A 133779-nucleotide genomic window follows, 5' to 3' on the forward strand; every position below is an offset into this window, starting at 1 on the left:
GAACCTACTAGAATACTTTAACAACGGCAAGCGTATATTCTTCTATCCTTACTCCCAAAAAAGGCAAAGTGTTTTGGCTGAAAGAGCTCAGGATTTGCAAACAACTCACATGGCAATTATACTGGAAGCAATTAAAAATTGGCACAAAGAGAAAGCTGCCAACTACCTTAAAATAAAAGTTTAAAGCAATCTTCTTAAACGGTGTTTTGAGCCACACTGCCGCTAAAACATCGCTGCCAGATTAATTTTATGAATCATATCATGGCAAGACACAATATTCTTTGCGTCATCACTGCCAACTTAATTAATGAAGAGGAAACTCTCAAGGGAGTGACCACTTCTGGCATCCTAATGAGATTGTACATGTACCACAGAACAGAAAACTGCACTGCACATGTAATCTTATTTGTGTTGGAGAAACATTCCCACAGAAACGTGTATAAATAGCTGACCCTGAAGAGAACCAAGAGGTAAAGCAGAATTAAGTCTTATCACAACAGCAGAAATGCAAAAGCAAGTCTTAACTGGACTATTTAAGCACATCTGCTTCTGTCTTCACATCCTTCAATGCCAGAGACAATGTACAGTCTCACAGAAAAGATGTTACAGCTTTTTATGCTGAAAAACTACTAGTGGGACTTTATAAGAGACAAGTACCTTCCCAATATTTAGAAGCTATCAGATAATGTCATTCATGACCTACTTGCAAGTACATTAGAACCTCAAGATAGTGCCATGCATAACACAAATTTATTCTCTTGGGTCCTTAAAGGATGAGGAGGGATTTGGAATACCTAGCAGAAAGTAATATAACACAACAGCAGATCTGACCTATGTTTAGGCAAAGGTACAGCATCATACTGCCACATTGCACTTCCACCGATTTTCTTACCTCATCACTAGAAATACCTGAAAATGCTTGGTTTAAGTGGGGACAGCCTGACAAAACACTTGAAATATGGATCCAGTACAATCACTTACCTGTTGACTCCAAGATGTGCAGCACTCCAAGCTGCCAATGGCAGAGAGCAGTAAACAGTGCCATCTCCTGGTACCGAGGGGTTTGGTCCAAAACTCTATTAACCTGCCAGTTCAGAAAGGTCAGTATATACTGACTGGCCTCTGGTTGCCTCTCGAAAGTGAATTTCTTTGTGCTAACCAAATTAGATGCTCACTTCCTTCTAGCCTATTTCTATGCACCTTATCTCCCTTTCACTGAAAATAGGTTAGACCCCCAAGACCTGGTAAGTTCCAAAAAAAAAAATAAATGGGAACACCACAGACAGTGAAGATACTTGCTGAAGGATTTTCAATACAGAACTAGATTAAAGAATACTCCTTTGTGCAATTACTTATGCAGCTATATCTCATTTTAGAGACAAATGGATTACGAATCAGAGGGATTCCCAGCACTGAACTGCTGAGGTTCTTTGGGGCCTAAGCTCCCCACTTCAGCCAGAATTGCCTTGCCCATACACTCTTATTACCAACAGCCATGCCATAAAAACCAGCCTCATAGTTTAGATGAGGGCTACGACCACCTTCAACTCAGCAAATACATCAAACTTCCCAAAATCTCAACTCCTTCTCAGCACTATAGCAAATGGTGTGTTATGTTAACATTGGACTTAAAAATAAATGCTATTGCTGTCAACTATAAATAACAAGAGACCCTGAACTCTGCTTAAAAACAAATCCTACAATCTGGCAGCATTACAAAAAGAGTATTGGGTAACATGAGCTGGCATACAGAAGACTGTTCAAAAGACCGGAAGTGTACTCCTTGACTCTTACACCTCTAACAGGCTGCAGGACGCATCAAACACCAATGGATTCAAGACTTCTGAAATACATTCTTCAACACTGTTCAGATGCAAAGAGAAACAATTAAAATGGAACCTTGTTCTTAATATGCAGAAGCACCGCTACGTGTGGTAGCAAAGAATATTTAACAAGCACCAAGCCAATTCTTTCTTAGTGAAACTGAATTTTATTTAACTACAAGAAACACAAAGATGATGCTAGATAGAGAAAAAAATTTGCTGGGCAATCTAAAAAAAACCCGACACAGGTACAATGCCCTGCAAACTCCTTTACGTGATGTTACAATACAGCACTTTGAATTCGCATATTGATAGGTTAACATACACTATTCATGTGGTGAAAAAGGTTATAAAGAACATTATATGAACAATACACAGCATTATTGGTTTTTGCTGTTCTTTTTAAACACCAGGACATTGAACATCTCATTGCTGAAATGGTTTAAATGCATAGGCCACATATATACTTGCATAACACAAGTCTGATTTACCAGCAGGGAAATAGCTTGCACAAAATTATTCCACTATAAATCAGTTTTCATTTATATAAACTGTCTTGAAGTGCCAAGTAAACATGAAAGTATGCAGAACATTAAGTATATTTACAGGTTCAGTGCACTTTTAATTGCTCAGTAAGAAATTACTGAAACAGCAATAAAAAAGGAGCTTAGATTATACTTGTGATAACACAAGTGGCTTGACTAAAACAGACAAACCAACCAACCAACCCACCCACCAAAACCCAAAACTATCAGCACATTTAACATTCTTACGATGTTTTCATGAACATTTACCAAAACATTAGCAAAGTAACAGAATACTTTATTTTCCCTTACAACCAGTGCTTATCAGGCGAGGAGAACACTGAAATGTAACAATTTCCTTCTTACTATAAAACACAGAAAGAATTCTGCTGTAGAATCCATTTATACCATGTCTGAACTGTGTGTACAATCTTTGATGTTTTTAAATAACAAACATGAGCAGTCATAAATAATATTATAGTTTTCATTTAGTTTCTAAATAAATTAAGACTGCTGGATCTTCAAGACTGTGAAGTTATTCCAGGAAGGAGACAATCTAGACAGGCACATTTATCACATATGCTGCTCTAGTTTAGGTGCCCTATGCCTTACTGCAGTTCCTGGCCATGCACATACAACACAGCCACCTCTGTGCAAGTCAAAGGTTTAAAAGAGTCATACTGAGGCTATAAATAATTAGAAGTAAAAAGAAATGAAAATTTCTTCCATGTGAATTTTCATGGACAGCGGGATCGGCCAGATTAAATATAAAGGGTTGACTGGAGAGTCATGAATATGTCCACTAGCCAACTACCAACTAGTCAACATGTCCACAGACATCTACCTCCAGCTCAGATATCTCAGACTTGATCCACATTAAACTTAATCCTTAGATATACACAAATATTTAGTGACTGTCACAGGAAAGGGAATGTGACTGAAGCATAAGGCAGGAAGAACTGCAGGCAGGAATTAACCTGAAGGACCTTAGATCATCACCGAGGAGATGCTTCCATACAATTTCACACGCCTGCCTATCACATCTTACTTAGCTGTTACCACTTAAGTGGTAAATACCAAAGATGATGAGAATTGTGTTGCTCACTAAAATCTTTTAACTGTTTTCCAAACCATGCATTTGTTGCTACATAAGTTACTTTGTACAACCACCAACATGGGTCTTGCTGCCGGCAGTGCTTAAAAACAGCTTTACAAAAATTATCAAAATAAAATCAGATGATCCTCATAACTGATCAAGTCTGACCTCATAATGAAGACATGCTTTCTTTAAAATCATATTTAAGAGCTTGCTGTGAGGAATAACTGTAGGCATCTATAAAAGCTGCATAATAAAAATAAATACTTTTAGTAATTTACAACAAAATTAAGAAATATACATTTCACTTAAACAGGTAACAATACTTTAATGGATTACTTGTTCGTCACTGTACAGTCCTGAGCATGTTTTTGCAGGCGTAATTTAGGTCATCAGTCTTCCCCCACGTCCACATGACATATGCCAGCTGGAAGAGAGCTTTAAATACTTCTGAGAAGCAGTATCTTAATTTAGCTTTGGTAATTATCTGTGCAACTATATAAATCTTTGATTTGCTTTTCACACACCAAATAGATTAGGTCAGGCACTACTGTTATTAAGATTCCTCCATCACTTTTTGACATTGATAAAGCAAACTGTCCGGAAGAGCAGAACAAGGTGATCTGAACCACAAAGCCAGCATCCCTGAGTGAGTCCGACAGTGCAGCAGACAGGGCACAGATGGAAGTAGCTGGCATGCCAGTATTCCCTCATTACCTTAAAACAAGAGACCACAGAAAAAAGTAAGTAATAACTAACAATAGCTATATCCTAGTTGACAGAAAATGTATCTTCTTCTCAAACTCCGCTTCCACTGTTCTTTGCTACTCTTACCCCTACTCGTCTAAGGTCACCAAAAATCATGCCTCCCCCATGCAATCCCAGCTTCAGATTTCTCATATAGCTTAATTCCCATTTTCTGTCCTGTCCAAAACTTTTCACAGTGCAACAGTTTTCTCCCTTGTAAAATTTAGTGTCTGCTGTACACTTGTACCTTTACATTCACACAGATCCCTGAGAAAGGCAAATCAAGTCCATAGGACAACGCTCTTGTGTTTACTATGCTCCTAAACATTCCCTGCCTTAAACTGTTAGATACCTGCTTCCATGCACTTGCTTTCTTGGGCAAATTACAGGTTAGAAGCAATCTTACTTTCACTCACCTATAACATCAACTATATGGAGTTTCAGCTTCTGCTGCAGTGTATTCAGAGCAGCTGAAAGGGAATCTTGAGGTGAGGACATTTTTATATTCTGTTTCACATCATTGGAAAGGGACAACCACAGCTTCCCAAAGTCTTCTGTAGTCATTTCCATTGGCCTAAAAATAAGCTTACCACTAAGTTATCATAGCAAAAGAAGAGACATTATTCAGCATATATTTAGTATCCCCAAAAAATAGTATCTGGAAGCAACTGGACAACAGAGAAAGCAATAAGCAAATAAAGATTAATTTAAACAAACCCCTTCTATTCCCAGCTTAACACTTTTTAAAGTTAGCATTCCTTGCTTTAGATTTCCAAACTTAAAAAAACCCAAACCAGACATATTATTCTATGTCAATGAAAGACCAAAGAGAATGGCCTTGAGATACTGGCCCACTGAATGAGACAAAACAAGTTCAGTGAGAGGCAGGAAAACAAGGTGGATTTCACTATAAAACAGAAGTCTACTGGAAAAAGAACGCTTGCCTTTTCTACTCCTAAAATAAATGCAGCGTTCAAAAATGGAAATAATGAGCTTTCTTCTTCCCCTGCAAAAGTTGTCAGCCTTTTTATATAATGTATCTCTATTCAAAATCACTTATTTCAGTTTGACGTTTATATTATGACAGTTAAAACAGCATGCCCTTCTGTTCACTCAGTTCTGTTAGCCCCTCAAAAACACATTCTGTATTTTAAGACTATGTTAACCTGCAGCTACTGTCAATGTTCTCACTGGACTTGTACTTCTTCCTGGAACTTTGCCCCTTTTTTGTTAAGTTTAGAAATAACCATTTACTATCTGTAGCAGTCATCTCAATTAGATTAAAACTAGCTGCTCAAGATGAAGGCTATTTTCATAATCAAGACCCAAAACATTCTCCCCTTGCCTAATACCCGAGTACACACATTTTTAAAAACTGCAGTTTATTTTATTTACCGGATGAAGTCCATCAAAGATAAAGTGACTGAAAAGTCAAGGCGCGTTTTCATCTCCGACTGGTAAGTAACAGAGCCAGAAAGAACTCCGTGTGTGCAGATTTTGTCCATCCACACGCATTTCTGGCAACGTTCCACACTTTCAGCTTCAATTGCAGGAAACTGATAGCTGGGACTCTCCAAAATCTATAGTTTTTTTTAAAGGAATATAGAATATAAGTCTTGCTGCCAAGTTGTGTAAGTGGCTAAGATATAGCCATAACATTGTGTAAGTGCTTTTTATTTCAATTAATTTGTCTCAGACTGTTTGGCAAGTGAACAGAGCTACCATTTCTCAGTACTCATTAAGCATAAAATCAATCATTAACATCTACAAAAGTTCTATGAGAATTAAAACACTGGAGAAACCAATCTCTTTCTGCCAGTTGGCTTCCCCTCTGCCCCCTGAAGGACTGCTCAAGAAGTATCAAGAACTGATGACCAAGATTCCACAGTTCAGTCCCTAAGTAAACTAATATACAAGAGCTCTAAATAAACTAACATACAACATTGCAACATATAGGCTTTACAGGCTGCCCAGGGAGGTTCTGGAGTCTCACTCTCTGGAGACATTCAAAACCCACTTGGACACATTCCTGTGTAACTGCTCTGGGTGGCCCTGCCTTGACAGGAGGGCTGAACCAGATGATCTCCAGAGGTCCCTACCAACCCTAATGATTCTGTGATTCCCCAAGCTATATGCTAAAGCAAGAAGCCGAGAAATCATCAGTAATAACAAGGATAACTTCAAGATCCCTCAGCATTCCCTGGCCTCTCCAAACAAACTAGTAACACAGATTCTCTCTGTGAGAGTGATCTTTGTGGAATATTAAATGAATTACAAGCAAAATCTAGACAAGAGATACCCACTTTCTATCAATGCCATGACAGGTTTGATTCAAGCCAGAAACAGGAATGAAGGAGACTTCATAACCAATTAGTGATTCCTTGGTTAAGTTAATTCTAGAAGAAACATTCTGCTTAATTCTCTTTATCCACTTACCACTTGCAACAGTATCTACCACTTCTAATTCTGGGCTTCTTTCAGCAAAACACACGGATAGTCACACCAACAGGCAATTCTTAAACCGCTTTCCAATTATTTAAGTGACGTTTCAATCAAGACTATTACATGCTTTTACCAACCAGTTAAACCCCAGATGTAGCCAGTGTCAAATAATAAACTGACTCCTCTCCATTCTCAACTGACCGCATAAGAACAAGAATGCAATATGACTGATGTCTTTGGAAAAGCAAACAAACAAACATAACTTGAAGTAAGCTGACATAAATTTTACGTGAAGGAAGAAACTGCATCATGTCTGCCTATCACAGACACAAACAAATGCACAAGCCTAACAGTCACACCCAGACAAAGTTACACAATGATTTCTCTGGCAACCCTGGTTATACCATCCTGAGTATGACTGGTTAGGTTTGCATGCAGTCTTAAGACCAGGAAGACACTGAATTCAGAACTGCAAAATCATATATATTTGTTATATGAAGGCAAGCTGTATTAAGGTTAATTTAAAAAGTGAGACGCTAACTTTTATACCAAAGGGCACTAAGTGTAGTATTGAGATTTCTTTCACTACCCTTTAGGATGTGTGTAATAACCATACCACAGGTTTTATGGATATGCACTGGGAAAAAAGCATGGTTATTACACTAAACCAAATACTGCACACTTAAATGCAAGCAAAAGCAAGAAGGTCCAAGTGAAAATGAAACGTAATGGAAACAAAGGTTCTTACCTGAAAATGCTCTGCTTCTTCAAACACTAAGTTCACAGCATTAAGTACCGCAGTGGTTTTATTTGAAACAAAAACAATGAGCAACAGAGAGTCATCTGTCCACACCTTACATAAATACAGAGCTAAGGCATCACTCTGACAGAGTTCCACTACTTCAGAGTGCGTGAGCTCTTCTAGCTCTTCTGGTAAGGAAGGGATTAACGGTGTTTTACTGGCACTTTCACATTGAGCACTTGGAGAAGGCTGAAAAATTTCAATATTACTATCAGCAAACAGAGACGACTGTGACAGCCTATTATCTGAAAGTCTCTCATCCAGCCCAGATTTTCTGAGGGACTGAGGCATTTCAAATGCTAAATTATCTTCTACAATATCTGAAGAAGAGAGGGAGGCTTTCCTTAACCTTGTGTGCAAACTTCCCTCAGAATCTTCCATGTTAATAGGTCCTGTATCAAGTAAGGGACCAAAATCTGAAGCAGCACTATTCTGGAAGTCTGACGCCTCCTCACCGTGTTGAATTTCATTTATCTTCAATCTTCTTTTGAACTTCTGAGTAGCTGTTTCCGCTTTCCCCATCTGGAAAGGGAAAAGATTAAAAACCAAAAAAAGGGTGGTCAAGTTTCCAGCAACAAGCTGTGTTACTGTTAACAGCATGAAACAGGGCGAGCAAGGACAAACAAAGACTAAGGAATCAATTCAGATGACATATACAAACAGATTCCAAACATTTTAATGGATTCAGTAATGGGCTTTTGTTGTATTTTTTTTACAGGGTATTGGATTAGCATGTAATGGCAGACTGAATCCAAGTTTCTAAGAAATAAACTAAAAGCTCCTATTAAAAAGCAAGCAGAGGTAATTTTCTGGTTAAACCAGCCAAGATTTGAGCTGGCTAATATGATAATGCCAGTCTTAAACAGATTACCTAATGGTGACTTCTTTAATGTTCTGCATATTACCATACATAAATAATAAATGGTCTTGACATAGGGCATCAAATTCCAGCCTTACTGACAAAGAATGTCAAAAAAGCTCCGCAATGTTGGGTCAACGAACAGTTGTTAAGGAAAACCAAAACTAACACTCAAAGTACAACTTTTTAAAAGGGGAGTTCTAGTCACTGAATCAGATCTGACTCAGAAGTTGCTTGTCAAGCAATATCCACCCCATTTCACGTTCTTAACAGATTATCAGATTACAAAAGTAATTTCAATAGTTTTTCAGTGACTCAGAGGTTTTTTTGCCTTGGTTTACCAAAATATTCAGTTGATCTCCACTTGCATCTGTAACTGTAAATAAGGCAATATCTAAACTTTAAACTGGGAAAGTCTCAAAAGAACCACTTACCAGACTTACACCAGCATTTGATCCTAGTCCAATAAACAAAGTTGATGCTAACTGCTGCTTCTCTTTGTCTTCCTCAGAGATGCTGGCAACTTGATCAGACCACAATGCAGGAGGGTCCTGCACCTGTCCTGCTGACAAGGTGCTACAAGAAGCAGTTTGTGGCTCTTCTTCTTTCCCTTCTTTGCTTGCTTTCTTTGGGAGGTAGCCTTCTTTACCCCACAGCTTGCGTACTCCCTCAAGTTTCAGAGTACCCGTCCTAAAAAGGTTAACAAAAAGCAGGATCAACCACACGAACATCACATTCATAAAAATATACCAACATTCTACTTCAAACACCATTCACAATTTTGGTACTTTGATAAACACAGCAAGTAGCAGAATATACACTTTTGCATGTTCGTCCTTCATTACCTTTAGAACAACCCACAAATGCAAACCTGGACTAGCTATATAATCCTAAATACAGACCTATACTAAGACAGTATTATACCCCTACAGCCACTTGTAGACTGTGTTTGCCAACTCCAGAGTTTCAGATTACATTTATTACATATTCAAATATTTTTTTTAGAAGCGAATACACAAAACATGGTCTGTGAATCTCTAAGTGTATTTAAATAGCTCTACTCTTGATTCCTTAAAAAACCTTTTATATACGGGACTGAAAACTAGGAGAAACCTGGAAAGTATTTTTTTTTCCTATGGAAAGTGTTCATGTTGTCAGATACCCTGAATTCTAGCAGAAGTTAGGTCAACAGACACAGGCTAAACGCTGCAAGTCCTACACCTAAAACCCTCACACATATTTTCTTACACAAGCTGATTAAAGAATCTTAATTCCAAGATTTCTTGCACACCAATTTACCACCAAAGTATAAATAAAGTTATTCATTTGTATAAGACTGTGGATATGGAATTTATCTTCAGTGTTCTAAAACTTAAAGAGTATCTTACACCGCAAGTCTTAGCCTCACTTTTATCTGAATGAGTTTCCTTAAAAGGCCCATTATTGTAAGCCCATAAAAAGTAAGCATAGCCTGTAAGAAAAAGAAAGAAGCCAGAGAAAAAATGCTTAATCATGAGGTAATCCTGTCCCAATTTTACTGCATTACCCATTAGTTAATTAGTTTGTGAAGAAAGTGGAAAAACATTCTAATCACATTAGCTTTTTTCCTAGTTATTTCCAAGAAGATGCCATCTGAATTTCTTCTTACATGACAGAAGTTTCCAAGTTTAACTATTCTTTTTAGTTCCATGTAATGAAGAAGCCAAAGACACATGATACTGACAAGAACAGAAGCTTACAGAAGCTTACATGTACTTCATTTCAAACACAAATTAACTCACTCTTTATGCCCTGTCTCAGCACTATTCACAGATGTATCAGAACCAAAAGATAAGCCAGTAGGGGACTGTCTGCCGGTGATGCCAGATGAGGACACACTTGAAGTAAATGACAATCTGTAAGGTTCAAAATTCAGAGCTGCAAGACAGACAGAATCTTAAAATTACAAGAGGCATACAAAGGTAAAAAGAAAATCCATTTTCTGAAAAGAGATACTCTGTACAACTGCACTTTTCAGGCTTCCCATTCAGGATCCTCTATCCTCATAAAAAACAGGTATTTCTGCTCTCAGGTAAGTTTTTTTAGACAGGCAGAGGATTTCTCTAAAATGTATTAATTTGATTTTTGATTTTAAATACTGGAACTAGACAAGAAATAGTGACTTTACAGCATATCACTAAAACATCTGCCGATGCTTACAGTATTTGTAGACAGAAGTACTGTATTGAATCTAAATAAGTGAGCTTTTCAATTTCTAAATAACATTGAGTCCACAGCATTATGTCCATATATCACTGTCTGCTTTGCAAACATACTTGACACCTTGGGCGAGAAATTGTTTTCACTAACACTTGCAATCAGGATTCAGAACCAGCCACTTCTGCTACACTTTACAAATCGAAGGGTAGTTTGAATAGCTTCTAAAAATGGTTTTGGACTAGAACATAAACAGTCATTGTTACGTACGAAGCACAGCGCAGACTCTCCTTTGCTATCAAGGGGTACAGTCCCTTTCCCTCATCTCCACCCCAGCCTTACACTTTCTTCTTCCCAGCAAAGTGAAGCAGCAGGGCAAAGGTGTTGGGCATCTTGGATGAGAGAGGTCTCCTAATAAAGGAGTAGGCAGTGCTAAGGAAGTGTCCTGTCCCATAAGGAAGCAAGAAGGAACAGAGATCCAAGGGGCTTTGTGATAAACAGCATCCACATAAAGATATTCAAACTCTACCAACCCATAAATTTAGTTATCTATAAACAAAGAATTGCAATAAACTCAGTAGACTTCACTTCTAGAATACTTATGAATAGTCCACTTCACCTATATCTAACCTCCTAAAATATTTATGAGCTAGTGGAGGATGGTGATCAGTACTTGTGATTACTGAGAAAAAACAGCAATTCATAATCTGGTTCCTACAATGGCTTCCCTGCAAAACTGTAACACTGTAAACACCAGAACGTTAAACCGGTGTTCTTCAGCAGGAAAGACCACTAATTTCACTCTTAACACCTCAGTATGAAGCAGTGTTACAGGCTCAATCTGACAAACAGCAGGTTATATCCCTCACTGGGTTTATGTGCATGCAAAACCAGTGCAGAACATTCAGTTTGAACATCTGTGACCTTGCTCAACATTTCCCCACCACAATTTTCAATTTTCTAGCAGGCTTAAATTGGAGGTAGCAGATGTAGTACTCATAAGTATCTCAGAAAAGTGTTAAGTTCTGCAAGCTACAGATGCAAGCAAGTGGACAATATTATCTACTGAATGCATTAACCTGCACAGTCAAAATAATTTTTTAAAAACAATAACTTAATTGGAGATAATGCAATGTACAAGGCTCATTTTTCTAATTCCTCAACAGTAAAGCTGAGAAATGGTTTAGAAAAGCTTTCCAACCTCAAAGTGAATTATTCAGTGTCTAAAAAGAAACCCTTACGTGGCAGGCTATGATAAAGTAAATAAGTATTTCTATGGGGGAAAAAAAAAGTTCAAAACAAAAATAAGCCCTTTAGTTAACATCTTGGGGTATTTTTAAATAAATAAAAGCACATACTGCTGTCTTATCTGCACCTACACTAGGTAAGAAACATAAGCTTTGTGTTATAAAATAAGTTCCAATGGTTAATGCTGCAAACTATGATTCCACAGTCAAGACTAAGCGCTCAGTATAGCAAAGTTAGGAACCCTTTGCTTTCACTTTAATAATCCCCATAAATTTCAATTCCCATAGATCAGCAGAGATTGTAGTAAAGCATTCTCATCTGCAGAACAGCAACCTACAATAAATGAACAGTTACATACACCAGGCAGACAGATGTGGAACTAAACTAACTTGCACTTAGCTAAATCTACAGACAAGAGATGTATAAGGCAACATTACTTTAAGAAATAATACTAACTATACACTTAGGATTGTTAATTAACACTTACCAGGTAATTTACCAGCTATTTAATAAATGCAGTAAATCAAGCGTCACCTTTTTCCTGAGAAAGTTTCTCCTCTTGTCTCTGGTGATGAGGCTTATATGGTGCAGCACCACGACCAAGTCCCTCAGCCACAAACCCATCCAGAAAAGATAAGGAAGCATCTACCTACAGAGAATTAAGAAAGGTGAGAAATCAGATGATAAACCAGCACATGAAGTCATAATTTTGTTGAAAGCTACTCCAGGTTACTAACTGAACACCATGGCTCTTTATCTTTCAGTACAGAACATTAAGATTCATCACATATGCCTGAAAAAGCATGTTTCTGAAAGCCCACTGTAAGCAGACTAAAGACTGGCATCACTCAGAACTGTCAAATACCATTCATTTGAAAACACTTTCTTAACAAAATATCCAACCTCCCAACTACAAACTGGTTCATGAAGAGCACATATTACAGCTGTCTTACCACCATGTCACTGCAGCTAGCATCAAATGGAAGTAAGTTTTTCATCAGTGCTTTGTCCTCACACAGATTCTTCAATTCAAAGGCATATTGTCTCATGCAAGTATCTAGGGAGTTGCTGAATTCTTGGACTATTTCATCAACTGCTTTTGAACAGGAGGTACGTGATGCTATCTTGGTGACTGTAGCCATTATCCACACTTTAGTTTCAGAAGTAACAAAAGTCTTCTTCAGCAGGCTGTGCAGCTTTGTCAAAATAACTTCTGGATCAACATCTGTAACAAGGCTAGAATATTCCCCCAACACCTATTCATAAAGAACAAACAAAACAGGCAGTTAATCACACAGAGCAGTGCTTTCAGTTTTAAACAGAATTAGGTACTAAATGGTACTAAATACCAACACAATAAAAACCACCTCACATGCAAGAAACTACTATTTAAACATGTTCTACATTTATTTCTTTACCATTTTGTGGCTTAAGTGCCCAAGGTTTAAAATTATTTGTGCGTTTACCTCAGCAGACTCCAACTTTTAGTTTCTTAAAAATCAAATCACAGTATGGAAAAGAAAGCTAAAAATAGCAATTAGGGCATGACAAAACACGATCTGCTCATACTGCTGCCTCTCCCTTGGGTGGAAGCTGAAGCTTATGCAGGTACCAGACAACTCTAGCATCACTTGGCCATCACCTGCAAAGCTAAAAATGCATTTCACAACCACATCTGGCCTAGTTCTGATGAAGTCAGAAAGGCTTTCAGCATGCAGTCAGATTCATGTGGCTGCTAAACCATTCTAATAGTCACCTGCCTTAAAGGGAGCAAGTCAGCTTTTTCCACAAACTATGACTCAGGCACCAGAAGAGGTCACTAAAAATAGATATTGGCATATTATCTTGACTTCAAGTCAAAACAGAATATTCATGACTAAAAAGAAAAGAGTTTTAAACAGCTATTTAAAACATTACCACCTTTGAGAGTTTTCTCGCATTTGTGTATTCAATTTTGACCATGTGTCTGCCATACCCAACTCATAACTTGAAGAAATTTCTGTGGATACAGTGCATCATCCTCTTCTAGTAATGCTAAGTAAGACTTGACTGCATACATCCGTAGCTTATCATCTTCGTTTCCATCATCAAATCCTACATAGAAAACAATACACATTTGCCTAAAATGCAAATAACACATCCCATCAAATATTTCAAAGTTCAAGAAAAAGCAGCCAGATGATCAAGAAACACATCTAATTTTTCAGAGCATTCATGGTATTACTCACCTTCAGCCAATAGCCTCAGAAAGTTGTTTGGGATATCCGTATGCACAAGATCACCTCCAACTGAAAACACTGCATTCATTGTTTGGATGAACCACTCATTGTTAGGGGCATACGTGTCCAGATGTTAAGGAATTAAGTGCTACGGCATAACTTTTTCTATTTTTTTAGTGTGTTTCCTAAGGAAACTGCCCTGTTGAAAAATCCTGCACATGAACCTAACAGTTATTCATTATGTGCTATTTGCTGGCTTGTCAATCAATACATCTTAAGTTGTGCATTAATAAATGCTAGAGTGAAAAATAAAGAGTTTAAGCAGAAGTCACAGTAGGAACAGACAAGGATTTAGCTTTGGAAAACAGTCCTACTATATTTTAAGTTCAGACTTGTTCGGTGCCAGCTTTCCAGAATAATCTTTTGAGTTTATCCAATATCACTTGATCAAGACAGGCAAGCTGTTCATCAGTGTTTTGCTGCTGATTTGCTGAAAAACAATAAACACTTTCAAGTACTCCACAGAATGCAAGATTGCTTTTTTTTTGTATATTTACAATTTGATCAGCCTTTGCTAACTCTGGACATTAGCTTCTGCCTTTCCTCAAATAAAGCCTGAAAATGCACACTTAATGAATGGAAATTTTCAACAATACAGAAACATTAGCATTATTTTTGCATACTGCATGACAACACAGCTTTTTCTGTACATTACTCTGTGCCAAGCAGTGTACAAATAGGATGGTAAGGTAGCTCTCCATTATAAAGAGCTTACAACTCAAATTATCAGACAAGAATACAAACAGAAAATCAGGCAATGTCAAGTCTTACAACAATGTCCACCATACATCAAATCCCTATTTCGGCATAGTTAAAGAATCTTTATTTCTATGAAAGTGTATATTCTTAAAATCTATACACCCACAAAGAGTTCTGATAAGAACATAATTAGAGAACACCACTCAGTGTAGCACTGAAGCATCCTTTCCATGCAATGGTGTAAAACTTCAAAGGTTTAATTTAAAAACACAAAGTTCTTATGCTAAACTCCACAGCCAAAATGAAATCTTTTAAGTGCTATTACTTTCTCAATGAAATACAAGAGATACTGCAGTCATTTGTGTATGTATTTTCTTTTGTGTATTTTTATTTGCGTTTGAAAGAAAAGCATAGCGGTAACACTTCCTGCTTCAAGGGATTATGAAAGGTGCCTTGAAAGGTATAAATGCTACATTTGCTTGAGCTCTGACTCCAAAGATTCAGAAAAATAAAAGGATATTTCTCAGCTACTTCAGAAAAATAAAAGGATATTTCTCAGCTAGTTCTGCTATTTTGCCAACTAAGTTGATGATAGCATATTCTTCTTTGCTTTCTTTTAAGTAGTCAAGCATCTTCTGAACTATGACAATTACGTTCTGTCCATTTGTAATTCTGTAGAGAAGTTCTAGAGTCTGAAAGAGAAAGCAAAAGAAAATATTTAATTTGCTCTGATGACAAAAAAGGAAGCAGGCAAACAGAAACACTGTAGTGCAATGCCAAATTGAGCAACTGCCTTTATTTGGCAAGTCTTAAATGAAATACAGGGCTTATCTACACAGCTTGTCACATTGTTCGTAACTGCTTTCACAATAACAGAGACATAACATGCCTTTTACACAACTCCTTTTAGAAAACCTTTCGCTCATCTTAAAAATTAACTGAATTTTGATGTTTAAAAATTCACTGACCTCCCTTTTAACTATGGGATCTGGATGGTCCAGACATTCAATTATCGTCATTTGGTGCTGAAGTGCAAGATTAGGATCCTGCTGGATAACATAGGTCAGAGCCTTTAAACCTAGAATACAAATGACTGGAAGTGATACAAGAGAACATATGCTGCTATGACCAAATTAATAACATCTTAATGAAATCAGGTATCCTTACCTAAATATTTCAAATTAATCTTGGGTGACAAAACAAACTTTCCAATGCACTTGGCAGCCTTTTCAAGTAGTTCAGAATTGGGATAAATTGTATAAATTGTTTGGACACATTCAAATAATATAGCTGTGGGGAGGGGGGGGGGAGAGACACATAATTAACGTGCATTAAATACTTCTATAATGCAAAACTTTTGAACAAGCAAACTCACTGATTGTATCAAGGACTTACAGTACCATCCCACCCCCATGAATCTAACTGCAGAGTACCTACTGACGTTAAGTAATAATGGGATGAAAGACTATCTCCTTTAGCATATATGTATTTCTTATTAGCTTTTGCCACTGTGCATAAAACTTTGTCTTTAAAGTTCTTCCAACCTCAAAATCTCCTATAGTTGCTCAAGGGACTGTGACAGTCTGTAGAAAGCCAACAGGCAACTATAAAGGATGTGAGTCAAAACATTTTTCAATAATGCATTAAAAATACTCCAACAATCAAAAGCTGCACTGTACAGCAATATATCACTTGCTTTACAATTTAGAACTTAAGAATTCAGTTGTTGAATAAAAATGTATTTTCAAACTGTAAGTATTTCAGCACAATCAACTACTCACATTTCCAATCTTTACAAATACCAGTAATTACGTAAAAGAACCTCACCTACCATATGTAATGTTATGATTTATCTCTGCTCTTCTTAAAGATTCATCTAGGACTTCATACATCAATTCACTTGTCCTGTTCAACAAGAAAAAAGAAATTATTTGCTGCACTAACAAACATGTAGTCTTATTTCACCAATCAGCTCAAATCCTAGTACTGAAATCTGTAACACAAATTATTCATGTCCCCAGGTTTGCTTTAACATGGAAGAGCTCCATAACATGTTTATAAATGGCATCTAACAAGACATTTGCAGCTTTCCAAAGAAATATTTACTACATCACCAGACTGCAAGCACTTCCCTCACTGCTTGTATAAAAAGAAAACATCAAGAGGGAAAGGCCCACAGATAACTAGGTTCTCACAAAGCAACACCACTTTTTAAAGTATCTTTCCTCTGGATTTTCACACAGTTGTTTGGTAACCCAGTAACAGAAGTCCCAGCAAAAAATGTATTTCAAGCATATCCCACAATAAGCAATTTTTTATTCAATCCAGAAGCTAAGAAACTGATTTTGTAGTTTAAAAAGTACTTACTCACTGCGTTGGTTAATAACAGATATGTACACTGACCATGAAATTCACTTATAAAAAAAACAAACCAAACCAACCCAACCAAAAAACAGCAAGGTCATGACTGTACTCTTTGTACCTTCAAAGTAGTAATTAGAGAGAAAGATCTGGTTACCTTGGATCATCTTTTCCTAATAGCCTCAATATTCTTAAAAGCTGAATTTGTAACCATGGTGCTGGCACACTGTGATAATTGAAGTCAATAGGGAGCTTTCCTCCCACTACCTGCTTCAGGATGGCTACAAAACTCCCAGTCAAGTCCTTGTACCCAGATGAGTTTTCCTACATAATGAAAAAGAAATAGCATTCAAATATTTTCAAGCCACACCTCAAAAGTAAAAATAATCCACAATTTGCGTAAAATCAAAATACCTACACCAGTGGTTTCATCTCTTTAAAATAAAACTTCTACTCTCATCCCTCAACACCTGTAAGCTCTTCACTTGAAATCAACGCTATTTTCTCACACATCTGCAATGGGAGTGAATGTAACTTGAAGGCAACAGTAAAGAAAGATTTACAAGCAAATTTCCACAACCCCTTTAACACAGAGTAGAAGTTAGATCTTCTAGCTAAGGATGCCAATGATGAACATTCAGATCGTGCAAGAATTGGATCTGTCAAGCCAAACGGAGACCTAGCACAGACATAACACACATCCATGATCACAAAAATCGACTTTTCTAATGATTATAAGCTTTTTTCTGCAAAACTTCTGTAAGGTACACTGTGTACTGAAAATTACATGTATATTTATATAAAAATAGCTCCCAAGTTAAATTGTGCTTCTAATTCTTTACTTACCTTAATCATTTGAAGATAAATATGCAAAGAAGCAGCCATGACACCAGCATCCCTGTCACATAAGGCTTTCCGGAATTTATCATGAATATGCTGAACTTGGTTAGGAGCAATGAGATAGAATTTATACAAAGCTTGAACAGCTTTTCTTCGGATAATTTCCCTGAAGAGAAATGAGATTTACACAAAATAAAATGAAGCTGCACGTGCATTTTAAGTACTTGACTTAACAAAAGAGCTCGCACTTGTTATTTCTACAGTAATGTAAAATTATGCGTTCAGCCATCACAACACTGTGATTTACAGAGGCAAGAACCCATGTTTTATATGTTTGACAATGAACTACTTTGCAAACAATATCTGAGGAAGTGACAAAGCAAAATTGAAAGAATAACAGGGCTTAATACACATTGACAAATCAAAAGAATGGCCAACAAATGAACAATGAAATTGGCCACTGCTAACCTGCTGCAGCCAAATACGCAGCTCCAAATAAAACACCTGTCTGGGAGTTACTGAGTCAGCTCATTTTGCAGTTCCCTTTGTAATCAACACCACATTTACAATGTTATCCTATGTGATACTGTGAATTAAAAATCAATCAACTCAAAGGTACTGGTATCTGCAGATACTTTTATCAAAGTTTCTATAAAGAGCTTTATTAAAAAATGTATCAGTGAAGTACTTCAAGGATCTCAATCTGTTTCTCCACTCGCTCTATAAACGCTGTTCATCCACATATTTCCAGCAGATAAATTCAATTACATTTACCTATTAAAACTGGTTATGAAAAAACTAAAGTACCTGTCCAATACTCAGTCAAGACTGCAAATAAATGAGACAAGAAACTACAAGAGGAAAAATTTCTGAAGGTAATGATTAGAAAAAACAACTCAGAAAAAACATCAGTTTACTGAAACCACCTACAGAATGAAGTCATTCAACTGTACAAGACACTTGAATTTCTGTACATGAGTACGTACTTTGAATGCTGGAGCTTGTCTTCTATTAGGGGAAGAACAGCTGGAATCATCTCCCGTGGAAAGATCTGGCTGACAACGGTTAATGCCATGCAGACCTCTACTAGATTAGTGCTCTGTAAGTCCTGTTACAATCAGTGAAATAAGACAGTATTAAAGAAAATGACACCTCTGAAACATTATTAGGTGGCAGATTTTCAGTGTCACTCCAAAGCATATTTCCATTTCCTATCAGAAGAACTCAAAGAAGCAAACAGACAATTTCTGTCAGCTAAAAGCAGAAGTTTATATTGAAATATGCATGCATGGCTCCTCCTGGAGCTGAGAATGTATGTAATTGGTACACTTTATAAAGGAAATTTTAGGGTGTATCTCCTTTAAAAACATTTAAAAAATGCCTTCAACAGAAGGAATGCCAAGATTAAATTAAAAATCCAAGGAAAGAGATTTAAAATTTTCATTGCTAACCAAAGAAGCAACAACTTTAAGAGACCAAGATAGAATTGATGAGTACACAGTTTAGATGTGTGACAAAAAGGGAAGAATTGGTCCAAGTTTAGTTTACAGAATCATTTAGATTGGAAAAGACCTTTAAGATTATTGAGTCCAACTGTTAACCCAGCACTGTCAAGTCCACCACTAAACCATGTCCCTGTGTGCAACACCTACACATCTTTTAAATCCTTCCAGGGATGGCGACTCCTCCACTTCCCTGGACAGCCTGTTCCAATGCCTGACAAACCTTTCCATGAAGAAGTTTTTCCTGATATCCAATCTAAACCTCCCCTGGAATGACTTGATGCCATTTCCACTTGTCCTATCACTTCTTACTTGGGAGAAGAGACCAACACCCACCTTGCTGCAATGTCCTTTCAGGTAGCAGTAGAGAGACAAGGTTCCCTCTGCCTCCTTTTCTCCAGGCTGAACAACCCCACCCAGCTCCCTCAGTCACTTCTCGTAAGACTTGTGCTCAAAATCCTTCACCTGGTCTCTGGACCCACTCCAGCATCACCTGGGGATGGGCCTGCACCTGTGCCTTTAGGATTCTCAGTCATTATTTTACCTCCAGACCTCCAAAACCACTGTACCTTCACAACTGTGTTCACAAGTAGAAGTAGTAGTTCATGATTTTCATGTAGAAATAAAGAAACTGCCAAGTAACCTATAAAAGAAAGCAGCCTCAATTACTACTTTCAGGCAATTAAGCAGCTTCAAGATAGAAAACTTAAGACTGCCTGTAATATAAGTGTTAATTCAAACAATTACAAAAACCCAACAAAAAACCCCACAGTTGGATGACAGTTATTCATGTCTTACATGTTAAGACTTTCTTTTATTTTGAGACAAACCAGTTATATGCAAGTTGCAGGAGAGCTCAACAGCTAAGGATACATAAGCTGTGAGAAGTAAGAGACATAATACTCTTACAACTAAGGAGCAGCTAAAAGCACCATGAGAAACCACTTCCTGGAAAACTAGTACTGTCTCTGCACAGAGAAAAGTATTACTTCTAGACTCCACAATACAAACACACTTGTTAGGTCTGTTTCTCTTTTTTCAAAAAAAAATAAAGTTCAATTTCAAATAAATTTCAACTTTCAATTTCAAATAAATTTCAACAATGTATTCAGCTTGGAATACAGCAGAGTAAATTCACCATCCCATGCCAAAAACTGCCTTGTTATTTCTTAATAAGGAGAAAACAATTCCAGAAGCCCAGACAATAAACCTTTCTCTTCAAGATCCCTTTTTCTTTTTAACAAAGAGACTTAAAATGGGGGGGGGGGGGGGGGGGGGGGGAGTGGGAGCAGTGTGGGGAGGATGCCAATTCATGACAATATCTGTGTTACACAGACAGATCTTAAGAAAGACCCACCCCGGTTCATTCAAGGCTCAGGGATCAAAATGAACAACTTAGATACAAATAACTATTGTCTGGGCTACCAGAGTGGTCTATCTGCATGTGAAACTCGATCAGCTTAGTACACAACAAAAACATAGCTCACTCTCATTCACTGAGGCTCACAATGGGTAAAAATATGGGGTAAACCCATCTTGACTAGATCAACTGACAACAATCCCTTAATAAAAACTGGTAAGATGCACTGAGAACTGACAAGGTCATCCTCATTTACCACATAAAACTGCACAAAATGACGTCAGAAAGCCCACACAATAAAAAAGCCCACACACTTGATAACATCCTTTTACCAGGTCAAAGCTTAAGGGGCTTTGTATCCAGAGAACGTTAAGCCATCTACATTAAAAAAAAAAAAAAAATACATAAACCAATGCTGCTTCACCAAACCCTTCTCAAAAAGAGCCCTAATACAGAAAGGTCTCAACCCGACTACTAGCAAGACACATTGGTTCTTGACACTTAGAGAGGTCACAGAGTTTTCTTCAAATCAGCTTACCACCTGCCCTCCCAGGTTTGGTGAAGACAGAATTTCTTCATCCCTACCACAGCGTCTGTGCGCTGGCTTTCGTTACTCAGGGTTAAAGCAACTTTAAATCATCACTTGCAACGTATTCTCTCAGAAACTCCAATACATGAGTAGATGATCCAGATGAAATTCAAACAAAGGATATCAAACAAGCATATCCCGCAAGACATTGCTTTCCGTGTATGCAGACATTGCTTGGAGTTAAACCATTTTCTCTGCAAACAAGAAGAAATGTCTTCACTAGGCAGTTGAATCAGCAACTGCAAGGAGATTCTCCAGAGGAGACAGGATGACAGCTACTTCAAACTAAATCTGCCACACTGGCAGGCAAGGAAATCCAAACAGCATGGAAGTTCAAAGACAGCTGAACCAGCCTTTCAGATTTCCTCAGGAAATTCTGCAAATAGGATTGCTTTATTTGCCTCACTTCCTACAACTCTTTCTAAATTAAAAAAAATAAATCCTACAAGCACCAAAACCAAAAACATTTGCCTGACAAATCTCTTGTATCAGCATCCTTGTCTAGACTTGTACTACGTACTTGAAAAGAAACCAGATCCTGACAGAAACTCTTTTTCAGCTTGATGTGTTTTTTAGCAAAATCTCCAATTATTTTAGTGCTACCACAATTCAAAACAATGGCAGAACAACTGATGATGTCAGTGATTCCCCCTGCCTGCTGCTCTACAAGCAGATACCAAGCACCTCACAAACCAGGGAGTTAGTCATTTTCAAACAGTACTGAGAGACTATGAAACAAGGCCAAGAGAGCAGAGGAACATTTTAAGTTGTATTTTTACATGAATTATAAATTCTGAAACACTTCAGAAATACAGTTTGAGAATATTATGAATGCTATAGATCCATGCACATACCAACTCTTTTCTCCAAGAGATTTCCTTGCTGGGCAAGCTTGATTGCATGGATGTATCCAAAGGAAGACTCGTACCCCAGCATTTCACAATAGATGAGTCTCACCATACATTCTTTCATTAGTCTCTGTAATACCAAAAATAAATTATTAAGATTTTTGAGTCCGCCATGTCTTATTCTCTTCTTCACTGCTGTAACAAAGTAGAGGACTTCATCTGGCAGAAACACACATGCATTTCACATTATTTGCTAAAATCAGGGTACTTGTAACTTCTCCTCTGCTATGAAACTCTTCTGTGAATCAATATTAATTTCTGACTATAGTCAACTTAGAGATGTTATCTTGTTTTGATGAGCATACATGTGATAAAGAAGATTAATTACGCCTAAAATAAACTATGAGTTAATGCCTATGAGTTAACTGAAGTGTTAGACAATCACACTGTTAATGCAGATTGTTTTTTACCAATAACTACACTTACCTAGGATGGGTTTTCCCTATGTAAGAGAGTTTAAAAACTCTCACTCATGGGACTGAGATATGCATCAACTAACTCAAACCAGAGCATATCAACTCCTGCAATTCAGACATGAGCAACAGTGCATACAACAACGCACAGCTGCTTATACAACACAAATCAATGATAAAACCAATGTCAGCTACAAAGAACATTATCTGATGGAAGCAGTTCATCACCTAGCTTTTTTGTCCACATTATTTCAGACACTACAGGATGACAGGCTCTGCACACCACACTGTTGCATCATATTCACATCACACAGAATCAGTGTTCTCTGCAAAACCATAGACACTGGTAACTTTTAATGCTGATAAATTATGCCTCCTAATAATGCAGGTAACCTGCACACTCCACCTGGCAAAAAGAGTGAGAACACTGCTTTTCACCACTTTTGGTCTGCTGTTCTGACAGCCTGTAACCACTAACCACACTTACAAGTGTTGTGGTGGGGGCGGAAACTGCTGCTTTCAAATTGGTTAGCTCCTGCTGGATTAACTTTTCTTCTTCCTAGAGAAAAAAAATCAACTTATTTTAGCCTTTCATAAGTTTTGGACTCAAACTATGAGATAAATGTCAAAGACGTGTTCATTTCACAATATTCCGCGGTCCTCTCAAAAGCAGCGTACGTCTCAGCAGTAACACCGAGCTGCTTGCTGCAAGCACCGTGGGCACCAGTACTCCTCGGCAGTACCGTGCTTGCCCACGCCGCACCGAGCAGGTAACACATAACTCGACAGCCCACGAACGCGCACCGCAGTGGGGGTTTATCGCCGGGCTCCGGAGGATGAACCCCAAGCGGGACCCAGCCCCGCGGCTGAGGGGAGACCGGCACCGCGCACAGGGCCCATAGCACCGCGCCGGCACCGCAGGAACGACCGACGGGTGGAAGGGAGAGGAGGGGGGCCCGGCCCACGCCCGCTTCGGCGCGGCGGGAGGAGCAGAGGGCCCGCTCGGGGGAGCGGCCCGCAGCCCGTACATGCTTGGAGGTGAGCGCCGTGATACTCCGGATGAGGCTCCCGAGCCGGGAGGTGGCCGATGCCCTGCCGGGGCCGCCTCCTCCCGGCCCGGCGCCCGGGTCGTGCTGCCCCAGCAGCCCGGGCAGCACGCTCAGCGTCCGCTCCACCACGTCGCTCATAACTGGCCCCGCCGCTGCCCACCGCCGCCCGGAAGGGACCGGACCGCGGTCCCCGCCAGCCGCTCACGCACTTCCGGGACCGCCCGGCGGCAGAGGGCGCTGCACAGCGCGCTGGGGCGGGCTGGGGCGGGACGGGGAGGGAAGGGCCGGAAGACCTAAAGCCGCCCACCCGCTGTAGGCCCGAGGCTTGATAGCGCCGGGCGGTGGCGCCGCGCTGTGACGGGCGGGCAGGAGCCTCGGGAATGGCTGTGGCTGTGGCTGTGGCTGTGGCTGTGGCTGTGGCTGTGGCTGTGGCTGTGGCTGTGGCTGTGGCTGTGGCTGTGGCTGTGGCTGTGGCTGTGGCTGTGGCTGTGGCTGTGGCTGTGGCGGAGCAATCGCCCAATCCCCGGCCTCCCAGAGCGGGCAGCGGGCCCTGCTGTCAGATAGCACGGCCCGGTCACCGCTGAGCCGGAAGGTGGAGCTGAGCCGCAGCGTCTAGAGCGGGTCAGCCCGGAGCGGGGAGACTGCAACCCCTGCCCGGCCTCCAGGGGTTGGTGCCCGCGGTCACGGGTCGCGTCGAGATAGGAGCAGATCCACGCTCTGAGGGAACACGTGCATCCAGCCCCGTCAGGTTTACCTGATCTGTTAGGCTGTGCCTTCCCAAATTGGTGGATTGAAATCTGCAGCCGATTGCAACAAGATAGATACTTTACTGTATTTTTTAACAGAATTTTCTCCCGGTTTTCCCCGTGAACAAGGTAAAAGCATAGTGCTACTTAAAGAGTCAATCATCTCACCAAAGACAGCAGACTAAAATAGTACTCTCTCTAGGATTAGATGCTTAATTCCTTTTAGCCCACGTATGGCTTTTCCAGTTACACATATTTCTCTGAAACAAAATTACTTGACATTTTCTGGTTTGAACGTCAGTTCAAAGGGGATATTTTTTTTCTGGAAAAGGTGGGGAAGAAACTGAAGTAATCCCTTCCGAGCTATGTGTTTGCAAGGAAAAAAGTATCCCTCCATCTCCAGCATGTATCTGGTCAGACAATCATGCTGAAGCTTGAAGCTATGAAGTGATTTATTATCAGGAAAAAAAAAAACGAACAAATAGGGACCAACTGAGGTCAGTAGTTCAAAAAAGTATTAAAAGTTGGCATTTCTTTGAAGTTAAGTTGAAAGATTTGGACTGGTATTTTTTAAAGTTCATTTTATGAAATTAATTGATTAAGAGTATCTCAGTTAAGAACTGCTCCTGTAAAGATGATATCTATCATATTATGTACTGATGTATTAATGATATATATACATATCATATATATATCAATACATCATATTATGTTGTAGAAGCTAGAAAGTCTGTGAGCTTTGCAGACCAAAATTGTAAATTCAGTAAGCAGAGGAAAAGCTGCTGTTTAAGCTGAAGAACTTCAATAAGTGCTCAAATCTTAATAATATGACTTTTTTCTTTTATTAATTCCAGGGGCTCAAGTCTTTCTCTTTGCCTCAGGTGGTGTACAAATAAATGCTGCATGTAAAATGATTTGTACAAACCCTCAAGCTTGTGTGTGATTAATTTCTCATACTGTTGATGATTGCATTGAAACCAGGAGGACTAATCATACTGCACACATGGGCGCAATACACAACTTACTGTCAGATGATTATCTGTATTTCAGATGCCTTGCAGAATACAAGATCACCAGTAACTCCTCCAACATTTTTTTTTCCATTTAAGCGCTAGAATATGTAGTATGTCTTTTAGCATAATATGAGATACAGTAGAGAAAGCAAATCCACAGAAGCAAGGCACGTCTGCCATCTAGGCATAAACTTGGCAAGGTGGACTGTTGGGTTTTTTGGCTTTATTCTGCTTTCATCTGCCTTCTGTTTTCATCAGCTAGATGAAAAACCTTGAAGTGTCGTTATAAAACAACAGAAAAAATGTCACTGAAAGGCTGTGTTTCAGTTATTTTCCAGGCTCCATATCAACTTCACTCACCACAATAAAAAACCATTCTAATTGCCATTCCTGTAAGTTCTCCTTGGCATCCAACATGCAAGTGGTATTCTTTCTGGCTCATGAATCATCTCTGGAAATAAACAGTTCCAGAATAGAAAATGGGTTGATTATGCATGAGCCAAAACAGAATCCAAAATAGAAGAGCTTATGTTCTTCACCGTATTGTCTCTGGGCTGGGAAGAGGAACGTGTAGTAGTAGATGATATAAATGATGCCAAATGAAAACAAAGATATAGTGAGAAACGACGGCAGTGCTTTTACCCAGGCATTTTCCTATGATGATTAAACATATTTTGTTGTAATTAGCAGAGATGATGCATTATCTGTCCTGTGTCATACAGCTTACCAGTGTGCTAGCCAGGAGTGTGGCACTGCAGGTGTGCTCTGGGCTGCCAGCTGCAGTCAGCATCCGTGAGCGTGTTGCCTTGACATGAAGCCATCACAAATGGGGAAATGGTTTGTGTTTGAAGGTTCAGGCTTGGCTTTCCTGGCATGGTTTCTTTTAGCTTGTGATTTCAAGAGCTAAGGTGGCTATTGCAGGCATACTCTCTTTTGATGATGGCAGGTTTTGTGTTCTTTTCTCTCTCCACCATCAGCCCCAGACCCTACAGTCTTTCTGCATCATTTCTTGTTAGAGAGGCTTGGCAAAGCAGAAAGCGATTTAGCACAAGGAAATAACAAACTGTATAGAACTGGGAAATAGTATAAAAAAGGTTTCATAGAATCACAGACTGGTTTGGGTCAGAAGGGACCTTAAAGATCATCTGGCTCCAACCCTTCTGCCATGGGCAGGGACATTTTCCACTAGACCAGGTTTCTCCAAGCCACATCCAACCTGTCTTTGAACACTGCCAGAAATGGGGCATCCACAATTTCCATTTATCACATAAACAGAAGCGTATCATGGAAAACAAACACATTTGAACACAATTAGACACACCATTAAACACAGAAAGCCATAGGCAAACATATCACATAAAGAGGTGTATTTTTATCCAGCAACTTCTTTGCACTGTAGTCACCCACTAGAGTTCTTTTTCTGACCTTCTATTACCTTCTGACCTACAATTACCTTCTTTTCAGAATGTTTAAATTACATTCACTGCTTTTGTATTGTGTGCTGGCTTTTATCTGAATGATGAAATATATAGAGTCCTATAAATGGATGCATGTTTAAAACACATTGCAGGAAATGTGCAGGTGGCATAGAATATCAGGAAGGGTAAATGAGAGCAAGTATGTATTTTTTGAACATTGAGAACATTAGACGCGCAGTGAACTGTTGAATTAATACAAAATTGGGATAGAATATTAAGAATATTGAAGTAAGAATTGATCTTTCTGTTTTTCTGTATCAGTAATATTCTGCAGTTTTGAGATTCCTGTTGATGGGTATGTGTATAAATACATGTATATATATGAGCTGAAGCTGGCAGGGGAAGAGTCTACATGTTCTTGTGGAAGCTCTTGTCTTCTGTGCTTCTGAAGTGAGGGAAGTTTAGTTTAGTCTAATAATTTTCTTGTAGGTTACCAGGCAATGTGTAAATAAGCTTATTTTGTTCTAACATACAGCCAACCAAAACCAAAATATCCTTTAAATCCTAACTCTGGTGCAGACCCAAGGGTAGGAGCCCAGTAATAGGTAAGGATTATGGAGTTATTGGTGCACATCTGAAAGTTATTGCTTTGGATCTGTGGATCACAAGCATACTAATTTCCAGCAGTGAGCCTGATGTAAACTAGAGCATCAGGTTTTGTCACTATTTAATCTAAACTAGATACAAAGTCTTGAGTATTAATAAAAGGGAAAACAGAAATTGCAATTTTAGTGCCTTTAGTCCAATTAATTATTGCTCTACTTTTTTGTGTTCTTCCCAGCTTGTATTGTAATACACTCGTAAGGGATTGAGCAGTTCCCGTATTCCTGGCTCTCAGTTGCAAAAGCACTGATGCTCTTCATCTCCCCAAATAAAGGTTTTAGCCACTTTTTAAAGCAGTTAGCAAGTATTGAGACTTCTGATGTTGACGTGTTTTCAGCTGACCCCTGCACATATGCATCTATCACTGCAAAATTATGAGGTCTTTCTTGAAGAAAACCCACTGTCATCTCCCATTTTGGAAACCGATCCCATCGTGCTGAAAAGAGCTCCTGCTGCAATCCTTTGTTCTGCCACAAAACGCTGAAAATGTCTGCTCATCTCTAGGGATCTGTTGATGCTCTGTGTCTGCAAGGGCTAAATTTTAATTTATGAACCTGTTCAGAATTAGCTGACATGCTTGTGGCCATCTCTGCTACCGCTTGCCTTTAATTCTAAATTTTGAAGAGCGAGATGCTCTCTCTGTAGGAAAAGCATCGCTGATGGCTGTGCCTTTGCCGCGGGAAGGTCTGGGCTAGATGTACGTGATCCCCGGCCCGCTCTGCAAGGCCGCATTGCACTTCCCCAGTTCGGGAGGCGTTTCGCACGGCCTCCCCGCGCCGGCCACAGCTTCCCCGCAGAGCTGCTGCCAGAGCGGCTGCGGCCTCCAGCTCCGCGCGGCACCGCTCCGCACCGCACCGCACCACCACCCCTGGCGGCCCCGCTCCCGCGGGCGGCGGGGCACACCGCGGAGGTTCCGGGCGCAAGCGGGGCGCGCATGCTCCGCCCTCCCCCGTCTCCTCCCCCCTGCCCGGGGCCGGCGCGGGGACGGTCTCGACCATTTCTGCGGTCGCGGGGACGCGGGCAGAGCGCGGTGGCCGGCTCTGCTCGGCTGCGCTCTGCGGCTTCAGCACCTCACCGCTGGACAGCGCCCGCCGGGCAGCGGCTGCGCTGCGCTGCGCTGCGCTGAGCGCCCTCCGGGGCGGTGCGGGCAGGAACCTCGCGGGCAGCGGCCCTAGCTCCGGTCCAGGCTCGCCCTCCGAGGGGGCTGGGAGGCAGCAAGATGTTCCTCAAGCTGGCCGTCGTGGTGCAGGTGCTGTCGCTGCTGGCAAGCCGGGCGCACTGCTTCCCGAAGCCAGGGGGCAAAGGTAAGCGCCTTCCTTAACACATTTTCTCCATTTTCTATGAATGGGGAAAGTTTCTCAGGGTACAGATAAAGTAAAAACTTTCCTTCCACTTGACTAAAAGCAATTAGATCCTAAAGAAACAATATTCCTGGTGCAAGACACTGGATCACTGAAGTTGCAATCTAATATGAAAGTGAAGACATAGGTGGTGGTAGAGGGAAAAGCTCTGAATTGTTTCAGTCTTTTCCAAGAGATGTTTTCAGCCATTCCACAGCAGTTTCTGCACAAGTCTCTCCCTCATTCCCAGTCTCCCCTGGTATTCTGAATGTAAGAGATTTTTAATCTCTTGGTTGTGCCAATCCGATTATTGCTATTTTAGTCAATCTCTTACAGCATTCCCCCCCCCCCCCCTTTTCTTTTTACTAGTTTTCTGATCAGAAAGGGGTTACTAAGTCTATATCTGTATTTGTACTATGTCTTTTGCAGAACCTCTCCTTCTGCCCCAAACAATCATGCTTTGTTTAAATAATTGACTTTTTTATTGTATTCTCATTCTTCTAGGAACACTAGTTTTTATTTTTTTTTTTTACATGAAGTAGCAGTTGGCATCAGATTTAAGACTGTGTTTTATAAGAGAAAACTAGAAGAAAAAACATGCTGTCCTTTTGTAGTTGCATGCATCATATAAATGAGTGTATATATGTGTGTGGTTTTTTATTCTAGATAAAGCTATACACAACAGACAATTAAGTGTAGAAAGACCTTTGGAGGAACAGGTAAGTGAAACAAAAGTTATTTACAATGTTTTTTTGGTTCGGGTTTTCCATAATGTTTTGAGCCTTCAGGTACCAGATCCATGAATAGCCTAATAGCTTAACAAATGAGTTAATAGATTTGTCAGTAAAGTAAATATTGATGGCCTTGAATACAAGAGAACCGGCACATAGAGTTTTACTGTCCAGCATTCCAAAAGCAGGTTGTCAGCTCCAGCAGCTCACAGGTGTATTGCCCTTTTGTATTGACTTCCTACAGGAATATAGCCGGAGCTTTGACTGAAATGGGAAAATGTAACTGGCATTTATCTTTAAATGGAAAGCCCATTGCAGCTTCTCATAATGTCCGATTCTGAACAAAGCGTGTGATGGAACTGACAAAAAGTGCGAAGCGCTAAATCATGTTCTACTTGTTAAGGCAAACTTCTTACTAAGAGTGAAGATTAGGCATTAAGGCTTCTGCTGATATTGATAAATTAAGAGATCACATATTTTAGTGTTTATTCCTTCTGCCTGTTTGTTGTTTTACTTGTTTTATCTTTGTATATCAGATTGCTGAAGCTGAGGCAGACAAGAATAGGAAGATAGCTCCCACAGGTAAAACATCTTTCATGGTTTTATAGCAATATTCGTAATGGATTCAAAGAGATGTAAGATTTTATGTCATGTATGCATTGATATATTTTCCAGAAAATAAGCCAGAGTTCAGGAATTATTCCTTTGTCGATGACCTGAATCTGCTAAAATCAGTAGCAGAAAGAGAGAGGGATGAAAAGGAGAGGGAGTCAATTAGAAGCTCTTTGTATGAACAGCAACTGGCCATGGATGATGCGGACTCCACCAAGAACCGCAGGCTTGTGGATGACTATGACTCCACTAAAAGTGGGCGGGATTATAAATTCCAAGGTATTCTGTAATTATCTTTTGGTGAACTTTAGGTTAGACTTCTCTTACAGTCTGATTGCATCCATGAATTTTTCACTCACCTTTGTTACTGGAATGCAGTTTTGATTACTTCCAGTAGTGGAACCTTGTCATGTTAGAATTAGGTTTTGAAACAGAAGACAAAAGAATTGCTGTTGATTTTCAGAGTCTTCTTCTGTGGAGGAAAATCCAACTGTGTAATTTGCATTATGTTTTTCAGCAATTTAGATTTGATGGAAGGAAAATTGGACATGCTTTTAAATTAAATCTATTTATTCTGGTTTGAAAGGAAGATCCACTTTTATATAGAGCTAAATCACATATATTTGTTCCAAGTGTTCTGTGCAATGCTAGATAATTCTCTTCATCACAAAACTAAAAGTTACCAAAGGCCAAAGAACACTTGCCTTTACTACAGGAGTAGTTAATTGACTTGTAGTTTAAGTGAGTCCTCTGAGAGCTGTGAGCAGCATTTAGCTCAGGATCTTTTAATTATATCAAACTATGCTGATCACAGACCAAGGTTTCCTCATCATATTCACTTTCCCATTAGTCATGATGATATTATTTGCTATAAGTAATGATTACATAATTAAAACTTCATTTGCTGAAATCCAAATAAGGAGATAGTATGCTGTTTTGTCATGATCAGTTTTTGCCTAAGTGGCCATACAATGGAAGCTGGTACTAGGAAGATGCATATAAACAGATATGTGAGCAGTATTCTCTCATTCTTACGTTCTTTTTCTATAAGTAGGAGAGTATGCTCCTGACATTCATCTTTGCTCTTTCAAAAGAACAAGTCAGAAAGGCATTTTTCAGGTGTGGAAAATGGACACAAAGAACATTTTACTGGGAGTGATGTAATGGGTTCTAAAGTGTGTATCAAAGTATTCCTAATGTGTCTAAAAAGTGCTGGTTTGCTCTGAAGAGGGAAAGATGTGGGCAGATATTTCTTTTACAAGATGTCTAATCCAAATGAGTTAGGACACTCAGCACACAGTTAAACTGTAATCCTTTCAGATGATCCAGATGGTCTCCATCAATTAGATGGCACTCCTTTGACTGCTGAAGACATTGTACAAAAAATTGCTGCAAGAATTTATGAGGAAAACGATAGAGGAGTGTTTGACAAGATTGTTTCAAAACTTCTAAATCTGGGGCTAGTAAGTATCTTCTTAACTCTTCATTTAGCTGGTTTGTGGGTTGGTTTAATGCACTTTTAAAAAGCAATTGGATGAGCACTCTGTCCTGCTGACTCGAGTGAAAATGAATGGGATTTAGGCTCTAGGCAAGCTTCTTGAGTTATTTGGGCATATTGGAGTTTAGAGAAGAGGAGACTGAGGGGTGACCTTATTAGTGTATATAAATATATAAAGGGGGAGTGTCACGAGGATGGAGTCAGGCTCTACTCAGTGGCAAACAATGATAGGACAAGGGGTAATGGGTACAAACTGGAACACAAGAGGTTCCACTTAAACTTGAGAAGAAACTTCTTCTCAGTGAGGGTGACGGAACACTGGAACAGGCTGCCCAGGGAGGTTGTGGAGTCTCCTTCCCTGGAGACATTCAAAACCCGCCTGGACACATTCCTGTGTAACATTATCTAGGTGTTCCTGCTCCGGCAGGGGGATTGGACTAGATGACCTTTTGAGGTCCCTTCCAATCTCTAGCATACTGTGATACTGTGATACTGTGAATAATATTGTTGTTCTTGTGATAGCTTTGCAAAAAAATAGGCCAAGCTGCAGAACGTTTCTGATATTGAGAAAACATTCACCGACTGTACTCCTCCCATGTCTGCTCTCGTTTTTCCTGTAATTTCTCTTCTCATTCTCATAGAGATCTTTTGTATCTTTAATTTCTTTTGGATGCTTATGGGGAAAGGCCTGAGCCTATTCCTATCCACCTACTAATTATTGTCATCAGCAAGCGTATAATGGTGCTGGTTAGCCGGGGGTACATATCTCATTGTTACTGATTTCTAGCAAGACTGAGTTTGTCTCCCACCTCTAGATGTCTCAATGGTCTTAGTCACTGCAATATGGGTTCCTTATAGTTTCAAATACAAACCTTATCTTTCCTGCAATAGATTTTTCAAGTAGCTTTTGCATGCTGAATCCCACTGATATGTTGCAGGACATATGTTTTTATACCCACACACAAGTATATACACATGTATACTGCACTTGCAGCTCCATCTTTTGAGCTGGACTCAACAAGTGTGTCAAGCTCTACCTTGCTTTGCTTTCCTACTGGAGGCTGTATGGGTGGGTGGGTGTTTTTTAAGTATACCCACCTATTTCATGTTTGTTTGTATGTGTGTATATATATCTTTGTAAGAATATAGACATGTATATATGTCTATATGTATAAACATATCCATCAGTAAACGTATTAACCTAACTTGTCTGGGCTTAGCTTTGAAGCAAATGTACTTGAAGCAACCTATTTACAAAGCTCAAGTTTCATATCGACAATTAATCTAGGATAACCACAGTATTCTATAAGTACTCTGCACAAATGTTTTAACAGATTACAGAGAGTCAGGCCTATACCCTGGAAGATGAAGTAGCAGAGGTTTTACAGCAGCTAATTGCAAATGAAGCGAAGGACCGTGAAAAGGAGTCTGAAGATTTTGATTACCCTCCAAGCAGAGCAGAGAGTGATACAAAAGAGAAGCAACAGGAAAGAATGGTAACTTCTTAGCTAATTATTTTGATTCATCTGCCAAACGTACAAGCAGACCAATACACTGCTTTGCTTTAGGGAAAAGTTAGTTCAGTCTGGAAGCAAAGGTGTTCTTAAGGAAATTCCATTAGAGAGAAAAATGAATTGTGAGTTACTTTGAGGTTTAAGTCAAATGCCAAATTGAAATAACTTTGAGAAAACAGTATAGTCTTCACTTCATAATTAGGAAAATGTTGGCATCAGATACTGATACTATTTATTGCTCTATTAACTCCAGCACCAAAAGCAATGTGCTTATAGATACTATTTTTTTATGTCTTTTATGGAGATACCAAGCAAAGCTGATCAGGATAGTTTCGTTAATGGAGAAATTGATGATACACTGGATAACACATGGTCATCATCTAATATCTTGGAAAGAAGAAATGAGCTGCCCTCTGAAGATAATTTTGAAGACCTCCAATATTTTCCAAACTTTTACGCACTATTAAAAAGCCTCAACTCAGGTGAGGTTATTGTGTGTTTACAGGAATAATTAGGAAAAAAGTAAGAAAATTTGCATTTTCTCTATTTTGTTCTCATGCTTTCCCTTCCCCGCAGCTGCTCTAGTTGCCAAAAGACCATGTGCTTTAAAAGCATTCTCTAAGATGCACAGCAGAAATTAATGATTAGTGAGTATGGCAAAACACTGGGAGGAACAGCACTCAAAACTGCAAACTGTGTGACCTAGGTAGCCCTTCCCGTCTTGTGCTGTAAGATTCAGGACTCCTGAATTCTTTTCATTCCCGTAACAGCTTGATGGAAAAACTGGCAAATTGTTTTCTCCAGAGATCTTTCCAGTAACATCCGTGTCTTCTAAGCCAGCAGAGATACGAGTAAGCCACAGCAGAATTCTCCCAGTGGTGGTACCAGTAAATGAGTCTGAGCCACCCAGACTTTTCACAGACCACAGATTTGTTGTTTATTGCAATGAAAGCCCTGCATGTCTCTTCCTATTCCGGTGCTAGACATCATTGCCTTCCAGTTATTTCAGGCAAGATTGTGGCACCTTGCCACAGTCCCTTTGTCAGCATGCTCTGCCACACACCCACTCTCACCCTCTGCAGCCAGCATATCTTCTTCTCTTTCCAGCACAGTCAGCAACAATTTATTCTGTAGATTCCTTGTCCTGCAGGAGCCTTAATCTTGCTTCAAACTGTCCTCATAAACACCTGAGTGGAGAGCTAAAACCTGAGGGCATGTTTTGCTCAAGTCGAATCTACAGACTTCATACTCTTCTTCCTGTTCTTTGCATTTTCCCATAGCAGTTCTGTATGCTTGCTCTTTCTCTTTTTCTACTCACAAAGCAGAAAGGCATGTTGGGTATAACAGGTTATCAAGCAAATCAAACCAGGTCCCACTGGCTGCACATCTGCCTGTCTCCTGTTTTATGCTGTTCACCTGCCGGCTTGTGTCATGCTGGAGGGCAAGGGATTCAATTCAGTTGCATCCTACAAATATTTGCTAAATTGCAGGCAGCAATAAAAAGCCTGCTGAGCAGCTCTCTAAAGGGGCTGACCCTCAGCAAGGCTGGGAGCGTGTTTCTGACTGTCCCTGCCTGACAGTGTTCCCTGGCTCTGCTGAGTCCTTCAGCAACAACCTGGGGTGCAGGAAGAGCTTGTGTAAACTGTGTGATGGGTGAGTTTCATGCTGATAATGGGGAAAGAGAGTCATATTGTTCAGCAGATAAACACAATGGAAAAAAAATCTAATAAGCAATGATTGGGAAGATAGAGATATGTATGGGCAAGAAAGACTGATTTTTATAATGAAAAATCATTCTTTGTATCCCATTCTGGAGTCAGGATCCTTCCAACCATGCAATATTATGTTTTCCCAGTACCTAAGGCATGATATTGTGCATGCTAACAATCTCATTTTGAGATACTTTATATTTTTGTAATTGAACTCATGGATCTTATAGGAGAAAGGATCTCTGAGCTATCTTCCTCATACAGAGTCTATATGTGCCCTCGTTGAAGCAATTTGAACTCGGTCAAGACACTTCATCTCAGTGTGTTTAGTTTTCTTATCTGTAAAATGGAATTCATACCTTGCCTTCCATAACATAGACCTTCAAGACAAAAAGCTATGAAGAACCAAGCCCTGAAGTTTTAAAGTATATCCAGCTGTACTTTGCAGGAGCAGTTTAAAAGGAAATATATATAGGAGCTCTCTTTGCTAATCAGCACAGCATTTTACTTTAGTGAGTAGGTAATTTTTTATGCATTAAGTTTGTGCCGAATCTGCAGAATTGAGTTTTCCAAGTTACCTGAAGTCTGACTAGTTTTGCTTTATCTCCTCATGCAGATACAGAGGCAAAAGAGAAAGAGACCTTGATAACTATTATGAAAACCCTGATTGATTTTGTGAAGATGATGGTTAAATATGGAACAATAACACCAGAAGAAGGGGTTTCCTATCTGGGTGAGAGCACATAACTTTATGCAACAGTGTTATTAATGCTATGTTCTTACTTTACTAATAGGGGTAATTATCTTTTTTGCTTTTATGAATCCTGTTTTAGACTTGTTCATTCAAAATGTTAAAGCTGTACTGGGAAATGATTCATCATTCATTATAGCAATGTTGAATTCCAAACTGCTTTAATATTTCCATCAAATGAAGGAAAGGTTATTTATCAGACATGTATTCAGAAGATTATTCCACTTTCACCCCTGTGAAGCACACTTGATTTAAATGGCTTTAATGTCACAGGAAGATTAGTGTTTTGCTCAGTTATATTGATGTGGATCAGGTACCTGCATTTTCTAAAAAGAATCCAGCACTTCAGTATCTTTCATCTGTCACTTGTAAGCAGCTACAGTAGATGGGACCTAACGCTATAGTCTTCTACCAAATAAAACTCCTCCTGCCCATGGAAAGCATTACATCTTGGCACAGGAGTAGTTTTTGAAGGACTTTCTCCTGGATCTGTTTTAGAGTCTGTGGCTATGCAGACTTTGTGAAATTCCCTGAAGAGGGATGTTGGAACAGCCTGGTGGTGTTCTGTTTTGTTCTGCTTTTTCACACACCTCTCCTGGTTTTTACAAACTTTTCTGTTAACTGTTGGTAGCCTTTCTAGATAAACAAGCAAAGTTACAGGAGGGCTCATCTGCATAAGCTCTGCACAAACCTTTTATTTCTCTTAAGCATTCCTGGTCTGGGTTAGCCTGAAAAGGTTTTGTTTACATCAGGGCAATTTCTCAGCTTAATAGATCAACCCATTACAGAGATGGGACTGGCAGTGATCTTTCATGATTTCTGTTGGCTTGTTTGATATGGGCCATTGCAGATACATGGTGTACCCACGCAACTGTAACTGACTGTATGGATTATCAGTTACTTGGCTGCAAAAATCCAGTGTATCATAATTCACATTCAGTTCATGATTGCACCTCTTCTCTAAAGAATTCATTATAGCTCTAACCAAGATTATCCCTTTATTTTCTGGGAGAAGTCCTTGAATTTTACAATGTTTTTACTACTTCTGCTACAGTTCGGCTCTTTACTTCTCTGGTTAACTATACATTTAAAGAAAGATAAACATAAAGAAATGGTTGGTTACAAGCTCAGTGGTTTCAGTGGCATTCTACAAATGAAGATAATACAGCTTGAGCATATATTGCCCTCACGGATAGTCTTGTGCCAAAACTTCATAGGCTAAATTCATCCCTGATGCAAGACCACTCAGATAATGGAATTACACTAGAGATGCATTTTTTCTTGCTAAAATTCAGGGCAGTTGTTCACATTGGCTTTACTTTAAGTAAATAAATACTGTATCCCTGGAAACAAATTGCCATGATGACATAGTACAGAAGGCAGGGATTAGGTTCAGAGGTCTGATTCAGTCTGGATTTAAAGTAGGACTATCAGCTGATGTACCCAGACTCTGCCTTGCAAATGAGTGATTTATGAAGAGATAGATTTTGTACTCCATCAAAGCAACTTACTGGAGTGGAAAAAGCTTTCTCATAGGTCTCAAGTTGCTTCTGTGGTATTCTTTTTTTAGACTTGCTGTTAAGAAATTGCTTTCAAACTGTCCATTTATTGGGCTAATACTGTCAAAGATTCAAGAACAGCAAGCACTGGAGAATCTTAGCTTCTTGCAGTATCCCTAAGCATGGCAGCAGTTTCACTGCCAGCCTTATTCAACTAGAAGTTACATCATATTATACCCAGCAATGCTTGAATAGGTACTGTGTTTCTGGTGCAGTTTAGGTTAAGGGATTGATGCCCAGCTGTGTTTATTTATAGCAGATAAAGGAATTAGTATGAATGACTGGCAGAGAGAAGAAACAATTTTAAAATGGGCAGCTTTTTTGCATACCGGGTCTGTGCAGATGGATTATATCCTTTCCCTGTTCTGTTACAGTAGGAAGCTGCCTAAATTACTTTTCCCCACTCTGTGGCTGAAGCCATGCATAAGCTATGTCCCTGAATTATACATTCAAAATAATAAATCATTTACTCAATCAAGTCACAAGCTTTTGTGCCTCTCACACAGATGCAGAGACAGTGACTTTGAATGCATATAGCAGTAACAGCTGGTTTGGGATTTGGAAACCACAGCATTATCTCATCATCATTGTATCCTACTCTAGGGGAAAGTATCTTGCTGCTGCAGTGAATGATTTTATTAGGTTTAGCTTTAAGTTACAAAGGATCTAGCTGCAGTGTGGTGCAAGAAAAACACACATGCACATACATACATATGCAAGGAGGGGGAAGTTCATGTTTTAATATACATATTCGATATTGAATAGAAATTTGAAATCTTTCCATATGCTAAATATGTAACTAAGAACCCAGAAAGCCAGGAGAAAAAGTACTGCCTACCTTTTACAGTATCTATTCAGAAAGTATAGCTCTGGAAGCATTAAAGACAGGCTGTAACAAACTGATATAAACCATGTCCAGCTGAAATGCATTGTATGTGATAATTGCCCTGCTGTGGCAAAATGCCACTATTTTCCATCACTCTTTACTTCCTTAACTATGAATGTTGTATTTCATTGCACTGGGCATAAATTCTTCTGTGGAGTGAAGGCCTCGTGATATATGTCTAGCCTGCTCAAAGGCTTTCAGAAATCCTTCTAGAAAGCCTATCTGCCTTCCAAAGATTGAAAGCTGCTCTAATATCATTTTTGCAATTAATGGACATTCTTGGTACAGAAAGCATAAGGTAATTAATCATATGACACAGGATTTGATTACACAGGTGTCTTATTAATTAGATCCAACTGTGGTATCAACTTACCCACCTATGGGTTGGTTGTCAGCATCCAGCAAATGCTGCCCAAACAGCTGAACTCTCCTTGCTTGCTGCAGCCTGCCAGAGGCACAGGCTGTTATCACTGAACAGGCTGAATACTAGGAGGGACTTAGGGTAGCTATTGAAACAATGATTGCTGTTGGCAAGGATGCAGTGACAGGATGGAATGAAAGAGTTGGAATCTCTCCACATAATGACCAGCAGAAAGCAGGAAGAAACTTTCAGAGAAGTTACGACTGATTCAGCATAAAATATTTCATTGTTCACGGTGTTCAGACTGCTTCTGTTGCATAAATAGCTAATACTGTATTTTCCACACAGAACTGAAAGGGCTCTATCCTTCATAGTGCTTCAAGAGAAAAAGTGCGTTTCAAGCCACTCACTTTGATTTCAGCAGAGCAGAATAAGGAATGTGTTGTGTAGATACTTTGCTGTTTGAATGTTAGTTTGGGAATAATACCATACTTTTCTTCATTTTCCTTCTGTCTGCTGAGTAGTGTCATGGTGGAGATTCACTGGTGAGAGCTTTTCTAGCAAAGCCATCTATAACAGGGCAGATAAATATTAAGGAAAATATCTGTCTACACCACACAAAGAGGAATATTTTGTGTGCTGAGTGTCTTTTCCTGCATACACCAGGCTATCTAGCTAATTTTAAAATGAAAGCATACCAGTCTACTATCATCCTGGTATGTAAATATATGTAAAGTAAACTATAGTTTTGTAATACATTTTAATAACATTGTTGTCAGCTTAGAAGTAGGAACAAATGATTCCTGCCAGTTTGTTCAGATGTACTTGTAAATCATCTCCCACCAATAAGACCAAAATAATAAGTGATTTTTAGAATCATTCTAGGAAATATTTTAATTAGAGCCTAGTGGACCATAGCTAAAAGAGAGCTTTGAGAGATGCTAGACGAATTCCTAAGAGGCACTACTGTGTAGTATGAACTCTTTGTAAAAAGTACATTGATTATATTCTCCTGCTGTAAGGTGTTTACAAGAGTAGATTTGTAGCAAATCTATCTACTGCCACCCCAACCAAATGAAAGTTGTGTTATCCGATGAACTATTACCCTAGAAATGCAAATTAGTTATGTGCACATTGTATTCTTGCTTGGAGTTCTCACTTATTGACTGGTACATGTAGCACAAACTTTTGCCATCAGTACTCTCTCTCACATAGAAGCTTCACCATGATACTGCATATTTTATCACATCACATGATTGAGGTTGGTAATTTTATTTTCAGTTTCTGAATCAGGGCTCTGTATCTTCCAAAACTGAACAAAGTTGGAAAAGAGGCAATGTGTGGGAAGAAAATTAAGTTTAAGCACTATGTAGCTTTGCTCTTTCTGAGGGAGATCCCACTTTTCACCTCCTTGTAGAGCATTTTACTTACCGGAGCCAGTGTATGACACACAGCCCACTGCAGACTGGGTGGGGAGCAAACCCCCCCTTTAATTAGGAGGGAAATGGAGAAATTGCTCCAGCTCCTCAGTATGCAGTGTTTGAGTCACAGTTGCCTCCCCGCATAGACCAAACCAAAGCCATCTCTCACACCACATCCCTTTGGCTCTGACTCACTGTCAGAATCCACACTCTCCCCCATGACTGAGTAGGAGATTGTGTTGGTTAGAAATGGACATGAACAGATGTCTCTATTTACCTCTTCTACCCCCTCATCATTTGTTCTGCATGGACAATTGGAAAGAAGGCCAAACTTTAGGATTGCACTAGCAATAAACTGGGTGCACTAGCAATAGGGAGGTGGATGGTTCATTGGTAAGCTATTGCCAGGTATACATGCACTCATCAGTTTGTCCTTTCCTAAAGTTACTGTTTCATATTGTTCTACTATAATACTCTCTTTTAGACAGCATGAAATTCACCCTGAGGCCGCAGGGGAAATAGAAGCAGAAAGTCCCCTATTTTTAGTGGACATGATTTTTATCATGTCCCTGCCTCTGCACGCTAACGAATATGTAATAGCTATTCTGTTCTGCCTCTCACATTTGCACTTGGTAGCCGCCGCAGCTTCACTTCTGATAAAGACAGAGCTCTGCAATTTCCTTGCCATAGGCCAGTGCATAGTAGGTGCAATCTGGCCTTTTCTTGGTCAAGGACGACTTGTTTGAATACTGTCATTAATGCTTGAAGTTCTCATCAGCACAGATGCTGCAGGCCAAAGCACTGATACTTGATACTGATATTTTAGGCATGAACAGGCACAGAGCCAAAGGTGTGAGGCAAAGAGCAGATCACAGCACGGGCTGGCATCACCTTCCCTTACTCACTGTCCCCAGAAGCAGATGCTCCCTGATGCAGACTGTGTGATTTCAGAGGGGTAAGGGAAGGTGCAAGTGGTAAACGGACAGTATCATGTGAACCTTTTGTTCTTTCCTACATTTGACTTGGGAGATGAAAGGCATGGACAGTATTTCATAATACAGCGAAAACCAAGATGAATTTGCATGAAGGTAAAATAAAAGGATGTGGGGACAGGGAGCGTGCAAAGGTCCCAGATAAGACTGGAACCTAGGAAGTATGTTAATCACAGACCCCACTGCAACTTTGTAGCTTTTCTTTCTGTAGCTCTATCCCATGCCTCACCCACGTCTGTCCCATGCTACTTTTGCCTTGGAATGTTTTGTCATCCCCACTGTTTAGATCTTATCACCTATTTTCTCTCATTCAGACTTAGTGCAGAGGAAAAAAATGGGTAGCTATGGTGTGAAAAGTCTATTACAGCTAACCTCCCAGGTCTTAAAAACCAGGACCACCACACACCACAGTGAAGTGGGCATCACCTGAGAGTGGCAGTGAGAGCATGGTATTTACAGTATCCATACAATCTAAATTTTCTCAGGAATCTTTCTGGGAGAGATCCAGAGTAGTTTTGTCATGAGAAAAAGAATTAGTAATCCTGTTACATGACTATCAAATCATATGTCCAAGAGCCAGAATGAATATATTACAGTTCTTTCCTTATCACTATCTACCCTTTATGTTTGCAACTTTTTCTTGCAAATACATTACCTCTTCTTCCATTTCCCTTCACTGCCTCCTCTATGCTTTCCCAACTGGATACTTTGTAAGAAATCTCCATAGTGTCTCTTTTGACAAGTATATTGCTTAGTGCTTGAAAATCTAGGCTTTGCATCCTACCAAGTGGCTTGCATTTCTGAAGAAAGGAGGGCAGTGCTTTTATTTTCTCTCACTGTATTTAATAGCTGCATGAAAAAATCCCATTACTTTCTGAATTCAGTATCTCTGTTGACAGCTGAGCACCGAGACCATAAGTTATGATTTGAGATGATGGTGTGGGTGCAGGGTAAAGAAGGTGTCACTGAACTTTCAGAATTAAGCTCCATCCCACTCCTGCAGTAGAGGCGGCTGCATACTAGTTCAGTCCCAAACCATCATGCTTTTAAAGTGCATGCTATCAAAATGTGCACACAGGCCATGTAGCAGCCTCAGAATGGGAAAGGATTAGGAAAGGACTGCACCACACAGCTCTAGGAGACCTGGAGCAATGCAAAGGAAATAGGTTTTAACCTGATTGCCAAGCAATGTTTGTATTTCAAATCGCTCTATCTTGCATGCAATGCATTTACAAGTGATGCCACTACCTTGAGTTTGTCATCCAACATGTCATTCCTCATGGCACCATCGTGAAAAAACTGTCAAATAGGAAGATGCAAAAAGAAAATGCTGTATCTTGTAAGGCAGGGAGTTAGAAAGGAACAGGAGATTTGCAAGGCTGAGACCCATCTGTAATTCCACAATGGAGGGATTTCTCTTGCTCATCACAGTTTAAGCAGTTTATGTGACAAATGCAAGATACATGTATGAACTAACTAAAGGTTAAACTCTGCTTTTGACTACACTGGTGGAAATCCAGTGGATATTGACAGTTCTTGGACCCGCACCCATGCAAACTAAAAGGAAGATTTGGCCAAAGAATTAATCAGGTATGCTATTCCCCACAGAATAGTCACAAGCAAATGCTTTACTGTCCTGAGTTTTGTCACAGATGGAAAAAAGCTTTATGAGCTCTTAAGGATCATCTACTGCAGGAGACAGAGCCCTGGGAGGACTGTGCTTTTTTAATGCATGAAATATGTGCATCTCATACAAGCAGTCATCAGCACAAAGCTTTCCAGCTGAAGCTTGCTGCAGTGTATGACCTCATTAAACTAATTTTTTATCTATCATTAAGATTCTCAGGTACCATGGTCATCCTTTTTGCTCCTTTAACAAACACAGCCTATCTATGCTGTATGAAAACAGCAGCAAAGCAGGTCTTTCTGTGGAACTTTAATGACATGAAATCTCAGCTTCAGTCAATTTGATGAGGACAGAATGTGAAACTGCCTCCGGGTGCAAGACAATTATGCAGATGAAAAAACCCTTTGCAGGAAGATTCACAAGGGTGCAGAAAACACTGTAAATCTATCTGTAGACAGACAGATTGGACCCTACAGAGAAGGGTCCATTTCAGGCTTCCATTACCAGTTTGTAAATGTTTGGATGGGTACGTTAGTTTCTGCCTCTCCAATAAGAACAAAGTAATTTAGTTTGTAATATTTTTTCACATAGTGTCTTTTTCCACGAGTTTGAAGGGTGTTACCACAGTGCTTTCTCCCACAGTACAGATAAGCATTCTGGTTTTATGCAATTCAGATTTTTGGATGCCCAACTCAGAGGACTTGCAAGTTTGAAAACTGCTAGGAATTTGCATTTTCAGCTGCAATTAATAGGCTCTAATTGGTGTGTAGTGCCTGTAGAATTGCAGGTTTAGGGTGTCTCAGAATGCCTACTCAAAATAGGAGCCCTCCTGCAGCATGAATGCTTCAGTGAGTCACCCCAGATAAAAGATCAAGTTAGAAAGTGAGGCAAGGCAGAAGCCAGATCTTCTGATTCCTGGTGTCTGGTTCCAGTGACGAGATTATAGTGCTCCACAGAAAGCCAGCCGCCAGAGGAGTGACCTATTTTACCAACGTAGGTCACTTCCATTAGTTCAGTAGTTATTGTTCCGTTGTTTTAATTAGTGCCATTTCAAGTAAGTGGCCAGCTCTGGGGAAAGGTCAGTACCTTTCTAAACTTCCTCTGTAAAAGTCATGTTGCTAGGGAAACGATACCGGAAAAGTAATCAATTCTTGTTAGACCTCCAAATTTGACATGCAGCTGCTTAGCTGCTGGCCAGGCACATCTCAGTTGAGAAGGTGACTCACTCCATCAGCCTAACTCAGAGCAAACATTGTTCAGCCCTGGCCTAGCCAAATATGAAAGGCACAAACATGTTTTGAAACAATACCAGCTGTTCAAGACAGGTAATTCTAAAGGGGGGAAAAGGGCAATAAATCCTCTTCAGGAAGAACTGGGATTCTCTGGTAATATTTTCTCAATGATGCATATGTAGGTACACCACATAATCCCCATAAACATGAACAGGCTTACATAATTAACTCCTCTGTCACACAGAAAATACAGCTGCTTATGAAATCTTGAGATGCATGTTGATGTGCCATCCAGGTAGCAAGATAGTGTCACTATTTCTCCTGTAAAATGCAGTCCTTATTAAAATGCCTGTCATAGTAAATTGTCCATATCTTTAGTGACAAAATAAGCTTTTAAAATGGAATATAGTTGATATATTCAGTCTGGATTTAATGGCAGAGCTCGGATTATTAGTGGTCAACACTGCCATATTATACTTGGTACACAGTATAACTGTTCGATGCATATTGCTGGAAAACATTGCACATTCCCATGTTACAGCAGGCGGGTTGGAACTAGATGATCTTTAAGGTCCATTCCAACCCCAACCATTCTATGATTCTATGAAGTATTATTTATTACTCATATATTGAACTCAAATTGTTAGCCAAATCAGAAAGACTCAGAATTCCTAATGGTATTTATAGAAGTAACTGAATAAGGGAGGAGTATAAATCCTATTGCCTTCAGTAGCATGTGCTGTATGTGGATGTGTACAATTTTTAAACACTAATAACATCATACAAAGCATCTAGAAATATTATCAGTATGCAGACATTTAAATCTAAAGATGCCTAAGTGGGTTATAAATCTGTTTTATGGTGGATTCTTTGTTTTCTGGTAATACAGTCTTACTGCAGCAGTGCCTAAATGCAGACACTTTCATGACAGTTTGGAATCAATGCACTTATGTATGTGTTGCATTTTGAACACTTAAATAGTCCAATTTTAAAATGCTATTATACTTAAAACTAAGCCTACTTTAATACATTTTGCTGGATTAAGATCTTAAATCAGTGACACTTTTGCATGACTTAGTGTAGAAAAATATTCACTTGAATTTACAAAGGGTTTTTAAGTTCTTAGCTGTATAATCTTCTTCTAAAAACTGTGCCTCTTGCAACAGAAGAACCCTTATATTCCTGCTGGAATACTAGTATGATACTGATTCAGGATAAAAAATAGTATCTTAAGCTCAACTGAAAGAGATGTTTACAGTCCTTTCAATAAGCTTTGGATCAAGTTATTAGTGAGGCATCAATACCACCACTGTAACTCTGGCTTGGTTTTTTCTTCATCAGTCTGTCTGATCCAGCTTGTAACTCAGCCATGACCTGCTTAGCTTAGGGCATACAGCAAGGTCAGAAATCACATTAAAAGGACACGTATCAAATGAAAAGAGTTTTCACAATAAAATAACAACAACCCTGAAATGATGTAGAATTGTCTGGGCGCAATCAGGCAGGGTGCCAACAAAAACTGCTTATATTTTCATTTTATGTAAATAACAACCAGGCAGACAGGATTATGTGATTTCTGGTCAGATGGCAGGCAGAATCGCTTACGGGGATCTGCCATGGAGTGAGATATGCTTGCTAAAAACCTAGTCTTTAGGTTTCAGTGCTGAGTATCTTTCTGATGGAAAAAGATGCTCCTTGATGATGGCTAAAATGTTGGCATTACACAGAAGATACAATCTAAAATATTTTCTTGCCCTATAATATCTATTTTACAACAGTTACCACATCTCATACTCTTTTATCTGTTTATATAGAGAGAATATTGACAATTCAAAACCAAGTCTCTCAAAAATACCGCACCAACATCTATCAAATTTTGGATCCATGTTTAATTGAACCTTAAAAAAAAAGAAGTTAACAAAGGGAAAGAAAATTCGACACGATGTCCATAATATGACTGAGGAAAAATGGCACTGTATGATGTTCTGTATTTAGAATTATATAATCAAAGGAACAGTTTGGGTTGGAAAGGAACTTATTATCCTCTAGTTCCAACCCCTTGCCATGGGCAGGGACACCTTCCACTAGACCAGATTGCTCCAAGCCCTGTCCAACCTGGCCTTGAGCACTGCTAGGGATGGGGCAGCCACAGCTTCACTGGGCAACCCGTGCCAGTGCCTCACCAGCCTCACAGAGAATTTCTTTCTTATATCTAACCTGAACTTCCCCTCTTTAAGTTTGAACTCATTACCCTTTGTCTTATCACTACAGTCCCTGATATTTGGAATATTTAGAATAAGTATTTGTGAATATCTATAAAGCATTGTATCACAAGAACCTTTTTCTCCCCACACATAAGCATACAATGCTTATATCTAAAACATCCCTCTTGATAAAAAGGTGCAATTATTCCTGAATAATTTGCAATGCAAATTATTCCTGAAATTTGCATTGACATACATTGTCTAGGCTTCTGGAGCTGTATACATGGCAATGGCTGTCCACTGGGTTTTCAGGTAAATGCTTGACTTCAGCAACTTTGAAAAAATGTGTTTTAGTCAGTTTGATTTACTTATTTATTTCATCTAAATATAATTTAAACCTTTTATTAGACTTCTTTTTCCAATGAAATCATAACAAATCCAGACAGATAAGCAGTTTCAGATAATATTTTCCTACCAGGATGAAACACATATTTATTTCATAGTCTTGTATGCTTTCTGGAGGTTAAACCCTTTCATTGCTTTCATCAGAATAAATTGCTACAGATATTGTTATTTATATTTTGTGACTTATGTGATCTAAATAATTATAATATATATGCAGAATTTACTGTCTTTATGAATATTGGCTCTACTTGATGCACCTATTGTCATGATTTAGTTAATTTTTTCAATAAGATTTATCAAAGTTCCGTATATCCATTTGTTTGTTCTCTTAGTGCATTAATTCTTCAGAGGCAAGGATGAAGACTGTTTAGATTTCTCCTTCCCATTCAAAGCAGTGTTGCAGAGAATTTAGCATAGATTCTGGATCATATCTGTTGAAGAATAACTGGGGTTTTGTGTTGCCTTGATTTCTAGAAAACTTAGATACAATGATAGCTGAGCAGACAAAGAAGAAGCTTGAGAATCCTTCCACGAAAACCAGACCAAACCTACCAGCAGGTACTTATTCTATAGTTTTCCTTCATGGATAACACATCTTTTTAACATATTGAGTTAAAAGCATGCTAATTGCTTTAGAAGCCAGACTGCCAGTTAAAGATACAGTCCCACAAGGACCTGTAGCCACAGCTTGGATTCCAAAACACACAAGAGGAATTTTTACTTACCTAATTTTTGAGAAATATTTTCACTGTTCTTCTGCAGAATGCAGACATTACACACATACAAAAGCAAGCTGTATCAATGCTTTTTAAGACTTAAATAATAAAAAAAACAATCTTTGTTAACTTTGGATCTAGTAAATGCAAATTTCTTACTTTTCTCTGCACAAAGTAATGTGCCTTTATGAACTACATATTATTACATTTTAGTCACCTGGGTTCAGCTACTGTTTGTAAAGAGCAGAAGCAGGCATTCCTGTTTCCAGAGATCTGGGGTATAGATGACCTTTAGAAACCACTGTGAGTCACTCCAGTGAGGTTCTTCCTCAATCATCAGTCAGAATATTTTACTTCCTACAGACTGTGTTGATGTGATTTAGAAGTGCTTTAATACATTTGATACAAAATTGCTCTTTCTTTAGACAAAAGTAGTGAAGAAGCAGACAGTACGAAAGAAGAAGCGGCTAAAATGGAAAAGGAATATGAAATTTCAAAGGATTCTACAAAAACTGAAGAACAAAATGCAGCAGGAAACAATGAAGAGCCCAGAGGTACAAACAGTCATTGCTTTTGCTACATGTGTACTCTCCAAGTGATTGGAATATTTTCCTACCTTCGGTATTGTTTTTCCATTATGTTAGCATAAATATCTTCAATTTGTGGTTACTGGGGGTCAGCACACCACAGCTTGATTCAGAAGTGTACTTATTTGCTGAGTAAGGCCATAATCTTTTATAGAATTCACAGCCTCTTTTGAGAGCAATATGAAGTGCAGAGAGATTTTGCGTCTTCACGTGTGGTTTTTTTCAGTGAAATCAGCTCATCAGGATGTTCAGTATTCTGAGTAAGCCCACTGATTTCTCAAGTTTGTGTTAGAACAAGCTGTTAAGGAAAGGAAGTGAAAAGTTCTGCAAAGTGACACAACTTGGCAGAGGCTAAGGGTCATCAGCAATTAACATGTTTTGCATAACTTTGAGAACTTATTACAGTAAGTTACTGTCTCAATAAGAAAACTTAGCACAGTAATACTTTTAGTATCTCAGTTGCCTTAGTAAGCATAATGCCATGTGCCATGCTACATTAGATTGTACTAGCTGAAGACTCTGTCCATGGGGTGCAAATCAGCTGCTATCTCTCAAACTAAATCTGCAGAGGACACTGCCTCCTTGCAGTGATGAACTTCTGAAAGAGGATGTTTATTGGTGCAGAAACCTTTCAGTGAACTCTTATTGTTAAAGATCCAGCATAAGCATCTATATTTTATAGTCCGTTTGTTAAAAAAATGCTTCTAATCTATTTTGTGCTGATGCTGGTTTATGCCTGTACTTTTTTGGATGCATGTTTTCACAGCAACATGCTCAGTAATGAATTGCGGTAATCAAGGCTACAGTATATTGTAGTGCATTGGTCACCTGTTTCAGTCCTGTGGGCAGTGCAGACATGTAAACTATCAGCCACTCACAGATAGAAGGTGGCTTTTCCAGCAATGGTTATTTAAGCATAAAATATAGCTCAAGATAGCTCCCTAATTTCACAGTGAAGAAAAACTGTCACCTGCTGGAAGTGATAAATAGCATCTCTTGTCTGAAGAAAATATGTCTGTTCAGTTTGGTTCAGGTTATTTTCCTTTACCTTCAGAAAAATGTTCAGCCCAATAGCTTTTAGGAAATTTAAACTGGATCCCTATTTAGTTCTTTGTCTCATCATGCAATGCCCTTTGCTCTTTCACAGAGTAACTTACTGTAAGGCTAATCCTGTGCTTCCAGATGAAAAATCATGGTATAGCTAATATCCATTTACTAATGGGACCAGACATGCATAGTTGGCAGTAGTAGCCTTCTACATGCTAATTGCACTAGTGTTTTGGTTTTTTTTTCCCTGACAAATATAAGAACATTACATCAATAAAGCTCCAGCCAAGTTAAGAATTCAAAACCCATTAGCTTGAATATTTCCTTAGGAACCTTATTAGGTAATCCTTGAACTAATTTCGTCCTGTGTGCTTTCTGGTCCAAAATAGCCATCACTTTTAAAATTTCAGCTATAACAAGGAGTTATCATGGTAATTGTAATACATGCTGTATCTCAGTAAACCAGAAGTAGCTGTGTTTCAACTTGTCTTTCTGAAATATCACAATCTTAGATTTGTTATATGCCGTTAGTACTACTCTATGGAGGAGTTTTCTGACACTTGTATATGAACAGATTCTCAAAGCTCTCAGCCTTATTTAAGTCACTCCTTGCTGTCTTAGCAACTTCATCTTTGCTGAACAATTATTATGATCAAGAAGTTACAGGTTGCTTTTGATCCCCATATGCATACCACCAAAAGCTATGTATAACGATCAAAAAAGCCATGCTCCTGAGTTTGTGGATGACTCACCTTGCACAGACAAAACCTGCTAGCCATCTGTGGGACTTTTGCCTGACTAAGCTTGACAGGACTCAGCTTTTAAACAGAAACTAAGAATAGTTTTAATCTGCCTTTGCTGTGCCCAGTTAAGCAAGATGCATTATTCATTGATCTAAGTGCCCAATTTCTCTCTCACCCTTTCCTCTAGGGAAAGCTGAGGCATATTTGGAAGCAATCAGGAAGAACATAGAATGGCTAAAAAACCACAACAAACAAGGTAACAAAGAAGGTATGACATAAAAAGCCTTGACATTGGGGTGGGCACCATATACATTATAAAACATGCAATTTAAATTGTGTTGTGAAACTGTGCTTTGTCTAGGTTATAGTGACAATTAGTGGTGTTAGAGTTAAATAATTCAGGTCATGTAAAAGTTAAATCAATGAATGAAAGTAGTAAACTAAGACAAATTTATGATTTATGTAAACTGGCTTGAAGAGCCGCTGGCCACAGAACAGACAGTGACTCACTAGCTAGAAGTGCTGTCCAGGTAGTCTAGGTGGTCTTCTGTCACTGGGAAACAGGACATCAGTTTTGTCTAGTGCTTCATTTCTTAGTTCAATACATCTTTCAACTACCATTTTGTACATGAGGTAAACGTATTTTACATGTCTGGATGTGTCTAGAATAGCGCAGCATATCTGGCTAGCACTGTGCATGCCATCACAAAAAGCAACAAGTTTTGTTTCATTACCATAAATAGTTAAGATACAAATTTATGTCACTAACAGTGTAAAACATTGGATTACAGCCCAAATCAACTGTAATGACTTGTAGCTCTCACACAAAGCTGTGTAGAAGCGGAGCAGTGACTGAAGCAGCTGCACAGGGCATGCTCAGCAGCTGCTCCACCATTTGACTTTCTCAGAGGCAGGGCTGTATGACAGCTGCAGGGAGGATTTCCATTTTACATTTCAGATCTTTATTTATCCATACCAATTTTGCCCTGAAGATCTTACTTAAAACCAGCCCTCTGTCCCTTCTCATTGCCATTGCTGCATCTTCTGGCATCACCCTCTCTGTAAGTGAAGGTTCCTAGCCAAGGGATCAATCCCTTGGGTATGACTGGTGCCTGGCAAGAAGGATCCTTGCACCAGCCAAGCAGAGGGGAATCTGAGATGAGATTAGCCCTGGGTAATCTAGCCACCCTGTGAATTGAACACCATATGAATTACATTTCAGAGGTAAGTGCATGCCCACAGCCTAACACATTAATTTGCCTATACAGAAGCCTCCTTAACAGGAAGGACTTTCTAAAAATTTTTCCATCTCTAAAATCATTTCCACACCATGGCAGCGATGGCAATTAGCAGCAGCGTATCTATTTGCTCAAGAGTTTTCCTGCCAATTCTAATACATGTTTCTGTTTATCAATGTACTCATTATAGTAATTAGATCTCAGTCATGTGTGATTATTTCTCTGTATCATGCATGCTGACTGAGCAGCTCCTCACTCTTCTTCATAGTAACCTCCCCTCTGCACTGCTGCAGCATGAAAATGGCTGTGACTGCAGATCAATAGCATTTTATGTGCCTGTGAATGCATTAAGATGCTTGCTGTGTAGATGGATTTTCATTTGCACTAAAATATCTTTATTGCCCTCTGGCAATGGAAATGGCCCTGAAAGTAAGTGTAAGTTATGACAGAATTAGAACAGTGTTCTGACTTTTCTGATACATGATCTTTACTGTGCATTTCTATACTTCTTATTTTTGTAAAATGCTAATTCAGTTCTCCTGGGATGATGTTAAAGAAAGTACAGGCAGGGTAAGCTTATCTAACTGTGAATGCATTGTGCTGCATTTCTTCTGTACAAGATTAGGTGGTATTGATGTGTTCATCAATCATTTTCGCACTTCCAGCTAGCACCTGGCAGCTGGCAGAAAAGTGGTTCACAAGAAATTTATGTATTAAAATAGCCAATCTTTTCCACACCTGTTCACGGATTGTTTTACTCACCAAACATACTTGAAGAGCTTTAGGTTTTCTTCAGGCAGGTATTCATAGAAACTTGATTTTGTATGAATTCCAGTAGAAATTGTTGTTCATTCAATGACTGACGACACTGGAAATGTTAACTTGCATTTTGCCAGTTAAAAAAAAAATTATCAATTTCCTGTTAAATAAGCAAGTAAACTTCGTGGTCTGTATGAGTTAAAGAGAATCTTGTCAAAAGCCCATGTTTCAGCCTGATTGGCTTTTGTGTCCAAAGTTTGTTTTCGTATCTACAATCTATAGGCTATGTGGGCCTATCCTTAGTATCTCCCAGAAGTGGCTTCATCTCTAAATCCAGTGCTCTTTAAAACTAGCTCCTCTCCTGTGTAAATTAACATCACTCCCACAAGTAGACACTGGCTGCTGGGTATTCTATTCCAGTTAGTCTCCAAAGAACATAACTGTGAGTCACCCTGTTAATACATACAAATAACAGGTTCAGGTTTTTCACAAAATACTTAGGTAGTTTATAGTTTCATAACACTAACAGTAGCCATTTAGGAATGAAAGTTAATTTCATAATTAATTGCAATGGCAAGTGGCTTGTTTTGAATATGCAAATAAGAGCTCACTTCATTTACTATGGCAGCTTTACAGGAAAATGTAATGTTGCAGCTGTTGTGGTGAATATAAATCAAAAATGATTTTTCTAATTACTTGTAAAAATTAATAGGTTTTAAATAAGTATTATAAATTAATTGATATCAGTTCATATAAAAAAATCCAATTAAATTGCCATGAGATATAAAAATTAGCCAGAATTGGATAATATCATAATGGTTATAATCTCATAAAATGTGTAGTAATTAAAACTGCACATGTCCACTTAATGATCTAAAATAGTTTTTGCAACTCTAAGAAGGAAAATAAGCTTGGAAATGTTAATGCAAATAATGTGGATATTATGTTAATTTCGTATTTATTCTTCAGCTAATTTCCATTCCATGGTGTCTTTCACTGGAGACTCTTATTCTGTCAACATAAATGAAATCTGCCAGCCTTAATGATAAGTTGCTAGGTACTGTTTGTCCCTGTTACAGGATGGAGACACAAGCATCTTCTTCAGTAGTGCTGGTAAAAGACCAGACATGAAATCCTGACCTAAGTACAGCAAATGGCAGAATTCCTGCCAACGCAGATATAGGAAGTCTGCAGGAGTGGGGAGTTCTGAATATCAATTTTCTGTATTACTCACTTGAGATTGCCTTATACTGTTATAAAAATGATGGCAAACATTAATTTGCTTCTTAATGTCTTTCTATTTCTACCCAATTTTGGTCACTCAACTATAAAAAGACAGAAAATCATTATTGCCTGGTTTGCTAAGAACGTATAGTTTGAAAGAAGGTCCTTCCACTTATTGGTATATGATGATATACATGGGCCTACATCACAAAATTGGTATTAATATAGTCGGAAGGTTCTATCCATGCAATAAGTAACTTATACTGAAAAAATCAGGATGTATCTATTTTTGTTAAATATATTAGTTCATTTAACTTGGTATGGATGCTTAAGAGACACAGATGTTTTCCACACTACTAATATGTGATGCTAACAATTTAATTATTTAATTGTGTAACCAAAACTTGCATCATGTTTCTGTGCAAATATACTGGGTCTGTTCCCAGAGTTATGACTACACAATAGGTTACACTTTTATGTTACTTAAAAGATTGCTCTACAGCTGATTTCTTTTCATGGAAAATAGTGATGTCTTCTGGCATAGGAAAAGGCTAGTTAATGCCTAGATGCTGCATAGCAGCACCCATCTATTGGAAAAGGAGGAAGGACCTTTCAGCACTGTATTGGAGATCATGAAAGACTAATAAACAAAGGTTGTCAAAGACTACTTTGACCCTGACACTCTCAGAAAGACTACTCACTGCAGTATTTTTCATGTCAGGATATTATGTTCTGTATCAAGGTAAGCATGTTCTTTATTTTCAGGAAGTTGCTTTAGTGAATTTTCACTACGAGTGTTTGTAATATGTGGGAATTTCACTGGGATTTCTTCAGGAAAGTCAATACCCTCTTTTGAATCCATGACAACTGTGAAAACAGGGTTTTAACAACAGTTTTTGCCATGCAGACTAGAACATCAGATCTCTGGACCAGAAAATAGCCTGTCTTTAGCATTTGCCAGCAAGCAATCAAGAGCACAAGATGATTATTCCCTTTCAATATTAAAAGTGCCATGATGCGTAAAAAGACTTTGTGCAGGTGGTAGGGTTTTTTGCATTGTTTTCACAAGTTGCACTTGTATTCAATTCTCTTCATGTTGGATAAAGTGCACTTCTTGGATAAACTTTAAAATGACATTGTTTCTTAGGTGAAGCAGTGTAATGGCAGTGACTCATTGTACAAATGAATTCTTATTTTTCAGACTATGATCTTTCAAAGCTGAGAGATTTCATTGACGAGCAGGCTGATGCTTACGTGGACAAGGGCATCCTGGACAAGGAAGAGGCTGATGTAATTAAACGCATATACAGCAGCCTGTAAAAAGCTAGTGGCTGCCAAACACGTAGAAAACTAGGATAGTTCCCCTCACTCCTGGCTCAATGACTTATGATCTGTTAATTTGAGGATATCATTAGAAATGCTCTGTTTACATTGTACCAACTTTCTAGACAAATGAAGAGCTGTAGTGCTCTGTACACTAACTGCATACTGTATTTTCCTACACTCACAAATCAACCCTAAATGCCAAATTCTGACACTGAATTTCTATTTGATGGGGCAAATATTTATGTAATGTTCTCTTTGATTTATTTGTGTTTGGTTTACTTTTGTAGATAAACCAATTGTTTGTGATGGAAGGTTCTTTTAATGCTACTTCTTTTTGCTCTCACTCCACTAGCTTTCTATAGATGCAACTATGTAAAGGGCATTATTAGAAAATAGTTCATAGTTCTCTAAATAAAATATTTGAAAATAATTCACCTATTAAAGTTTTTATTAATCTTAATATTTTATACCCAGAAATCTTGGGTTTAAGTTCTCATTTTCCTTGACTTTTTTTTTATTTCTTTATCTAGTATTCTGTAACTTGGACTACTGTATCCTTAGCTTACTGATCAATCTTGACACTACACTGCCTTTCCTATTGCAGAGCTGTATTCTCCCCACTATTCAGCATGTATAAACATTCTCTTTGGTGCACCATTTGATGCTCTTGCATGCATGAATAATTGAATTCCTGATGTGACTAGTCTGGTAACAAGTGTAAATAGCCATTATTTCCTTTAAAGCAAAAGGATATAAACGCAATTTTGCTTGGGAAGGGGAGTTTGCAACCAGGATGTTTGTAGGAATATGGACCCTGCTTTTCAGAAAGACAACTTCAAGAACATCGTATCTCAGCATCTCTGTTCACTGACTTGTGTTGAACAGTACTGCCTTGGAAATTTTCTTCTTTTGCATATATATATGTTATTATTAGCCAAGAATTTGGCAACTCCCAAAGAATGAAAAAAGACGACAAAAATGTCATCCTCCTTCTTTCTCAGCTTACAGAGCTTCTGAAGAATGGTTTATGAGATCTTTTATATTTAAGTGAAAGGATAATTTTGTGTATTAAGATCTCATGAAGAAAGATTACAGGTGAAGAAGTTTTTAGGAAAGCAAATTTTAAACCAAATTGCAGAAGATCTACATCTGAGACCCATTCCCTGCAACAGTCATTTGTTTAAATGAACTCCATTTCTGTTCTCTTTACTTAAGAGGTTCTTCATTGATCATTTGAGGTTATCCCTCCCCTATGTTCTTAGAAAATCTCACAATACCTCCAAGCCTGATACAGTCAAAGAATGTTAGCTGGCGCAGAGGTTGGTATCTGCTTGCAAATGAAGGGAGATGCTGACTTACAGCATTGCCCACACAGCACCAAGTTCTGCAAATGTTGAATCATTTTATGTCATCTCCTTCATTTTCTCAGCACAGTTGGAGACTGGGGAAGGGATTTGAGCAATGTTTCTTAGCCAACTGAAGTAAAGTTTAGAACCCTACAAAACATAATTATGAACTGAACATTATCAACAGACTATTATTGGTAACAAATATAAAATGAATATGGTAGCAATAAGGTGTAACATATCTATTTGAAAACTGATGATACATAAGCCAGTTAATGCTTTCTAGCATACAAAAAGTACATCACTGCCTACTCATACATGTCCTGATACAGATCATTAAATTGCAGGATTAGTCACTCGTGGCAATACCTTTTTTAACAAAAAAGGTTTATCGAGAAATGTAGTCAATGTAACCTTCCTGTTTGACAAACAGGCCCTTGGAAACTCTAGAGAAAACTATGGAAAACAAAAAATCCAGTTGTTTTCAATCAGTGTAGTTGTCATCTAAACCATTTCTATTACTATTTGCTAATGTTCCCCAAGATCAGAATTTCTTCTTGTCCCTATAGACCTCAGTTGTTTTCTGAAACTGTTTGTGCTTTAGTTTCTGATGTGACTATCACACTGGAAAAGCAAACTGTTCCCCAGATTTGGGTTTATGAAAGAAATCAGGAGAAAGATAACTTACCATAGACCTTTACATCTGGGGAAGTGGCACTGAACTAGGATCTGCACTCAAAAAACAAAAAGGAGAAACTTTCCTTCTTCAATGGCTACTTAAAAAAAAAACAAAAAACAAACAACGGCACAACAAAACCCCAAACCAAACAACTTTGGCCTCTCAGGAGGCTCGTTTTAATGGAAAGATGCCATCAGCTAGCAACTCCAGCATCATCTAGGGTACATACACAGACCAATTAGACCAGCCTGATGAGTAGCTGAAAGCAGAGCAAGCCTTCTGTCAGGCAGACAAGCAATCTCAACTGAGGTTCTTCAAACTAGATTCACCTCCCATCCTGCCCAAGCCCATTAAACTTGTTATTTGAATGCTTCAAATACCGGATTCATTGCTGGTACATCAAATGAACATCTATCAGCACATCACACCTTTCAGAACTAGGCAGTAAAAACACAGCCAGCCTGATGAATCAGCCCTCGTTTCTAAAAGGCAATGACTTGCGCTAAATAAAATCAAACCGAGTGACGCAAGTTTCAGCCTGCATTACAGATCAGTCCTTATTCTGAAGGGAACACTTGGAGCACATTAGCCCTGGACATCTGCTGCTAGTGTGCCAAGTACCTCATTAGTAAATCACATTCTGTCAAGGTTTGCTTTTTCCTGGTGAAAAAGGTATTTTCAACACCTGCTTATCTCTGGGTCTAAACAGACAGAAATCAGTTTCTACATTGTTTGTGTCTCTACTGGATCCTTCAAAAATCCTTCACTCCCTAAATTATCATTGAAAATGTAACAAGTATAATACATATGGTATTCATCTTTTTTCTATTACAATACTGTTTCTGATACTGTATTAAACACTTGACTTCAAGCTACAGTTGTGTCCTGGTTTTGGCTGGGGTAGTTAATTTTCTTCATAGTAGCTGGTACATGGCTAGGTTTATGGATTTGTGCTGAGAACAGCGCTAGCAACACAGGGGTATTCCACTTACTGCTGAGCAGTGCTTATACTGTCAAGGCTCTTCCTGCTTCTCACCCCACCAGTGAGTAGGCTGGGGGTGCACAAGAAGCTGGGAGGGCACACAGCCAGGGCAGCTGGCCCCAACTGATCCAAGGGATATTCCATACCATATGATGTCATGCTCAGTATATAAAGCTGGGTAAAAAGGAGGAAGCAGGAGGATGTTTGGAGTGATGGCGATTGTCTTTCCAAGTAACCCTTACGTGCCATGATCCCTTTCCTGGAGATGGCTGAAAACCTGCCTGCCCATGGGAAGTGGTGAATGACTTCCTTCTTTTAATTTGCTTGTCTGTGGCTTTTGCTTCACCTGTTAAACTGCCTTTATCTCAGCACAGAAGTTCTCACTTTTATCCTTCTGATCCTCTCCCCCATCCCACTGGGGAGGAGTGAGCAAGCAGCTAGGTGGTGCTTCATTGCTGGTTGGTGTTAAACTATATTAGTACAAGGCTGCTTTTGTGCCTTAAAGAGAACACGTGTTTTTTATCCACTGCCAGGTTTTTGAGGACACCCTGCACTATGGAGCAATAGGAGTTCATCACAGTGTCTGCAGGAAACAGGGGGTGCCCCTCTTAAAATGTCAGATACAATTACAGCACTTTATGGCTGAGCTAACTGGAATTACAAAGGGTTTAGTGCCCTCCAGCCACATTACAACTGAGTCCCAAATTAAGATTTTCTATCATCAGGTATGTCCCACATTTAATCTTAAATCATTCTAGTCCAAGCCTGCCTAGGTTTTGGCTTTTCAAGCTTTGCCTAATGAAATATGTAAAAATAAAGCTACAAAAACGCAGGCTCCCCACCACAGGACAACCCTAAACCATAGCATTTTATCTGTACTGTGTGCTTTGCTTCTGCCCGAGATTGCCCTGCTCCAACCCTAAACCACACCTTGCAGGACCAGTAGAAATACATAAAGAATGAAGCTATAAGTATGAGGGGAATAAAAGTAGAGTGAGAAGCAACATATACAGGATAGCATATGAAAATACATAAACCTGAAAACTTACCTTCTTGAACAATAACATGATAATGCACATTAGATATTTCAGAGCTTCAGGAATTCTTTTCTAAGAGTATGAAAACTCTACCTTGTATTATTTTGGATATGTTGCAGGCAATTTCTAAGAACTACCTTTTCCCTGTGGTCAACTTTCCCCATGAGTAAGGAGACCAGGGTGTCTGTGGAGAGGTATGTGGAACCAGCCACCCCCCAGCCACAGGGACTCCTACCAACAAAGGGGTGTGAAGAGCTTCCAGACCCACACCAAAGTCATTTTCAGAAGTATCTTACCTATCCCTATAGTTGCCATAAGAACTAGAAAACACCACATCTACCTATCTATCTGAAGACCACAAACAAGCATTCATAAACCACCATAATGTGTAACTGCTCACACACACTTGTGGTTTAAACCCAGTCAGCCATAAATCAGCCATGCAGTCTCTCTCTCTCACTTCCCCCCCACCTTTTTTTCCTCACGCTCCCAGATGAATAGGGAGGAGAATTGAAAGAATGCAACTCCCACAGGTTGAGATAAGAACAGTTTAGTAACTAAGGTATAACACAAATCACTGCTGCTACCACCAATAATAATGATGATAAGGGAAATAACAAGGGAACAGAATACAACACCTCAGCACCTGCTGACTGATAATACCCAGCCCGACAGGGCACTGGCTGATACCGAGTCCATTCCCGCAGTGATAGCACCCTTCCAGGTAACTGCCCCCAGTTTATATAGGCGCATGATGTGCTGTGCTATGGAATACCTCTCTGGTCAGTTTGGGTCAGGTGTCCTGTCTCTGCTTCCCCCTGGCTTCCCCTCCTCCCTAGCAGGGCATGAGGCTCACAAAGTCCTTGGTCAGACTAAACATTTGAGCAGTAACGAAAATCATCGGTGTTACCAGAGCTGTTCCCAAGCCAGAAGTCAAAAACACAGCACTGCACCAGTTACTAAGAAAGAGAAAAATGACTGCTGCTGCTGCTGCTGCTGAACCCAGGACAAGGCTACAACAGGCTCCCAGACCACAGAGAACCCCACCTCAGCAGGTGCCACAACCACTTCCCACTGAGAAGGCCCAGCCAGGCCAGGGGCTTTTGAAGGCCCAGCTGGGCGGAGGGCTCATCAGGCCCCACAGCCTGCTGGGAGGCCCCAGGGCATAACAAGCCACTGTATGAGAGTAAGGGTTTGTATAGATCTTAGTAAGCCTTGAGGAGATAAAGATGGAGCAGAAGCAGAAGCTGAGTTTTTCTCTATTTTCTCTACCTTGATACTGGGTCTGTGGACTACGCAGGGAGCTGCTCTGGAGCTACAGCTGGCAAGGTAGGGCCTCATACAGACAGCATTGTGGTGGTTTATAGTAGCCTCAAAAATCTTTCTGTGGTAAAATGCTTGTGTGGAACAGATAACAGGCGAGTTAAGCATTTCTGCTGGGTAATGCTTGTGGCTTTGTAGTTGATACCGGTGTGGTGGGCTTTATAGCAACAAAGGGTGTCCTGGGCTGATCAGGATGCTGCTGGGCTGAAACCTGCTGCTATGGGGAGAAAAGCTGCGTGGGCCTCTACCTAAATCTCTGGCCTGTTCAGGCTAGTATAGCTGCTTCTTCCCTTGCATTTCTATGTAGTTTAGTCAGATAAAAACAAGTGTAAATGGCATGAGTGACCTGTTGCTTGTCTTGAAGGTCCTCCAGCCCATAAGCACAGCACTGTTCTTTAGAAGGATGGAGTGGAATGTTGCTCTGCCAGAAGGTGTGTTTCCTGTGTAACGAAAGCTGTGCTCAGCAAAGCACCCTGGTCCTGTGTGTGCTGGACAGGTGTGGGTATTGCAATAGCAAGCCTCTGCTAGAAAAATGGCTTTTTTTCTGTAGGGTTATAAAATGTAACAGGGCTAGAAGCTGGGGTTGCCTTTAAAAAAGTGGTTTATTGTCTCTGGCAATGTCCCACTGATATTAATGGGCAACAATAGCAATTACTATCCTGTATGGAATAGATACAGTCCCTAGTTTTGAGTTTTTACTCCTAGCTTTAGTAAATTAATGTAACTTTCTATATTGCTTCCATCTTAACATATTGCAGGAGGCTTTTTGCTTTGGAAGCAACAAACTATGTAAATGAACTGGAACACAAAAACCAGCATCTGTCACAGTGGGGATACAGCAATTCTTTACTGACAAGAGTTTTGTGAAGGTTATTGAATACTTGAGGAAAAACTGTAGGATGCTTACCAAGAAGATGCTAGTACATTAACTTGAGGGCAAAGAGTGAATACAGTCTGCCTTCTGTCTTCCTAAGCTTCAGGTGGGCTCCACCTGCAGATTTGAATACTGTCATCTCAGAACACTGAAGTCTTACCCATGTGGCTCTTCTTAAGCATAATAAAGTTTTCTTGACTGCGCAAGTAGATCAAATAGTTCTTACAGGCCTCATTTAGGAGGGTGAGCTTTACAGTGAAGGGCATTATTTGCCCTGAAGTTAGCATTTAATAGCTCATGTGACAAATCATTCTTCACCAAAACCAGACCGACTTCATTATCAACAGACAAATCAGTATTTCTGTATTTATTAAATTAAAACCACACAAAATATAACTGCACACAAGAACACACATCTTGTATTCCAATGCCATATCTCACAAAGAAAAATCTTTCTGGAGCTCTTCCCTTTTATTAGCAGAAATCCAATTTGCAAACAGTTGTTTAACCATGAAGGCTTTAACTACTCACAACAAGTCAAATTCCCCTTTGTAGGAATACATCATAACCACACACAGAGACACACACAAAATTCGGAGGCAAGTTCTGTAGCCCTGAAGTAAACAAAACTTCCACAACAAACTTGCCTGTATTTGCAGAATAAGTCAATTTCTACTACTTCCATAGTTTGTCACTTACAAGCAAACTTATTCAATATTTTTTAAATACTTAAATTTCACTTTGACAAGTATTTACAAAATCTTTACTGAAGATCAACATCCTGCATAAAGGTGACCTCAAGGATATATTGTTGCTACCATGCTACAGTTTGCACAGAAGGGGTATAAAGGCCATTGCTAGTTTTGGAAGGCTTAAACTCTTTGTTGATATAGCATGAGGACGTTAACCTATGGAAGGCAGAAGAGGTCATAATTTCAGTGCAATTACCCATTCATGATCTGTTTTAAATACATCAAGATGATGAGTCCAAAAGACTTGGGTTTTGAACTATTGACCATTTAGTTCTTTAAGAACTGATTTCATGGAAAGTTTTCAGGCCATCACATCTGTCTTCTACTGATGATATGAAGAAGTTGCATAGGGGCCTTCCTCATTCTCCTCCTCTCTAAAAAGAAAACGATCATAGTCATCAGATCAGGAACATACCATGAACAGTAAAACTGTAATGCAAATACAGATAACCAGCCTCCCTAATGGATCAAAGTAGGTCAGAGTGGCTCTGCTTGCAGAGTAATACACTATTTGCAGTGTATTACTGTTCCTTAGGCACCTCTGGAGTTCTTGTTTCAGGAGCAGAATGCTGAAAATTAAATCTGTGTAAGTTCAACAACATCAGAATGCACTCAGAGTCTAATGAACTGTCACAATGCTAAATCAATAAGAAATCCTGTAAAGGATAATAAAGTGCTGGACTTCAGAGTAATGTTGCTTTCTTAGCTTAGTTGTAGGTGTGTTTTCAGCCTTTTGAATGGCAGGGGGCACAGATGGACCAAATGAAGCAAGAACAGGAGCAGTCCATCTTAGTTGTAGCTGGATCTGTGCCTTGATGCTGCAAGGATATTCCTTGAGGTTGGGCTTTCTTGATGTATATACTACCTGTGCATTAATGTTGAGAATGATCACTTGGATTTTCTTCAGAGAAAAAAAGCTGCCCCCAAGTGCTGCTGTTAATGCAATGACTGCATAAACCAAAGGAGTGTTGCTATTAAAAAAGATCCTCGGGAAAAATCATCTGCCTACTGTTTACTTGACAATATTGCCTCTTAAAGTGGTTATGTAAACCTAGTGCTGTGCAGCATCCAGTACTAATTCGAGCATGCTACGTTCTCCAAAGATCATTTTCTACTACTGTAGCTTCAAAATTATGTTCCTGAGAGCCTATTCTTAAAGGTGCTGCCAATTTTAATGTTTTGGTGAGAACAAAGACTTAAACACTTGCCACACTATGAGTTTCAAAGGATTTCCAGTCACTTTTAATATCTGTGTGCCTCCCTACAAAGGTACAGTTATTGACATAGTCTAATAAGGTAAAAACTGCGTATTTCAACAGTATTCCAAACCCCAATAATTCAGACTTTTCCCTATAACTTCTAAACATGATTATTTATCTACAATTTAAATTTTCTATAACCTCCCCTGAATAGAATCTTGGGAAAGAATGCTAGAAACTAAGCAAGCAGCTGTTTAACTTGCGCTCATTTTCCCAGCCCTTCCCTGTTCTTGGCTAGTCCAGCAAAACTGCCTTCTGAAGCCAAAGGCATGCTGCTTTTGCCTTGAAACAATCTTGTAACAAACGAGAGTGGAGGATATTGGATGAAACTGGTTGTTACTGCAGGGTTGTGTGGTTACAGTAGTACTGAGCATGGGTTTTAGCTTTTCTTACAAATACTCATGATTACATTAGTGATGCTACAGACCCAGTACCAAGCATGATTCTTAAGATACAGATCTGTGTATGTTTAAGTAGTATCCTTATGTCATCAAGTCTGCATTCAAAACTGCTGTAGAACACTACAGTTTGCAGATGCTGTTCATAATACCTGGCATGACAGTAAAGTAAGGAAACAAACAATTTGTGTCTGGCTGAATAAGCACTAAAGCACTTAGGTATAAATTGTCTCAAGACAACACATTTTAAAACTTATGTTTTCAGAATTAAAGCCTATCAACATACCAAGTTTGTAAGACTCGGCTGCAGGACTGTAAAAGACAACCATAACCACTTGGCTGAAGCTGAGTATTTCAGAAAGTATATTCTGAAGCTAAGAGATAAACCCTCCTGGGGCAATGGGCTTCTAGCCACATGTGTCCAGAACACAGCTGTAAATAGCTAGTTTGTGAGGACGAAGGAGAACTTTTGTATTTTCAGAGGTTATCCTGTCCAGTAGGGGAGAAACTTACCTTTTTATGCTGTACACTGAAAATTATTTTGTAGTTCTTAGTTTGTTATACCTACCCTTTTAAGAGAATGTGTCAGAGTTGCCATAAAAATGCCTCCCTTTTAATCAGTCTGCCAAAACTGGCCTTTCAGGCTTTCTTCTTGAAAGCCTTAATATAGGAATAACATCCATCATGACGTAGCAACAGCCTAACACTGGACTGGAATTAGTGCAATTGATTATGGTGGATAATAGGAATGAATATGGAGAACTGAATTACTGAAGTAGCGGTGTTGTATTAGCAGGTCTACAGACACCTAAGTGACAAAACAGCTAATGTGTGTTTGTTTCCACTTCCCTTAAGAAATGCACTTGGACTATGGGCTCCTGGCAACTGTCAGTAGAGGGCAGACGACTGACACTTGGGTTGCAGCTGCTTTTTGGGATCTCTTTATGTGGCAGGATGTAAAAAACATGTAGTAGGTCCTTATGCTTGAACCTAAGTAAAGCAGTGACTGGCTGTAAGGTGCAAAGTAAGTTTCTGACCAAGGCTCAGGCATGCTGTAGTTGTCAGTAAGGGCTGGAAAGAACAGTTTGTGACTTCTGTCCCAGGCTGTAGTACTAGGCTGTGATGAAGTCTACAACACGCTCCTGGCCATTACCTTGGTTTGGAGTAAATATTGCTACTGTATATCTTCAGAACTGTACAGAGCAAGTACATCTCTGTTCTCATGGCTTAACAAGCAGCCAAGACTTACATGAAATAAAATTACATAGTAGTAGCTGTAGCCCCTGGCCCACAAGCACCAATATGGCAGTGTGTGTATGTTTAATGACCAAATCATTTTATTCACTTCTAAGATGTTTAAAATAGCAAAGTGGTAAGTCACTGCAACATTCTCCTTCAGGCAAAGTGAAAGGAACAGCAGAGCATTACAATCCTTTGTAGTGCTGTCTCCTCCTGTTTGCTGTTGCTGCTTTGCCTGTAGGTTACAGGAGCTGAAAGACATCTACTGCATGCTTTTGTATGTATCAGGCCATAAAAAATGCTAATAACCTCTTTCCTAAGACCACCTGCACCTGAGTGGACAAGCAAACTTGAATTCTTGCTTGAATGCTTCTAGAATCCACAATTAAACTGGGCAGCAATCTGAGTATATGAGTTAAAAGCTTTTGCAAGCCTGAAAGGATTCTCCACAGTCAGCCTCCTTTGATCTATCTGCTTTCTTAGCTGATAGCCAATGATGGTGAAAAAATACTAGGCAAATTAAACTCAATTAGTTATCAGTTTCAAATTCTTTGATACCCTACTCTTTCCCAGAGTCAGGTCAAGGAGAACTGGGAAGACGACAGTACATGGTTCTGTTCTCATGCTGAATGTCAGTTACATGGGCTTGTACAACCAACAGTGGTTAGAGTGGCTCTACTCAATTAAAAGGTTTTCAAAATGAGTCACTGAAAGGCAATTGCAGAAAGATGTGACCTGTCCCAGAAGCACAGTGTATGGCCCCAGTGTTCTAGTCCACCCTACTTAAGGACTTTATACAGAACTTGCATTAGACCGCTCTACAAGGACAAAACATTTACATTCACTTCCTGACAGCCTATAACGGGGGGGATGCAGTTGGAGAAAATAAGGCAAGGATAACTTTTGTGAGCCAAGACTGAAAGCTGGATGACATTTTGAGAACCTTGAGACATAAAGGAGGCTTTTCTCTTTAGAGTCTCTGGGTAACATCCTGCTCAGCAGACAGCCTGCAGCTCTGTACTTTGTGCTTCTTGTAGCATCATGAGCAATAAAAATCTGTGCTCCATGCATAATTAACATAATTCCCTGCTAAATCTGAACAGGAGGTGGAGAAGTAACTTATCCTCCTGTATCCATTACTCCTTTGGAGGAAATTTAATACCAGGCTCTCACTTCCCAAGTTGTAATTTGAGCAATATAGGAAATGGATATTAGCTGTTAGCAGAGTACTAGCTGTGTGATGTCACTCTCTGTATTGGCTCTGCTCATCGTGCAGCAAGGTCTAAGTGAATTTTCTTCTGTAAATTAGTATGTTTGTTTGAAGGGATGTTAAAATAATTGCCTTCCTCCAGCAGGGACTGCTGGGTGAACACCTACTCTAATGTGTTAAATACAGATCTAATGATCTGAGAGTCAGCAGCAGCACATTTTGATAGATAATCTATATTGTTTCAAATACAGCAACTGAATGAGTTTGAATAGAGAAGGATGAGTTCCAAAAACTGTTTTCCCTATTTAATGTAATCAGTTTGAAAGAAAATAATTACATATTAACAAGATGTGAAAGTGTTCCAGCCTGCCCTAATCAGACTGACACTAAACCAGTGTCCTTCTGGCTTTGGAGAGCTGTATGCGGACTGCAATAGGTAATGAATTGCCTTAAGCTGTTTTACAGAATATTTCTCCAAAGAAAGCTTGTCCAATTGCTAAATGCAATATATTGCTCCCCTCAAATTTTTCACTACTAAGTTTTTAAGTTGCTGAAATAATCCCTTCACTTGTTAAAGAAATTATGGGACTCAAGATTAATTCCTGAAAACTTACTTTCTTTTTAACATTAAAAGTATGTTGGTGCACTCAAAATCAGGATGTGAAGTGAACCAGGATGATGGAAGAAGTTTTGCATTAAACAAATTTGCAAAAGTGAAGTATGTACCCGCATGGACAACATCTCCCCAGCTCTTGAGTGAGAGGAGTGATACCAGTCCCCTGAAGTCATCATAGAATCACTGACTGGTTTGGGTTGGAAGGAACCTTAAAGCTTATCCAGTCCCAAACCCCTGCCAAGGGCAGGAGCACCTTCCACTAGACCAAGTTGCTCAAAGCCCTGTCCAACCTGGCCTTGAACACTGCAAGGAATAGAGCAACCACAACTTCTCTGTGAGCCAGTGTCTTGCCACCCTCATAGTGAAGAATTTCTTCCTAATGTCTAATCTAAATATCCCCTCTTTCAGTTTAAAACAATTTCCCCCTTGAGAGAGGCCACCTTGGCATCACCCACTAAGAGGAAACTTCTGCAGAGAATACACAGGCAGACAACTAGCCCAAGAGACAAGTGAGGATATTTGTCCCAAGGACATGGGAAAACAAACACTACTGAAGTCCATTCTTGCTCTAAGTCTTTCTGTACTCTCCATGGGATGTCTACACATGTGAGGGGATAATCGCTGTGGCAGAAAGGTCAAAAAGTACTGCTTTTAATGAGTCAAGTGTACGGGAGCTCCTTGCTGTAGAAGAAATATTGAAGAAAAGTCTACATAGGTGGATCCACAAAGGGAGGGAATAAATAGGCAAAGGAGATAGCTTAGTTGAGACTGCAACATGAAGAATAGCTACACAATTATAAGATAGTTGGGACAGAAAATATGTCATCATGCCTTGCTGTAGGGCAATCAGTTTCAACACAGGCCTTAGCTTGAGTATCTACTGAAAATTACTGGTTTGCTTAAATATTTGCATTGCAAGACATCTTGGGAGAATACTAATCTTCTAGCTTTCATGGAATATTATTGCTATTCTATAAACAATGTGTTATAAGGAAGCCTTTATAACTGCCAGATCAAGGCATCTGCTAATGGTGTGCTCTGAATTTATCCCATGCATGGTAATAGCATAGACTCGCTGTTGACAAACTAAAACTACAAATGCTGTCTTGAGAGATCCACAAAGAGGGTTCAGCTCAGACTAAAAAACCTTTAGAATGAGATTAAGAAGCTTAATACTACAAGTGCCATTTACCTGACATTGTCATCTTTTAGTTTCCTGGCTGCTTGTTTGGATAACTTAATCTGCAAGTCCAGTCTCTGTAGGAAATCTTTGGCAGATAGTTCTTCTGGTGCAGTGGGCTGATTGTCAGGCTCTTGAGGACTGGGAGAAGAACTACTATCTTCCTGAACTGTTATTAGTCCTTCGTCACAAGAAGGGGAGCTGGCAACAGTTTCATTCTCGGGAGACTCCAGTGAATTAAGTCCATTGAACAGTAATGGTTTCTCTGATACAACAGGAATATTCAGAGTTTTTCGCAGAAATATACAGTCATTAGTGAACAGTTTATTTGCCCTCTTTATTTGTTCCATCTGAAAAAGATAAGAAAAAGAAGTTATTAGGTTTTGACAAAGTGTAAAGTACTAATCTTCCAAAGCAAACAGTAACCTTTAGTTACAATAAATCCGTACTTTCTTTGCAGGAGCAGTGGCTTCAGTCAGTATCTTCTTGCATTCAAAGTGACTTCAAATTGCACATTCTGGTTTATGGTAATTTAACACCCCAGCTTCTTCCTTTTATGCAGACTCCAAAATACTGCACTTTAAAGTCTTGTGCTACCTAAAGATGCTTTTCTTGAACAGTATTCCCATCTCTGTACAGGCTCACATGAACAACTTGCCAAAGAATAAAATTCTACTGCAAAAGTGCTGCCGATTTGGATTTATATTAGAGTAAGGCTCAGAACTGTTAACAGCTGCTCTAGGTGAGCTCTCTGGTAAAAAGCATGCATAATACAAACAAGGGGTGATAAAGTTAACTTGCATGTTTGAGCACATACTAGTTTTGAACACGTCTTGAATACAAGCCTACTATTTCCCCACCCACCCACCCAGTTGATGTAACAAGACTTCGTATCAAGTCCTGATGATAAGTCAGACAGTGAAAAGAATGGCAGTCTCAAACACTCTGTAATGCAGCTGCACAGAGTAGTGACTGCATTTGTTCAGCAAAGTGCAGGTACAGCATGATTAATAGCAGCCTCGTGTGTAATAATGTATGGTAACAGCCACCATATAACTGTTAAATTTTGCAGCTTTTACCTGAAAGTACTACTTATAACCTACTGATCAGTACAAACTATCTCATGACAGAAGCAAGAAGATTTCATCTTTCTCAAAATACTAATGCATAAAGGCCCACTTGTTCTATACTTAACCTGAGAAGCTATTATAAATTCCATTGCTTTACAGGCAAATAAAAGCTCCCAGTAAATGCTTATACTATCTTGCTACTAAGAATGTTTAAGTTCTTGTTCATCAAAATTTCCCTTCCAGAGTTTAACTTCCTATTTCTCAAGTGCAAGCTTTAAAAAAAGCACAGAAATCAGTATCCGTTGTTATGTGACTTTAAGCTTTAGTTCTAACCTGAAATCATTATTTCATTAGGAAAAATCCTAAGTGACATTGTTAGATAACTGGGTTAGCGTGCCTGTGTGCTGGTTAGCACATACTAATGCAGAAAGCTGTCTAAAACCGAGGGGAAGCAGTGGAGATGTTATTTTTTCTCCTCTGCAGATGTGAGACTGTGTGGCCAACTTACAGAACTGCAATAAACTACTTACGCAATGTAGACCTGTACTGTATGACTTGTAAGAGCAGTGCTATTATGGATCTGGTGTCATGTATGGATGCATTTGCTTGGGTCCCGAAAGCCTGATGAAATCTTTCTCCCTAAAAATAAATAGGAGATTCTCTCTAGAAGGGCTAGGTGTATGGGCAAGTAGTGTAAACAGTGCAGTAAATTTTACCAGTTGGGTATTTCTACTCATTACATATCCAATAAATGGTGTTCTCTACTTACAAACAACCCCAACCTGTTGATGCAGATGACTAAATGATGAAATTATTAGATTCCTTTTAAAAAGTGAGTAAATCCAGAGCCAGACAGTAAGTTACTACAAGTAAGAGAAGCTTAATACTACTCTAGCTCCTGAAACTATTTTAGTTAGCCTTACACAGTACAGGGTGCAAGTTCTTTCCCAGGCTCAGGACCATATGAAAGGCACAAAAGAAGCTTCACTTGACTTAGTAATGAGACATATAATGGCTGTCCGATGCTAGTGTAAATGTCAATTGTCAAAACTCAAAGTTGTCTGTCTTGATGGGTATCAAAAATGTTTAAAATGCTAACAGAAGCTTTTCTCTAAAAACACAACATGAAAGCTGAAAACTAAGATCTCTACTACAGGGGACTTGGAAGGTGATGCTTCAGTAGCTAATAAATAATGCACTGTACTGCTATTCTCTATCCTACTTCACTGTAACTCTACCTCCAATTATTTCTTCCTAAAATACCTCTTAAATATTACCTTGTGGCATTTGGAAGACCATGTACCTGTGCACTTTGTAATAATGAAATGGGAAGCACTTGGCTCTAAAAAGAACATCCCTCAGTCTTGACCAGGTTACTTGATATGTGTAGTACATACTCCTACAATTCAGTATGACTCCACATGTTCTTAGATGTATGGAAAGCAAGATTTAACAGTAGTGGTTTTAGTGTTAGGACAACTGAGCTTATTTGACAGCTACAGATCTATAATAGTGAAATAATATGCTAAAGCCTTTGCTCTCAAAATTGAGGCTGCACTAATGCATAAACTAGTGATCCTTCTACTGACAATGAAACATACATCCTCTTTCTTCTCCCTTCAAAAGGGATACCTTTTGTATGACGGAAAACAGCACTCCAACTGAACCATAAATAATATTAATTCCCAGTGTTAACTTACCCAACAGTGTTCAAAGGAAGATCTAATGAACACAAGCCATATAGGAATAATAGACAATATTTAGGGGAGATAGGTGAAGAGCAGAGGATGAGGCAAAAGTACACTGATCTCTCTCCCCAACATGCTCAGCTTTTCCGTTTTAAACTGCCTGTGCTGTGTCATGCCAAGGCAGACACGGGACAGGATGTTTCTTGCTACAAACTAACTCCCATTGAGGAAAGCCACAGGGGAAAACTTCGAAAAAACACTAATACTGAAGGCAATGGCAGCTAAAGATAATGCTGATGTTTCCATTACAGCAACTCTCACTTCTAGCCAAGTATATTGGATGCAGGAAGCAAATAATGAGTCTTTAGAAGAAGTCAATCTTTAAAAAAAAAGCTTTTGTACTTTACATGCATCATTAGCACAGCAAAAACTTACTACACTTACACTGTGAACAAAGTTTATAGTACTTTTTCACACTGTACAGGTTTGATCCACAACTTCAGTTTAGCAGAAAAGGAGTTCTAAAGTGTTCAGAAATGTCTTTTTATTTCCTAGAAAACTATTTTAGTAATCTGATTACATTTTCACTTATTGCAGTGAGCAAATACACGTCTGACTAGAGAACGATATAGCTAAAATAATTTAGGCCAGGGAGTTTGTTTGTTATGGAAAGAACTACCAAAACTCCGAACAAATCCAGGGAGCGTCTCAGGTCACTTTGGTTTGCCACCATAGGGAGCAAAACTTTGTTTTAATGTGGACCAGCATAAATCCAAAATGCCAGTAATCCTGTTGCCAACAAGATTTGGTCAAAAGTGGCTTAATCTTTAAGTGAAGAGAAATACGTTTAACACTTTTCTCAACACAGGCTGAATGCTCTTGGAGTTCCTGGAAGGCTTTAGTAGATCTTGCACAACCAGAGAAGGAAAAGAAACCTATTTCAGTTGGAACCCATTAATTCAGGGCTGCACTTTACCTTTTCCAGAAGGAGCACAACCTGAAGGTTGGCTGTGACCAGCATCATACTGTTAGATACGCTTATCAGCTGCTTGGCCCCAAATGACTTTGCATGTTGGGACTACCAAGGCTGTGTATAGGTATGTCAGGTGGTGTTCACTGGGCCCCAAATAAGCTGGAATGAAGGCAGGGTATGTGATCTCTGTTCTGTGGGAAAAGGTAGCGTTGGGTTAGGCTGGCTGACCCTGTTGGCCCTGCATGTCTCAGGCTGGCATACGCTTTTCAATGTTTTCCACAGAAGGAAACTTTTCTTCTTTATAGGAAGAGAGCAGAGAAGCAGTGACACTTTCAAATCAGCTGTAAGTCACGTCTAGGCTGGTAGACAGCAGATGACAATGGGAGAATTTTTAGCCCTGAAGCTACTGGAAGAAATTCTTTATTCTTGTCACAGACTGTATGTGTCAGTCTCAAAATAATGATTCTTTTGGAGAGAAGTTTACACTGTTTTCTTTCTCATCTGAAGTGAGTGTACTGGTGAATTGTTATGTGAACACAGGTTTACTCAGTGGGAGCAAGTGCATCTCGCTTCACTAGGGAAGACCAGCCAGTCCTGTGGACCCAGTGCTTGTCAGTCACAAGCCCATGCTGGAAAGGGCCCCGTGCCCTGCCTCGGGCAGTGTGTGTCGGCCACTGCCCATGAGAGCTGGGTGTTGACCCTTCCAGGCAGGTCATAAGATCCAGATGTCAGCATTTTAAATACTGAAACTAAACCTAGCACTGTATCCACGGTAAGAACTGAACTGTCTGCCCGCTGTGGTAGGAAACGCTCTATGGGAAAACTTCATACTGTAATCTCTCGGCTGTCTTCTACTTCCAGGGTCTCTTCCCCTTTAGCTCCGTTACTTTCTGGACCGAACAACAGTGCGCCGCTGTTACGAGAGCCAGCTGCCGCTACCGGCGCTGCAGCCCCCGGGGTTGAGCCCCTCCCGGCTCGCCCCGCCGCCCTCCTGGCTCCGCGGGCTGGCAGCTCGCCTTACCGTGACGCCGTACTTGAGGGCGATGCCCTGCAGCGTGTCGCCGGCGCTGAGCCGGTGCTCCACGTAGCGCTCGGCCAGGGGCGCCGCCACGCTTGCCGTGCTGCCGTAGGAGCGGGCCTTGGTGCGGGCCAGCCGCTGCGACAGCTCGGCTTCCGACTCCGGCCCGCCCGGCGGCTCCTCCCGCAGCGACTCGGCCATGCTCCTGCCGCGCCTCAGCGACCGCGGTTCCGCGACGGCTCCGCCGCCCTGGGCATGGCGCAACCCTCCTGCTTCAGGACCACCGACACGGCAGACGGCTCGCCTCCGCTGGCAGCCGCCGGCAGCGGGAGAGGCGCATGCGCGGGAGCAGCGCGCATGTCCCCGGGGCCGCGTCTGCGCAGTGACGGTGTGCGAGCATGGGTTGGGGATGGCGGGTTCCGGGGGAGGCGGTCGCGGGGTTCTGCGCGCCGTTAACACGCTCCTCGCCTTGGGCCGAGGCCTCCCTGCAGGCCCTCAGCCCCTGCCCTCATGTGGGGTTTGGAGCACAGCGGGGGAAGGCTGCAAACGTGGGAGTATTGTCTGTGCGCTGGGACTTAACTGGTTGGTTGCCAAGAGAGCGATGCGTGTCGCAGAATCACGGACTGGTTTGGGTTGGAAAGGACCGTAAAGATCGTCCAGTTCCAGCCCCCTGCAGCGGGGACACCTTCCAGTAGAGCACGTTGTTCCAACACCTGTCCAACCTGGCCTTGAATGCTGCCAGGGATGGGGCACCCACAGCTTCTGTGGGCACCCTGTGCCAGCGCCTCAGTACCCTCACAGGGAAGAACTTCCTAATGTCTGGTCTATATATCCCGTTTTTCAGCTCAGAACCGTTCTCCCTTGTCCTATCACTACATGCCTTTTTACAAAGTCCCTTTCTAGTTTTTCTGTAGGTCCTGTTTAGGTACTGGAAGATAAGGTCTCCGCAGAGCCTTCTCAAGCCCAGCTCTCTCAGCCCATCTCTATAGGAGAGGTGCTCCAGCCCTCTAAGCATCTTTGTGGTCCTCCTCTGAACATGCTCAAGCAGATCCACATCTGTTTTGTGCTGGGGGCCCTAGAGCTGTATGCAGTACTGAAGGGGTGTATGTATGTGTGTGTGTGTGATGAGAGCAAGGTAGAGGGGGAGAATCCCCTCCCTCGACTGCTGGCCATGGGTTTTTTGATGCAGCCCAGGGCATGGTTGGTATCTGGGTTGTGAGCACACACTGCTAGTTCACGGTGAGCTTCTCATCAACCAACACCCCCAAGTCCTTCTCCTCAGGGCTGGTGGGTGCCCTTGTGCTCAGTCCCAAAACCTATTATCAGACTAGTAGAAACTTACAATTCCTTTTTTACTGCTTACAAAGAATACTGTTGGCTATTGGCTATTGAGACTGCAGCCTGTTTGTCAGCTTGAGTCTCAGTAATGCCGTTTGTCATTGAGTATGAGAAGAAAATACTGTGAAGAGGAAAAAAAAAAGAAAAAAAAAAACAAAACAAACCAAACAAAAAAAAACAACACAAAACCTTGGGCATAAGTGCACAAATTGAAAAAGGTAGTAATTATGCCAGAATTACTATAACAGTAAGAAGAAAAATGTGTTTGGGGAGGGGAAAGTAAATTTCCTGACTAGTAACTTAGGTCTTACAATATCCACGTTATTTTAAAATGGGTGTAACAGCAGTGTTTTAGGTAAGCACTTCTTGCCAAGAAGCCTGTATATAGGCTTTCTTTGAAAGCTGGATCTTTGTTACTGAGCGGGAGCTTTCTAACGCAAACTCTGTGGTACATCATTTACAGGCATAATATGTACCAAACTGCCACAAAGTGGCCAGGGCAGCCTGTTCAAGGTGACTGTGCTTGAGCAGAGGTATTGGTCAAGTTGCCCTCCAGAAGTCACTTCCAACCTCAAACATGCTATGATTCTGGGAAGGGCCTATGAGTAACAAACACCTAATGTGGTTTGTTTTTCTGGGGAGTCCTAAAAGGAGGGACCTCTAGCTTAAACTTGAGCAAAAAAGACATAAATATGATAACCTCAGCATTCCTTACCCCGGTGTGTATTCACATAATTGGAAAAATTAAATGGATCAACTGATATAATATCTAGTTGTGGGTTTTGTGGGGTTTAGATTAATTATGTTCACTGGGTGGGTCATGGGGTCTCTAAGGAATGCAGTACAAAAAAAAATCAAGGCAGGTCTGACAAATGTTAATTATCTGCCTACGAGTTTCCAGGCATAAGTTAGGAAAACATAAAAGGTGCCTTGCAAGATGCATGCATTACTGCTAAGGAATGACATGTCAGCACTCCACCATCACGTGAGAGCAGCCAGAGTTACAGTTGTGGAGTATCCAAACAGAGGAACTGTAGGGAATGTGTAGATGGATCAGGGCAGTGGAAGAGATTATATAAATTGCTGGCGAGAAAAAGTTCACTTATATTGTAGTCTGTGGAAAAATTAATTTGGAAAGTTGGAGGCTCCTGAGGATGTCCAATTTAGTTTATACCAGCTATACAAAGAGAGCACCAAATTGTGACGTCTCTGTGCTTTCAGTTCCTTGTGAACCAACTTGATCTGCTGAGCTGCATCAGCAATTGAGCTGTGACCCACCTAGCAAAAGAGCTGAGCTGCAAGTCTGCATTTCTTAAAAATGTCTACATTAAAAATGTGTGTGCAGTGTGGAGTCATGGACCAACTTTGGCCTCTTCAGGCTGATCAGTGGAAATCACAAACATTTGGATGTCTGTCTAGAGCTGGAATTACTCAAACCTGTTACTTCAGCTAAAGTGGCTTTTAGTAAAGGGGAGCTGCAGTTAAACCAAATGGAAATGTTTTATAATATCACTGATAGTGGGCTGTACGTGCAATATCAATTAGTTCAAAAATGTTTGACAGGGGCACTAATATTAGGCAGCATTATTGTATGCAAAGTGGGTGCAATACACTTTGAATCAGCCATTGCAACTCTGAGAACAGCAGAAACATCTCTTGCATTAGTATAAAGATACCACAGATATTTTAATGTTAAATGATTTATTTTAGCAATAAACCTTTTCAAAGATACGTATGAGTGGGGGTTTTGTTTGTTGGTTGCCTTTTTCTGGAGTTGCTGGATTGTCTTTTCTTTGCATTAGCAATTTAAGGAGAAGCTTTTCTTACCCTAAATCCATATTATAGCCAGAGAACTTTTGGATCTAGGATGTCAAGGTACGTGATCTGATGAGTTTCTGCCTTTTCTCTACATAAAGCTTACCAAAAACTGTGTTTAAAAGTTGAGCTAGAGCTTACATGAGGTATCCCATTTTTACCTCTCTGCCTGTATGTTAACATGCATTCAGAATGAGTTTACAGAAGAAACCAGAAGTGTCTTGCTAATGAGACTTCATTTTCAAGGAAGAAAAAGTGAGAATGTGGTGTTCATGCTAATGAAATATCTGCATAGATGGTCTATGATCTTGTGAAAGCTAAAGGAAATATGAGCTTGCCTAGAGTTTCTTGGCTTGAAGTTTAAGATGAGAGGCTCTGAGGGTTTATTAGTTGTCAGACCCCTGTCTGACCTTGGTAGAAGTTGAAGCTCAGTTGCTTCGCAATATCATACTAACAGGGCTTGAGTAGTAGAAACTGGCATTGTGCCTGCACTGCTGGCTTCTTGGGTTGCCGTGTGTCTTCCTCTAGATAAGGGAGAAGATAACTCTGGGAGGAGGAACTGTCAAACTTGCCACATTAGAATCCCTGCTGTAGCTTTGGGAGTCTGATTTCTTCACACCTATGTTCTCCTTCCTGATCTCTGAATCAGTAAGTTATTGACATACGTGTGTATATGCTGATGGGCAGGGAATATATGGCAACTAGTTTTAATTTATTGGTTTACTGCCTGAGCATGACATTCACTGATCAGCAAGGGAGTCTCTTAGCACTACTGACACCACCACTTCCTTCCTCCTTGTTCTCTCCTGATTTTCCTTATTACTGCTTCTGTGATTTCCTTCCCCACAGTAGCTTCCAGTTCCAAGGAGTTGTACTTGCCCAAACCTGTTTCTTGTGTTAAAATCAGTAATTCTTCAGGTAATGCTTGCAAAGAATTGGACTTGACACTCTCATCAAGACTTACATGGGACAGAAGAATTCATTCCTCTGAGTCATTGTTCCAAAGCTGGCTGCAGACATTGTTACATCTATTACTCATTTCATTATTGCTGCAGCGGTTAGCAGCTAGAAACATACTTTTAAAAATGAAAGCTTTGACTTCAGAGACCTCAGCTAAGCATTGTGGTGTGTCTGCCTGACCTGAGGGTTCCTTAGAGCTGAGTCTGAGGCAAGGGAAACCTCTCTGCATTTTTTTTCTCTCAAGGACATGTTCAGACCTAGATAATAGTAGCTTTGCATTCTTATATAAAAATCCTTGTACAGGAATTAGGTAAGGATGTACAAGGTGTATGGAAGCTAATACTGTAACATCTACTCATGCAGCAGTAGTTAAAGGTAATTCTAATGAATCATTAGGAACTCTTACTGCCTCTTCTGTCTTTCTGAATTTGCTGTAAGGATAAGAGTTTTCATTAGAGCTTCATGATGAATTTTCTAAATAACCAACCATATTTAGGCCTACACAGTCCGTTGACTTCCAGTTAGTATTGGATACCTAGCTGCCATTTTATTACTGAAAATCATCCATACCTAGATCAGTAAGTGCATAGTGGCCTTGATTTATTTTGTATCGGCTGCAGACTAAAGTCAGTGTTCAAATAAAAGTCAGTACCAGCTGAGTCTAGTTAAGGTGGCATATGATTTAATGGCAAAGTAAGTAGAGAAGAGAATGCCTTCTAGCTAGGGAATCATTATGTTAATTATCAGATATTCATTAGTTACTTTGTCAGTAAAGAAACTCAAATTCATTTAGTAAAGTGCTAAATGAAACAACGAGCATTTCCTAACTTTGTTTATGATGATGTAAGCCAGGAGCATTACCATTTATAATGTGCTGATGTAAGACAGGAATGTTTTAATTTCAGGAAGGAAAAACCCTATCCTTGTGGGCTGTATGTGTGGGCAGATTCACAGTAATTAGGACAGAATAGACAAAAAGAAGGCTACCTCCTGGTAATGAGTTGTGTACGTCGTTCATCTCTGCTCACATTGCAACCTCTGACAAAAACAAAGATGTAATGTAGGACAAAGATCAGGGACAAATCCTGCCTTTGAGGAAAAATAGCCCTGGGTTCTGCAATTAATTGCAGCAAGGCAAGAGGGTCTTGCATGAATTTCAAAAGGAAAGCAGGTTTGTCTGAACTGTTGCACGTTATTTAAGCTGTGCCCGTATTTCTCATCAAAATAAGCCCATTATGTGCCAGTAGCAGCTGTAAGCCATTATTAATATTTAATGCTCTTAGCAGGGGTTACTGTGGGTTTCTGTAATCAGGTTACAAGACAGCGTTGCAATATCATGTGCTGTGGGTTTGCATTCTCAGATTTCTGGCTTTGTGTAAAGTGGCAGGGAAGTTTCATTTATTCCCCTTCCCTACCATTTCCAGAGGCTGAATATCTTTCAAAGCTGTGTTGTGGTGCATGCTTATCCATTCTTCATTGCCTCTAGCTTTACTTACACATCACCTACTACTTAATAATGTGAGTATTGCAAGTCCTGTGCTGGTAGGAGCAGTCTTGCACAGGAAATGATGTAAGTGGTTTGGGTCCCCTGGTGAGAGCTGACTTGTGCTGTCATAGATGCATTCTGTTTCTTCCAGCTGTGTGGTTTTTGGTGTTATCTGCTGGAGAGTGATGATACCAGTCAACCTCTTCTTACTACATCTTTTGATGCTTTTTTTTCTATCTGTGCATGCTGAAAGTGCAGATAATTCTTGGGCAATTCATAGTTGTTTCCACTGAAAATAGATGGCCAAACATGCTGGGTGGAATCGCAATGTTCTGCACATCTGCACCTGAGAGGGGACCATCCATGTATTTCAGGTTTGGTCATGGGGTCAGCAGGCAGTACACAGCACAGGGGACTTGGTAGGCTGCTGACACTGCTTTGGAGGACCGTGGAACAAACCGTCCAGTGGCTCTTCAGGGACAGCTTCTGGCCTTGAGGCTCTGGCTTTGTTCAGATTTTTTTTTAGCCTTTTTATTGTTAGTCAACTTCTCCTTTGGGTCATAAAATACCTGAAATCAAACTGTTTACAGCTCTGTCTGGTTAATAAGCTATCAGGCAGTGAGGTCAGCAGTACAGGAAGAGGGAACATTTAGATCAGCAGCATATGTAGTTCATGATGTTAATGGATATATAAAATGCTGTTCTTGCTAAGAAGCAATTCTTAGGAAGGTGCTATGGGACAGTATCTGCTGTTCTTCAATGACTTCTGGGTTAATTGTGTTTAGTTCACAACTGAAATGTCAGGCTATAGCTTTCCTTAAATTATGACTTGCTGATGCATGCAACCTCAAATTATGTGTACCAGATGGATACATGTTGACTAACTTTGTAATGTGTCAATAGTGTGGTCCCTTCTACACTGTTTAACAAGCATATTAGTGGCAGGAGATACTGGCAAAATACCTTTGACCTCTCAAGATGGTTTATAGATTTGCAGGTGGTGGTGCCTTATGTTGCTTTTTGTGTCCATGTAAATCCTGTGAATGATCACAGCAGGTCATACTCATTTGGAAAAGGAGATGTATGGAGAAGGACACCAGAAATAATGCTGGCACTCAACTCTGAGTGATTCCTTTGTCATTGAACCTCATGATACCATATTTGATTTCAATTTTCAGAGTGGAATTAATGTAAAATACATTTTGCGTGTTTCATTGGAATATTAGGCATTGCAGAATATTTCTGAGTTTAAGCATGTTTTCAGTTCAGCTTCTGTATATTTCTATTCACACTGCTTCACCTTATTATTCTTATATAATAAGAATAATTTAAAAAAGAATTTAAAAAAAAAACCACAACGCAATGAATATGGTGAATCTGGAATGTAGTATGATAGTTAACGGCACATCCACTGATGTGTAAACCCAACAGTGAGCATAAAACAGACAGCTCTGTCGTGTGGGAGAGCTGTGCAAAACAGCCAGAGGGATGGTAACAAGGAAGTGTCTTGTTTTCACCTTGTTACTCCTCGCTGAGTGGCTTTCACTCCCAATGCTTTTGGTTGAGGGATATCTTATTGAAAACTCTGTAAACAGGTGATTCACTACTAGAAATGGGTTATGCACACAGAAATTTCTTTAAAAAACAATATTAATTTGTCAGTGGGTGTTTTTTTCTTTAAAACGTCATTATGCGCCTCGCTTGAGCTTTCCATCAACATGTGCTACCTACTAAACTATGCTTATTGTCTCTTTTGCCTGTTCAGTGAGTCTATCTCTGTTAATTGTCCATCCTCATCCTACATTTCCATCTTTTTCTTGCCCTTTCTCCTTCAGGTTGTATCTGGCGCCAGCTCCAAGAATCTGAACCAGTAGGCTTGGTCTCTGTACTCCAGTTGGCTTCAATATGTGGAGTCACTTAGGTGACTGAGAGTGTAATTTTTAAATAAAAGATGTAAATCTTCAGCTGCTTGCAGATATCCCAGCAGTCCCCTGCCCACTTGCAAGAGCTGGGAGAAGCTTACAGATGCTTGCTCTTGCAGTGTATGATTGCAGGGTATACACGTGTCTGGAGAAAAAGCTTAGAGCAGCAGTTAAAAATAAAAATAAAGGGGAGGGGGTTCGGTTTGGTTTTCCTTGAAGGAAAATGTTCACAAAATTTGACTCCTGTCTTGGAAAGAGCAACTCAAATTAGTATTTTGCTGTGAGTCACTTCCAGAATTACCTGTCTTCATTGAGTGCAGAGGATACCTCAGATACCAGCTTCCCCAGCCAGGCCTGAAGGTGGTGGCCCTTGTGATGCTCTTCTGAAAGCAGCCTGTTGCTGGTAAGAAGAAAAGCTACTCTTTGCATCAGATGACAAAACAGTGACAAGGGTGCCTTTGAAGCTGTGTAGCAAGTTTCTATTCCAAGAGCTCTCTTTGCCTACCAGGGTGTTTACTAGTGTGTATTTTCTTCCTGTGGGAATATTTTAATTTGCCCTACTTTGCCTTGTTGCTCATGCTGTCATTCAGTGTCCAAAACTGGAGTATGTTCTTGGCCTGTGACTGGTTTTAGTTGGTGTAAATAGGGCAGTAAGCTAGCAGTGTTCATGCTCTTTATTACAGGCTTCTCACCTTGGGCACTTGGCCTTAGAAGTATTACAGTGGCATTACTAGAAGTGAGAAGGTGATGATGAACCAAGTGGGTCATTCATTTGTATCCTGACAGTTTCTGGATTGCCATTCCTTAGCTTTTAAAGTCACAATTGTACAACTTTGTGTGACCTGGTAGAAGACAGTTGGCTCATCTGAGTGAAAACTTTTTCCTTATCTCAGGTAAATTGTTCTCACTGGAGAGTAGGGTGTGTGATGTGGGTGTAGGTGCATCTGTCTTTCCTTCCGGTAGCATAGCTGAGCCATAGGCAAGTGCTCTGGTCTTATTTATCTGGTATTGATCACATTTTTCTTCACTGCTTACACTTCGGTACTCCTCTCATATTGCCGCTCTGTTTATGTAGACACAGAAAGCTTTGAGATCAACCTGAAAAAAATCTTGACGATGAACTGAAGCAATCTGGCAGTTTGGTGTCCAATTTTTGCTCCCATGTTGGGTTCTTTTGTACTGAAATGCTGCCCTCGAGTGGCCACCAGCTGACGGATCCAACCGGAGCTGTTACTCCTGCCTTGCTGAAGCCCTTCGTGCCCTTTGAGAGTGAACGTGCCCAGGTAACCCCTGAGTGCAGCGAGGCTCCGGAGTCAGCTGAAGCCAGCTTGCTCTGCAGGAAGTGATCCCGAGTTTCCAACTGATGTTACAGTACAGCAGCTGGAGCTCCCCGGCAGCAGCAGTGTCATCAGCCCTTACAAGGAAATGGACAACTGTAATTCTGGAGGAAATTTAATGATTGAGATGCTACTCTGATCACAAACCCTCTAGATTTAATTAATGTTTCTTTCAATAACTCCATCTGCTGCACTGTTACTGAACTATGTTTCATTGTTTTAAAATAGAAACTATAACTTTGTAGAGGAGTAAGGTAAAGATCTCTGAGCTTGTCTAAGCAGTATCTCTATTCTACTCTGTGGGTCTCCCCACATTAATTTATAACTTCCTTTCTGTTAAACTCCAGACAGGCTTGAGTTAGTCTCTGGCAATGTGACACATGGAGAAATGTCATGTAGCAAAGGTCATGTATGAAGGTAGCCTCTGAAAGAGCTCTGAAGTATTCTGACAGTTTACTAAATCAGAATCTTCTAATCACAGAATGGTTTGGGTTGGAAAGGACCTTAGAGATCATCCAGTTCTAACCCCATGCCATGGACAGGAACACCTTCCACTAGACCAGATTGCTCAAACACCCGTCCTGCCTGGCCTTGAACGCTGCCAGTGATGAGGCAGCCTCAGCTTCTCTAGGCAGCATGTGCCAGTGCCTCACCACCTGCACAGGGGTGAATTTATTCCTAATGTCTGATCTAACTCTTCCCTCTGTCAGGTTAAAACCATTCCCTCTTGTCCTGTCACTACATGGCCTTGTAAATAGTCCCTCACCAATTTCTTGTATGCCCTTTTAGGTACTGGAGGGCTGTTATCAGGTCTCCCTGAAACCTTCTCCAAGCTGAACAAGACCAGTTCTCTCAGCTTTTTTCCACAGCAAAGGTGCTCCAGCCTTTGGAACATCTTTGTGGCCTCCTCTGGATTTGTTCCAACAGCTCCATGTTGCTCTTGTGTTGTTGTCTCAGAGATGGTTGCAGAAGTGCAGGTGAGGTCTCACAAGAGCAGAGTAGAGGGGTAGGATCACCTCCCTTGACCTGCTGGTCATGCTCCTGTTGATGCAGCTCAGCATATGGCTGGTTTCTGGGCTCAAGAGCACACTGAAGCCAGGTCATGTTGAACTTCTCATCAGCCAACACCCGCAGGTCCTTCTCCTCGGGGCTGCTCTGAAACCACTCTCCATCCAGCCTGTAGTTGTGCTTGGAAGATACAAGATGAAGAGTTAATAAAAGGATGGATAAAGACGGCTTGTAGAAAAGCAACTTGAGGCATTACTGCTTTCAGTTTTATACCACAGCTCTATGTCAGAGGGTAGTCTTTACAGCAGTGTTGCTAGAAGCATAAGAAGGCTGGCTTCTCAGTCAGTAAGTCATAGCTTAGTGTACTGGTTTAACTTGGAGATGCTTGTTTTTCTGGGCCACTGAAAAGTGTGTCTGTGTGACTTGTTTGGCCTGCAAGTTAAAAAGCAAACACAAATGAGGAAGGGTTTTTTATGTGAAGGGTGCTGTGTGTTTTGTGAGTACCTTGTTTTTAGCATCCCAGGGTATTTGAAGCATACTCTGTTTCCATGCTTCATTGTAGGCTAATTATCCAAAGGGATATATAATCCTACCTATATGTTATTAAATCTTCTGGTAAGTACCAAGTGTGTCCTATTGGGAGTATTCTCATGCTCTCATCTTTTCATAAAGACAGAGGATAATACTTTTCTTAGGTACTGTAAAATTCTGTCATCGTGCATAATGTGAAAATAGCATACATTCTTTCTGCATTAACACATTTAGTGATAGGCTTGTCTGTGCAAGCATCAGCATGCTTGTGGAGTCAGATATAAGTGAGTATATAAGGTCATGCAAAATAGTTTCTTCCTCTTCAGAGAACCTTAGCTCAGCTACAGAGTCCTTTCTATAGGGAGCCCTTCAGGACTGGTTATTTGTGTTGCCTGCTTCCCTATTGGTTTGAAATCTCTTCAGCTGCCAGTTTGGTATTATAAATATATATTTATTTTTTTAATATATATATATATATATATTTTTCCCCAGTTATTTCCCCCCACTGTGCAATCCTCGGCCCGTAAAGTACTTGCTGCAGTGACCAGCTGATTCTTGCTCACCGTCCCTTGAGTGATGAGTCTTTGCAATAGTTGTGTCTATGTGTATATGACTGCATGGCCTGTCTTAGTATATGAGGACCTCTGAGAGTCTCTGTATGAAATATCTGTCAAATATAGCCAGTAAAATAATCTCCTTGATGACTTGGCTCAGCTGAAGACTGCCTGTACTGAAGAGCTCTCTCAGAAATTATTTACATCTCTATTTCTAGTTGCTGAGAGCTCCTTGATTAAGGCTCTAGTACTGGCCATAAAATGTGATTTTTTCAAATGACTGTATTGGTACTTCATCTGCTTTTACCCAGCTTTTACCTATCTGAAATCCCATCAAAATAAAGTAGGGGAAGACTGTCTGGGGAGTTATTACCACCGGCAAGAATATACAAAGGAAATTACCAGAATATTACAGTAGTAAACCAGGTGCATAACAAGTTTATGCTCTGAATTTGCAAACATGAATGCCAGACTGGCAAACAGATGCTATGGACAGCTAATTCTAGAGCAGAAGTTAGTAAGTTGGAGTACTTGAAGCAGTGGTTATCTCTAATACTAAACATTAATATTAAATACAGTATAACAGCGCTGTACACTATAAGAGTGCTGATTTATGCCAACACTGATAAGCATATCAAATTGTTTTTCTTATACTAAAACAGTGGGCACAAACATAAGCAGTAAAATATACAGTGGCATAGAGTAATAGAAACAATAGATTAATGTGATCGGTTGGAAAGTAATAAACTAGTAGTTAACTATTGTTAAAATTCATATTTATATTGTCTGGTTCTTCTGTAAAAGAAATTATATCAAAGCACATAATGTTTTGCGTGTTGGGGGGATGAATTGGGGATTTTTGTATGAAAGCTTTCTATACTGATTACCCCTTTCTACAGAGTTTAGATGAGGTATGTTGGCAGAAGACTGAGAAACCTGAATTGAATAGGAACCCATTGATTTACTTGCTGCTTACATCAAGTAATTTTTGTTTCCCTTGAATTTCAAATTTGATCATGTATAGCATAATGAATGCTAGTGTCTTGTGTCCTTAAAAAGATAACTTGAAAATAAATGAAGGGAACAAAATGGAGAACGGTAGTAAAATACGAACACTTGCTCCCTGTGATTCAATGCAGAAAAGCATTTTTCTTTCCCTTTCCTGGCTGAAATCCTCCATATGCTTTTGGCTTTAGTTTCCAAGCTCAGCCCAGCATCCATTTGTTACTGTGCAGCAAATCTGTGTATGATACTAACTAGATGTGGCAGCTCTTTTCTAAAATAGACTGTGCCAATCTGTCACTTCATTCTTTGGCACCAGGGGTTTTCCTTTTTCCCGAGATTAACTCTGCTGCTGGCCATCAAGCTGATGGAGTGGAAGAAGTGCAGAACAAACTGCTGCCATCAGCTAGTTCACCTGAACAGAGTGGTGTGGGGGACCTGCCTTGTCCTGTGAGTGTCCTGTCATTAGCAGCAGCTGTGCAAATATTTCCAAGATGTCAAGTGAGTCACTGGGAGGAATTACCTGAAAGAGCACAAACACTTTATGCAGACGTCTGTGCTATTGTCATACGCATTTCGTGGAACTTGCCTCACATCTTCGTTTGTTAACTGATTCATTCAAGATGATTTGAGTCACTTAATTCCATGCTGTGTGAAGAGCCCGAAATCTTCAGTTTCTCAGAATCAGTTTTCTCCTGCTTCCTGGTTAGCATCCCTCACAGACTTGTTCCATTAGGAAATAATCATGGAATTAATTAGCATTTAGTATCAAGACTGAGTTTCTTGTAAAAATTATATAAAGCCCTTTGGATTCCTGTTTGTTACAGTGGTTATGTTTATGGCTGCCAGGATGCATTTCTCCATCAAAAACATGTAGTTTAATCACTAACATGGCACCCCTAAATAATGCCTTCATTTATGTATTGCTCAGTATTTTGCTTCTAGAAGAGTATGCCACATAAAAAAGGAAAGAGAAAGTGAAGGAGACAAGGGGTAAGGAATCAATCCATCAGAAGAGAGGAGGGGTCAAGAGGTGTGTCTTGACCTCATATGTACAAAACATTTAGCTCACCTCCACAGCTCCATAGCTGGAAACAAAAAGTTCAAAAGCTTTAAGCGCATGTCAGGAAAAGTCAGAACAACCCTCTGGAGCCAGAGTCTCTGTAGAGCTGTGTCTGTGCCTCTCCAATGACTTTGGGGGGGGAACCAAACCCAAAATGATTGTCATGATTTGGTCCTTGTCTTGTATGTATGCTGGGGAATTAGGGTGGCATTGAGATGGGTGTTCAGACCCTTTTATTGTCTTTGTCCTCTTCTGAAGCATAATGAATAATGTGACTCTAGCAAAAAGAGCTAGACTTTTTTCTCCTCACCCCACTTCCATGCATTTAGTCATATAGATTGAACTTCGCAAGCTGACCACCAGTATTTAATGCATGAATTGAGAAACAAGAAGTACTGAATATATTAATCTCTTAAGTGTTATGACCTAGTTGCCATCTGCTTTCATTAGTTACTGTTTTAATTGTCTGACAGGGCAAGAGGTTAACTTTCCTTCATTAAAAGTATCATTTCATATATCGGTATACTTCTGCTCACTTATATGAGTATGAAATATAAATTGAGTACAAAATATGCAAGAAACAACTTTTAAAAGTAAGCTATTACATATTAATTTGTCTTCTGGTTGAGGGTGAGGTCTGCTTGTGTAATCAGGCCAAGTTACTGCTGAGAAATACATGAAATCTAAAAAGTCAAGGTCTGCTAAAGTTTTCTCACAGAAAGGTAGGACTGTGGGTAACAAGCGGCTTTGAGGGCATAAGTTCTGTGAATTTGCAGGGGTTTTCACCTCCTATGAAGTGCACTTATCTCGGTGAATATTTGTACAAATGGCACAAACAGCATGGGAACTCTTATAGTAAACAATTACCTGCCTCCTAGGGCAAAGATGAGTGCCTTAAAATTAGCAGGCAAAAGGAAAATGTTCAGCAGTAGTTCTGAAATGCTGGCTCTGAATTAGATACTAAAATTGGGATCTTATTTCACAGCTTTGAATAGGAAAAAGCTGGGTTTGAACAAGAATTGGGGTGGGGTTTTTTTTGTTTTAACTGGCAATTAATTTCCTTGAAGGAAAATGTATTGGGAAAATGTGTCATGAACTGAGCTTTGGCCAGCTTGGTTCTACAGAGATTCATCAGCCTGTTTTACTGGAGTAAAATTAATAGATGTGTTTAATCGTCCTGTGAATTGTGATCATTATTTTAGTATAGTCATAACTACAAAGGAAAATGTTAATCACTGAGACTGGATTATGCAGTGACCTTTTAAATCCGTGGTGTTTGCAGCTATTAGACTTGCTTCAAAGTAGAAGTCAGAAACCACTTTCAGTAGTGGACCTTTTGGAAATAATTCAAATGTTTCTGTGTAAAAAAATACAAATTGCATTAAAGAAATTCTACTTTCCAGTTAAAGATTCTTTGAATTCTATGTATAATTCACACCATGAATACACATTATGTTCTCCAGTGCCTCAGTGTCCTGAAAAAGAACAGCAGGGTTTTTTTGTTTATAAACTTGTACGCTTTTCCTTTCTTGATTTAAAAGGACTTGATGCTTTGGTTTGGTATTTACATTAAACCTGAAAGTGGAAACAAAAAAAGTTCTTTCAGGCAGTTCTTTCTCCCCAGTAGGATGGCATCTGCTTGAGTTGTAGCTCAGTGGCTGTGATGGCCCTGGTCATATGTGTGGGGTTTCTGTGGGGAAAGCACCTGCAACCAAAGAAGTGTTTCTGTGGAGTGCAGTGGGTGAGGACCAGGAGGTGAGGAGTCCTTGTTCTGCTGTGGAGGCTGAGTGAGGTCCCTGGGCACCCAGTTGTGCCTGGGCTGGTCCTGCCTGCCTGCAGGTACTTTAAGAGGTACTTGGCCTTGAGCTCACTGGAGAGAGCAGAATACATGAAGGCATATGCAACTGAGTTTCTATACATCAGGTACAATGGAGGCAGGCAAGAGTTTGTAATTTTGAACTGTAAATTGGAGGCAATAAAACTGCTGGTTTAGTTTGTAATCTTTTTTGCAATAGTAACTACGCTTTTGGTAGATATTTGGGCTCTGCATGGCACACTGGGGCCTCCCATTCAGGTGAGGCTCCTGGCTCTGTAAAATGTAAAGAGCTGTTACAAATGCACATGCAATCTTTAGAGCTAGTTTTGTAGCTTTTAATTGGCCCAAGTGATTACTTAAGCTACAGTGAGAGCACTACCTGAGCACTACCAGTGCAGGGCTTAGACTCATCTTCTTAAAAGCCTCTTTATGAATCATAAGTATTTCTGTCCTTGGATAACTTAAATCTGACAGCATTGCAAATCTCAAGATTAACAGCCCAAACATCTTAATGGTAGCTGGTTTTGATGCACATCTGAAGTAGGTACCATTACTCATCCTTGCTTGAACTATATCCCTAGGTCCATTTTGTAACATCCATAGCTCTGTTTCTTCATCACCAACTCCTGCCCTGGTTGTGTAAACAGGCAGACTTCTGTTGTTGAATGTTGAATCTGGCAAACAAGTAAACCAAGTAGAATGTGTATTCAAAGCTGACATTTCAAAGGTGGAGCCTATAAGGATTAGACTGAGTTTATTTTTCCAAAAGTGATCACACTAAAAATTACACTGAAACATGCTCTAGAGTGCACATGCTGGTATTGTACCATTCAGTCATTTTTCTGACTGCACTCACTGATAAGGAATGCTCTTGGCAAGTGTGTGTTCTTGCAAAGTTTTCTGCTTATCATCTCAATTGCCAACATATCTGTGCACAAAATCTACCTTAACTTCACTGACAGCCTGTAAGGTTTAATGTTAAGGTATTGGCTATTACATTAGTATGTACATGTTGGTTTTCTGTCTGTATTCTCTCAGGTTCTCTAGTCCTGAGATAAAACCAGATCTTGGCAGTGTAGCAGCATTTCCTTGTAGTGACCTCTGTCTCCCTCAGTCTTCCCTGAGTGTGGCTTTGGTTTTGGGTGGTTAAATCTGGCGGGGATGATGCCGCTGTTGTTTCAGCTGTGCCATCACACAGCAGTGTAGCTGCTCCTTGTAGCTGGATGGCAATTACTATTTGCACTGAATTTCAGGAGACTCAGGCCAGTCTCACCATGAATGGCATTGGTTTCTACCTGGTTTTATATTTTGTCTGGGTGCTGTGTGGTGTGACATGTAGCAGACCTTTCAAGTCGGTCTGATCTGGGTTCAAATTAAAATCATGATTCTACTCCCAAATTGCATATGTAATGGGATGAAAGCTCTATGTTCCTTATTACAACTGGACTGGTCGTTTTGAAAATAAGCTTAATCTTCCCTCTGTCACCCTGGCAACAATACTGTAAATAGGTTAGTTCTACCTTGTTAACATCAAATCCCACTATGTCTCAGGCATGAAGTGCAGGGCAAGAAACTGACCTCTCATTGGAGAGAACATTGTGAGTTATATTTCTTTCAGCACCCAGACAGGTTTTTCTCTGTAACTTATTGAAGAGTAAGTGATGTTCTGGAGAAAGAATGTGTCTGCTCCTCCCTGAGCCAAAAGAAGCCCTCAGCTCTCTAGACAATCCTCAGGAATTTCTTCTGGGCAGGTCAGTCGTTTGCCCCTAGTAAGGCAACTTCAGCAGGAGTGTTTTCTGGTGACAGAAAATGGCATCCGAGGAGTGCGGCAGAGTCCAAATGCTGATTTACGTCACTCAGTATTAAAGATCTCCCACTCAGTGTTAAAGTAGGGAGCTCTTTACAAGTCAAAGCTTTTAGCTAGAAGCTTGGCGGTATCTGGAGAAGCCTTTTGTGTAATCTACGTTAAGAGAAAAAGCACTTCAGACTTTTAACCTTGAAGTCAAATTGTAGTCTTGAAAGGACAGAGCTCTGGTTTTATCCCCCACACTGCGGATCCTTTCTTGCTGTGGATATCAGGCAATTAGGGGGACAGTGCTGGTGTTGTTTTCTTGTTTCTCATTGTGTACCTCTTATGTAGTAGCAGTACTATTTATTTTAAACCTATTTTATACGTGTAAAGCAGAAATCAACTTGAATGCTTTCAGTTAAAGGGAAAAGAGATTCTCAATGCAGCGCTAGTAGATCAGTAGCCCTTTCTCCAACAGCATAAAAATGACTGGGAGCAGAGTGTATTAACTAGAAAGGTAGTGCAAAGGGTCAGTGAGATCTGGGCTCTGTAATGTGACTAGACTTTTAGTGATGTATCTGAAGGTGTAATGAGCATCAGTGAGCATATGAATGTAGCTGTGATATATGTGATGACCTTGTCATCAAGAATAGATGAATCTCTTTCAGCTGTTAGAAGTAGTCATCACTGAGTCATCAATCCTGAAAACCTCTAATGGTAACCATGCAAAGGCCACATACTCATGGAATGGTGGTGTTGTTCCACTCCGCTCTACTGGAAGAACAGGATATGGCTGAACAGTTCTGAGTACTTACAGTGGGTATGTGCTATTCTGGCTATGCAATGGTTTAAGGGTGAGTTTAAACGTGTTTAAATCAGGCCAGTGAGAATGCAGGTTTTCACATCTGGAAAAGCAAATTTCTTCATGTTCTATATTTTCAGTATTTTCTGTCTTCCTTGTATACTTAATTTGGTCTATAGAACTCACAAGCTGCCCTGTTACTTCAGGCTGTGGATTTCACTTGCTTGTCATTGAAAGTGGATCTTTACAGTACCTGTTGTGTACCTGTCCCAAGTTGATTTTTCTTTATTAGAAAATGACTTTCACCATCCACTCTGGATTGATGTCTTCCCATAGCACATGCTGTGACTGCAACTTCCTTTATTATAAAGAGTTTCAAAAATGTCATTCCTAAAATCTACAAGTATGTAGTGTTAGTGTTTCTTGTCTTTGATTTTTTGTATCTCTTTCCTGAACAATTACTTGTATGGACTGTCACCTAAAACAGTAAAATAGCCCTGCAATTTCCAACTGCATCTTCAGTTTTTAATTCTATGCTGTAGTAGTTTTTAGCCCATGATTTTTTGATTCCTGACGGTTAGTGGTCCACTGTCCATCTACCAGAAGATATGAACTTGTGGTGGGTCTCGGTCATCCCACCAGGAGGAGAGTGGACAAACCCTGACCTCTTCCTCCCATGATCAGTGATACAACTGGGGGCAGCTTCTGATTCTGTTTGCATCTTTTGCTTCCTTGCTCTGATGCTGAAGGGACTTTCTGAATGTTAGAGGTTGACAGGTGCCAGCAGTGAATCTCACTTAGGTTTTCCACTGATGAGCACACTGGCTCTGGGCAGATCTACTTGGTGTCCATCACCCTGGCACTGCTCTTTTTTGAGGCCATGGTCAGGGTACCCAGTGCCCTTCATCAGTGCTCCTTGAAGATCTGGGCTTTCTCCCACATGCTGTGTGGACTGGCTGTAGTCTCTGCTCTTTGCTGTCTGCTTGAAGTGCAGTAAATGTTACGACTGTGGGAGAAAGGAAAGAGTGAGAATTAAGCCATTAATTAAAGGCTGCCTGGTCCCAGTAATCCAGTGGTTAAAGTGCAGTTGCCGTGGATGCTCCAACCTGAGTCACGCTCTGCTCCCCTCTGCTGCTGGGTTGCGTGTGTGAAGAGGGTGACGCTGCTCCTACCCAGACAGTGAGCAAAGGCTTCAGTGACTCACTGCAGAGATCAGAGGGGAAGGAGATGTATTACTGCAGCCCCAATGAGCTCCGCTGGAAAACAAGCACATGACTAGTAGATAAATCCTCGTTGACAGGGCAGTGCATCAGGCTGTGTAGAAACTGCTACAGGAAACATCAAGGGACTTCTATTTTTAACATTTTGTTGAGTGAATGGGAAAAAAGTATTGAATGTATTTGTCTTACCTGTGTAGTGTGAAGGATATGTACAGTGCTTGCTGAGTATTTTTACACTTTTGCACCAAAACTGTTTGCAGAATGCAGGCAAACTGTTTATTAATGATTTGAAGATGGTCCGCAAACTGAAATGTCAGCTGTCAAAGCGGGAGTGCAATTCATAGCCAGCCCTTCTAAAGCAGGTATTGAAAAGGACCTATTTTTACATGTCAAGTTGACAATGGATGGGGTGTTCTGGCAATCAGCAACCTGAGAGGTAGCCATTAATGTCCAGTTTAAAGAATTATATAAAAGATGGATCACACAAAAAGTACTAATTTTATGTGCTTGGTGTATTCCTCAGCTTTATGAAAATCTCTGTATATTTACAATGAGGCCCACACATTCAGCCCAAATCTTTTCCCACCTACCCTCCCTCTTCAGTTAACCGTAAGTAACTTGCTTGTCATCCTGTGACTTCTGTGACTGAAGGCAAACCTGCTGTACATGGTGTCCCTGGCAAAGCAGCCACTAGTACTAACCTACCCAAAGCCACAGCAGGGGATTGGGGAGCTGTACAGCACAGGGCACCTCATGGAATGCCAGCACTGGTTTCAGAGCTCATTTTCTCTTTGCTGCTGCTTGTAAAACTTGTTGAAGGTAATGTTGTCATTTGCCTTTGCAATAAGTTGATATTAATAGTAGGTTACTGGTGTTTCCAACACGTGTGTTCCCTATTAAAACACAGCAAACTCAGCCTGATTTTGTGACAGTGAGCAGTAATTTGCTGCTTGCTTGGGCTTTCCTTCACAGTGTAAGAGTACTATTTGTGTCTTGTGCTGTAAGATAAGAGAGGATTTCCAAATACAGCTCAAGCACAGCAGCAGTATCTGTTCTAAACTCCTACCAGGTAGATGCACCATCAGCACACTGATGATCGCTGCAGGTGCTGGGCATGGTCTGAGTTAAAGCACTTAAGAAGTGCTTGCTGATTTCAGTGGTTATGAGGTTAAACTCTAGTTGTTCAATGTCAGATTGCTCAGAGCTGTACCAATGTTTTACTGTATGAACCCTTTGTGGTATCTAAATTCTTTTGAGGGTAAATTTCTCTTTAAGTTCACAGCAGCTTTATTCAGAGGAGGAGATTCAAAGGGTCATCCAGAGGGCTGATTATCTTGGCACTGGTTTAGACATTTTCAAGTAAATTAGACTGCCGAGGTCTCTTTTGTTAAGTTCTAAGCAGAGCCAATGATTGGACTCAATGTGAACTTCCATAAAAGAATCCAGAAGGTTCATGCCAATGCTTTTTTAGTATCTCTGGCAGATCTTGTGTGCCAGACTGCTCATGTGTCCAGAGGTAAAACTTAATTACCAGCTCTGAGCTGATATCCCTCCAGCCCAGCTGAGCTGACAGACCTTAGGCTTTTCACTTCTTCTGTAGCAGGTGGATTTTACTGTCAGCACATAGGAATATCTGCAGTATGTCATACCTAGTGCATTCCTGCTGTTGCATTGCTTATTCTCTGGAACACAGTTCTCGTGTTAACTTCTTTCTTTTATTCTAAATGATGCAAGTATTCAGCCTGAAGAAATTCTAGGCTGGGTACTGGCATGCAATTTAAGGATATCAGATGCACAACAGGCTAGACTAGGTGGCCCCATAGTCCCTTTTATGGAAAAATGAAACGCAGTAGGATCATTATTATAAAGCAACAAGCAGTTTCAAAGCAGCAGGAGCTGGACGTAACTCATGGGCAAAGCTGTGACCTGTACCACCAAGGTAAAATACACACCTTTGTGGCCTTTGCAGTAGCTTATATGATGCTGATAGGAGTGGCATGGCTGGACACTACAATGACTGCATGCATCCCTGGAAAAACAATAAGCAAAACCTTTTGCAAGTCTTCCCATCAGCACCCAGATCTCCTTGGATCCTTTGCAGTGATTCATTCTGACTCCAAGCTCACAAGACAGTCCAGTGAGTCCTTCACAGGACCAGCAGGTACTTCAGCCGATGTCTCTGGGGATTGCTGCTCTTCTGGGCACTGGCTGTGTGCAAGTTCGGCTACCAGCTGACTTCAGGGCATGCAGGATCATGCCTCCTCTCCTTGGAAACAGTGGGTTTTCCATTGTACACATTTTAAAAGCAACTTGTTCAGACTTGTTCATTTAATTAAAGTCGGTTTGAAAGGTTCAGAAGTGAAGGGAAATCATGTTTTTAATTGGATTTTCTTACTGGTACAAAAATAGAACAGGAAATAATGAGAAGATTAAGTACAACTGTCTCATTTTACTGAAAAAATGTGTACCAAGTGGAAGCAAATGCGTTTTTAAATGTCATCACATATCTTTGTTTAAGCCTTCAGTCTTTCTTGTTGTGGAAATGAACTTCCAAACTCTGTGAATCTCTAATGCTGGAATGGACTCAGCTCTTGGCAGGTGGTATAACTGCTTATGTCCCTGCTGGCTGGGTTTGTCACAGCTGCTGAACACTTCTGTCCCCTTATGACAATCGAACTCCCATTTCCCTTCTGTCAGGCACTCTGTTTTTTTCCATAATTGCATACAAGATAAGGTCTCTGCCAAAAGCATGGTAAGGGGAGCAACTTACATGTGAGGTAACCAGGTCCAACTTCAGCACAAGTGTTCCTGACCTTACTCCAGGCTCAGAAGAAGTGCCATAAACTTCCCTGTGGTGTGTTTAAGATGTCACAGTAGTTAACCTGGATCAACCAGCATGTTTGGAGTGGAAAGGCAGAGAGAGCTTAACTGGAGCTTTAATCAGCAGCCACAGAGCAGTCAGTTCTGAAGACCAAAGTTTAAAGGAAATTATAATGAGGGGCTCTTCTTATTTTCTAGTGGGCTTGAGACATTTAGTGACACTTCTTTTTTTCCCTCCAAGCAGCCTACAAGCATGCAGGAAAAAACACAGGAATAGAATAGAGCGACTGTGCCACCCATTGCTGCCTGGCAGCTGGGGAAGCTGGCCATGGGGAGGCCTCACCACCAGCTCCTGCCCATGTTCTATCTTTTCAGTTCCCGAATGCAGAATTAAGTGAACTGTTACAATGATAACACATTGGGCCTCTAAACAACCTAGTTGATGTGCGGATGAAACCCAGTGTGTACAGTGTGCCAGTGTTGATGGAGTACAAACCAGCCAAGAATGCCAACACCCCTGTTCACCAGCCGCTCGTACACAGTGACCTCTTTCTCTGCCATCACCATCTGAAAGATTTTGATGCTCATTTAGACAGATGATGACTGTATAACCTTTTCGTGGACAAGTGGTAGAATTAATGTGAGTTTCTCAGGTTTGGGGAATTCTTTACATGTAGTGTTCGTTAATGTAGAATGAGAGCCTAGGCAGCTTTTAGGTGACCTGCACCTGTAGTGACAGCTGGGAAATAAACAACTTGCAAGTATGAAATGTTGCTTCCAGATTCTGTTCAATATGCTACCAGCACAGTCCGTACCAGAAAAGGTAAAGTGAAACAGTGCATGTGATGGCTTTATCTGACAGCCTTGTTTTCTCCTCCCTTGCTCATTGAGTGAGTCTACCTAATGTCAGACCCAATAAAGTCAGCAGCTGTCTATAAGAAGCGAACAGACCCTCATTAAGGGAGGCCCCTCATGCTGCTTTTGTTTGTGCTCATCCGCTTTACGGGAATGGACTAGGAAAGCATGAATATTTAAAGCAATTTGTTGTGGCTGGGAACCAGCTGAACACAGTTCTGCTGTGTGTCCCACTTCCTCAAAAAGGAAATCTCAAATGCCATTGACCATTCTGCTCCGTTCAGACAGACATTTGCTGTAGCTGAAACAGATTAGAATGACAGATTCCTTGCTGGTTGTTGATTTTAATGTGCAAATGCTGTCCTCTATTAAAACAGCTGAAAATATGATTTGAGAGCTGTGTGGTTTAGTGGTTTCTGTCCAACGTCCTCACACCCAACAGGGCACTTGCCCTGTGGTTTCTCTCCCTAGCAGACTGCTCTCCACAAGCTGCGTTTGAATGCCAGCCTTCTGCAGGTTTGGCAGCAGCTTGACATTGGGCACAGAGTGCAGAGCTCCTGGCTATGGTCAGAGAAATACACAGGCAGGTCAGAGCTGCTGTGGTATGGCAGAAGATGTAGTCAGCTTGTGGCTCTTTGGTATTAAAACACTCTCGAGTCTCTGTATCAACCAAAATGGAAGATTTTACTTTTGGGTATATATATCAAAAGAATACGTGCAAGGCACCTTCTGTATGGCAGCAGCAGGAGATGGATGGCCAGTAATGAATGCAGCTTGCTGCAGTTCAGGCTGTTGCTCCATATCATGTTCATGGGGAGACCAATGTGGCATTCCTTATAGAAAGTATGATACCTGGGGTTTGCACTGCTGTTGCCCAGGCCTGGGAGTGGAATGGAACAGATTGGAATAGGAAAGATATGAGGATGCATGCTCAAGAGACTGTAAGAATAGTATCAATCCTTTTTCTGTATTAGTTATTTTTCAGTCCTTTGTGTACAAAGTTTCCATTCTGAAAAACGGAAGGGAAGAAGCTGATTCCTAAAATAACGGCTCAGATTGAGAAGGTGGGATACAGTATTTGTGTTCCTTGGCATATATTACATTTATAGTCAAAATCCCAAGGGACTTCAACACAACCCTTGTAATAGAAGGGATGCAGGACCAAATCCAGTCTTTTTGCAAAAGCTATGAAGTATGTAGAAAAATAAAACCCCATCTTGAAGATAGGAAATGGGAGTGCATGACCTCCTGAGCTTCTCTGCAGCTGTACTCTCTCCTTCCCTTACGACTGAGGATCTGGGAATTGTGCTGCATAGTTTCCATGAGCATTCCCTCTGATGAAAAGTCTCTGTGAATCCCAGCAGTACCACATATTGAGACATGGATATCTCCTCTTCTTTCACTATGAGATTTCCTCATTTTATTGAGGAGTCCCATTTTTTTTTAACATGTGAGAGAACAAAGGATACTCTGAGATTTTGGAGTTAAAGTAATAACATAACCAAAGGCTGCTTTTAAATGGGTAGGGAAGATGTTCTTACTGTGTGTAAACTGACTTTCTTTGGGATTGCAAAGCACACTGTAGGGAGGTGTTCTGGGGTTTCCTTTTTAACTATCCTTACGTGTGTGTAGTTACGTGTATTTTGCAGTGTCTTTTAAGGTGCAGCGTAAGTTCTAAGGGTCAACTTGCCCATTTCCTTACTCAGTCTATGCTTTTAGGTGTTTTACAATGCGCTGTATTCCTTTGAAGCTTAGAGCCTATGTATATCCTAGAAGACATCAGTGTATGTTCTCAGTATCAAATGAAGTGCCCTATGGAAAATTGCTGAGACACTGTGTGGAGAAGAAAGTGGCTTGGCAATGACATCACCCAGTTCCCCAAGACTTTGGGATACATCTTGTTATGCCCCATAAGTTTATGTAGGTAAATCTGGAAAGTCTGTTAAACCTGGGGAGAGGTTTCTCTATTCCCAGTGCTGGTTCCGAGCACCCAACTATCATTCACAAAGGTCCAGCCCAGTGCATGTACTGTGGAGGGAGGATGTCAGAGCATCAAGGGAGGCTTGATTCAAGGCCCAAAACCATGAGAAATTGCAAAAGCCAAATCCTTTATGAAGATTTATTTAGAAAACCCATGATGCTGGGGAGTCACTGTTACATAGCGTGGTGATTCTCCCTTTTGAGTAATATGCACCACACCGTGCGCATGCAATTACTTCTGTTCCAGAGATTACATCTTCATCTAGAGTTATACATGTACACATATGATCCTTAGTGCACACATCGTTCACACATATGTTAGGACACGTACGAAGTTGAGATTTTTCCATGAAAAAAGTATAAAAAATACAAACCAAACTGAAGCTGTCAACACAAGAAGCAATGTGCAAAACCAGACAAAGTTACTCCTGAATGTTTGCATAAGAAAAAAGGGCTCTTCTGTCCGTGTTCTCCATTCAGTACTGAGAATAGGAAGTAGAATTTAAAATAGTCACATCCCAACCCCCTTCATGTTAGTTGCAGAGATTTTTATCCAGCTAAATGATATTATACCTGTATTAATACAAAAATCTGCCTTCAAGCATCACCATCGTGGGCTGCTGTTGTACTGAACAGATCTTTATATTGTTGCAGTTATTTGACTTGTGATGCTCAAGGCCAGGTGACAGACAAGCTCGTGTGGAGCACACACAAGAGGCAGGACAGAGATGGCCCTGGTCACTGAGACACCCAGCAGGGGCTGGCAGCAGCTGCCTGGAGAGAATGGCCAGGGCTGAGGAATTCTCCTCATGCATGCGGGAAGGAGCCAGACCTCCCAGGTCCCTGGCATGGGGCAGAGCTCCAGTCACTGTCTGCTAGTGCATGGTGGGGCTGGTGTTTGAACAGATACTCCCAAGTGCCTGAGGAATCGTCCCTTCAGAGGAAACGTGCCTGTGCAGACAGCATGGCACAGGAAGGGACGGAGAGCCCCCAGGACCTTCCCTAGCCAGGTACATTGGTCCATGGTGCAAACTGTAGCTAACGTGGATGGAGCCACCAGACTATACAACCACTGTGTGGCTCTGAGCAAAGCTATACAGGATGATACGCTGCAGGCATCACGGAGCACTCAGACCGTTCCATCCTTGTAAAACTGCTGCATGCAAATACCAACACTTTAAATAGCAATTAAGACTAGTATGGATTGCACTTGTTTCCCTTCAACACATACATGTACCGCCCTTAAAAAAAAAGTTACAGTAAAAAAAAATCTTCAAAATACATTTCAAGAAAAATAACAGTTGGGATTCCCTTGGTTGGATCAAATGAGGAAGAAATAGGGGCAGTGTGAGTCTAGTCACTGAAGTTCGTTAGTAACCATAAACTTTAGGTTTTGGGGATGAGGATTTTTCCTGTCCATAAGACTTTGTGCTGCAAAGCCCAGTATTCCCATGGTAATCCACAGAAGTTTTAAGGACTTTTTTAAGCCCATGCAGAGTTATGACTATGTTACAGAACTTGACTTTTTTTTTTTTTAATGGGATATCAAAGTTTTTCACAACAAATCTTGCATGGATCCAGGGAAAACCTCAGCAAGACTCCCTGGTGTGTTATGTTTTCTATTTGCAAAGTAAAGGTTTCAGCTTTATTCTGAGGAAGAGAGGGAGAGGTGGAAATTGTAAAGACTGGGAGCTCTCTAGGGAGATAAACTGTGGATAACGCTCTTTACGTCCCAGCTCAGTAGACTTCTTAGAATAGTTTGCTAAAGTGGGATTTAAGTGTATGTTACTCAGTTTGGACCCCAGTGTGAGGACCAGTATTTAACAGTGAGTTAAACAGAGAGCGTTGCCTTGGACCTACTTATTTCCATTATAAAAGGCACGGAGGGAGTGTTCATCCTGTCAGCTTGCACCCCAGCTCTGGTCATGAAGACATCACTCAGGGAAGTATGTCAAATGTGTACCAGCTGCTTCCTGGGATCCCCTGGGTTCTAATCCCTGGATGCCCAGCTGCACAGTGGCTCACAGTTCTCCCTCCAGGTCAGGAGTATGCTGTAGTGGCCATGATCTCCAGCATTCATCCATCATCTGCAGGAAGCAGTGCTTCATCCCTGTTGTTCTGGAGGAGAGGCCAGTGTTTCCCAGGTAGCAGCTCTAGTCCCAGGTCATTTTTGCAGCTTTCTGAAAGCATTACATCTGTGTGACACACCTAACCCGAGTCTCCCGTAGCTCTTGCAGCGTGTGTGTGTGTGTGTAAGCAAAATGAACCTCAGGCTGTTAGTCAGAGACAACTGTTGGCAGTGATAAAGCAGTGGTAGAAGAACAGTTCTAGACTGTAAAATGCACAGAATGAAACATCAGACTGAATTCTTACTAAAACATTGATGCTTTTGAGCACTGGGGTTAGCTGCTGCTTCTTTAGGAGTGCTTTCCACTGGGTTAAGATCATGTCCAAGCATCTGAGTTAAGGCTCTGATTTAGCAAAGCATTTGTGCATGTGCTTAAATCTGCCTTTATTCAGGTAAGCGCTGATGTGAATACCTAAGTGCTTTGTGATACAGGGACAAACCTGAACTGGCGCATATTAATGTAAGTTATGTAGCTGTCACAACTACCCTTTTGATGTTTTTTTTTCTGGGCAGCACAGCTGCTTTCCTGGATTAATTGTTTAATTAATCTTCATCTAAAAGGTCCTGAGAACAGTTTTGTAATACTAACAAATGTACATAAATACTAGAACTAAAAAAGTCCAACACATGGCTCAAAGCAAAACAAATATTGCTGAGAATACTCGTTTAGATTAATAGCTGTAAACTGTGCATTCTAGTAGCAAATAAAAATCTGTTGGTCTATAAAACCCAAAACATTTAAAATCTATGGGATTGGCAGCACTACTATTACTTTACAATGTAGAGTAAGGATAACAAATAACATTGCAAAATGATGCATCTAACCTAAGCTTATGTAAACAAGTAGGCTTTGACAATGTTTAGATGTCTAGGCATGATCCTACACTTGGACCTGGATGGGTGGAGACCCAAGAAGGTAGAAGGGTGCTGTTCCAGTTGCCCAGATCCTGCCGCAGGAGAGAGGCTCAAGGGTGTGATCCTGCAAACCTGTACTGGCTTTACTAGTTCTACTCCTGGGAGCATCCCATTGCAGGATTTAGTTCAGCAGGACTATATACAAAGGATTATTCACAAACATAAGGCATTGCAGAACTTGGCCCTAAAACTTCTATTTTCAGCAGAGAATCCCTTATCATACACAAGATCATATTTGAACATGTCAAAAGGCGTCTAAAATAAGGGTCAGAATCACTATGTGTTATGCTCAGTAACACAGTTAAGATTCTGCATATTGGCTTCAGATATTGCAACACATTTTGGTGTTTTTTACATTAAAATCAAACCAACTGTGATTCTTTCCCACAAAAAAATAAATTTAACCTTGAAAGTTATAAACGAACAGGCTGTGTTTTCAAGGTTAAAAGGAGACATTAACAGAAATGAGCAATTCCCATTATATACTCCCTTCTGACCAGTGAGCACTCTGAGACTGCGGTTGTTGATGGCTCCAATCTTGCCTTGCATCCTCTATGGCGTGGCTACTGCCGCTCTGCTTCCACCCGCTTTTTACGAACTAGACCAGTAAGACAAGAGCAGTCATTATTGCTTTTCCGATTGCCTAAGGACTCTTCTCACTAACACACTCCCTTCCCAGTACCATGAATAGGAAGGAAGAGGCTTCTAAGAAATACTCAGTGGGATTATGACCATAAATGCTGTAATTAACAGACCTCAATGCTAAAGAAAACATTTGTATCTAAATTGCACTTTTCTATATCACGGACTATAGAATTTCACCAAGTGTTCATATCAACACATTGTCTATAAAAATTAGAGTCTGAGCTAAAGGTTTTGGATGATGAAGAAATCACCATTTCCAGTGCTTCCTCCCAGTGATTCCATTTAGATTTTTGTTACAGTTTAATTGTTCTTTCAAAAGCCACTCTGTTCCAACTAAATTGATAGTTGTCTGCTCTAATCTGTATGACAGTGGTCTGGAGTATTTAAGCATTAGGCATCAAAAGTAAATAACACTTTTAATTGTGAAGGTGTATACTATAGGTGAGAAATAATCATAATCTTTTAGAAAATAATTTGAAGTACTTTTAAGTACTGATATCAATGAGTATTGGCAACAAGGAAAACAACATATTGGACCTTAAATTATCTGCTTTAACTTCACATGCTCTAACTGCATCAACCATCTGATAGTAAGTTAATTACCAATTAACTCCAGATTCTCACTAGAAACCAAGTAGGTTGAAGTTGCCATTTAGCACAGCAGTGATGAGCTTTGTGTATGTGCAAGATTATTTTGACAAGCACTTAACTATGAATTTTTACAGCACTTAAAATGCATTATAGCAGGTCTAGTTGGGCAGCATTTGCTACTCCTTGCCCTCATAAAAATTTATTGAGTCTTCTCTGACTTGGCCAGAAAAGATTAGTGAGGTTCTCCTGTTTGTGCGATACAAAATTTGGTGTTACATCAAACTGTCATGTCCCATTTCTGATATTGAACTGCTGAAGTACAGAACAAAAGCAGTAAAACTGGATGAATGAACGTTTTTCACTACAGAAAGTCAATAACAACAATATATTACTACAAACATCCCATTACTTTACTATCGGGAGATTTATCTCATAGTGCTTTCTTGACAGACTGTGTTATTCCAAAGCCTACAGTGTAACATCAGTTATTTCTGCCTGCTTTCAGTGTTTTTGTTGCTTCATTTATTTTATTGAATTCTTTTAGGTACTCTGTCCTACTAAATCTTGAACAAAACAATCCAATACAAAAGCAGGAAAATGAAGATCGGGTACAGGACAGATGTCTAATGGCATCTGGTTAAATAGTGAAAAAAAAGGTCTTTTTCTCTTTGTTGTTGGGATGATTCAAATACCATTCCAGAATGTTAATAGTTTCAGGACAAATAGTATATAACTGGAATCTTAGAGATTGCTAAAAAATAAAGCTGAAAAAGCATAAAAGTTTGTGTAAAAGAAATGGGTTCTAGCTCAACTCTTATCTTGGTTCTCAGACATGAACCCAAGCTGAAGCCAGCAAAGGCATCATGGTTTGATACCCCACTTTGAAGTGGAATTGATTAAAAAATAGAGTTAATATTCCCCCACCCCCTTTTTATTCTAAACTACCCCTGCCTGGTCATCTCCTCCCTATTCCGTGTATTGAGCACACAGGGCAGAGCATGTCACGCTCAGGTAAAACTTGCAAAGCTTTGTCTTTGCCTGTACTTGGTCACGCAGGCAGGAAAATCCTTTTTGTTCCCTTGGTTGAGCAAGCTTGGTTTGTCATGGGCAGGGCAAAGAAGCAATGACTTCTGCGTTCACTGAACAAACAGGATGGGTTTGGCTGTCTACTTAGTGGCCAGAACAGCTGACAGGGCAGCTGGAAATCCAGGGTGCTCCATGGAAAAGACTGAAGTAACTCTCCTTCCCACGAGGGGTGGGAGAAGAATACAAGTAGCTTTTAATCACAGTGAGATCTTTGCTTTTGTCTATGCTACAGCCTGTGGAGCTATGCATCACCCCTCACGTATAGCAGACTGAATGCTGTAGAGGTGAAATTCAATTTTATGTACAGACAGGAAGAATTGTGTCTAGGAAGGTCAGGACTTGGCTCATATAAACAAATGATGAGTAGATGTAGTAGCATCTTACCCAGATCATTGTTTTTAGTGATAGCTGCTGCTACTCTGGTTCTTGGACCTTGCTTGGTGAACTGGTATCCAAACTTGAGAATCTTGGAGTTCTCCTCCAGCATCTTGGCAATCTCCATCTCTACAGCTGTCCCCAGCTGTTGCCTCTGTTGGTCATGTGGTGAAATGTCCCCAAAAGAAAAGAAAATATTTGTTCTCATATGAGAGAGAAATAAGTAGTTATATTTCAGTACTGTGCTGCAAAGAGAATCCCATCCCCAGAGATTTTGCTCTGGGTTTTATATTTAGCTTTGACCAGTTTTATTTAGAAGTTCTCCACTGTTTGGCTGCATAAACATGGGACATGAGCTGCAGAATGACTGAGTCACAGCAGCTGCCTTGACTTTGCCAGAGCCCTCTAGGAGAACCCTCTTGGAATCCACATAGAAGGAAAACAAAAGTGGACTCACTCAATGTTCTCTCTTTACCTGGTTGTCAATTTTAATCTCTGTCAGGGATTCATTCTCTTTCAGTGCATCAATCAGTGCCAGAATACCCGTGCCAGTGATGAAGTTGGATTCTACATTCAGACTCTTCAGTGTTTTGTTTACTTTCAACATATCTGCAAATGCCTGAGGGGTCAAAAAGAAGGAATATGAGATACTGTCTTGAGGGTTTCAGGAAATAACAAGGAATTTGCAAAATATAGTACCTACAAAGAAATAGAACATAAATAGGCTTACAAGGACATAGAGGTAGATCAGAAGAGATTACACTTCTACTTTGCATAGTCATAGAGAAATTTTGTGAGGAAAAATGAAGAATGCATCCTAAAGCAGGCTTTTTTTTTTCCAAGCAGTGTTTAACTTACAATAGCCACTGGGTCATTGCTTCGAGTAGCTGCAAGGCTGAATGTCTTCACATGCGTGTTGCTTTCCAAAGCTTTTGCAAATTCTTTCAGTGTTGGAATAGGAATATTCTACATTAAGAAGACAAATCCAGTAATTAGGAAAGCCAGTCATATCACTAGACACTGATTTTAATTACTATCAACCTGATAGCCACAGTCTATGCAGTTTAAACATCCCTGTTTAAACATACTTTTAAGGGTAACTCAGAATGGACAAAGTGTCCTCTGTTCATAGAGGCCTTCAGAGACCCATGGGATGCCTGCGCCAGGATGCAATGTCAGCACTGCCTTTAACTGGGTCAGGCCACCACAAGCATGTGACTGATCTTGAGCTACTTTCCTATTCCTGCTGTTGGTTGTTTAGTTTCTACATGCCAGCTCCTCCTCCATTTGCATGGGTGGGCTAATTGAATTTGGCTGGTGATGATTGCATAGTGCCCATGAGAGATCTTGCTTTACAGTCTGCTAAAGAAAGGCATCCAGAGTCACCCCTTGGGCTTTTAATTGGCATCTAATTCAGTATCAGGCATTGGTGACCTTGAAACCTCTACAACAGTTCCCTCCACACCCCTTTCCTGTGTGTCCTGCTTTTTCTGAAGAGTAGAGAGGGACAAAATTTGAAGATAAAAGGCAAGGGCTTTGTAAATATTTGAACAAACTCTCCTACAAATGACATAAATGACACCACAGCATCTACCTTTATGTTGTTAAGATTAATTTCTATGAGACTAGGATCATTTGCTTTTATCCTTTGTAAACTTGCTTCCACGTTGGTTGGATTAGGTGGCTCCTCAAAGATGGGCTTGACCTTTTCACCTTTCACCACATCTGCAACACAAGATCTCATGAAATGTTGATGTGAGGATCAGGCATCATCAGTAACAATCTGATTTTCCAGTTCCCATTTAGGTTTGTATGGCAGCATTCAAGAAAGGGTTTATATGAACCACAAAAGTTGGAAACAGGAGTATTAGCACTGTTATCCCTGCCATGCACTTTGCACCTTCTGTGCACCCAGAAGCATGTCATTGGAGGCTGTAGTTACAGAGGCTGGTCAGTATCATCATGGGCAAATTACTCCTTTATGTACAAAAGTCATGGTGCAATGAAATTGAGGCAAAGCAGATTTAAAATGGGATAATATACACTGTAAAACACTGCAAGGGCTGCTTTGTTCTTTGTCTAATATCTGTAAAGGAAAGGCGTGCTCAGAAATTGCCCATTACATTAGTGAGAAAACGTCCCTGTGCCTATGCATAGGCTGTGCTAACAGAAAAGAACATGAGAAGGAGGCCCCTTACTTTCCTTCTCTCGGCTCATGCTATCAGCCTTGTATTTCAATTCAATTAGCTCTTGTAAAATTGCAACATCTGCACTTTCTAAATAATAAAACTATCAAGGCATGAAAAGTAAGTCTATCTGCCAGCACCAAGATTGATGAAGTCTTTGAGCATTCATGCTCCAAAGAGATAGAGATTTTAATGCTTGAAGCTATGGGCTATAAATATTCTTAGAGATTCATAAAAATCATAGGTTAGAACACAATTACTACTTCTAATTCCCATGCATGTAGTTTCAGAGATTAATTTATAATCCCTGACCACCCAACCCACCAAGGAATATGGTACTGACCACAAGTATGTTTAAACCCTTTTATGTTGCAGGCAGTGAGTGATTTTGAGGACATGCTCAAGTCTCAACGTACTGCACATTGCTGTTCAGTGCAATGGGTAAAGTTCATGCCATATCACAGGCCAAAAGAAAACCAAATATTTTTTTAGAACTCGTACTCTTAGTAGAGATGAAGTCATACACAAACCTTGAGCTGGTTTTCACTCTGCTCCCTTGCACTCTGAACTTTTTATTTCACTAAGTCCCTGAGAGACCTCACATATCCCTAAATTAACACTCCAGCCTTCCTAGGGAGTAGGTACAATGAATACAGTGAATTCATCTTAGATGCAAAGACGGAAGGTAAACAAAACCCAACAAAGCATGTTTTGCACTAGTGGTAACACTATGCCAAGCTGGGAGCTGGAGAGACACTAACACCCTGTCCTCAGGTTAGACATCACAGTATGCTCAGTCCGCAGCCTTTTTCATTTTCTATTTCTTGTTGCTTCTCGTGAGTTATATCTCGTTTCTTTAATCATCGTGCTGTTCTGCCACATTCATGGGCAGCTGTTGAGATGTCTCCCTCTTTTACCAAAGCATCTTACTTGTCTAAGAAAAGGTTTTGATTTTGGACCAAAGAATACAGAGATGTGACTTTCTGGTTCTTAAGTGTGTGATCGGAGCACGGTGTAGCTGACTCACATAGCTGACATTTTGACTCAGTGCAACAAAAGTATTCTGAAATCTGTGTAATGCTTGCAGTGCCTCTTACGAGATAGATGGCAGCCCGCACAGTGCCCTGTTAGGCAGGCTTGCAGAGTAGTCTTAATCCTTTCCCACCTCCACTTTAGTAATGAAGCATAGAAATTAAAGTCCTTGTTAAAGATAGCTGCTGTTCTCATGGCCTTAGAAGAAGCTTCTTGAGTAATTTCCCTAGAAAAGGGCGTTCCATGATTTTGTCTTAAAAAGCAAAATTTAGTCCACTTGATATTCCAGAGCTTGGAGGTGACGAGCTCCTGATCAAGACCTGGAAGTGCTCAAGAAAAACTTGGAATTCAGACGTACCCACTTTTCCCTCCATCCAGCCTCCTGTTGGGTGCTGAGCTAAGATCTGATTCAGCAAAGGTCTGTTTATCTAGTGCAAACATTTCTGGATTTGTTTTTAGTAACTACAGCTGTTTCTGTTGGGGAATTTCCTGAACGATTATGCTTCCTGTGTACCTAAGGAACCACGTAACAGACAACACTTAAACACACTGCCACGAGGCAAAGGTGGGAGGTGGTAGATCAGAGAGAGTAGCCGGGGCAGGAGCACATCCATGTGGTTGTTGGCTCATTGTGAATGCAACTTGATGTGACTCTAGTTACCGATGTGATTCTCCTAGGGATTCTGCCACATTTGAGCCCCATGGTTACAAGTCATTCTTCAGCTGAGCAAATATACTTGGGGTGAGATGGCCTGGCCTGTGCTGTGGCCACCTCTTAGCTACAGCTCACTGTGTTTTCCATCTGCTACCTAAACTGAAGCGGAACGAAAATATGTATGTCTTAGCTTCTTAAATACTCTCATACTTCCAAGCACCTCTGCAGAGCCAGATATTGCTTTCTAGGAAAGCAAAGCTCCTTAGGAATGATTTATTTGCATAGTACTGTTGTCATTATACATAATTAATTTTAAGATTTTATTTATCTTAAAGAGCTACCCCTCATGAATAATTAGATCAATTAAGGTAAGGCGCAGTTACATTACACTGAATTAGACCAATACACCCAACCTCTAGGTGTAAAGTCTCTGAACATGAAATACAGCCCACAAGAGAAATCAGCTTGCTTACTTCTTACAGTTCCTTTTCCATCTTTACTGCGGGCTCCTCCTTCATCAAATTTTGGGTTGTTGACCATGTTGTGCACTCCAAGAACAGCTAAAATGTGTAAATACCAGCAACAGGATACAGTGTTAATGGCAGGAACAAAGACTGCGGAAAAATATCTCCTACAAATTCTAGTTTAGATCCCCAAACAAAACCCCTTTATAAAATATTCACTCTGAGTCATGCTTGCTTGCAGGGAGGGTCTTTAGAGGTCTAAGTACTGGACATACAGACATTTGTAACATGGATTTTTGAGCAGCTCAATCACTGTAGTATGCATATCACAGAAATGCCAGCTGGAAGGAACCACTGCGGGTCATCTTGTCCAGGCTGCCCCCTCAAGCAGGAATGTTGCCAGGATTAATGAGGTCAGCCACGGCTTTGCCTAGCTGGATCCTAAAAGCATCCAGGGAGGGAAATCCAGAAACTCTTTGGGTTACTCCTAATAATTCCTTTTTTCCTCATATACAAGCTGAACCTCTTACTGCTTTCTGTTTGGCATATCTGAGAAGAATTTAACTGTACATGCTTGAACTTCTGTAGTGTCAGAATAAATTGTGCTGTATTTGCTGATACTTCTCCCAAAAGCTATCTAATTAGATGTTATTCTGTAGGATCATGTATTAATTAAAAGTTATTAACTCTGTGTAGATTTTTACTTTCATCATCAGTTTATTCTTACGGAAAAGTGAAACAGCAGATGCCTGAGAGATGACCATGAGACACTGCTGGTGGCAGGTTAGGCAGAGAAGAACCAGGCATGTAGGGGGATCATACCTATACATTATCTAACCTGCAAGATCATAGAGCTCAGTATCTGAAGCGCTGGCCAGGGCTTCTTCTAGTTCCGGATCCAGGGTCACTTTCTCTTCTGTACGGGTTTCTATGGGCTTTTCTTTAGGGATAAATATTTTTCCTAAGACAAGAAAAAAGCCAAAATGAGTAACAAATTATTGGAACAACTCCTCTGCCTCCTGGCAGTGGTGAGAGTAGGTCTGTGACAGTGGAAATGCCTGGTTTCCTCTTTCTAATGCGATGGTATCTTTCACACCAGAGTCTAAAAATAAAAGGTGCAGACTTCTGCTCTTTATTGGATTATTAATGTGGAAGCGAATTCCCTAAGATAAATCCCTAGGAGCAGTCACAGCTGGGATTTTTCAGTAGTTCCTTTGACCTTAAACAGGGAGAATCAGGTCTACACAAAAAGCTTGCACAAATTTCATCCTTACAGTTAAATGAGGCACTAGAAGCTGTTAAAACCATCCAATTGCAAGAACCTTTCACTTTACCAAATTCCATACAAGAACCTGAAAGCTCAGTAAACCTGTTCTGCTCCAGTAACGGAATTTAATTCCCACCCTCTCCATGAGTATTTCCCCTCTGCGTCTCCTGATAATCATTCACATAAGCAGCCTTAACCTAAAAGTGCAGGCCTGGAAAGTATGAACTGAGTCAAACCATATGTTCCCCAAGAAACACTCCTGACCTCTTTGTCCCTCTGTGTATGCTGCTGTTACATAGGGATCAGCAGGTGTGTGTTTCCATGCTATATCCCCCCAAGACTGAGATCATGGTGCCTTCTGCTGAAATGAGAAAATTGTAGGATAAATCCAGAATAAAACTACATAAAACATCCCACTTCTCCTTTGGCCTGCTATTGCAGTTAACTTTAGGAGTGTGACGATGTAATTGCAAATGCTTGAAGTGAGGCCCTTGACACCAGAGCCAAGGCTGCACTTCAATCACCAGCACTGCTGGGGCATTTCTCCCATTCAACACTTTCCGATACCAAACCCATAGTCAGTAATACAGCAAATGATGCCACATGCAACAGATGGTGTCAGTGTTCTGATAGTTCTGTGAATTTCCATGTTTTACTCTGCTGTGGAGTAGTTCCTCTCACCTTGTCCCTAACAACTTCTCAAGCAGGCTTTAGTTAATCCCATTGTAATGAAGCTGGGATGACCTCTGGATGCAGGTGGCTTTGGCCCGCTATCGACTTTAAATTGTCTTCTTGCACAGCTTTGTACACTCTAAATGTAATGTTTGAAGCATATCCCATGGCTTTCTGAAATGTCTCTAAAATAGCTTAATTTTGACTGTATTAGGGATATCATTTTGTTACCATTAATAAATGCAGTTCTGATATTTAGTGTTGAACTACAGATGCTTTGCCTCTCTTTTTCCAACACTGTCATCCTTCTGTCGCTTAATTTTTCCCCACCATAGTCCAAAGTATCATTTTCATTTAGATAATACCCAATTCATTTATCTCTTTATCTACAGTGATTTCTGTACTGTCAGCTTCCATAACTGAGGTCATTGAATAAGATCAGGAAAAAAAAATTAAATTAATGGAAATTTCTGGAACTCCGGCAAGGTTTCAATTATTTACTCTAGAAACATTTGTACCAATACTAAATAATTTCTAATTACAAAACTGGGCAGAAGGTAATGCAGAAAGACAGAAATATCGTTATGATTCATTATTCAGGAGATATTTTAAGTAGGTCATTTTTAAGAGGCTTCTAGAAGATAAAAACCTCTGTGGGCCAAATGTAAGAATCATTTCTCTTTCACCATGCAGTAGGTCATATGAATCAGAGACAGTTATCCCAGTAGCTGGATAAAACAAAAGTCAAGTGGAAATCTGGGGTGAGAAATACTCTGTGAAGATAGATTAGTCATGTCCTCCAGATTTCGTAACAGCTCAGGTGCTAAGATTTCAGACTCTCTCTATACAGCCACCTAATCTGGAGTGTTGGATGGCAGCTCTAGACATCACAGACCAAGACTTGATGCCAGTTTGACTTGTAAGGATAACACATAAGGAAAAGAAGTCATTACTATGCTGGAAACTAGAAGACCAAAATTAATCAGACTGAGTAAGCAATCAATAGTGAGCAGTGCTATCCATAAAATATTTTCCTTTCTCATCACTGCTGGTTCCACATGAGTTTCAAGTAATCAGTAGGTTATCTGAGATCTTGAGGGAATCCTACTTCCTTTATCCTTACTGATAATACTATCCCCTGACAGCTATACTCCACAGCTTGCACAAAACCTCTCTATCAGGCACTAAGTGATTCTTCACAGCCCCAAACCTGAGCCACACTGTGAACAAATGCCAACAGAAGTCTATAATTTCAAGCATAAGGAGACAAAGGACCTCTAGTCTGGTGTAAACTGGACACAATATGTAATATATCTGGTCCTTCTCTATGGATAGTGGACATGGGTAGGGCAAGTATCTTGTGTAGCAAGGAATCCAGGGATAATGGAAACCAGCACAGGCTCATACTTTTTCTGTGCAGTTCACATATATAGGGATACAATTTTTAAGCATTTGTCTCAGGCATATGTAATTGTTGGATGGCAGCCCAAATCTGTTTAAATGTGCATATGACCCCAATGATGGTTTCATTTAAAGCATTCTTGGCAAATGTTATAGAAAAAAGATTCTATTATTGGTTATCTGAAATATTTAAAGGGGAAAGGTCATGTCAAATCTGGCAATATATGTCTTTAATATATGTGGGCCTTGCTTGTGTCCAGTGGTGTTTTTAAAATATTCTTTTCCTGCTATCTCGATAAGAACATTCTTTTGCATTATCCCACTGTGAAGAGATGCTGTAGCATAGCAGATAAAGGTTAGGAGAGTTTATGCATTTAGCATGTTATTAGTCCACCACCAGCAGAAGTGGTGTCCGTGTTTACAGACCTTTCAACCAGTTTTCCTTCATTATTTTAAGGACAGAGTTTAAAGATTCAGGCGGTCCCTTCTAGTCCCACATCCATACATTGTAAATTCATTATAAAGTGCCATCATGGAATTCGCTGCCAAAATAAAATATGGATTATGGCTTGCTTGTTTCAATGGTCCAGCTTAAATTTAAAATGTATTCTTTGAGAAAAGTAATGTTTATTTTTTTAAAGTGAGATTTATGATGAAAGGCTGCTGCTCTCGGTGCTATTTGTATTCATGCTGTATTTCAGAAGGTACTTTATTATAACACTAATTGTGGTATAATTAATTGTGTTACATTTTGCCTCCACAACATGCTAATGTTCTGTTCTAAGTCTTAATACTAATAGTTTATCTTTCTATCAGTGAAAAACACAGTGACAAAAGCTATGTTTATACATATCATACTTGAGCTACGTCAGAGTTAACAGCACAAATATAACCACATTTATGTACAAAAATAATCTGGTGTTTAACTGCAAAACAAAATTCAATTTCAGGAAAAAAAAAGTAAGTGTTAAAATATCATTTTATTTTTACACATGCATTGAAACCCAAACTGTCTGGAATCCAAAGTGCTTTTTTCAACATGAAATTTTAACCATAAATCAATGCCATTCTCCCCTTCCTTCAGTCAAACTGGGGTAAGTCCCTGGGGTGACCTGGAGATGACTGAGGAGGCTTATTATAACCCATGGTCTTTCTGACTGTGAATGCAGTGGGTAGAGATCAGTCCTGCCTCAGCCTGCTGCAGACCTATTACTTTTCACACACTGCAAAACTTCTGTTCAACTTGAAATATGATATGGTTCATGTTTTAATCAAAAGAAGCTTGGGGGAAAAAATCCATTGAAAACCAGAGAGAAGGATTCAATACAAAGGACTACAGAGAGACACAGAAATGCAGAGTGAGGTCAAAGGAAAAATTCTATCAAAAAAAGAAATAACTCTTGGTGGTACAGTCATAAAACCCTAGACATAATTTTGCCACTTTGTTTCAGCAAGCTTTGACTTCCTGCATCGTGCCAATGACCCCATTAAAGCAATGTCAAAGTAAAGCAAGGAAATGAGATGCATCCCTTAACTTCATCTCATACAGTAATAGTTAACTGCGCAACCACATATGTACATCTTAGGAAATTGTATTAATTCAGCAGGGAACTACTTCAAGTGCATTTTCTTGAAGTAGGTTTATTTGTTTATTGTTATATAAAGGAAAAAAGAAAAGACATTTGAACAGTTTGAGGATTTCACCTTCATTTATAGCTTTCAGCATTTGGAACATCATTTCTGGTATGTCTTCTCTCTGCCTTCCTGCTTATGTTATTACACTTTTGTGCATAAATATACATTTCCACCTTTTATATTTAGTATAAATACTTAGTGTTTATTCCCACCTTGCACAAGCCAAAACTCGACAAAGCACAGAGCAATGGGAAATAAGCCATTTATACTTGCTACAAAAATGTTCTTTCATTTAACATCAGTTTATTAAGGATAGTTACTTAATTTTATAATATAAATGCACTTCCTGCCACAATTGTAAAACAAAAATGTACTCTCTTTTCCTATAAACTATACCTCAGATTATTGTACTTTCAAGAAAATATCTGGTTACACTTACTACTTCCTACTTTTCAATGAATGTCTGACTACAGTGAGTGCCTGTTTATTCTCAATTAGAGCATGCGACACTGACCTTAGGAGTGAAATTCAATAATCTTGGAAATCTGCCTTGCATAAATCACAGGCAGTTAATTCACTTTTTCCATTTTGCACTATTCTTCCCTTTTGAGCCTTACTTAAATTCCTCCCTACAAATAATCTATGAAAATGGAGCTCAATTAGTTCTTATCAGGAAAAAACATGTATTATGAAAAAGAAAATGAGCCAAGTTCAAATAGGTGTGAAACTGAAAGCTAGTAGTAATTAAAATGCAGTGTCATAATTGTGCTGTACCGTTACTCTTGGATTTGTGTCTGCATATTCCATGTCTTAAAATTCATGATAATGGATAGGAAGGTTGCAAAGTTAAGCTTTCCAAAGTTCTTAAATCTATTGTGCCTATACACAAAGAATGAATTTAAACTGCACCAGCATCTTTGATCAGCGCGTGGTGTCTGCCACCTTAGAAATTCCCTTTAAAGAGTTCTTCTGAAAAGTATACATTCTCAAATAAAAATAAACAAAAGCCAACCTATAATCTTTAAAACAGAAGGAAGCCCAGAATTTAATCAGACCCTCACATGGATTATCACATTACCCAATTGTTTCGGATCCTTGTACTCCTACAGCAGCCCTCTGGATTACCACCTGGATTAACCTGCTTCACCAACAGAGGAGAAAGCTCTTATGTCTGATGTGGAAAGGCAGCAGAGTCAAGCTGTGCTGCTGGGCTTCAGGTTCTCAGTGATATCAAAGAACCCTGAAACTTGGACCAATGCCACACTAGTTCTGTTCCTCTCTGGTATCTCTTCTATTCCTTATATCCTTCTCCACTGCCCCCTGTGCCTTCTGCATCTCCCGTGTCTCCTGGTTTCACACACCTTTGAATCCTGACTCTTCGACCACCTCTGTCCTCTCTTCCTTACCACTGCTCTCTTCTACACCTTCTACAGTAGAGCTGCCACATCTAGTCCCTCATCCTGAACATCTTCATACAGCTCTTTGAAAACCAATCCCTCCCCTCTGCACCAGCCTCTCTGCTGGCTGTTCACTCTTTTTCATTCCTTTACAGCGCCCTTATGAAGTGAGGAAAGCGCTGTGAGAGCAGGACGGAAACTTCCTGCCCTTGGTTCTGGTGTGGCAGTGGCCTCTCAGATGAGCAATCCCAAAGAGCATCTTGCACACCCCACACACCTTCCATCTGGCCACGCCAGGTCTCTCCAGGCTCTGCTGCGCTATCACATCTGCTCTCTGCACATGCAGGCAGAAGCTCTGAGGACATGACTAATACTCACTGCAGGAGGGATATTTGGAGAACACTATCACAAACTGGAGGTACAAAAAAACATAATATTTTGAGGATGCCCAATTAAAGTGTATTTCCCTGGGGATCCCAAAGGGCATACATTTCAAGTCCTTTCTTCAAAGCATGGAGGCACTGCAGCTCATAAAAAAACAGCTGGAAAGATTTACTTAAGAGGGCTAAAACAATGTGTTTTCTCCTAACCTTGCTCTTGGGAACAGCCAAGTCCTTTTTGCTGACACTTCCCAAAAATTCAGCCTGAGGCAGACTCTCAGCATGGGAAATTTCAGTGTGAACTGCGCAAGTTTGGCAAAGTCATGAGCAACTAAAACAGGGTCTTATAAAAGCAAGCAGTGAAAGGCACTGGCTGAGGCATTACTGTCAGCAACTGCAGCACCTTCAATACTTTAAGAGACAAACATCAATTCTAAATTTAAGCCTTGAAGAACAGGAGGTGATGGCAAAAATTTAAACAAAGCATTTCAGTATTGGGGGTGAAAAGAATGCCCTTGTCAAGACAACAAAGATGCCGTGTCTCTAAACCAAACCCTAACTTTTTTATATAGAGTCTGTTAGAGAAACTGTAATGGGAACTCATTAACATCTGCTCTAACACTTTGATCTTCTGAAAACGACTGTCGTTATTACTAGTGCTGTGTATTGATACTCTGCTTGGCACAGCACAACATGCAAGATAGATGGGCTCTGCCAGAGCAACTGGAAACAGGGCTTTGGCTGAAAGTTCTGTTCAATCATCCTTATTTTCTTCCTTTTCCATTTTATCAGTTGGCTAAAAATGTCAGCATTTAATCACATACAAGTGAGTTCCCCTTCCCTTTCCAACCACAAATAATAATAGCCCAATCCACTGGAGTTTTTCCATGACTTTGATGAGAACTGGATCAGATCCAAAATGAAATGGTTTGGCAAGGAGCGGAAGACCTTGTAGAAAACAGAGGTAGTGGTGAAGAGTTGAAACAACAATCCTTATAGCAATTAAAAATGGCATGGCTTACTTCTCATATCTAATACTTCACAACAATATAACTTTTTCAATTATGTTTCATTAGTATCATGTAGTTACAAGAACCACTGCAACAAAGCAGGAACAGAAATGTTAATAGTTCATGTTTGTATTACAGTAGTACTCGGATCTTAATTGAGATCAGATGTGCATACTGCACTCAGTAAGAGAGAAAACACGCAGCATTAACATTACTCTAATACTTTGTGCCTACACTGCCCCTTTCTTCTCCACCTTTGCTTTTTATTCCTGAAACCTTTCATGAACTTGAAAATGGTACAGAAAAGTCTTCTCAGTGATCGAAGTGCGATAACCAGCTCTTCCAGCTGATGTGTTAAATGCAGTGTGTCAGTATAAGTAACTTCTGTGGTTCATCAGGCTCTATGTAAGGATTTCTAGAATATCTGTCCTAAGTAGGAACTAATCCAAAAATACATAAAATAAATACTTGCAAACTGCCAGTTGCTATGGCTACAGTTATCAGCCCTAGCTCCCTGTACCTCCATTCCTCATTAATAATGGGGTTTCACTGAAATTTGAGAGCTGTTCTGTACAGGCTTAAAGCCTTCTTTTGTACAGCAATTAATGTAGCATGTTAACAAGCTGAAATATGGCAGAGCGTATAGAATCTAATGCATGCCATACGTTTGATTGTTTCTGCCAAACATCTCCAACTTTTCCAAACCATGATTACAATCAAAACCAAGGCAATTCCCTACACGATCAGCCCCCCAACTTGAGCTCATATTTAATACTTCCTGTGTTTCAACCACTCTGAATATCCCTGTCAGCTCTGGAATTTGTTTTGGCTTGTTTTCTAGCACAATCAAAACCTTATGGCTGTGTTCAGTATATAGAGACCAACACAGACAACTGAATTTTATCCCTCAGCAGCTGCCTGGTATTGCTTTTTGGTCAAGAACTTTTTAATAAGCTATTAACAACAAAAAAACAGAGAGGTAGAGATAGTAGATAAAAAATAATGATGGATCACAGACTATTCTGGAAGGACAACATTTTAAATGCCACCTTCTTTTCAGTTAATCATTGAATTTTGAAGTCAGTATCAGCTTTGCATGACAAATGTAGGAACTGGTAGAAATGTCACTTAACATTTGGTAGCAGCATCCCACTTCTTAAATTTGAAAAAATAAATGCTCTCCCAGTAGCAGACAAATACCAAAGTATAAAACACTGACAAAAGCTTAAACCACACTTGACACATTCTAATCCTACTGACATACAAATATTCTTGAGTGGTAAATAGTGCCAAATGGTACATTGGCACCACACCTCTCATTTCTAATTATATACCACTGGATGCATTTTAAAGCTACTGCAGAAGTTATTTTTTAACCAGCAGAATTAGTGTAAAATTAAGTTGGGACTGTTTATCATACAGGTACATTACAGTGCTGCTATAACGCAAAGAAATCATTTAACAGGCATCTATATAATAGAATCATGTATTTACCAGTCTTTAAATACACTTTAGAGACCATCAACATGCAGAAGGTGAGGAATAAGCTTTTCTTCAAGAGATATCCCTCTTTAGCTGCTTTTGAGGACACAGTTTAGAAATGTAAATTATTCCTCCTGAACGAATTACTAAGCTTTGGAAGAATACTAATTATTCTGTAATTAAAGTGACTTTAAATCAAGCACGTAGTATCACATCTGGCAGAACTGCTTTATTTCCTTGCATGGAAAATATCATCTTATAAATGCAAATCAACTAATTAATATTTTAATACAGTTATTCTGTTATTGTTTTTTTGAATTGAGTGTCAAAATAAGTAATGCTGCAGTTACAAGCATGGAATCTATGATCCAGAGCCAGCCACACATGGCCTCTGTGTAGCAGTCCTCATGTTTCACCAGATTCACCATATCAGCAGGATTACGGTATAATTTATGGGAAGATTTCAGTGCATTTGGCACTCAGAGGTTTCAGTCATGTGTTTATAAGGCTCAGATTGTGCGTGAAGTCTTTGCAGTGCAGAGCAAGGGGACAGAGAACAAGAAAAGGAGGCAGCGAAGCCCCGTGCTTTAAGTCTAGTGGTTTTTCTGTAGGACACCTTCTGCTGAGCAAGCCAGGGGCAGCAGAAGAGAAACTCAAGCACCAATAGGGATGCGCCAAGCTTAAAATAAACAGATTTTTCTAGAAGCCAGCTCCCTTACAGCAGCATGGAAATGAGACTGTGCTGCCCATCCAGTTTGCAATTGTCAAGGTACTGGACCTCATCAGACCTCAGATTAATTCAGATATTTCTAATTAACAAAGAAACAGAGGATATTTTCATGGTATTTGGCTTTTGACTTCAAAGAAAATTCAGCAGAATTCTTTGTATTAAAATGTAATTGTAAAATGACTGCAAAAATAACGGAACATGTGGTTGTTTTCATTTGACTTAATCTGCTAAAGCTGATAATGAGGACTTTGTCAGGAACTGGTGGTGTACAAGGAACAGGGGAAATTAAGGGAATAATTCCTTCAGCCTAAAATGTTTCATAACCTCGTAATTGTGGTAATTGTTAAAATTGTAATTTTGAAGTAAATAATCACAGTGACTCAAAAGCCAAATTAAGAATAGCTTTAAGTGCTGAATTAACTGTGCTGAGGAAAAAGTGAAACGTGTGGTTATTGGTGTTTGTGAAGCACTGGTACTTCCACACCTGGGACACCACAAATTATAATAAGCAGCACTAATAAGCACTCTAAGGGTATCTGGAAGCAAACACAGGAATAAAACTGCCTTAGCCTCATCAAAAGAAAACTGATATAGAATAAACAGGCCAGTATGTACAACAACACTGTCAGGGACAATACAAGGATTAATTTTGTACAGATCAAGTGCCAGTCCTATGGGTATATGCGATTCCACACCCTGCTGGTTTTTTGTGTACTTATGTTTCAGGCATGTTTAGAGATCTCGGACATGACTACAGTGCAAAATGCAAAGTCTTAGCCCAAGTCAGTAAATATCAGTAAGGTGAGACCTGACTGAAGATATTGGTGTAAATATGCAGAGACCTGCAAGCAGTAACTTGTACTACTCTGACACAGCGGTGTGTAGGAGACTGAAAACAACTGGTAATAAATCCATACTACAATAAACCATTTTCCTTTCTGTACAGTATGTGCTTGCTCAGTCCTGCTACCGGCAGGATCACTGCAGTGTCACAGCCCCATTTCAGTGGGCTCAGAATCAACCCTGTGAATAGCACTAAAGCACAAGTTACAATGGAGGCAGAAGGAGGTTAAAGAACATGCTGCATGATAAAACTACATGTAAATCAGATCTAGCTGAAAAATGTCACATTTGTCTAAAACCATTGTTTCCAAGACTGATAACACAATGTAATGATAGTAACAACTCTTGGCCTGCAAATAACATTTTCTATCTTTGGTGATGATACATAAAGTAAAAAATTGTGCCTTTGACTTTCTTGAAATCTGTCCTTTTCCCTAAGAGGATCTCATCAAAATAATGGCAAATTCATCAGATGGCCAGAAATGGACCCAGACATAGTAAGTTCCTTATTGAATAAAGGAGTGGCCTGAAGTAGAGATAATGGTGCTAAAGGAACACTGTTTACTTAAAAATATGATTGTTCCTGTAACCCTAAGGTTATCCTACCAATGTTTGCATGATTAGAGTTAGGTTTTCCTGTTTTTCCTTTTTTTCCTGTAGCTGTAGGACAACGGGAAGCAGAGAAACTGTCTGCATTAAACAGCATTGCCAGATGTGCTAGTAAACAAGTGGAAAAATACTCATTTTCTGTAAGTGTGTTCCCTGAGGTATTACTTACAGCAACTGTAGGCAATACTTACTCAGAAAGGCATTTATATGTTTCCTCCTAAACACTCCCTCACTACAGTACCCTTGCATGGGCCTAATGCTGGACATGGGAACAGTCCAAGTCAGGTTAGCGAGGCCACCTTTGTCCATGCTTGACTGCAAACAGAGATATTTACTGATCCGGGAGCTGCTCTTGGAGCCCTTTGCTGGATGGACATTTGTGTGTTCCCATTCCCTGGTTAAACTTGCCATTGTAACTCCAGTGTAGCAAGGCAGACCACTACACGGCAGATTAAATCACCACTTCATCTCCCGCCTCAACAGCTCTAGATCCGACTCCTGAGCTTCACCCCACACAGTAACAGCCTCCAACTCTCTTGTCCCAGCATATTCCACATAAAGGCCAGGCACAGCAGATGCCTGTACCAGGCAGTCCATTACTCAGCACCCACAGAAGACAGACTGTACCTTTTTTTTCCCCTGTAAATGGTACAAAGTCTTCTCTGTCTTTGTGCTCCAGCGCTTGCTTCTCCAGGTAGGAGAGCAGGCGCTCTCTGTCGAAAGGGCCCGTGGCAGGTTTTGTGGTCTGGTCCTTTTGCCGAAATCCCGCTGGAAGCAAGGCATTCTGTGAAAGAGAGGGAGGCATGTAAAGGAGAGGAGGCAATCTCATACAGTGTTCCAAATTTCATTTCAGGGGTGCTGGGTTTTAAGTGAAATCATTCTTTGCATGTTACTTCACATAATGCTCTTTGGTGACAGCAGTAACACACATTACCTAAATGTAACCATTAAACCCAGTGTATCTTTCAGGCTTCTTGATTGTACCACCTTTTAGTATTTTTATTAACCCCATTTACAATCACAGCAGCAAAGACCTAAGCAAGATCAGAGCCCTTTGTGTTACACATAACCACAGAGTTTGAAATCCAGGTAAACAGACCAGGATAAATTTTCTGTACATTTCCTTCTCTCCATTCACTCTTTTCCATTTTTTTTCCTCTCTTTTTTCATCTTTTAAAAAATTCCTTTCATGCTAATGCAGATGTCTCTTGGGCTTCAGAAATGAATGGCATACACAGAAAGTAACTGGTGAATGATGTGGACTTTATTTAAAGTATGCAGGAAGTAAAGAGATGAAGCCCTTCTTTAAACATGCAACTGTATGACCCTGTGATTGCATCTGCACCCCTTAATACAGGAAGATGTGTAAGGCTCCCACATTTCAGTCCAGGGAATCCCAGAAAGGAGTACAGGTATGTGGATGTTGCAGTACATGTGCAGTAAAGCCAACATGTTGAAGATGCCCCGGAGTACTGCAGAAACACTTTGCTGTTGGCCAGTAAATCTGATCGATGGCAAATACCTGGTGGATTCTGAGTGCACCCAGTGAACTCAAGTCACTAGACACTTTACCTATGCATGCACAAATGCGCCCAGGGCGCTACACATTTACTGCACATATGTAGCCCAACTATAAATGCACCATGGCCTGTGTTGTTTGGTTGGCTGGTTGGTTTAATGTTCTGTGTCTCCATTTGAGATGCCAGTTACTTGAAAATACCAGAAAATGCACTGTAGAAGTGTTGATAGTGAGGGAAGTGACACCATGGGGGGAGAGAACAGTAAAGCCAACCCTTAATTTCCAGGTAAATTTGTACTATAGAATTAGGAGTTATAATTCAATTGTGTTTCTTCAAATGTATTTTGTTTCCAGAGTGAACTCCTTTTCAAACTCCTACAGTTTGGTTTTGGGGTAGGTAGTCAGAATTCCCATCCAGCACGCTTGTGACTGTAACCTCATTACTGTGGGACCAAGTAGCTCCTAGGCCGGAAATCTTTAAATTCTTTGTGAGAGTGTCTTCAAATATCCATATTATCCTTGCTCTGTAGAAAATGACAGTTGTGTAGCTAAGCCTTACTTTTCTTAATCATGCCTAAATATATTCCCTTCAGCTAGAACTATCTGTGCTAAATGACCCCATCGACAGATCTCAGAAGTTCAAAAGATCTGATCTGCACAAACACACGTTATGTTAGTTTGTTTATTGCTGTGCTCACAAATAGCAGCCATAAAAAGCTTTTCATCATGCTGCAGTGTACAAACATGATTAAAGATTTAGATTGCAGACAAGCTCATGTCTAAATAGACAAGGGATAGAGAAAGGGCACAGTGACTTGTACAAAAGCAAGTAGCACATCACAGCAGGAATAAACCCGAAATGTCCCTAGCTGAGCTGCTCCTACTTAAGGATCCACTGCCTCTAGTGTAACAGAATACAAATATAAAATGCTGTAGTATGTAGCATTTATAAAAGGCAAATTTTGAACTATGAATCCCCTGGCCACCATCACTAACCTCAGGATCAAGGTCATCGAGAACATGCTCTAGCTGTTTCAGTTCATCCTCTGAGAGTTTGCTGAGTATTTCATCTTCATTGATATTCTTGTATTTCTCCAACTCTTTTCGGAAGGGCAGAGACATGGCTTCTGCTGCACTGCTCGACTGATGCTGCTTGCCAAGATTTCAACCATCCAGGAGTACAGAGCTTCTTGCGGCTTCACTCACTGTTAACAATAAAGCATTGAGTATCTCCATTTAGCTGATAGAGTCCTAAAAAGCCCACATGCTGACAGTCACATTTACACTTGATTAATGAAAACAAAGCAACAAGATGTCCTGGCTCAGTGGAGGGAGTGTGGGAAGTGCTGGGGCTGCCTGTGTAGCAATAGCCAAGAAACAGCAGGGAGGGGTACGGTACATTTGGGAACTTTGGGTTCAGCAGCAAAGAGAAGCTTTGAAACAGATAAGAAAAAACATTAGGAACTCATCCTTTTCCATAGAGATAAATCTGTTTTATTTAATTTGCTTAGAAACAGCAGAATCTGCTTGTAGATTGACAGAGAACAGTCCAATGCTGACAAACAAGATACAAAACGATATGCCTTGTGGTATTCTATCTTATCCCAGCTTTGCTGATGGCTAAAAGCAGGCCTACATTGTCTTGGCTGGCTTTTTTTGTACATACTGGTTACCTAAGCAGCTGTAAAGTATGCTGCTTGGTAGTCTTATTTCAAAATTTGTCTACAACATGTGATAGTACTCATCATCAAGGATATACTTAAAAAAATCATCTGTAGATTAGTCTGCTCCATGGGGCACCTGCAGGCATGCAAAACATGGTCATGGAAAAACATGGATTTAGTATTTCACAAAATCTTTAAGTTTGAAAACATGAACGTGGTTCCTTGTTAGATGATCTCAAGTGATCAGTAAGAAGAAAGTGACATTCGCATGGCCACAACAGTCACTATGATATCACTTGTCATTATGAAGAACTCTGTCTTTAGTCCCCCTTTTTTTTTCCTGTCCAGAACCAATTCTAGAGCCAGAACCTGCCTGTAAATGGAGGGAGTGAAAGAGAATTAATCTGTGATCAGGAACAGCATTTGGGGGGACTTTTGCTGGGCTCCAGGCCCTCCCAAGTCTGCCCTGTTTCCCACTCCAGGACCAGAGCTCTCTGAATTGCATAGCCAGCTGTGCACTTTTACAGCTGAGTTTCTGCATTCACAAATTTCAAAGCTATGGTTGATATGGGAAACAGCCAACTGGCACCTACAGCTGCCTTATGTCTAAACCCAGACTCTGATTTCCTTTGGCCAGGTCCTTAATGCTCATAAAGTAAAAAAACATCCATGTGGGTCCTGTTGTTCTTTGTATGCGCTGGAAGCCAGATATTTACTTTTCTTCTATTCCAAATCCAAATGAAGATGTTGCATTTACGTAGGGTTTCACTATTAAAATACTAAATATTAAAACACACCTATTTTTGCTACCTATCAAAAAGACTAGAAATCAGCAACCTGTAGAAAAGGAAGAGAATAATCAGTAGAATTACAGACTTGAAAGACCTGGAATTCTACGAATACTGCAAGGCATGATAAGCCTTGACTTGAAACACTTGAGCATCCTATTCCAAGAAAAAGCATTATTTCCCCTATACACTCTCATTTTCTACCTTTTTGCCGCCCTATTTGCCTGTTTTCATAGCATGCTATCACTGTCAAGCCATTCCCAATGTCATGGTAGAGTTCAACTGTTCTTTAAATTGTGAGTACATTTTAGGAAGTTAGCCAGCATCTGATGTTTCACAAAGTTACAGCCACTATGAAAATTTCTTATATTATGTTTTATTATATTATAAGGTTCTATCATATGTGATATGTTTGAGAGAGATTTTGGCAACAAAAAAGTCCAGAAGAACTAATGGTTTTCCGTACATAGTGCTTAAAGAGAACACTAGTTCTACATATGTTTAATTGATAGAATTTGTTATCAAAACTACCTGTTAAATAATGAAAGCATTTTATTTAAAAGAGATAAGTATATTTGTTTAAACTGTAAAAACAAATTCAGCTGCAATACATTGCTGTACTAAGGCACCAGGTGCCTTCTCTATGTTTCTTTGCATAAACTCATTAAAAGTGTAACATTTCAGCCAGCAGTCATTAAATGGGCTGGGAACTTTCTTTGAGGGGATTAGAGCTTTTTAAAACTCTTTCATAGTTTAAATGGTTATTTTATTAGAGTTTAATCTCATCCCTGGAAAAGAAGGAAATGTAATCACAAGGTTAGGTTAATTAAATAGTATTGGGAAAGTAACTAGTAAGAGTACACCAAGGTTTCCCTGGCTGAGGTTCAGCACTTCTATTGTGCAGGATGCCTGGTGCCAGTACCTTTCCCTTGGCTGTATGGCACTGACCGATTCACATCCAGGAGCACAGCTAAGAGTTGTTTTACTAGGAATAGCAAAACCATGTGTGTAATGGCTTCTGTGGAAAGGTTTGCAAAGTTGAATCCAGGTGCTAATAGGTAATTACTGCAGAACATGAGCGGTGTGCACCAGACATTTCTAGTTTCTTCATGAACTGCCTCTGTGCTTAGCCACAGAGGGAAATGTGCCAGAGGACACTTTTCAACAGGTGACAGTTTCAGTATCATAACTGTTTCCTTTTAATTATTAGGAAGAGAAGGTATTTGACCATGTGCAGCAGGGACACCCAAGGAGAAATATAAACCCAGGTATTGAGGATGTATCAGTCTAACTTCTATTATGGCATGAAGCACTATGTTGGATAGCCCTTGTTAGACCAGCAGTGCATGGAAGAGCTTGAAACCATGCTTTTCTTGCACATATGCATTTGCAGCAGAAATTCCCTTGATATTTTCCCTTTCACAACTGAATCCTACTCTCCTGTTACTGAAAAAAGCAGAAGACACTGCTTAGGGAATTTCTTTGTCCACAATCCCTGTAAGTAGTAAGGCTTACGTGGAGCTTGCACTCTGCTGCAGAGGTTACTGAAAGCTCTAGTGAAGTGCCTGTTGTTCATGGCCTAGCTTTATGCTCTCTACTGACCTTTCACCACAGTCACATTATGGGAAGCCAAGGGAATGAGATAAATGTGACAATTCAGCATCATTCAGTCTAGGAAGGAAATGCTTAAGCCTTGAGTTCCCATACTTTGGAAATTGCTGTCTAATGTGATGATTATAATCTCCACCTTCCTAATTGGATTTCATACTGTTAATTTTGTATACATAAACAAGGCCATATGCTGTCTGTGCTGCTTCTGATTGTGGTTTGACTTTTCTGAGTGTGCGCATACTGTTTACTTTTTACAGATTATATCCACTTGGTTTTCTTTGTTATGGTTACTGTCTGAAAACTTTCATCTGTTAAAAAGCAATCCCAACTAACCAACAGCTCATAGCTAGTGTAATTTTGAGCGTACAAAAGCAGATCAGTGTCAAACAGTAGAAACGTATTCAATGTAATCACAGAGACAATATGCTACACTGCATTAGGAACACTGAGGGAAGCAGAATGAGGGACCATGGGTATGACTATGGAGATCCACTTCAAACTCACTGGGAAAAGTGAACAATGAGAGTAAGGAATGAAGAAATACAAACCCCATTTGGCTTTTTCCATTTAGTTTAGGAGCATCACAGTTTACTATGGGCTCCAACACCCACTGCCGAACAGCAAAGCATGCTGTTGGATGCCCAGCAGGTGAGATCTATGCTGCTATATAGTGCAGGTACCGTAACCAGGTGATACTTTTTAATCTTTGTGGAGCACAGATATTTCCCAGTGAGCTTCAAAGAATCCATTGCTATATTTTTACCTTTGATTCCTTCTAAAGAAAGAAATACATACTCCTGTTTTATTCTGGACAGCTTTTTCACCATGCCTGTCAACATCAGGAGTTAAATATGTTTTCAAAGACAAAAAGGGTGTCATTAATTAGCCTGCATAAAATCAGTATTTATGTAGTCAACACCTGCTGTGATGTAACTCTTGTATACTTTTCTGCGTTCCATAAGTACTTTTTGGTTATAATCCTTATACACTACTGATAGGGTTTTCTAGAGTAGCTAGGCTGTAGTTTCTGCTGATACCATAATACTGTTGGAATTTTCTACTGCTGATACAGATACTTCTTCCTGAGAGGAAATCAGTCCTCTGAATTAATGTTATACGTCAAAGAGGTCCCACTTGCATTTGCTTGGATTGCTTCAGAAGTGTTGGAACAACCTGAACTGTAGAACCTTCTACAGACCAGCAGCTACAAAGGTACATCAGGTCACTCACACTGTCTAAAACACAGGCTATATACCTCAGAAAACATAATGTCTCTAGGGTCCTGTAGCAATGAGAATCCTGTGATACAGATGATACGGATTTCTAGCTTTCAACAATGTGTACAAGCTAAGAATGAAGCTGCATGGGAATGTGCGTTTATGATGTAAAATGACATGTGCTGAATGGAAAATAATCCATGAGAGTTCTTTGCATCTTTATAGAAAAAAAAGATCTTTTTTCATGATCAGATTTGAGTTGTCCTCACTTTTCCAAATCACAGCAACTGATGTTCAGAAAGGAAATCCTGATACACAATCTATTTCAAACTATCTCTGTATCCACAATGGTGGATATTTGTGTTTTGAAAAACAGCTGTGAAACTGATCTATATGGAAAAATTCTTCCCTTTCTTTCAATATTCTCGACTAGATAAACATGAAAACAAGAAACAGGTGGAATAAATCCCAAGTTAACTTGATACTGGACCAAATAAATAGGATTGGGGCCATTATGATTAAGAGCAGTGTTTGTGCAACACAAGCAGATGCTCAGTATGAAGGAGGGTGGTTGTCCCACACTATCCAGGTAATGGAGTGCTCCCACCAATACAGTTAATCCAGTGCCAGCCAGGAGACCTCTCTGCTGTCCAGGAACTGCTATGAAAAATAAGGCTGGGGTGTTGAAAGCTCAAGCTTAATAAAAAGAGGGAAATACCTCATTATGTGATATATAAATAAGGTTTCTTTTTTGTTTTTATACTTAAAAAACAAGACCCATATGTTCTTTCTGACTCTGAACACATGGGAGATGTATACCTAGAGATCATGTTTTGTGGTTCAAAATTTCCCTCCGTTTTAAACTAGGAAGTTCATAAATCTCAGAAAAGCTAGAGAGAATGTACTGGGGCTAGTACAGCACAAAAGTATGATAGGAATGTACAGTGAAGCATTGTGAAACTGATTTTTTTTGTGTATGATGAAAATGGTATTAGCTACAGGTCCTGCTGTGGCTAGAGACAGTAACCACATGAAAGAAACTCATGTAGGTACAAAATGGAAGAGGTGTGTAGAAAAGCATTTTGTCTTCTAGAATCTATCAACTTTTTTGCCTGTTTCCCAAAAAAAAACTCCTGAAGAACTCATTCATAAGGAGCACTGAACTGCTCAGGTTTGGTCACCTCTTCTAGCCCTTTCCATCCAGAACACAGCACAGTCACTTGGTGGATCAAGGCGAATAACCTGTTTAAGGATTTGTAGAACTGGGTCCTTTGAGAGGGTGTCTGGGGAGAGCACACTCAGGTGCACATGGCACTGAGCTTGGGGCTGGCAGTGGGCAAGTAACGATGTGGCCAAACCTCTTCTATTCCCAAGCCCCGTTTGCCATCTTTTGTCATACTGTAGCAAAGAATCCCTCTAAAAAAAATGTATATTTAAAACGCTGTTTTTCTCCAGGGCTAATGTAGGATGATTTCATGTTCTGTTCCTAGCAACAGGCCCATACAGACACTGTTCAATAAACAAATATGTTGTCCTAACACTAGACTAGGCCTGAACTTTTAGGACAATCATCAGTGATCAGAAACTTCACTTCCTAATTTGATGAGCCCTTCTGAACCTTGGTAATGCTCACACCACTCTGCAGTTTACATGACAGTTGGCTACTTTACTGAGGGACTGACGACTCCTATGCAATTAAAATGCAAAACATCAATTCACTTTAATGGGAGTTCAGTGGTGCCCTTTATAAGGAAATAACTGTCATGTGTATTGCACAATTATCCATATGAATGTACTGCTATTATAGCAGATATAAAGGGATGAGTGCCCTTTGATTCAGATAACATGAAAGATTCTTCACTGGTGATTAAAGATGAAACATTAATGCTTCTTCCACTGATGCAGAATGAAGTTATATAATAACTAATTTCTAATTGTTTCTAAGATAACGTTGGGGTATTATGCATATTCATTCAAAACATAAAACTAAGTCCCGGGAAGGAAGTAGATCTCTTCACAATGCCTGATGAATTAGAACCTGCTTCTGGGTATCATCATATGTGTAAATCATAATCACTAGAATTGTTTCCATACAAAAATTATGACTAATTATACAGTGACCATATGATCATTTAAGCCAGTCTTACTTAAAGAAAGCTACCTTTAAATCCCTCAGTTTCTATCTGCATTAAGAGGATAACAGAACAAACCTAAGTGTTACAGATGTTAGTGGTATTCTGTATGGCATTCTGACACTCCAGTGAGGCATCCAAGTATGGGAAATGGAAAAGACTAAAAAGATCTGCCCATCTGTTGTGTTTCCTGCAGGGAGAGACTCCCCCTTGCTTTTAGAGGGGTAAAGTTTAGTTCTAAACCAATGAAGCAACCATCTTCTGTCGCTGCTCATTGCAACTGGTAACCTTGTGGAACTGGAAGGGAGGTTTCCTCCATCTTTAGAACTTCAGTGATTCTTTGAAAATCTATGCAAGGTTAATTAGCTTTTCTAAAATAAAAACATAACATAGCTACTGTCTGAAACTGAGGCTGGTGTGAAGTGCTGGGTTGAAAATCCTCGAGAGCAGTCTTTTTATACAGAAAATGGGCTATGAAATGGCAGATCCACCCACAGTTCGTCATCTGTAAGATTCAGCTCTGACATGAACAGAAACACCCAGTGCTGAGCTGTACCAGTGGAAGAAAATAGCCCCATCATTTTCTGTGGGTCACCAGTGATATTTTAACCTCTTTTAATAACCACCAGACTGTGCAGGTTTGGTTCTGCAGTAGGCAGGTGCTGACTGACCTTGGACAAGAGGTTGCACCTCTTCAAGTGAACACCACCCCAGAGCATGCATGCTCCCAGTCTTGTGATACAGCAGGCCATGGGTCTGTGGTCCCCAGATGAACATGGATAAATCAGTTCCGACATCATGCACATTACAGTATTAGCTGTGACATTTACAATACAGTGTCTTCACCATATTGTAAATCTGTTCAGTTTCCCAGATTTTGTGTTGTGTACAGAATGGAACCAATTGTTGTGGTGCCTTACACACTATTAGCCACACTAGAGCCTCCCCACTTCACTGTCCTGTCAGAGGAAATGCTTCGTTTGAGATCAAACAAAAAGTCTGTGGCATGACAAGGAATTGAATCATCTTCCAAGTATCAAGTGTTGGACCACTTTTCCTTTGGCCATGGGTCCCTTTTTCCATGGACAATCTTGTTCATTTAAGCACATCTTTTAAATGAATTATATATGCCAAGTGAAAACATAGCAGAAAGAGCTCCAAAGGCTAAGAGAATATGCTACTGATTGCGGAACTATGATCCTTGATAACGATCACTGTAGGGTAACTTCTAAAAAAACACCCTATTTTTGCACCTTTTGTAAGCTTTTTTTTCTCCTTATGATGTACGGAGACATCATAACTACCTATATTTTTTGCATTTCAGCTGTAAACCAGGGCCAGAAACTATCTGTGATGTGTCCATCCTCATAGCTGGAACAATAAATAGAAGGAAATGTCCCTGGAAACAGACTTTCTATTTTCATAGAGAAATAGATCAGACCAGCCCTGGAAAAGACAACCCTAGATTTGTTTTTCATTGGAAACATCAATAGGAAAAAGGACACTGGGTAACATTAACAAAAGAGTGCTCCACCTTTGCTGCCAAGAGGCAGCACACAGAGTGCTACCTTTTTGTCACTGCTGTTCTCAGATTTCCCTGCTTTAGACCAGCAGCTGGGCCTTCAGCTGCTCCTTGAAGTAGCCCCAGTAAAGAAGGATATAAAAAATAAATTTACAGATTTCTGTGGCACCAAGTAGTGATGACCAAGTTTCACTGTTAAACACAGCGACTGCTGCTAACTGCTAATTGCTACTTAACTGCAGTTGTTAATTCTGTTAATGGCCAGTTAACAGAACATAATGCATTCACCCCAGTGTTAACCTACCATATGCAAATACATGTGGTTACAGGACGCTGCTCCATGCCCCTCAACGCCAATTCCTGCTCAGCTACCACAGACTGTTAAAGGAATACTCATTCACAAGAAGAACCAAACTATGAGATTCAATAACTTAGGAATGTTACAAAAAAAACCCTACAGCAGACTAAAAACAGCAGAAATGCATAAACATTGCTGGTCAGAAGTTGTAAACTACTGGAAACAATAATAAATTGGGAAAGGAAGAAAAGTTATGCAGCAAGAGAGCAAAGCATGCCATTCTGAACAAAATTACTTAGATTGTCAAGATGACAGAGGCTACTGGCTAAGTTCAGACAAATCCACCCAAGCTAGGTGGATGGGAGAAATGATGGATATGGAACTCGGGTTGGCAAAGTCACTAAATGATTCATGTAACTTTCTTCACTTTTTACACAGTGATAAATATATCTAGTGGAATGTAAGTTATACAGTTAAGAGCTGCACAGCACACAGCACCACAGAAAAGACAGTCTGTTAGATAGCAAATGGGTGCAGAATAACATGGAAAAGATTGTAATATTAATATACTTCAGCAAGATACCTCCATACAGCCCCGGGTTCGAGTTTATTTTCCTAATAACTGTATCCCTTGCAAGGCACTTGAGGACACGATGCCTGCAGTATTAGGCCAATTGGTCCCGGGAGTTTCTTTCCCATTATGTGCTCCTACATCCAGAATTGGAGGGCAGAACAGAAGAAGTTCAAGGACAATTTATGGGAATAATCAGTTAAGGAAAAGCTTCCATATGATAAGAAATTGAAAGACTGCACTGATTTACTACACATATGTGTACAAATACACAACTCAAGAACTTACTGAAGACTTCCTCTACTAAACGTTTTCAAAAGCATAGATCTACAGAGTGTATTATTCATGGTATAAAAATATTATCACCTCTTCAAATTATCTTAAAATTGCTGTTTGATACTGATACATTTCTGGACTTGTTTCATCAGTAATGATGTTACAATGGGGGGTTTTACGTTATGTTACTCCTAAGTGCAGGAGGGTCACATGAATATAACCAGGTCTTATTTATTTTTCAGTGTTATAGTCCTCAGATTTCCCTATGTGTTTCTCATTGATCAACTGTGGAGTTTTTACTCTGGTAAAAGAAATTCCCCCAAAGCTTCCATCGAAGCAAACCCCCTTCAATTAGCAGAGGGCCACCCTGGCAGTTTTGTAATCAGACAACAAAATAGAGCATGAGTGATATGTGATGCCAATGTGCAGGTTTGGGGGACACATTTTGCTCACCAAGAGACTGGAAATGTTACTAAATGTTACTAAATCCGCATCCTGTGCCTGAACTTGTCACTGATCCATTTATTCTGACCTGCTCCACAGCAGCGGAGCGTATCCGCCCGCCATCCATCCTGCTGTATTCCTGACGTACAAAAGGCGTGAGAGCACCGGCACAGCTCATCTTCATCTACGAAAATACCTTCCTCCTGCATTTTATTAAACTGCTGCATCTGGTTTCTGTCATTTAACGCCTGACATAAAGGATGCGAACGCATCCAAGTAAATACAGCCGCCTTCCCTAGGAAAACGCGCTATTAAAAACAATAGGCAGGAGGGAAGGGCGCTCCGCACACCGTGGGAGCCCCGGACGCGCCGCGGCCGCCCGTGCGAGCCCCGCCGCTTCTCACACACCGAGGATGATGCCCAGCGGCTCTGCCGCCGGGACGCGCTGGGCTGGGGCCGAGCCGCCATGCGCAGGGGATGCTCCGCGCAGGGGATGCTCCGCGCAGGGGATGCTCCGCCGCACGCAGCCGCCCCTCCCGCTCCGCACCGCAGCGCGCGGAGCCCCGCGGAGCCTCCTGCCGCCCGGGGCCCGCAAGCGATGCCGCAGGGCCCTCCCGGTCCAGTCCCCGTCCCGCCGCCTTACCCCGCCGTGGGGCTGGTCCTCGCCGGCAGCTGCCTGCGCGCCCCACCGCGCCCGAGCGCAGCGCCGCCCGCCGCCTCCGCGCCCCTCCGGCCCCGAGCCCGGCGCCGGCGGCTGCAGGTGGGTGCCTGGCGCGGCGGCTGCGCACCGCGGGCCCTGTCCTGCCGGGCACGCTGGGACTCGTAGTCCGGCAGCCGCCCACAACCGCCGCGGGGTCCGCGGGCAGCGGCAGCACTGCCAGCCGCAGCCAGCCCCCCTCAACAGCTTCCCTCCCCCCCATACCCGAGCAGTCACCCTGGGCCCGCTGCTCTCCCGCACCCCTTTACGTGTCTTTCTGTCTCAAGCCTGTGGGTGATGCCCCATGTAACCTGCATCCAGACCACGTTTATTCTCCCTCGCCTTTGGCGTGATGCAGCCTCAGCCTCACCCCTCCCTGTGCCCCCACTATATGGAAACCATGAAAACGCACTGCGCTACTCCAAACACAGCCGCCGCCCCGGCCCTGTGCACATCTCAAAGCAGTTGATGTGCACCCACTACAAGTGGATGCACAGACTGACAGCCTGGCAGATGTGCTGGACAGCTTTGGCCACACATGTCGGCAGCCAGCCCTAAAGAGCATGGTTTGCTTCTCCTGCATACCCTCCGCAAACTGAACCAGCCCAATAGGTCCTGCAGCAGAAGCCGGCTGCCCCTCGTCAGGCACCAAGACATGTCACTCCAGGGAGCCAACTCTGGAGTAGAGGGTGCGTGCCTCTGACACTATTTTGATGTTCTTCCACTCTTATTTTAATTAGTTTTGACAATTCAATTTATACTCATGTTTTTATTCTACACTGAAGTTAACCATTGGTTGGAATTGTATAATGTATTAATATATAGTATATAGTATATAATATTATTTGAATATGCCCCCTGTAATCAGGGGTATGTCCATAATCTAATTTATCAGATTGCCTTCACTGGGCACTGTGCTTTAGCTGAACAGAGGCCCTTGGTTCTGAGCACTAAGTGATGAGTCACTATCAGCACAAAAGCTATTTCTGTGATTAAAATGTCTTTAAATTTCATGACGTGTTGGCAGGAAAATAAGCCATCGCTTTGTTCAGAAGCAGATGTGCAACGGAGACTTATTCTCTTATGGAAAAAAAAAGTGCAACTAGGAAATACAGTACTTTCAGCTTCACCCCAAACCCTGTCAAACACCTCAGGCGTCTGTAGGAAGACTTAAGAGCAGAAAACTCAGACTGATACCAGGGACTGAAGGGTTAGCTTGGGCTGCTCAGGAACACACCTGTTTCCACAGTCATGTGCAGAGAGCACAGAGATGTTCCAAAGCTGCAATTATCTGCTTGAAGCCTCCATGCCTCAAACTCCTTATGAAATGGGATATTCAGCTGTAAGTTCCCAAAGCTTTTGCTAAACACTCAGATAGAAATGGGAAAGAAATATCTCCATTTATTCAACAATTTTCCCCTCTCTCTCTCTGCCTCGAAGTGTGCAGAGGCAACAGGGTGTGCATCCCTGGTTTGCTTGTCCAGTACCAGAAGTGTCAGGAAGGAAGCTGGACTGAATTGTTTTGAGACCTGCTTCTTTGTACTGTGCTGGCTCAGGCTGCAGATGAATCTGTTGGTTTGGTGTTGGGGTTGAAGCTGCACTGCAAACAGGGCTGGTTCAGACATCAGATAGAGAAATGTGGATTTAATTCTTAACATAGATTAAACCTTTTTCTGGGGTTTAATCTTGGTCTGTAGGGTCAGGGCTTGAATGAGTTACTCAATTATACAAATACTGGGAAGGGAAATGTATGCTATCAACAAAGAGTGAAAGTTAACTTTAGGGTGTTTGTTTTCTGATAAACTTCTGCAAGTTTTTCACTCAGATTTTCCTGCCACACCTTAAAATGTATTTGTTAAAACCCTCCCATGCTGACTTTTCCATTTGCAGTTCCTTTGCATCTGCTGACAAATTCACTTCATATTAGTTTCTGTTAGAAATGTAACAATCTAAGATCTCTGCCATGAGTGCAGAGTTTGGCTAGAGTCGAGGTCCTTCTCCTTGGCTGTGGTTTTGTGCTCCTTTCTTCCTTTTGCCTCATGCAGAGAATTTGCAATTGAAAAATTAGAAACATGATCAGTCTCCATCTAAGGAAATATAAAGGTCACCTTCATTCATGAGACAGCAAAAATACACCTGGTAAATATATCAAATGCAGATGTATACACAGAATGCTTACATGTATAGGAATAACAGTCTATTTACTATCACAGCAAAGCAAACTGTATCACATTGCAGTCTCATGTACAGTGCGGGTTCTAGATAGTTCTTCATTCTGCCCAAACCACAAAATTGAAAAAGTATTCAATACCCTTCACAAATCTGAGCTATGCCCCATTTTGGGAGGCACCATAACCCATGTATGGAATACACTATAACCCATGTATGGGATGCACCATAACCCGTGTATGAAATACACTATAACACATGTATGGGATGCACCATAACCCATGTATGAAATACACTATAACCCATGTATGGGATGCACCATAACCCGTGTATGAAATACACTATAACACATGTATGGGATGCACCATAACCCATGTATGAAATACACTATAACCCATGTGCGGAATACACCATAACCCATGTATGGGATGCACCACAACCCATGTATGGAATACACTATTAACCCATGTACAGGATGCACCAGAACTCATGTATGGAATACACTATAACCCATGTATGGAATACACCGTATCTATAAAAATTTTGCTCCACTTGAGGGGTGCCTCTAAGAGCCAGTGGTCCTGTGGATCCCAAAACAATGCATTTCCTGGTTCTTCCTTCCCTTTGAACAGTGACAGTCTGGTTCAGTGCTGCTGCACAGTAAATGTGGTGTAGAGGTTTGGTGTTTTTCCAGCACTGCCTAAGCTGAGGTTACCACCAGTAAGGTGCACCAGTAAATCACTGACTGGGGCATGCAACAGCAAGTTTGAGTTCACTGAACTATTTGTAGCCAAAATGTGGTCAGTTGCTTTAAACTGTTTGTTATATTCTTTTAATGAAAAACCAGAGGGGCTGTTGTGATCTTCTCATCTGTTTTCCGTATAACACAGCTTGTAAGACTTCATGTAATTAATTCCTGCTTGAGCTGGAGCTTGTCTTTTAAACATCTGGACTCAATTACTGTGTTGTGTGTGATTTGATCTCTTCCCTTACTGAACAGCTGTTGATCAAATTCAGTGACCTGTACCTAAAACCCCTTTATTCAATATCTAGGGTAGAGATAAAATCTGATTGTTGTTCACATGTAAAATTAGTGAGTTGTAGTGACACTTGTGAAATGGCTTTGAAAGAGGACCAATGTATGTAGTCTGACCCAATTTATTAGAGCCTGATGGCTCAAGCCTTAAAATGCTGGCCAGCAGGTCAAACTCCAACTATATTTAGGCTGGAATTTTTTAATTACATTGGTTTGATAGATAATAGGATTTTCTTGGGCTGTTTCATAAGGCAGAGTACAGTTATACTGTAATACATTAAATAACACTAACTTCAAGTCATCTGTTATTTCACCCAAATTTGATTTCTGA

At 40.3% G+C, this 133779-nt stretch overlaps 4 protein-coding genes across 5 annotated transcripts; 1 reads left to right on the forward strand and 3 right to left on the reverse strand.

The window, feature by feature from the left end:
* Positions 1-2082: 2082 nt before the first annotated feature.
* AP4E1 (adaptor related protein complex 4 subunit epsilon 1) lies at positions 2083-23942 on the reverse strand. The gene is made up of 21 exons (XM_061446957.1): positions 23717-23942; positions 23176-23247; positions 22222-22345; positions 19988-20061; positions 18903-19024; positions 17923-18082; positions 17234-17400; positions 16547-16620; positions 15883-16005; positions 15684-15793; positions 15268-15407; positions 13966-14078; positions 13713-13831; positions 12691-12993; positions 12272-12386; positions 10075-10210; positions 8728-8983; positions 7381-7956; positions 5586-5770; positions 4607-4764; positions 2083-4160 (listed from the first exon to the last, which is right to left on the reverse strand). Exons 1-21 carry the CDS (start codon positions 23873-23875, stop codon positions 4000-4002), a joined length of 3447 nt encoding a protein of 1148 aa, XP_061302941.1. The 5' UTR covers positions 23876-23942; the 3' UTR covers positions 2083-3999.
* Positions 23943-28539: 4597 nt separating this feature from the next.
* On the forward strand, positions 28540-54489 carry SCG3 (secretogranin III). 2 transcript variants are annotated; one of them, XM_061446959.1, is made up of 12 exons: positions 28540-28881; positions 29584-29636; positions 30185-30230; positions 30324-30539; positions 31581-31723; positions 33093-33254; positions 33577-33754; positions 35598-35714; positions 46894-46977; positions 47561-47689; positions 49700-49768; positions 53935-54489. In XM_061446959.1, exons 1-12 carry the CDS (start codon positions 28797-28799, stop codon positions 54051-54053), a joined length of 1401 nt encoding a protein of 466 aa, XP_061302943.1. In that variant the 5' UTR covers positions 28540-28796; the 3' UTR covers positions 54054-54489. The 2 variants fall into 2 exon arrangements, with proteins under 2 accessions (XP_061302943.1, XP_061302942.1); XM_061446958.1 differs by having other exon boundaries at positions 28541-28881; positions 49700-49780.
* Positions 54490-60652: 6163 nt separating this feature from the next.
* Positions 60653-71979, reverse strand: LYSMD2 (LysM domain containing 2). Its single transcript, XM_061446960.1, has 3 exons — positions 71707-71979; positions 66967-67304; positions 60653-61426 (listed from the first exon to the last, which is right to left on the reverse strand). Exons 1-3 carry the CDS (start codon positions 71902-71904, stop codon positions 61375-61377), a joined length of 588 nt encoding a protein of 195 aa, XP_061302944.1. The 5' UTR covers positions 71905-71979; the 3' UTR covers positions 60653-61374.
* Positions 71980-96126: 24147 nt separating this feature from the next.
* LOC133265978 (tropomodulin-2) lies at positions 96127-130305 on the reverse strand. Its single transcript, XM_061446961.1, has 10 exons — positions 130190-130305; positions 120020-120228; positions 118132-118288; positions 106917-107039; positions 106088-106174; positions 103336-103466; positions 102600-102707; positions 102217-102360; positions 101751-101895; positions 96127-99642 (listed from the first exon to the last, which is right to left on the reverse strand). Exons 2-10 carry the CDS (start codon positions 120143-120145, stop codon positions 99608-99610), a joined length of 1056 nt encoding a protein of 351 aa, XP_061302945.1. The 5' UTR covers positions 120146-120228; positions 130190-130305; the 3' UTR covers positions 96127-99607.
* Between the last annotated feature and the right edge of the window lie 3474 nt (positions 130306-133779).

This window comes from Pezoporus flaviventris, unplaced genomic scaffold (assembly GCF_033815535.1).
Source record: "Pezoporus flaviventris isolate CSIRO_AGI_PZ_B2104156 unplaced genomic scaffold, CSIRO_AGI_Pfla_v1 ptg000006l, whole genome shotgun sequence".
NCBI lineage: Eukaryota > Metazoa > Chordata > Aves > Psittaciformes > Psittacidae > Pezoporus > Pezoporus flaviventris.

Coding starts and splice junctions, on each gene's coding strand:
- AP4E1 (XM_061446957.1), bottom strand. CDS start 23,875: ATGAGCGACGTGGTGGAGCGGACGCTGAGCGTGCTGCCCGGGCTGCTG. Junction 23,248..23,716: donor CGGCGCTCACCTCCAAGCAT/GTACGGGCTGCG, acceptor TTTTTTCTCTAG/GAAGAAGAAAAGTTAATCCA. Junction 13,832..13,965: donor TCTGAGGCTATTGGCTGAAG/GTGAGTAATACC, acceptor TTTTCTATGTAG/GATTTGATGATGGAAACGAA.
- SCG3 (XM_061446958.1), top strand. CDS start 28,797: ATGTTCCTCAAGCTGGCCGTCGTGGTGCAGGTGCTGTCGCTGCTGGCA. Junction 33,755..35,597: donor ATTAAAAAGCCTCAACTCAG/GTGAGGTTATTG, acceptor CTCCTCATGCAG/ATACAGAGGCAAAAGAGAAA. Junction 47,690..49,699: donor AAACAATGAAGAGCCCAGAG/GTACAAACAGTC, acceptor CCTTTCCTCTAG/GGAAAGCTGAGGCATATTTG.
- LYSMD2 (XM_061446960.1), bottom strand. CDS start 71,904: ATGGCCGAGTCGCTGCGGGAGGAGCCGCCGGGCGGGCCGGAGTCGGAA. Junction 67,305..71,706: donor CCCTCAAGTACGGCGTCACG/GTAAGGCGAGCT, acceptor TATCTTTTTCAG/ATGGAACAAATAAAGAGGGC. Junction 61,427..66,966: donor CTAAAAGATGACAATGTCAG/GTAAATGGCACT, acceptor TTTTCTTTTTAG/AGAGGAGGAGAATGAGGAAG.
- LOC133265978 (XM_061446961.1), bottom strand. CDS start 120,145: ATGTCTCTGCCCTTCCGAAAAGAGTTGGAGAAATACAAGAATATCAAT. Junction 103,467..106,087: donor TGGAAAAGGAACTGTAAGAA/GTAAGCAAGCTG, acceptor CTTGTGTTGCAG/ATGTGGTGAAAGGTGAAAAG. Junction 99,643..101,750: donor CACTAAAAACAATGATCTGG/GTAAGATGCTAC, acceptor TTACTGGTCTAG/TTCGTAAAAAGCGGGTGGAA.